Source organism: Xenopus laevis, chromosome 3L, assembly GCF_017654675.1.
Source record: "Xenopus laevis strain J_2021 chromosome 3L, Xenopus_laevis_v10.1, whole genome shotgun sequence".
In the NCBI taxonomy this organism is placed as follows: domain Eukaryota; kingdom Metazoa; phylum Chordata; class Amphibia; order Anura; family Pipidae; genus Xenopus; species Xenopus laevis.
Window position 1 is genome coordinate 21,715,876 of NC_054375.1, and position 144,179 is coordinate 21,860,054.

Consider the following 144,179-nt stretch of genomic DNA (forward strand, 5'->3'; position numbering starts at 1 on the left):
CCCCCCTTATCTGCCGGTCTGATAACCAAGTCGTTATCATCTTTCAGAGTCTTAATGGCTTGTCTTTCCCGCGGGGAGAGGTTATTGGAAATTGAAGTATTGCTCTGCATGTCCCTGATATCTCTACTAATGATTTTACTAAAAGTTTTGATGGGTGCTGGCGTATTTGGAGGATCAAAGGTACTTTTCTTTTTAAATACTGGCCTCAGATCTGTGCGGGTATCCCTAAAGTGTTCCATGAGTTTGAGTTTCCTTTGAAACCTATGGGTATCAGCTAGGAGATCTAGCGTGTCGGGTTTGTTACTGGGGACAAAAGACAGGCCCTTAGAAAGTAATGATATTTCCCCTGGTGTGAGGATGTGTTTGCTGAGGTTGAAAACTATATTTTCCTAGATTTTTCTTAGATTTATGGCCACCTCGTCTTGTGTGGGCACGCAACCTCCTTCTTTGTCTGTTGCCTTTTTCGACCGTGTCTTTACCCCTAAAATGAACTGTTGGGCCAATTAGCAGACACATTAACATACAGACCTCTCCCTGGTGACCCCACTGGTGACCCCACTGGCAATTTCAAAAAGGAATTGGATGGGATTCTGTCCAGCGCCTTGTGTGCTGGGTGGATCGATCAGACCACCTTGGACTATCTTGTCACAGACTATCCACGTACCCCAATTATCTATACACTGCCAAAGATCCATAAGTCCCTATCAGCCCCGCCAGGTAGGCCCATCATCTCGGCAGTTGGCTCCCTCTACCAATCCATATCAACATTTATTGACCACTTTCTACAACCGATAGTACAATCCATGCCATCTTATACACAGGACTCTAGCCATGTAATTAGAAGACTTAAGGAGTTGGCTACCATCCCCCCTAACTGCATACTTGTGACTATGGATGTGAAAAGTCTATATACCATTATTCCACACGCTCAGGGGATCGCTGCCTGCAGGAGAGCATTGCTCTCACCACACTCGAGGACTGTACCCACTGAATTTCTCCTCCACTTGCTTGAATTAACTTTGACTCGGAATTTCTTTCGCTTTGAAAAGTCCTACTACCTCCAGGTGTCAGGGACTGCCATGGGAAGTGCACTCGCGCCTTCCTATGCGAACATCTATATGCTTGAATTCGAAACTACCCATATTCTACCGCTACTAGGGAAAGAAATACTCACATATTTTCGCTATATTGACGATCTGTTCCTAATATGGTGTGATACTGAGGAGTCTTTGCTGTCTTTCCACCAGGATTTGAACAAGTTGGACTGCCCAATCAAACTGACCATAAACCATGATAAAAACAACATTGACTTTCTTGACCTTAATATTTTCCTAGAGAATGGACATCTAGGGACCAGACTCTTTCGAAAAGCCACAGATCGGAATTCAATTCTGCATGCACGGAGTAACCATCCCCCAACTACCATTAAAGGTATTCCCTACTCACAGTTCCTGAGAGTAATACGTAACAACAGTTCCAAAGAAAACGCATTATTACAAGCACAAGAAATGTACTCCAGATTCCTTGAAAGAGGATACTCTGAGAAACTACTGAATACTCAACTTTCTAGGGCCCTCAAGAACTCGCAGATGACTTTGCTAGCCAAACAACCTGCAAAGGGTGATTCAGCCCCTCCATTAATCTTTACCACCACTTACAACTCTGCATCCCAACAACTATCGACAAGCATCAAAAGAAATTGGCCCATGCTCAATATGGATGAGACGCTAGCCCTGTATCATATGGATAAACCAATGATGGGCTATAAAAGAAACCGGAGCTTAAGAGACCTCCTAGTTCGCACTGACTTTTTGAAAATGTCACCTACCTCCACGAATTGGCTTAACAAACAAACAAAACTTGGCTGCTACAAATGCCCGAATTGTGTCACCTGTAGATGCCTACTCACGGGCATCGACTTTCCCCATCCCCACACAGGGAAAAGATTCAAAATTCTACACAGACTAAGCTGCACATCATCCTTTGTTGTTTACTTCATCACCTGCCCATGTGGCTTCTATTATGTTGGCAAAACAAGCACCACCTTGAAGGAACGCATCAGTAACCACAGATCGGCCATCAGTAAAGCACTGAAGGAGGGAATAGCTTCACAACCTGTTGCTAAACATTTCCTACAACAAGGACACTTACTACCTACCTTTAGATGCATGGCAATTGACTTTCAGCCACCCCTGGATAGAGGTGGGAACCGTGATCTGGCATTGCTAAGAAGAGAGTCCAGATGGATCCACAGACTGGACACAGTGACCCCTCGTGGTCTTAACGAGACTTTACCCTTAGGATGCTTTATGTAACATAACCTTCCCTTCTATGCATTACCCTCTAATGTGCCCCTCCGTTTGTGTATTGGGTCCCGTTTGTCATAGAAGATAACAGTCCACGCTCTTTACCGCTTTTATACTACAGCACTGTCATGCATAGGTGAAGCTATCAGGTTTGAGTTTGCCCCAATACCGATGCTTATGCTATTTGTGCCTTCAGCTAAAGCTTTCCATGAATACCCATACCCTATATGTGGATGTATTACAGCCTATGAGAGAGAGCGCATTTCCCAGCAATTGTTGTCTCCTTTTGCCCCCTTATTACTGGCATGGGCACAGGCGATATGGAGAAGGGCTCATGGCTTGCTTTAACTAGCAGACCGTGTCGCCCCCACTCTCCACCTTTAAGCCTAGCCAGGTGCAGTAGTGAAATACAGGAGTTTGGCGCTGACACGGGTTTTTCAGGCACTGGATGAGGAAGACGGTCAGCTTTAACTAGCAGACCGTGTCCCATCCATGCCACGCTAGGTACCCTCTGAGTTCGGCGCACCTGTACAACTGCACACCCTTAGGCTTCTGCCTTAACTATGGAGCAACCGCTGTCACGAGCGTTCCGGATCGCGTTGCCTAGCAACGCTACTATACGCTTTCTCTCTGCACTGTACGGAGCTTTAATCAGTTCCGGTCCACCGCTATGGGTGCAGGTCGGGTTGCGATTCCAGATCTTGGGGGCTACAATACTCACCGGCTTCAGAAGACTGGCAGACACATGTATAGCGGTATTGTTTTTAACGCTTTTCTATACACTTGGGTGCTTCTTGGTATACACTGTTCAATGTTTGGTGGTTGCTAGGCAAGTCTAGCAACCAATTTTGGCGCCAATTTGTGTTTAAATGAGCGCCATGTTTGTGCACTGTTTGGTTTCTGTTCCCTGAGGAAGGTTCTAATATAGAACCGAAACGTCGGATAAATTAAACCTGCTTTAATCAGCACCTTTGCCTCTTTGACCTTGATGTTTTGGGAGTGCCGACACCAGCGCTATTGTACAAATTATCCCTTGCTCTGGCACCCATACTTTGCTATTCTTTTGGTTGTGCGCTCCACTCGCAGCTTGTATATATATATACATATATATATATATATGTTCTGTGCTCCTCTGGGGCTGTGCAAACATGAGTAGCATATTTCTTCTATATTTATATCAAATAATAATTATTTTTGGTGGCCATTGTTCATAAGTTTACAAAAGTACTGGCATTTAGAGGCCCCAAAATGAAGTTAGCGCATACAAACAGTCCCGTGGGTAACTTCAGCTAATGAAAAATCAACACATTGACTGCATTTTTGTGGGGTAAAAACACAGAAATATATGTTTACCCCCCAAAACCCATATATTTTTGGAAAGTACACATTCTACAGAATCTAAAATGGGTACCCATGCCTTTCTGCTCCAAACTACTGAGTCGCAAGGCTTTCCCACAATTGTCGGTTTTGGTGAAATATCTGAAAATTGCCTCAAAGCTTCAACTTCCCAGCACCATATCACCCATGTATCATTACGCACCAAGAAAAAGCACCCTAAATATGATTGCCAGGGTTCCTCTGAACAGTTTGGTGGCCATTGTTCATAGGTTTACCAAAGTATCTGGCATTTAGAGGCCTCAAAAGGAAGTTAGCGCATACAAATAGTCATGTGGGTAACTTCATCTAATGAAAAATCAACACATTGACTGCATTTTTGTGGGGTAAAAACACAGAAATATATGTTTACCCCCCAAACCCATATATTTTTGGAAAGTACACATTCTACTGAATCTAAAATGGGTACCCATGCCTTTCTGCTCCAAACTACTGAGTCGCAAGGCTTTTCCAAAATTGACGGTTTTTGTGAAATATCTGAAAATTGCCATAATGCTTCAACTTTCCAGCATCATATCGCCCATGTATCATTACGTATCACAAAAAAGCACCCAAATTGTGATTGCCAGGGGTCCTCCAAACAGTTTGGTGCCCACTGTGCATAGGTTTACCAAAGTATATGGCATTTAGAGGCCCCAAAATGAAGTTAGCGCATACAAATTGTCCTGTGGGTAACTTCAGCTAATGAAAAATCAACACATTGACTGCATTTTTGTGGGGTAAAAACACAGAAATATATGTTTACCCCCCAAACCCATATATTTTTGGAAAGTATACATTCTACAGAATGGGTATCCCATGCATTTCTGCTCCAAACTACTGAGTCGCAAGGCTTTGCCAAATTTGGCGGTTTTGGTGAAATATCTGAAAATTGCCTCAAAGCTTCAACTTTCTACCATCTTATTGTCCATGTATCATTACCAGCATAAAGCATCCTAAATATAAACATAGGGGTCTACTAAACAGTTTGATGCCCAATATGCATAGATATACCAAACTATGTGGCGCACAGAGACCCCCAAATGACAATATGTATAGACATTTTCACGGCTGACGCACTGGCTGCTGCAATATAACCACCCGGTGTGTGTATTATGCGACATTAGACCCCCTAACAGTACAGAGACCCCAGAAAACCATATATTTTCAGAAAGTACACATTCTGACTAATCCAATATGGGTGAATAAGTGTTTCTACTGCAAACTGCCAAACTGCAAAGCAATGATGAACGTAACGGTTTTTATCAAATTTCTGAAAATCGTCACAAAGCTTGAATTTTACCCCATTATATGCCCCACATTTCGTAACTTATCAGCATAAAACATCCTAAATATGAATGCCAGGGGTCTACTAAACACTTTGATGCCCAATATGCATAGATATACCAAACTATGTGGCGCACAGAGACCCCCAAATGACAATAGTGTATATACATTTTCACGGCTGACGCACGCTGGCTGCTGCAATATAAGCACCTGGTGTGTGTAATATGCGACATTAGACCCTCCTAACAGTACAGAGACCCCAGAAAACCATATATTTTCAGAAAGTACACATTCTGGCGAATCCAATATGGGTAAATATGTGTTTCTACTGCAAACTGCCAAACTGCAAAGCAATGCTGAACGTAACGGTTTTTATCAAATTTCTGAAAATCGTCACGAAGCTTGAATTTTACCCCATTATACACCCCACATTTCATAACGTATCAGCATAAAACATCCTAAATATGAACGCCAGGGGTCTACTGAAAACTTTGATGTCCAATATGCATAGATATACCAAACTATGTGGTGCACAGAGACCACCAAATGACAAAAGTGTATATACATTTTCACGGCTGACGCGCTGGCTACTGCAATATAAGCACCTGGTATGTGTATTATGCGACATTAGACCCCCCTAACAGTACAGAGACCCCAGAAAACCATATATTCTCAGAAAGTACACATTCTGACGAATCCAATATGGGTAAATAAGTGTTTCTACTGCAAACTGCCAAACTGCAAATCAATGCTGAACGTAACGGTTTTTATCAAATTTCTGAAAATCGTCACAAAGCTTGAAATTTACCCCATTATATGCCCCACATTTCGTAACTTATCAGCATAAAACATCCTAAATATGAACGCCAGGGGTCTACTGAACACTTTGATGCCCAATATGCATAGATATACCAAACTATGTGGCGCACAGAGACCCCCAAATGGATATATAGTAGATAAAAATTTACAAGGCAAAACAAAATAAGGCAGTAAAGAGTGAAATGCAAAAAAATCCAACAAAAATCAATGTTTTTTTTTTTCAGACTAGTGTTATCGACTGTCAGAATCACAGTTTGAATATTTTAGCTGGGCCAAATAGGTTATACGGCTAGAAACAAGTGAACACAACATAAGCAGAGCTGAAAATGCAATAAAATGGCTAAAAACTCAATAAAATGGCTAAAAATGCACCAAAATACCCAAAATTGCAATATAATCACCGAAATAACATACAAAAGGTATGCACAGTACGGTTGGCGAATACGCTATTCGTAATGGCAATGAAACATTTTTTTCAGCCAAAAAAAGAGACGATGCGATAAGAAAAAAAAAAGCGACAATGCCATGTATGTGTGTGTGCGTGTGTACAATTGGTAAATTACATGTTATGTGCGCGTGTGTGCGTGTGCACGTGTGTGTGAGTGCAGTGAGTGTAAGCGACCCCCCCAATCCCCAAAAATGGATGTGTAAGTGTGAATCTAAGTGTGTATTACTGTAATAAGTGTGTGTTGGTGTGTTTGTGTGTGTAATTGTTGCACTAACCTGAAAAAGTCGCTGGAGACTGTTGCAGGTGATCTGGAAGGGCCCCCAGGAAGAGATCTGCGATGTCATCCGTGTCCCTGTGCTGTGGGGGCGGAGCTGGACGGCGCAGTGCAGGCTGCAGCAGCAGGACACGTAAGTAACACGTGCCTGCTACTGCTTTGGGGCCAATGGGTGATCGCGCCCCAGGGGCCACTCGATCCCCTGCTCTGCTCGTTGCCTAGGGGCAGGGGATCGAAGAGGAACGGAGCGAGGGGCTCTAACAGCCGCTCCTCCGCTCCAGAACCCGGAAGTGCTGCAGAACGTAGAATCTACGTTCTGTGGCATTTCAAGTTACTTTTCCACAGAACGTAGATTCTACGTTCTGTGACACTTTAAGGGTTAAAAGCTCTATATAAGGTAAAGTACCATATTAAATAAATGTTAAACAAGGTAATTGCTTTAACTTCAATACAATTTGCAATCTTTTAAAGTGATCTCAAGTACAAATACTTTGTTCAAATATATATATTACAGTTAATTATAGTTACTAAGAACTCTCATATGTATTAAATAAAGCATGTCACGTCAAATTCAAAGTTAAGACCACGTGGTAAGCGAGTAAGCAAATAAAAAATCCAGTACAACTCCCTTTTTGCTAAAAGACCTAACAAATTCCTTCCTCTTATACCAAGCCTCACTCTTTCAATCCCTTGTACTGAAAAGTGATCTACATTACTGCCATTACACTGCGAAAAATGTCTTGTTACCGTATATACGAAACTTCCCACAGAGGAGGGGAAAGCTTGGTTGGAGCTTTGGCGGAATGTGCACAGCCACTCGTATACTGACTTGAGTATAAGCCGAGGTAGACCTTTTCAGCACATTTTGGGTGCTGAAAAACTCGGCTTACACTCGAGTATATACGGTATATTACATTTTCAACCGCTTTTGGATTATTTTCTTCCCGGATTCTTTTTCTGCTTTTGGAGCTGATCTGAGTTGTTGTTCAAAATGTTAATTTTACCGGTGTGTCTAGTTGATTTTAAGGCTATTTACATTTACTCTCAACTTCTCTTTTGTGCCTGTCCATACAGAGAACAGATCATCTGTGTAACACCTATAACGTCATCCTATAAAAGCTCCAATGCTTTTCAAAAGATTCATGGCCAGAGATATACTTATTTTCATTAACATATAAAAGCATTAGCATAGGCAGGTGCTACCCTTGAGCCCATAGCAATTCCTGTCTACTGTATGTAGAATTTTGTTACAAACTTGAAATATTTTTTCTGCAATACAAAATCGAATAATTGCAAGATGTATTCTACCGGTGGCCCATTGTATGCAAAATTCTGGGTAATCAATTTTTTCACTGCCTCTATGCCTACAGGTGTACAGACTTTGTACGTCCATGGTGACTAATATTAGATTTTCAACCGGTAACTTAATGCTTCCCACCACATTCAAAAAATCTGTAGTATCTTTTAAATAGCTGCCGGATTACTCAGAATTTTGGGCCTCCGGTAGAATACATCTTGCAGTTACTAGATTTTGTATTTCAGAAAAATTATTTCAAGTTTGAAAAAATTCTACATACAGCAGACAGGAACAACTGTGCTTTTATGCGTGGTTTCGAAAATGGGAGCTTTTATAGGAGTTACATAGATGATCTGTTCTTTGTATGAATAGGCACAACAGAGGAGTTGACAGTTTAATGAACTAGACACACTGGTAAAATTAACTTGAACTACAAGTGACAACAGATCAGCTTCCTGGACATCAAAATTTACAAACACAATGGGGAATTACAGACATGTATCTATACTAAGTCCACTGATAGAAACACCTTACTGCATTACACAAGCCATCATCCCAAACATCTTCTTAATTCCCTCCCAAAATCCCAAATGATGAGGGTAGTCAGGATAGACTGTGACCCTGAACAGAAAAAGGTGGTTTTATGGAATATGGGTAAAACATTTTTGAAAAGAGGTTATCCTGCTAAACTAATTCATGTAATAACAGATGAGGTAATGGCCATCGAACGAGAACAGTTATTGCAAAACAAACAATGCCGGTCACAGGATAGCAACCAAAGGGATATTTATTATGTCAGCAAATACAACCCACAGAGTAAAACTACAAAAGAAGCTGTACTCAATTATTGGGAGATAGTGGCCAATGATGATATGTTAAACAAAAAGATTCCATGCAAACCAAAGTTCAGTTATTCCAGGAACACCAACCTCAAGAAACATTTAAGCCCATCAGATCCAGTGGGGAAATATATGCAGCCGCAAACACAGCACTTTTTAACACCTTGTCCAGGAGTGTACAGATGCACAGGCTATGTATTATGTAACACATTAATATTGGGAAGGGAATTTAGACACCCAAGGACAGGCAAGAAATATGAGATAACACACAGGATACCTTGCACAACAAAAGTAGTATACATCATTAGATGCCCTTCGGTCATCTACTGTGGGAAAACTGTCAATTGAAGGAGAGGATCAACAAGCATAGCACCAGCATCAGGGCTGCATTAGACACAGAGAAACAGATCAAGATAAACAGGACATTGACCAGCAACCAGTAGCAAAACACGGGTGGGAAGCTAAGCATGATGTATCAACATTTAAGGGGTAGACTTAGCAAGGGTTGAATTGAAAATTCAAAGTAAAAAAAAAATTGAATTTTGAGCTATTTTTTTTAGCTATTTTTGTGTATTCGACTAGGGAATACTCCAAATCCGATTTGAATTTGAAAAAAAAATTAGAAAATTCGAACATCTAATTTTATCATGTACTGTGTCTTTAAAAATTCGACTTCGACCATTTGTCATCTAAAACCTGCCAAATTGCTGTTTTAACCTATGGGGGACCTCCTAGAACCTATTTTTTTGGAATCTAAGGTTTTTTTTTAAATACTTCTAATCGAATTCGATCGAATTCGATCTTACTTCGATTCGAATGATTGAATACAGCCTATTCACCCGCAAAAAAACCCTTTTTTTAAAATTAATTTTGGTGGGTCTTTTTTTATTTCAAAGTTATGGGAGTTCAAAAAAACTTCCATTGCATCGAAATTTGACTCTTGATTATTCTGCCCCTATTGATCATGTACCCAAACCACCCAGTGGTGATGATCTTGATAAAATGTTATTGAACTGTGAGGCTTTCTGGATCTATGATTTGGACTGTGTCACCCCCAAAGGACTAAATGGATAGTTACAACTGAATTGTTTTTGACATGAAGTCTCTGGATTTTCAGGATATAGTAAGCAACATGTGTTCTGTATTTTTTCACTTTGCAGGAACATATACGTAGTATCTATCTGAATATGATGTGAATAATTCTTAACTCTGTAAGTAAAACTGTTGTACATTTTTCCCTTGAGCAACACAAAGATCACTGGTAATGGACACAACACTGACAGTGTTTCCAGTGGTGGAAAGATGTAAGGACACTTGTTACTAAAGTGGAGAAAAAATACTTTTTTTGGAATCAACGGACGGTATATGGACCGATGACGTCATTGTGGCGCCAAAATTCACTGGTGGCGGTGGTTATTTAAGTTGTAACATAGAAACTGCACAATATCCTTGAAGAAGGTCCCCAAGTGGGATCGAAACATCGGATAAGATCCTATCTCAATAAAAGAGCAAACATGCACCTTTAAAGAGTGTGATGATCCTTCATCAATATATCAATATATATACTGTATATACACACTTCAAAAAGACCAGCAACACTTGGATATTTGTGTATCAAATCAAAGTGTATTCATTTTGTGCATGGACAAAATAAATACACTTTGATTTGATACACAAATATCCCAGTGTTGCTGGTCTTTTTGAAGTATTTGAATCGTTTACCGTGCACCTGGGGAACACGATATCACCAGGGTGCTGCCCTTGTGAAGAATCCTGCTGGAAAAGGCTGAATCTTGCCGAACCTCAAACCGAATCCTGGATTTGGTATATCCCTAATATATTTATAATATATTATATGTCAATTAAGACATTTTATTTCCACATGACCTACTGAGTGCGGAAGACAATATATTTTTGTGTGAATGCTTTGGAACTTTTGAACTACTGTATATCAATATGTGTATGTTTACATACATTTTACATGCCAAACCTGTTCCATGAGGCATCTGGGCAGTAACCCTTGGTAAATCAAAAATTTTTTTCATAGTTCAGCCTGCAGTGGGCTGAAAAAAAAGTAAATTGCTGATTGGTTGCAATGTGTTACTGCCCATGTGCAAATTTGCACAATGGTTTTTTTTTTATAAACAAGACCTCTGTATAGTTTTACAAAATAACAACCCAGACTTAATTTCAGATAAAAAAGCTCTCCAATGAGTACTGTTCTCACCAGCACTATGTTAGCCATCCTGCTGTTACTTAACATAGGGAAACAAATGTACAATTTGGGTTTACCTTCATTTACTGAGACCCTCCAGCTGTCTTTCCAGCTTACCCAACATCATCTGGCCAGGTCACTGGTCAAATAGTGATCTGAATGACTGTGGGTGTTGGGGACATCTACTGATCTTGACTAGGATAAGAGGCCAAGAGCCCTGTTGCCTGTATATACTCGAGTATAAGCCGAGTTTTCAGCACCCAAAATGTGCAAAATGTGCTGAAAAAGTCTACCTCGGCTTATACTCGAGTCAGTATATGAGTGGCTGTGCACATTCCGCCAAAGCTTCAACCAAGCTTTCCCCTCCGCTGTGGGAAGTTTCTTACCTGCCGGGAAATGCTGGGAAGGTTTCTCTTTGTGACTATAAATGGGACAGAACCAGGAGACTCGCAGCAGCACATTCGATCTCGCACCCCCCCCCAAAAAGAACAGCGCAATGGTGGGAGCAGCAGCATGATCAGTGGGAAATCTACATCAAAACCCACATGATCTGTAACGTCAGCGTGTGCGCCACCCGCACTTCTACCGTGCTACTGAGTCCCATGCCCCTTCAACCCGAGTGGGGCCTGCAACCCATCCATGGGGCCCCCTTTCCTGAGGAGCGAACGGGGAATACCCCCCTCCCAGCCAGAAACAATGATGCTTATCTGCGATGCAGGAGGAGCAGCAGGGCGCAACTTTGTGCAAGGAGTGTGGAGCGATACCGGCTGAACTGCGGGTGGCATGCATGCTGACGTTACAGGTCATGTGAGTATTGATGTAGATTCCCCACTGATCACACTGCTGCTCCCACCGTTGTGCTGTTTGTTTGGGGGGTACGAGATCGAATGTGCTGCTGCGAGTCTCCGGGTTCTGGTCCATTTATAGTCACAAAGAGAAACCTTCCCAGTGTTTCCCAGCAGGTAAGAAACTTCCCACAGAGGAGGGGAAATTGTAGTTGGAGCTTTGGCGGAATGTGCACTGCTGGGAGACAGGGGGCAGCATTTCTTCAGTTTGTGATATGCAGCCAATGGGAATCATTTTTTATTTCACATTTTTGGAGGTAACAGCTCGGTGGAAAAAAGGGTTGAATTTCATTAAATGCTGGTGGTACCTGCTTGTCTAATGGTCTTAGTTGTGTCTAGGCTTATACTCGAGTCAATAAGTTTCCCCAGGTTTTCGTAAGTAAAATTAGCTACCTCGGCTTATACTCGGGTCGATGTATACTCGAGTATATACTGTAATTTTATTTAGTAAATATCTATATTTTTTATTTATTGCACATAGGGTGAAATCTAAACATTGTACAGTATATAAATTCACATTCTCCTTTTGGTAAAATGAGCTGCTCCTTATATAAAAGCATAAAAGGCTGTAGATGGAGGAAGAAGGCTTGTTCATAAAGAAACCTCTCAGGAGGACTGTTTTTTTTAATTATGCTCATAAAAATCATAAACAGAATATGGCTTTACTTTCAATTTAAAATTTTACTCTGGTTAGTAAAATAAATAAATGGCACCACATAGATAGAGACACTGCACGATTTAGTCTCGGGTTTACCATTCTCTCCCAACAATACTGTGAAAGGTCCCCAGGTTTGTCTGATCACCATTGGGTAATAACCCTTTGTATGCTGATTGTCATCCTACATTCATAATGATGTTTTTGATGCCAACTTTGGGGGACACAGCATAAATCAACTAACTGCCATTGCTATAGGCCCTATTATTATCAACACATGTACAGTATATATGCCGACATATTCAGCAGCACTGCACAATTATTGGTGTATACACTGAACATACAGAGTGTGGTAGAAAGGCCCTGCTCAATAGATACAAGATATGGGGATGGGCAAGATCAGGAGTCAGCAAATGGCATTTGAAAAGTGCATTTAGCAGTTGGTAGTAGCAGATTGTTTATTCTAAAGAAGTGCTAGACTAGATAACATGAAATTGAGTATATTGCAATGAAATGTGGGAAGAAATTCCTACTGGAGAATTGAGGAGTAGATGGCTAGAAGAATGTAACAAATGGTATGGTAAGTAACCACATATACATTTCAAGATCAAGGGTCAGGGTCGAATTTTTATATAGGCAAAGATTACTATATAGATGAGAGGAGACCCAATAATAGTAATGCAGTAGCCAAAATAATTATAAAAGTAAAAAAATCTTTATTAAGACATGTGCAGCCTAACACGTTTCATGCCAAATGGGCACTTACTCATAGTCTATGAGTAAGTGCCCATTTGGCATGACCCTAATGATAAGAAAGTTTTTATCAGCAAATAAACAACTTATATATGGAAATAGTTTGCCTGAAACAAGGTCTGGAGTTCCACCGCTGCACAGGGAGACTCCCCTGCAAAAAGGGCTTGTGCTACTTGTACTTTTTGCCTATAGTTTTTATTAGTAAATATTTAAATAACAGGTCTGGTTGTAGATAAGGTGGTGGCACCTAAGTGTGTAGCTACAGGGAGTGCAGGGGTTATAACTCAAACAAGTGCCAAAGAAGAAAAAAGAAATGGTAGTATGGGACCCATTTCAGAGTGCCACACAGGAGGTAGAGGGACTTGAAACAAAAGATGGGTTGGATTGAGGTATCCGGGTAACTGGGAGGAGTACACCACATGAAATTATGCACCAGGGTTCATGGTCCCCTAACTGCATCACTTGTGGCACTCCCTAATGGATAGGAAGCCTCTTCATACCTGCATTTCATATCCATAAGATCCAGTGTAAAATCATGCGAGAGATCTCAGGGGCCAACATTGCACTAAAATCCTGTGTTGAAAGAACATATAAATTAAACCCAACATATGGGGATAGTTTAGAAGCAGGACTACCAAACAGGAACAGAACTGCTAACCAATGGGGAGACTGAGCTAGAACTTATAAAACTTTATGTAAATTGATATTCAGAAAATAAAACATTTCTTCTCTTTACAGGATAAATACAAGGACTGGGATTTGGTTGTTTATCATAAGATAATGCATAAAAAAAGCAAAGTACCATGCAAAACACAATGCAAAGCATGATGCAAAACATAATGCATAGCAACGCATATCGCATTGTTACGCCCATAGACCTTAGGTGTTATTTTTCAGGCTAATAACCCCTTAACTAATAAGAGTCAATTTTTCTTTCCACCCATACAATATATTTTGCGGTGTTAAATATACATAAGCATAAGAAGAGATATTTATAAAAATAATACTTTATTTTTTTCCTTTTTGAAAAATACAGCTATATACACACAATTAAAAAATGCAATGCTAGAAGTGGCAGTGTAACATTAAAATGTGAAGCATAGATTAGTGTTGGGCATCCAAGTCTGAGTCAAGTTACTGACTCAGCTCCAAAACAACACAATGCCAATTCTTGTTTGAGCCCATGGGGCTGGTTTTCCAACAAAATAAAAAGGGAAATTGCCAAGAGCAACCAATCAGCAATCAGATTTGAACAGTCAACTACAACTTAGCAAATGAAAGCAAATACCTGAGTTGTTGCTAGTGGCACTTATGCAAGTTAGCACCAATGTTTATTTAGTGAATAATTTACCCCTATTGTAAAATTCTCATATTTTGGGGGTTACATTATTTATTATAAGGCACAAATTTCAGCGAGTCATGTGACAGAAATGACATCACTACCACCGATAACTGATTACATCACTAAGGACATCATTTACAGGTTCTTGTTATTGCATTATAAATGAATAATATTGTAGGTGTTAAAATGCATTAGTGCAAATATCAGCAGCAATCTCTCAGCAATTATTACAAGTCAGAACAAAAGATGAACAAAAATCTGATTGCTATGGATAGTAAATATAGTAACTATGGTAGTAAATCAGCTTCCATGTCCATACAGAACAGTAGGCACAATACATGACTTATGATGTCAGGCGTTCTCATTATTTTGTACTAGCCATGTTTGGTCTTCATTGTAAGGCCTTATGAAACTGAGACAAGCCCGAGTCCAACACCATACAAGTAACACAACAAGGCTATCAAAATTTGATCTTGGACCTGCCATGATTCTCGCAATACTGATAAATTCAATGCATCATTTTACAGTGCACTTCTTTTTGTGTAGACCAAAACATTGCACCTGGCATCTGCAATATACCCTTTGTAGTCATGTTGTATAAACAAGTGGCTGTCTAAGCACAAGTCTTGGCTACTAAGTTAGTGGCCTTGTAACTAGAGAAAAAGCTGATATCTTTGCTTCCTCCTAGAGGTAATACAAAAAACATATTCAGTTTTTTAGGTACAAGTCAACAAGCAAGTCTAGTGTATAAAAAACAGTATTGGCAGCTCTTTTATCACTGAATGTGCTTCTCTCCTGGCCTATATTATTCTACTTCATAGCACACAAGGCTATTGCATTGATTTCCTTAATGCTTGTCCAGCAGCATCGTACAAAAACTCCCATCAGTGCTCCATGACTCTCCTCAGTCAGACGGATCTCCAAGAAGATTCATTAACACTGTGAGAGAAGGCCCAACCTCAAGCTTGGTCTCTACTTATGTCTATTCCTTTTAAAACATCACTTCCTCAGAGCTACCATAGTCACTTTCTGCCATATTAGCAGCCTGGTAATTTAGAGGTGGCATGGGTGGAGGGCTACAGTTTGCATAGGAAGGCTGAGCCACGCTCAGACGCACACTCAGACGCCGATAGCCATCATCAGACTTATGAGATAAGCCCTCAGATTTGAGAAGCTGAGAAGGATAGTAGCTTATTGCAGTATACTGGTCTAGGCAGTGAGGCGGCTGAGGAAGAAAATCATCCAGTGTGCTGTTGCTGTAACAAGCAGGTATGGGGGCTCTTTTGTTGCTGGACTCCAGTGGAAATGGAAAGCCCCCATACAGATTCTCAGACTTTGTTCCTTTAGGAAGAGGTGGAACAGGAGGGGCTGAACTGCGCTGAGGTAGAGCATAAGTGTTCTGAAGAGAATCATAGGTTTTGAATCCTTGTCCGTCTGCAGGCGAATAGCTATGTGGCCAATATGGATTATCCCCAGTACTACCTGCAACACAACAGAATATACAGGTAATCAATCAGATTATCAGACCATGCTCTTTCTATAAGATGTTTTGGGTTCTAGAGTACTCAGTTGCAACTGGACAGTTAGGCTGGCCCTACTAAACCAAATTGTGCCATGGGGAGGGGGGAGCTGCCTGGGGCAATAGCATCAGATGCATCAAAATGCTCACAACTGCATTTTGAAGCGATCAGATGCAATTGCGCTGAAAAGTCTGGATGCCATCAATTACGGTATCAAAATTGATTGATTGACAACCGATTCATCAGGCACAGTTCTGCTACATACAGTATATTGACAATTGCCTTCAAGGAACCACTTCCTAGCTCCAGAGTTTCTCTGCGTCAGTTGTGCACAATTTACCACAACAGACTAGCTGGTGTAATGGTGCCAAAACAAACAAGTTCAGGTTGTATGTTTGGACACAAGTACCTTTAATGCGTCGTGTTAATTTGTTCAATGATTGTGCCACTTTTTAGTTAAAAAGACCAAAGGAACAGTTGCTAAAAACAGAGCATTTTACAACATAATAAGAGTTAACTAAAGGTGAACAACCCCATAAGCAATGCTGCGCTTTGCCAGGGTCACCCAATAAAGCCCCTGGTACATGTGAGCTGAATTCCTATTTTTTTAAACTGGAAATTCACTCCCTTTACAGTAGTGAGTGCAATTGTTATTGTTCAGCCGGGAGACCATTCCTCCAATACATCTGGAGGCATTGAGGAGCTGTATGTAGCAGTGCCCTTGAGAGTAGCTGGAAAATGTGCCCCATGTGTCTAGAGCAATATACTGTATAAATATACTGTGCATGCAAAGAACTCCTGTTGCCCTTTAACCTTTGCAATATATGTGATCCTGCACCTAAAATGCATTCTACTGTCAATGAGACTGTGCTTAAGAGCTTATATAATCTTCACTCCACTGTAGTTACCGGACAATTTTCGTGTCATAACTAAAAAAAACTGCCAGGGGTCCTCCCTGCTGCCTAAAGGCATTGCTAGTGCAGTAAATGCAATTGCACTCACTACAGTAAAGGCAGTCAATTTACAGTTTTAGGAATTCAGCTCTTACAGGTACCAGGGGCTTTATTGGGTGACCCTGGTAAAGTGCCACATGTTTTTGCTTCATAGCAGGTATTATAGTACAAATAGGAAACAATGACACTAATCTGTAGTTGCTTTGTTAGAGAGAAAAAAGTTATTTAATTAGTGTAATGCTCCCCAATCGTAATCCTTAAATTGTAATAATTAGAGGCTTTCTGACTGTCTGATAATGACAGCAAAATCATCCGTGACATTTCAGAAGCTTAATGCAGGGATAGTTTTCAATCAATAGGTTCCATAGAGAAATGCCTTCCAAGCTGAGTGGAGCAAGTAAGAACAAGCTGGCTATTTCACATACAATGGCCACTAGATGTCAGAATTAATGTTTTTGCGCTCCTTTTGTGCTTGCTTGGGTCTGAATAGAATTCAAGTGTTATTCAAAAATAAGGGTAGGTTTGATCTTTGAACAAAAAACCATAAAGTATACATAGTTTTATATATGATCAAGATTAGAGAGGTTTGCATGTGCCATTTTCCCTAGTCTTGCGGAAGGGTGCACACTCATATATGGGTGTTACCTAAATGGATATTCCCAGGGGTTTTGAAAAGAGACTGTAGGAGCCAGGTGATACAATTTGCTATGGTGTATCGTAGAAAGGAAAAATACTCACTGTCTTCGCAGTCCCAGTGGTTCTTGGCAATGGACTCATTATCTGAGCTTGATGGAGGTGCTGGAGGTAGATTAGGAGCCACACTGCAAACAGCTGGTTCTCTACCACCTTGCGGCTTGCAGAATGTGAGAAGCTCTGGGATTGGCTGAGGCCGTGTTTGCCCTTCTGCATCCAACTGGGTACGACCGGAAGGACTGAGGATGCTAAGTTCCATAAGAGTCATTGGAGAACCAACTCCTAAGTCTCTGGACAAATGGTGCTTTAAATCTGGGTCCTCCTGAGGGGCTGGTTTTTGGCTCTCATTTCTCTGGCATATGCGCTTTCTGAAGACCACAAAGAGCCCAACAAGAAACAAAACAGCAAGGAGTCCTCCGAAAATTTCGACTATCTCCTGAGGTCCAGACACCAAAACATATCTACTATTTGTAGCAGGGGTCACACTCTCTGTGCAGTGCCCTCCTTGGGTTGCATCTGTGCAATTACAAGCACTGCTGTGGTTGCACCGATCATTGGCTTGGCAGGAAGGGTCCAAGCAGCCATTTGTTTCACTTTCACATCTGCAATAAGCAAAAATAGGCATAAGTCAAACATTGTTTTGACACCACATTAAAGAAAACCTAAAATCTTATTTCCCATTCTCTTGTATAAACCCAAACAAGTGGCAACTGAACTGGAGTGCTGGTACCTGTTTTTCTTTGCATGCTATGTGGGAGTGCCGTCTCCCTAGGGATCTGTGCACCAGGCAGAATTATTTTATAGAGGCCTGGGTGTGCTCGTGAACTATTTGTGATCAAACATTGGGTAGGCCACCTCTTCTCCTTAGTCAAGGGTAATGTGCCTGCACAATGTGCCACCTTATACTGTAGCTTCCAGGTGTAATCATACTGATTTGGGCATAAATATGATTCCACACATAGTAGGGGAGCAGACACTGAAATTTAGCAGTGACCTAACCTGAAGTTACTAGAGTACACAGGAAAATATTTTTGGGCCCTCATTTGCCAAAACAATGGGGAAGAGGATAAGGGCCACACATTCATACACTGAAATTGTTTTTTGGATGCAATAAGAATTGATGCAAATAGGATGCAACCATGTAGAAGTTTTTGGTCACAAGCACCTTAATGAATTGCATCAATATGCCCTTCTACTGTGTGACTGTGTCCATTTTGGACACACACTTTTAAAACAAGGACATTAGAAGATGTAGTATGGAACCTATTATATAATAGCTGTTCCATGTCTTTCTGGCTAGGGAGTAGCACAGAGAATAAAGGGAGGTTTAGTATTCACTTTATGCTCATGACAGACATTTACTTTACTCTATATGCTCCCCTGGTTTCCTGTTCTGAAAAATTAGACAAGGGAATGCCCATCCTTTAGCCTTGTTTTATCACTTTTGCGTATCCTTAGCCATGTATTATTACTATGCACTGTAATGGAATGGTAAATCTTAGATGTCATTCAATTAGATGCAATATACAGTATATTGTCTGATCTCACTATTTCAGGTAGATTTCCTATAATAATAGACAGCACAGTTTATATATTCAAAGAATCTGTCTGGGACACTTATGTAAGCAGATGCAGATATATGTCACTGTCACATACTTCAAGTACAGCCTGTAGGCACAGGAGTAAAGGTGGCCATTTGAATCGGTCTTAGGACCCCAATAAGCATTTTAAACTTGCCCATGTATGGGCCCTCCGACAGGACTTCCTGATCGATATCTGGCCAAAATTTGGCGAGATCTTGATTGGTGAGGCTTGATTTTTCTTTCAGACTGCATCGGCTCATTGATGCATTCCTCATTTCAACTTTTCGTATCCCCTTCATTATAATGCAATTGCTTGGCCCTAGGGCCAAATGATCGCATTATCATGATATCGCCCACCCAAAGTGGGCCTGTTGGAGGAAAGATTTGCTAGTTTGGCAACCTAGCCAAACGAGCAAATCTTACAGTGTATGGCTTGAGATATACTCTCTGCACAATTCAAATACAGGATAATTTTTAGTCTTATCATTATTTGCCTTTTTTATGTCTTTGAATATTTGTCAAAGGATATAAAAAGAGAAGAATATATATGTATATATTTTTGTATTCTATGAATATGATTAATGATTATAATTTGTAACAACGTTTGCAGTTTGAGCAAATGTCGACTATGTCGATATAGGTTTTTCCCTGTACAGGCCCATAGGAATATTTTAGGCAAAAATGCCTCTTTCAGCCTACCCCTGGCCTTAGATGAGGATTAGACTGCAAAAGAACATCAGACTTCATGGACCAAATGAAGCTATTTCTCAATAAACAGAATGCTTTAGGTGAGACAACCAGTATGGTAAGTCCTTATGCTGTTCCTTGGAGCCAATAGTTTGGGATAGAACTTATTGTATTTTTGTAGCTACATCAGCCTGAAAATGCAGATCTGATTCCTCACAGAGCAGATGGGAGCTAATTATTCTCTAAGGGAGGATACAGCAACCCCAACAAGTTAGATTTTGTATTTTTTTGTGCAAATTTGTCAAAACTAAGCACCAGTCCCAGGATATTGTGTCCTAAGCATGGCATTTCTGCAGTAGATAAAAGATACTGATGTCAATCTTCAATTAACCCATTGGCCTCCTTTATAAAAGCCTGTATCTGGTTTTACACAGTCAGTCTCTGTGCACAGTAAACCTGCAGCTAGGAACAGTCTAGGAGACAAAGGAGACTGCAGATTAATTTAGACTTTAATATCTATATAACAGCAGATAGTTCTGTGCACATTTGTGGCTTTTAACAGCATTAAAGGGATACTTTTTATAACTCAGTTACTGCCTTTTTCATAATGCCTTTAAAATGTGTGCTGTCCAACGTGCAAACCAGTATTTAGGGAACAACTCCCAGCAATATATTACCTGTGGTCCTTCTCACTATGGTGAATAACCTCTGAACAACTGAGAAACACCAGCCCCTTTAGGTACTTGTCCACTGACAGATTGAGCAAGTAAGTAGAGAACCAAAGAGTTCTTACAAATAAACAAAGTTCTTTATTTCTCCCAGGCATATTAGTTCTGGTGAAATCAGAACTCTGCTCATAAACGAGTAGCACATGAATGCAGCATTAGTAGTTATTTCTCAATCAGCATATAAATTGAACTCAGGCCTGGATTTTGGGCTTAGGCACCCCTAGGCTGCTCGGTCCTAGCGCCCGTGTGCGTGCACCCCCTCCTCCCCACATGCACCCCCCTGTGCGCATGCATAGGAGAACTGGGAATTTTGCATCCCCAGCACTCCTTGGATTACATCTGGGCAGCATGCCACCCTTAAATCTTGCCGCCATAGGTCCGGGCCTTTGTGGCCTCGCCACAAATCCGGGCCTGATTGAACTTACACTTGTGATCTCTCTTCTCTGGAGGTGGCATTGCCCACGTTAGTGCAAGTCCCCAGTGTAATCTGGTCCCACTGTGTTTCCTTGCTCCAGGAATCTCTCTCACTGTGTCCCTGAAACTCAACCACTTGGGTCCCTGTCCTGGCAGTCTGATCAATGAGGATACTAACCCAACTGTCTTCCTTTTTGGAATCTTGAGCTGCTCGGCTAGCTGAATCCCACTTGTCTCTCACTCCTGTATTGACTATAACAAAACTAACTATCACTAAATTTCCTAACTGGGCCTGGCACCTGCCCAGACCCAATCCTGTACCCATCTCCCAGCTAGGTGGGATCCAGGAAAGAGCCCTGAGTACACTCTTCATTTTATTTGCTTAAATCTCACCAACTACACCTACTTAAAAGACACTTGCTGGGCAAACACTGAATTGTAATTGTATATTTTTTACCCTGGAAAGGGAAATAATTACTCAAGGCTTACCAAGGGTAAGAGTAAGGGATAGCTAACTCTCATGGTCTCTTCATTGATCTATTTTAAAATGTGAGTGGCTTTGCCTTCTGTAATCTTTATTACATATTAAAATATGTAGCACTTTCAGTCAGCAGTGCTGTAAATGTGAATTAGCCTTTCAGGTAAAGGGCCATGTATGTTCTGAGACTAAACATTTGACCCTGAATGCATACGGTGCAATTAAGACTCTGTACCATAAACCAAACTGATGAAAATCAAAGGGGCCGGCATTAACAGGTTCTGTTGTGTTTATGGAGCATTTGGCACAAGCAAGTGGACAAAAAGTCACATTGGGATCTTTGATGTACAATAATTGATTTTAAACAGCTTGACGATTTAGCCACTAAAGGCAAATGCATTGACTTTTAATGTATAATTTGTTATGCTTAGTGTAAAGGGGATATTGTGAGGTGACAATAGAATGGAATGGTATACGGTTAATATCAGTATATTTGCTCAGTCTTATAGTGTAAATGTGGCTCACCTTTCATTTTGTTTTAACACAAACAAACAACAAATGTCATCTGCGTGAACTTCCACATCCTTCATTTTTAAGAGTAAAAGTGACCATGATGGCGTCACCAAATTATAGACTCTTTCCCTGATTTGTATCAGGGAAAAATAAAAATTTTATTAAAAATTACATATTAAAAGGGCTATACATACAGTCCCCATGGAATGCATTTCATACACTTCTGGTATCACATATGATTAAGTACCGGAAGGGTACGAAATGCGTAAGGTGGAGAACCATGGGGTCGGTATGTATATCCTTTTAATATGGAAGAGAGCAGAAGGGAGTGCAAAGATTTTTATGGTAGCCAGCCCAAACCTGCTGGTCCTGCAGGTTTCGGGCCGGCCTGCACATCAATGGAAAATGTTTTCTAAAATACAGGACAAAAAAACATTGTGTGCTGGAAAGAAAATTGTGAATTTGCCTTACCTGACTCCAGTGTGTCCTGGTGGACAACTACATGTGTATCCGTTGGAGATGGGGGCACAGACTCTACTGTGCAAGCAATGGGAAGGTTTGCAGGGGTCAGTTCCCTGATCATTGAATAGAGAATGGCTGAGGCATGCATAACCTGAAGAGAAAGGAGAAGCCAATTAATAAATTTTTGCATACAGACTGTCAGTGTCAGTCTCCATGCACTATTTTGATATCATGAAAGCTAATTTTGGCATCTTACCTTACAGCTAACATATTACCCTGTAAAGACAGTACAAATGGGAAGATAGGCATGATGCTATCATAAATACTGCATTGAGGGGATACAACAGGAGCCCAGATATAAGTCTAGTCTACCTGCTTCCATTCTGGCTATACTGCACATGGCAGAAGAAGAAGATCTGCAGTGGAACTGTAACGGGGATATTAAAAAATATTCAAGTATCTTCAGAACATAAAAAGCTGATGGTTTCTAAGGGTTTTTTAGGTGTACAGCTGATGCTGCAGATGCCTTATGGGGCTGATTAACAAGTGGAGTTGACTATAGAAACTGATTAAGAATTAGTTTTGATTGGTCTATTACCAGTTACAAAAGATTAGCAAAGTTTCTGTTACATGTTTATTGATTGAATGGTGACATCTTAGATATTTTCTATTTCTGCTTGTTGCACTTATACTTGTATATTATAATTGTCAAATGTAAAAGAAAAATATCTTACTTAATAAAGTTTAAGAAAAAGTTTTTTAAAAAAAAATTATAGCAATGGTCTGACTGGGCAACTGTACTTGTGCAAATTGTTAAATACTGTATGTGTATATTAGAGACATTTAAGAGAATAAGGTCATGGGATGGGTCAGTGCCTTCAGACCTCAACCTCAAGATGTCATATCTATTCTATGGTCTCACCTCCATTTGGCAACTCTGCACATATTTTATCAGCTGGGCAGGGTTCATTGGTACAGGCTCCATGTTTCTCACAGCATGGTACAATGCCTTTCTTACTCACAGGCTGCCCGAGACTTGAAAGGGTTTGTCCATTAATACTGATGTCATCCAGACAGCCTTGAAATCCATTGGAGACATAGCCTGATTCTTGGATGACTCCACCAATAAACAGGTTTAGAAGTGATGACTGGGTAGGACAAGGTTTAATGGATTGCCTGTTGTCATTATCATCAAGTCTGAACAGGACAAAGGGTCCAGTTACCTCCAGTAACACATTGTGCCAATATCCATCATTTAATGTTACTTCTGAGACCAATTCCTGCATGACATTGTCTACGCATTGCTGTTTGAAGTGTAAAGCCCCATTGTGCATCTGTAGGGTAAAATAAAATGGTGTCCATGAATAATTTATTATGGGATGCCAAATCCTAGATAACCAAGACTGAGACCAATTATCAGTATTGCTTATGTTTAGATCACAGTTAAAGTATAAGGGAACCGTTTGGTGCAAGGAGAGACTGTCAGACACCAAGAGGGAACTAAATCAGAGACATTTCTGTAATTACCAGGTTTGCTTTAATGAACTTGAGTGAATCCCTTTATTTCCTGAACTCCTATATCATTGGAAATATAATTCAGTACAGAAACTTTACAGGTGGTCAACCTATAGGACCTCTCAAATGCATACAATCGTTAGGTGGTTTCAAACTATAGTACAGAAGCGCCTTTCTGCAATATGTCCTATTCCCTGCTTGTGAGTTAATGAGGAAGGTTCATAGCTGGTGCTTAACTTGTTTGCATAGGAAGGCAAAGTGAGCCCCAGGCAAGGGAAATTCTCATCATACCTTTTATGTGAACCATCTGTAGGATTTAACACTATCTACATAAAATTGTTGTGAAAGTTGTTGTTCTCTGATGAGTCCTAGCAGAGCCAGTTCAGCACTGCTCAAATTGAAATATTTTGAACGACAGGTGAAACTCATATAGTAGAACTTATATGTTCTACTATTGGGACAGTGATCCTGTCACATAAACAACAACTGATTTTGGCGCCTTTTCGTAATGTCACGACATTCAGCGTCACACTTTGGCCCTGAACCTGGAAGAGCGCACCCGCACACCAGAAGTCTTGGAGAGATGCGCCGGGAGGTAAGAGACCTTTCCAATCTCCCTGCATGTCGTACAGAAACCGATACATAGGGGCAAATTCACTAAACAGGCATAGCGAAAGAGTATATCGCTAATGAAGTTTAGTGCCCTTCCACCAGGCAAATTTCCACTCAGGTGAACGATCGGGAATTTTCCATTATGTTACATTACCCTTTCACCAGTGTTTCCTTCTCCAACTTAGACCTGGTGAACTGATAAGATGATAAGATGAAGCTACATCCTCCTCAATCTTATGTCAGTGGCATCATATCCAGTATGCCGAAAAGTTATAAAAATATTTTTTTTTATATTTTAAAGTGGGATTGTCTTTAAAAGTTGTAACTGTTACATTTTTTTGTTACAAGTTTTGTTTTATTTTTTTTAACCATTTGAGGGGCATGCCACATTTGTTTTAGGGTAGGCTCATGCCAAGGGCATTAGAGGAGGCGGGGCTTTCTACAACACCTGTCTGCTACATACAATGATGTTCTCACATCTTTACCCCAGCAGTTTCAGAAAACTTCACACATCCATTCATGCAACTCTCACAAGTAACACCTGTTTCTAGGAGTTGCATGACACATTGGTAATCCTATCACAGTAACTACACAGAATCAACACCCCTGTAAATTTCAGATGTCACCTCTCTGAAGAGTTACAATGGGCCATTGTGATTGGATTAGCGGAAGAGTTTATATGACAAGAACTTCCCACACCAGTCAGTTGAACTGAAGAAGCTGCTCAGATGAGTAGTGAAACGTCTTCAATGATTACTCAGCAAGTCCAGTTGTTTTAGAATTACTTATACCATGACCTGGATGAATGAAAATCTTCAAAATTACAGTGTATCTTATTTTAACAATCTGACTCAATAGGTGTCTATACAGGAGCATTCTGCACCTTGCTTAAAGGACAACTAATATACTGTACATGAATTAAAAATATATATTTTGTTTATATTAGATATTTGCTCACATAGATTGAATGAATATACTAAAATAAAATGCTTTTAGTTTTGCTTTGCACATCCTGTTCTTTCCCAGCAGCCTTGGAAACAGGAAGTCAGAATAGAATTTTAAAAATGTCCCCCTCTCTGCCTGCTAAAAAACAGCACATGACAGAACATATATAGGTATTCCACTAGCTTATTATTCATATGGATTCTACCTGTATGGTTGAACAAGGCCTTTTAAATGACATTTTTAAACTTCCCTGACAGCATTCTTGTTACGGTACATGCGTCATTCCAATCTGTAGATTCTCACAGTGAAAAGGTTTTTTTTATAAAAGAATTTAATTTATTGTTCCTCTATGATGAGGGAACATACATTTTCTGCATATGTGCATTAATGCATGTGAATAGGAGCTGCCATGTTCAGGTAGAGCAGCACATATCTTTAGCGACCATTAACAGATGGTGTTGTTGCTGTGGCTTGTTCTAGATTTACTTCAGATGAAGCAAGCTGCCTGTATCACAATTCCCACTTTCATAATAAAAGTTACAGCATATTCTAGACAGGGCCGGATTTACATAACAGGCACCCCTAGGCCCACTGCTGTTCATCACCCTATCCCCTCCCTTTCCCTTATGCACATGCACAAATTTTAGCATCAGGTTCACAGTACTGGGGATTTTAAAAACTATTGTATCTCCTGCAAATCCCCAGTGCTTCTGAACCAATGAGGGTGTGGTTGGGAATGCTACCCTAGGCCTATGTGGCCTTTCCACAAATCCAGGCCTTATTCTAGATTTACTTCCAATGAAGCAAGCTGCCTGTATTGCAATTCCCACTTTCATAATTAAAGGGACAGCAAATCTTTATTAGTATTTTCCCTTTGGATTTAGATATTGAAAGCTGGCTGCATATTTTCTTTACTGGCACTGAGATATTGCTCTGTAAGCTTGCAGTTTTAACCTTGCCTTATTCGACATTAGGGGTCATTTACAAAGTGTAGGACAGGGTGCAAAGTGCAAAAAGAGGCCTGTTGTTTGCACATCACCCTGCCCTGCTATTCTTTGAATAATCTTTATTTTCAAATTTAAAGTAAGGACGGAATGGGGGGATACAGAAAGTAAAAAAAGGAGGGGGAAGAGGGTAGTGGGAGGGACATAAAGAAATGGGAAAAGTTATATGCAAATACATCATTTTATGAACCGCCTTAAATATTTTATAACAACCTTTATCTGCCAACACTATTCCAACCTCTTTTTCCCAATTCATTTTAACAGCTTGGATCTTACCAAACCAGCATAACCTCAGTTTCTTCCAATTCTCTATCTTAATTTCCAAAGCTTTCAATAATGGAATGAAATTCTCCTGGTATAGCAAGTGTAAATTAACTGGGATTTTAATTCCTAGATACTTGATAGCTTTATTGGTCCACCTAAAGGGAAAGTTCCCAGCTAGTAATGTTTGAGTTTCGGCTGGAAGATTAACATTTATGGCTTCCGATTTTCTAAAATTTATCTTAAAGTTTGAAAGCTTTCCCAAACAATTGAAACAATGACATAAATGATAAAGTAATAATTGGTTTAGTTATAAAGAATAAGAGATCATCCGCAAATGCAGCTACTTTATACTCCTTGTTTTTAGCCATGAGCCCGGAAATATCCAGATTCTTCCTGAAAGGTGACAGTAGGGTTTCCAGTACTATCACGAAGAGAAGTGGGGAGAGTGGGCATCCCTGTCTAGTGCCGTTGGCTATGTCTAACTTGGGGGACAGTATACCGTTTTCTCTAATTCTGGCTGTTGGGGATTTATTTAATGCTAATATTCTAATTTTCATAATATTTCCAAATCCTAAACCTGTTAGAGTGGCTTCCAGGAAAGGCCAAGAGACTCTGTTGAAAGCCTTTTAAACATCTGCTGTGAGAATAAGAGATGGTATGTTTTTTTTCTTTGCATAATGTATCAATGAGATTACCTTAGTTGTATTTTCTTTTCCTTCTCTCTTAGGAACAAACCTGATTGGTCAGGATGGATAAGTAGGGGCAGGGCCGCCATGAGAAATCACAGGGCCCCATACGAAAAAATTTCCTAGCCCCCTGGGCTGCACCCACCACAAGCCCCACCTACAGGTCTGCCCTCCCCTCCCCACAGGTCCACCCCATACTAAAAAAAAAAAACATTGGTGGCTATGGTTCCCACAAAAAAATTGGTGGCCAGGGCCCCCTCCACGTTATAAGAAAATTGGTGGCCAGGGCCCCCCTTAAACGTCCATGTAAAAAAACTTGTCCCCCCCAGAAGTTTAAACTTGTCCCCCCCACCACACAACAGGGACCACAAAGGGTTACCTTTAGGGGGACCTTGCCATGTTACACTTACTTCATTAGTGTGCCCACCTGCTGTCAGTGAGCTGCCAACTACAGAAGGGAGGAGGGGAGCACAGGTGGCTGCATCTTCTTCCAATGACAGCATTTTCTTCCCTTATTGGTCACAGAATTTCAAGTCCTGGTAAAGCTGCATGGTGATTGGATGAGCTGGAGGAGAAGTTCAAACCTCAGCTATCCAATCCCTGAGCAGCTCAACCGGGACTTAAACTCAGTGACCAATAAGGGAAGTAATGGACAGAAGATACCTCCCCTTGTGCTCCTGCCCTGCCTTCCCGAAGTCAGCAGCTCTCAGAATGCAGGGAGGCCTGGCTAATCAAGAAAGTGCAGCGTGGCCGGGCCCCCCTTACCCTCAGGGCCCCCTACAACTCTCCCTGCTGTCCCCCCCTGATGGCGTCCCTGAGTAGGGGTAAGTATTGTTTTAACCTTTTTGCTATCATTTTTGCATATATTTTGAGATCAACATTGATAAGGGATTTTGGACTGTAACTGGCACATTGTTGGGGATCCTTGTTGGGTTTAGGGATGACAGTTATATGCACCTCGGTAGCCTGTGGGTGAAAGCCCTTAGTGTTATTTATTGAGTTGAAATTAGGGATGCACCAAATCCACTATTTTGGATTAGTCCGAATCCCCCCAAATCCTTCTCGAAAGATTAGGCTGAATACCGAACCAAATCCTAATTTGCAAATGCAAATTAGGGGTGGGAAGGGGCAAAGATTTACTTCCTTGTTTTGTGACAAAAAATTACACAATTTCCCTTCCCGCCACTAATTTGCATAAGCAAATTAGGATTCGGTTCGGCTTGGCAGAAGGATTCAGCCGAATCCGAATCCTGCTGAAAAAGGCCGAATCCTGACGAATCCTGGATTCGGTGCATCCCTAGTTGAAATACGTAAGGAGTAGGGGTGCTAATTCCTCTTTATAAGTTTTATAATATAGAGCATCAAACCCATCTGGACCCGGGCTTTTCCCTGATGGGAGCGAGTCTATAGTCTTGTTCAATTCCTCCAAATTAAAAGGAGTGTCTAAGAGGTCTCGCTGCTGTGAAGAAATGCCTTTCAAGTGGGCTTCAGCAATAAAGGAGGAGATATCCTGGAGTGTTTGAGAGCTAAGGGGTTTGTGTCCAATTTCATAGAGAGATTGGTAAAAGTGTTGAAAGCAATCTGCTATTTTCTTAGTTGCATGATGTGTGGTCTGTTAATTGTCATTGATTGACATAATATGTGCATTGGGTTGAAAGCTTTTTGATATTCTGGAAAAGTGATTGGTATCATTCAAACAATAGGGAATGGCCTATGTCAAGTGGTAAGGACAGAGTTGCCATGCGCCTACTAATACTGTACCCATTACAAAAGACAGAAGGGGATGTGGCATGGGGAGGGTACTAATAGTCAGATAACTTATAACTCAAGTAGTATACAAGTCATGACAACAAGTTTTTAATCACTCATTATACAGTAATATTCCTTAAACTGGGTTTTAATACATATTCTATTTATACAATTGTGTGGGTTTGAGCCTATAATACCAAGTTAAAGTCTAGGGGTTGGCACTAGTTCCTTTGTCTTTAAGGGCTATTCCACACGGGGAGATAGCGACGCGTTTGCGGTCGCGGCGACAAAGCGCCGCGACAGTCGCCGCGACCGGCGCAGGCGACAGTTTTGTATGGGCGCCTATGTAAAAATGCCTGTGCTAACCACACGAGGCGATGCGCTTTTCAACAGTCGCCTGAAAATGCCTCGCCAGGCTTTTTCAGGCGACTGTTGAAAAGCGCATCGCCTCGTGTGGTTAGCACAGGCGTTTTTACATAGGCGCCCATACAAAACTGTCGCCTGCGCCGGTCGCGGCGACTGTCGCGGCGCTTTGTCGCCGCGACCGCAAACGCGTCGCTATCTCCCCGTGTGGACTAGCCCTAAGTATTCAAGCCAAGGTTCCCATATGTTCCAATATTCTTTACTTCTATTATATATCATAGAAGTTATTTCCTCTATTTTCCTTTAATATTTTTTACTAGGGTCATCCATTCAGCATGTTAGAGAGGTTGTGGAGATTTCCACCACCTAAGAATTAACATTTTAGCTGCATGTAAAAGATGAAGAGCAAGTAAATCTGATAATGTAGTATTTTTATCTATAATCACATTCAATAAGTTCAAAGAGGTATCAGTTACCTTTATTGGTTTTTGAGTAATTGTAGATATATCTACTAAAACTTTGTTCCAAAATTCTGTAAGGTTGGGGCATGTGTACCATGTGTTAAGGTGATTACCTTCTTCTAAACCACATCTCCAACAAGTTGTAGAACAACACGGAAATATTTTATGTAGTTCAGCTTGAGTGTAGTGCCATCTAGGTTCTTAAGATGGCTGTATATAGGTCAATATAAGCTGCTTACAGCCAAATCACGTGCTATTGACCTGTGTATGGTGGCCTCCAGTATGATACATTTATCTGTAGGACAAATACTTAAACTGAGAAATCTGAGTGGTCTTTTAAATGCAGATTCATTAATTCGAATATTGGATTGAAAAATAAAGCAGACACATTTCTCCCTTTAAGAGCAATGGCACATGCAGACTTTTCAGTCTTCAGCACTACTAAACACTCAGTGGGTTGTTTATCAGGTTTGCGCAGTGCATAGTTATTTAATATGGTGGTGTTGCTCATGTTTTTTTCTAAACACCTAAACTTTGCATTTTTTCCTTTCTTTTCAAATCCCAGTGAAATGAGCAGAGCATTGCACACAGATATTAACAAAATAAATGTGTTTGCATTACCATGTCCACTGCACATATTTGTTGTACTCAAATATAGTGAATATAAATTCCCAATTTGCAAAATCTGTTTAACGAATATATTTTTCTGCCACTAAATTTGTGGCATAGACTCGAACGCAGAGTGTGCACGTAAATTTTCGAACTTGCAATTATGCCATATGCCAGAGAAGGGCAACTGGTAAAAGGTATGGAAAATCTTAGCTATGATGAAAGACTGGCCACATTGGGGTTGTTCATTCCAGAGAAGAGACACTTCAGGGGTGATGATAACTATGTATAAATATATAGGGGGATGATATAATAATCTCTCTAATGCTTTATTTACCAGTAGGTCCTTCCAGCTGATGCAAAGTCACCCATTCCGATTAGAAGAAAGGATGTTCCTTCTAAATATTCAGAAGGGTTTTTTTATAGTGAGAGCTGTGAAGATGTGGAATTCTCTTCCTGAATCAGTCGTACAGGCTGATACATTAGATAGCTTTAAGAAGGGATTGGATGGCTTTTTAGCAAGTGAGGGAATACAGGGTTATGGAAGATAGCTCATAGTACAAGTTGATCCATTGACAAGTCCGATTGCCATTTTGGTCAGGAAGGAATTTTCTCCCCCTTTGAGGCTTCAAATGGGTTTTTTGCCTTCCTCTGGATCAACTAGCAGTAATGCAGGTTAAAATAGAGTTAAAAGGTTTAGCTTGATGGATGTGTTTCTTTTTTCAACCTAACTTACTAAGTTACTGTGTTATGAAGACAGAGAGAAAAAAGGGAGCACTCACAGACCCTTTAATGTATATCCGCTGTGCTGCTACGTGGAACGCTCCCGATGTGTACAGCCTCGGACAAAAACTTGCAAGCACGGAGCACCAGCAGGTTTGAAACATCTGTTTATCAGAAATTCATTAAAATATTAGGACAGAGCATTGTAGAGTCAATATTGTAGAGACAATATGCTTTGAGGCGTTTCGTCCACGAAACGCCTCAAAGCATATTGACTCTACCATGCTCTGTCCTAATATTTAAATGAATTTCTAATAAACAGATGTTTTAAACCTGCTGGTGCTCCGTGCTTGCAAGATTTTGTAAGTTACTATGTTACTATGTTTAAAAATCATTTAAGAACAACGGCAGTGCAAATAAAAAATTGCAGTTATTTGTGCACATTAAATACACCGATCTTGCTCAGCATTATAACTATAAATACAAGCAGGGTAAATAGGTTCCTGTGTGAATCATTCTGTGCTGCGCAAAGTTTTATAAACTTTATGAGCCCCTTTAGAATACATGTGTTAGTAATGTTGTTAGTAATGGGAAATAAATATGAAACCCACATCCTTGCAGGTGTGCTAAACTACTAAGTATACTGATAAATAAAAATGACCAGGGATGTTGGGAATTGTAGTTAAATTATTGTTTACTGCAGCAGGAATGATAAAAATTACTTCCTAGACAAACTTGTGTAGCAATCAACAATAAGCAAGTGCACATTCAAATACATATCATGTAAACTAAAAAAATTTTGCATTCTCTTACTTCAAAAAGCAGAGAGAAAAAAAACCTGTTCCATCTTGAAATGTACTACATTCCTGATAAAATGAAGTGACAAGTCTCAACTGCCCATGCTGGAGAATCTCAGGGCAATACACCCTGCTCCAGTCTGCTGGTCCATATATCTTTCCTTCATGTGCAAAAGAGCATAGCTTCCTAAAAGTACCATGGGGCAAATTCATTAAGTGACGAAAATGCGCTAGCGACGGCTTCGCCGCACTTCACAGGCATAGTTTCGCCAGGGCTGCTCAAATTCACTAAAATCCGAAGTTGCGCCCAGGGAGGTAGCGAAGCTGCGCTAGCGTTAATTCATCAAGCAAAGCAAAGTTATGCTAGCGATGCCTAATTTGCATACAACGCCAAGTTAAGTACAATGGACATATATGTAGCAGCAAATACATTACACTACACAAGCCTGGGAACTTTCATAAAATAAAATAGAGTTGTTATTTTGCCCTATACATGTGCCCACTGTATAGTTTAGGTTCCATATGTTAGGAAATGTAGTGGGGAAGGAGGGTACCCCCAAAAAAATTAACAATCTTTTTCAACCTATCACCTTTAAAAAAGTAAAAGACACAAGTTTTTTTTAAGTTTTTTGAAGCAAGCCCTATCTACTCTATTGCACTTTGCCTGGTCTGAGGTGGCGAAGGCAAGTCTGGCGCAAGTTCAGTTCAGTAAAATCCGCAAATTAGCATAGTTACGTCCCTTCACCATAGCGCAACTGCGTAAGGGTGCGAAGTAGTGCTAGAGTAGGTCTACTTCTCTAGCGAATTTACGCCTGCACCCGTTACTAAATCGGCAAAGTGGAAAAATGACATCACGCTGGTGAATTTTTGCTAGCGTTAGCCACTTCGTCCTTTAGTAAATGTGCCCCCATGACTTACAGACCAATAGTAACCTTACACAGCCTGTAAAACAATAGAACTCCTTACCAGGCACTTAACCCCTTCTTTGCCTCAGCAGAAAAATATTATGTTACTGGTTAATAGAATTAAATCAGATACACTAAATTTGAAAAAATATATACAATTTTTTAATCAACTATCTTCTGTTGCATTGTTTCAATATTCAGAATAAACAGTGCATCAAATAACCAAGGGCAAGAGTTATTTCAATAGAATTAGAGAAATTTAGAGCCACTGAAAATTTGATATGATTGTATATGGGAAAGTTGGTATTACATTTTCTCTTTCTTTCTTTCAAAGGAGGTTATAGCAACTCTGCTGAACTACCTAAAAATAACAGAAGTCATTTGAAAAATGTACGTATTTGACAGTTTCTGAACATGTTTATACTAATATTCATATATACTGCAAACAGTAAATAGGTGAACATTTCCTTTAATTACACCTGGGGAGGGTTCGGAGTAGATTCCAGAGGTGCAGCCAAAGGTAAGAAATAAAAAGATAATAGATGAGGTCTGCAAACTTGGCATCAGCTGCTACAGGAGGAATTTGGCAGAAGCAGCAGCAGTGCAGGGAGGGGTGCAGCATATTATTACAGTACATGGAGGTATCATTATGACTCTTGCACTAAGAGCCGCTACTGCCATGAGGCAAGGTGAGACCCTTGCCTCAGGCAGCAGTGAGCAGCCAATTACAAGGGACAGCAGAAAGCAATCTCCTGTAACCTGAAATTCACTATAGTGCTCATTGCACTAGTGATGCAGCCCCCTTTGACCCACTTCTGTGCTAAAGTTTTAAGAGCAGAGGCGGCAGCAGCCCCAGAAATGCTCCTGCTAGCTCTTGGATAATTTCAAAGGAACTGGAATCCATTTCTGCAAGGCCCTTAAAGTATTGAAATTGGGTTAATGAAATGGCAGGAATATCCCACTTGTGACTCTTAAGATGTTACCATATTGCACCTTGTAGTAGTATTGGGAGCTGTTACAACTTAAGATCCCTTCAATCAGGGAGCTGTCCATATGGATGTATTTATGTATATCTTTAAAAATAGTTAAGCACTCAACAGGAGATAAAGAGAAAACGTTTCAATAATAATTAATAGCCCAATAGCTTAATTTGAGTTGAGTGATAAATGAATGAATGAGTTGAGTGCTATACTTTGTTAATTTCATTCCAACTGTTTACTAGCACCCAGGCATTTGACAATGAATTGTGCTCCTTCTTTGAATATGAATATCTTTATATAGCACCTGTTCTCCACGTACAGCTGTATATTTTTACAATACAGTTAAAATACAGGAGGGGACTTTCTATATGGCAGTGGACACTATCTGGGGCAAATGTTTAGTACAGGGTACAGTTTTGGACACCCATGTATAAAGAAAGAGTGATTTAAAAGAGAAATAATTTACCTTTCCAAGAAAAGTTTGAAAAATTGGGGTTGTTTACTTTACTTTGGAACAGAGTATGATCAGCTTACTACTCTATACAAGGTTGATCCAAATATTTGTGTAATTAGGATAGTGCAAGTGATGCCATCAGGATTGGAAAAAGTTATACATTGTGATGGCACCCTACTTATATGGTAGCTAGTGCCACAGTAATGCTAGGTCACACGTGCTGAAATTGTTGACCAAGTCAGCAGTTTGTTGTATGTGTATCAGTCCAAAAACATCAACCTGTTCTCTATCCCCCGACATGTTTGGCCCTGGGACCAAACAACTGAATTAACCCCATTTTGGTCCACTACCTGGATGGTCAAATCAGGCAAAGATCTTAGAGACCCTACAAGGAGTCGATCTTCAAGTGTATGACAACTTAAATTTCTAGAAAAAAAATCATAATTTAATAAATATACCAAGTTGAAATGTGAGGAACATGCAAGAACTGTATAAAAGACTTAATAGAACAGGTGACTAGTGGTCATCAGAAGTTAATGGGTAGGTGTTTGTATTTATAATATCCAAGGCAGACATTGCAGAAAGAACAGAAATATAAGGCTGAAGATGAATCTTGATAAAAAAATAATCAATGAAACATGTTCTAAGGACCATGTATTTGCCCACCCTAAGTTAAAGAGACTTCCTGCCTAGAGGAGGTTGAATTCTCAAAATCTCCAGTTTCGTTCAAATACCAGAGGCAACTTTAGCTACCCAGGAAAAGTTCATCTACCAGAATATACAGAACACAGTGTGCCCAGAGTTGATGTTTTCATGTTTATTAACCTAATATTCAATAAACTTAGTTCTTACCTTTAGCTCAAACGTAGTTGACCCATTGGCAAAAACTAGAACAGAGTCGGACTGATGAGTTTTAAGACCAAATTCAATCTTCCAGTTCCAGCCAAACTCACTGATGTGTTGCACGAAACTGCTCCTGTCAAACTTCACTGCTTGGCCTATTAGCAGGATAATGAGAGAGTTTGTGCAAAGCACCATGAAACCTTATCGCAGTTTCATATGAAATACAAAGTCATTATATGGGCTGTCTTTAACCATAGCCTGCTTTACATCTGAATGTAAGACTTTCTATTATAAGTTCACCAAATCAACAGCTGCTGAATTATTTGGACTAGACTAGAGCATTCTAATAAGCTCTAAGTATAAATTAAATAATATATATATATAAATATATATATATATATATATATATATATAGTAAAATATGAAATGAAAGTGTGTACCATTACAAGTGCAGTCTTGTTGCAGAGTGTGCCTGGGTGTTATTACACTGAGCCTTGCAGTGCTGTAAGATGATAACACTGTGGGATCCAGATATATCAACTCTTGGCAGGTACGGTTTTGGCACTGAAGATTTTGGCAGGGCAGATGAAACATTTTCTCAACTTGTAAACCAAGTGCCTGACTTAAATCATGAGCCGATCTAGTAATTTTTTCAGCAAGAATAAGTGGATTAGTGGCAGAACTTTGTCCCACTCCAGCCAACAAAAGAAGATCCAAATAGGATGCCTCTTCATATTTCTGGAGGCTGGCCATATGAATTTGCTGTCTGTCTACTTTAAGCAAATTACCAATAAACCTCTGCAAGCTGCGCCAGTGGTCTCCGATAAACTCTTCTGGGGATAAGTCCTTGAATCGCAGAACCAGTGATAATTTCAGGGTCTCCTTGGTAAAGCACCACACATTGATATGGACTGGAGCTGAGGTGGAAAAAGTGCCATCACTGACTGTAACATTAAAATTGTAATGTCCTTGTAGAAGACTTTCAAGAGCCATAATTTTTCCATCAGCATGTCCTACAGAAAATTGTCCCTTCTTAATTTCTTCTGCAGCCAAGCTGTACATAAGAGTATCATGTGGGTCTTGATCTGTGGCATGTAGTTTGCCCAGAACACTGCCATGGAAGACTGTCTCACTGGTGGTTATTAATATTTCCAAGGGTAGAACCACAGGACAGTAATGGCTTTGATCAATAACTTGGATGCTGACAAAGGTGCTGGAGGAAAGGTGTGGGATTCCATTGTCTGTTACCTGAAATCCAAGTAATTTCACAAAAAGGTTTATTAATGAACTATGATATGAATTTTCAGATATTAAAAAAAAATTAAGATATTTGTACATGCATATTAGCACTAAGATAAGCCTCAGCGGTTTTTGGAATAGTTAAGCTAAACACCTAAAGGCAGCAGAACTGCTTTTGATCAGGTTAGTCAGTTGAATACTGTTGACAGAAGATTATGAATTCAGACTTACATGATAGGACAAATATTTATTGTCTTGTTCACTTTTTCTTTTCCCCCTTTCCTTCTTATTACCTATTTCTACTTTTCTATTACTCCTATTCATTTTCTTGCAGTCCCCACACTCTAATTTTTTAAAGCTAGACATAATACGGTTGTAGCAAAGATACTCATCTGGCATCCGCCAGGTCAGTGATTATTTGATATTTTTGGGATCCAGAATAGTATTAAAATGATAATGTCATACACGGTGTCATGGCCGGCACCCAATACCAGAACAAGTGCCAAGCACCCTGGTCTCGGCTCGGCTTCACCAGTAGTGTGACCACCGTTGGGCTTCGGGAGGAGCCCTCAGCTTACATGGGTGCCACCTGGACTTAACGAGGGGTGCAAGGCGAGATGTTCTGGCTGGCAAAGGGGCACGACTGGTAGCAGACTCTTTTTGGACCGAAAGTCACGGTACAATGGATTAAGCAGAATCGTAGTCAGGCAGGCAGGGTCGAGGCAGGCAGATAGCAAGGATCGTCAAACAGGCAAAAGGGTCAAAACTGGGTGATCAATCAAGGGGTTAAACAGAAGAGTAGTCGTAAGCAGGCAAGGTCAGGATCCAGAAGTCAGAATAGTCAAAATAGCCAGGCAGGGGTCAAAACAGGTTCAGAAAACAAAATAGCACAAGGCTCAGGAGCACCAGGAATACAATCCTATCACGGGCACAGAATTAAACCAGAGATCCCTTTAAATATCGTTTGAATTTCGCGCCACTGCGTGCTGACGTCATCACGTCAGCGCACATGCACATAAAACCAGGAAGAGGCGCGCGTGCGCGCCCTAACAGACCAGTGCCTGCAGAGAAGTAGATCGGCGCGGTGGGCGTCCCTGCTGTCCCCCCACTAGACTACCAGGGTAAGATTTTCTCATACACGGTCTCTATGTAGTAGTTGAGTGCCATTGGAAGGTGACATCTGACTTACACAAATCCAATGGGCAATATCCAGTGTCTCCTAACTCCTAATTAGTTTTCAAATTGTACCAAGGAATTTTCACAAGATAAACTACAAATTAAGTTTTTTCTCATCAAATTAAATCTGGTCCAATATTTTGTCAAAAAATTATTTTAAGACCCGCCAGCCTACAATAGCAGGAAATTATACAAGGACATTGATCAGTTGCATTTGACCTTCTAAATTACAGTTACTCTTATTTAGATGTATTAAATAACTGTGCAATTTACCTGGATCTCCAGGAGATACTTCTCTTTGGTTACTCGCTTTGGAACAGCAATGTTAGACAAGACACCATCAGGACTAATCTTAAACACATTGCCCTCATTTCCTCCTATGATCCTGAAGTGAAAAGGAGGGCCATTCTTGGGAGAATCGTTATCTGTCACAATAAGTTTCACCAATGTGGTGGTAATAGAAGCACCATCCTGTGTAAAAGAACCAATCATAGAATTCAAGCAAAAATATTGGTTACTGTTGTATACTTATAAAGTAATATCAATAGTATATTTTGTGAAATACAATAAAAACCATAAATATTTCTACTTATTTTTTCATTAATGAAGGTGTTAAATATAAAATATTCATTACAGACAGCAAAGTAGCTAAAGGCACTTAGGTATAATTGCCTTCTCTGATGTATTAGAATTTAAGTGAACCTGTGCATATTTCCAGCTTGGGATTTTGTCTTACTATTCTGCACCATGGTAGAAAATGGTGATGTTGCTGAGCAGAGAGCTCAATTATAATAACTTATTAGTATTAACGTATAAAATATACATGAACATGATCTCCTTACCCGAATGACTAAGCTGTAGCTGGACTGGGAGAATATAGGAGGATTGTCATTCACATCAGACAAGTAGACTCGTGCTAGCACTTCATTAAAATGAGCTGGTCGACCATTGTCTATAGCACGGATTACCAGGGGGTAAGTGGACATCTGTAAAAAAATAAAATGCAGAAGTTCTCTAAATATCAGTAATTCAATTAACAATAACTTTTGTTCAAATCGATTCTGGATTTAATGTGTTCTTGGTATTGCATACAATGCACTATATAATTGTAATATTAGCAGAGTTTTTGGATTAGAAACTTCAGTCACATCTACTTAATGAGGAATCGTAAGATTTACAAATCTTAAATCATGATAGCATAAACCTCACCTGCTCTCTGTCCAAAACGCTCAAGACTCTAATCTCACCACATTCTGGGTGTATTGAGAAATGTCCTAATGGATCTCCTTTCATTATGGCATATGTAATTTTATTGTTTTGAGGTCCATCCCGGTCAAAGGCTGGCACCTGTAAGAGGTAAACATGTTTTATTGCAATTTTAAAGTAAATACATATAAACATTTTTTTTAAAATTTAAAATCTTCAGACATTTTATTTAGCAGTAGCTATATATTCTGGCTTCTTGTTATATCTTCTAACTCCCAGAATTCTGATCAGTGAGGGTAGAAAATTAGTCATTTTGTTCCATTGTTCTCAGTGCAAGGAGGGATGATAAGGTTTATATCAATGAGGCTTAGTTGGTGGTTGGTCCAACAAAGGTCACAGTCAATTTGGGGAGAATTCCTATTTCTAGATGCTCCAGAAAGGTCATATTTGAAGTCAACTAGGTTAAGATGCGTGAACACTTCTCTGATGTCTTGGCGTAATGGCTGATTGAACAATGTTTTAAAGGCATCCTAAGGGGTTCTGGGCAAATAATCAGTTTGAAAGGGATACTTGAACCAAGTAGGTCCAACATCCACTTTCCTAGAGAATTAGTGGTCTTGTGCCAAATATAGTTCATTATTGTTTTTTAACAGTTGCTGAAACCTTAAATTTTTCTTACCGCAAGAACAAAATCTCCCACCACAGCATCCTCCCTTATCTCTGCAACATAATCCTCCTTGCTAAATATGGGTTCATGGTCATTAACATCAGAAACATTAATAATCACAACAGTCACGTCACTGAGCGGAGGATAGTCATCACTTGTGGCTTCTATTGACAGATAGTACTGATGATCGGTTTCAAAGTCCAAATTATTGTTCAAGTATAAACTACCTGCATAAGGAAAGGACACAGTTTTAATTCAACAAAGAGATTTGTTTTCTGTAAAATATATCCTTATTACAGGTTCTTGGTTATGTCATTAACTAAATGGGTGCTTGGAAAATTCACCTGTTTCACATGACATATGTATTATTTTCATGATTTCCATTTTCATGATTCAGTAATGATGTCAGTTGGCAGAAGTACAAATTACCATACATGCATGGTTCAGTAATGTAGTACAGATGAAAACTTTAATGGATTATATTAATCTATAACTTATGAATCTAGACCAAATGATGTACTATGATAGAAAGAGAATAATTGTGTTCTTTTTAATGCTTGGATTTCTTACAACACCATCATAGTAGCAAACATCGCAATAGGTTCTCCAAAACCTCAATTCAATTGAATAGCTTGATTCCTATTCATTTGAATAGAAGGATCTTTCCTTCTATTCAAATGAATAGGAATCAAGCTATTTGATAATGAGGACACAGAGATTAATGAAGTTCAGTGAATACCTTATCAGCAGAAGTCATGTTTCTTCTTACCCTTGTATTTGGAATGGGGGTGACTTGTGGGGTTTGTAAGGGACATTTATTTCTTTAATACTTTTGTCATCAAAATTTTTCATAATTTTCTCCCATACCCCTAAGCTAGTGTCTTTTGTGATTTTGTTTGCTGATGAGCCTAATGGCTATTATCTTTAAATATGAAAATTGATATTGCAGTACAAAATTCATAATTACTGTCTACTCATCAAGACTTTAAAATGCTACATCACAAACTGAACCATCGTAATACTTATGGACTACAGTTAATTTGAAAGTACATTTATATAAACAGCATGCCACAATTTTACATTTGGTTGAAACTTTGATTGGTGTTACCTGTGTCTGTAGCAAGACGAAAAATGCCCTTTTCATTTCCATTCAAGATTTCATATTTAATTCCTATGATCTCTTCCCTGCTGTGGGTGAGATCTGATAAACTTAACAACTCTGACCCCACTGCTTTGTCTTCTGCAACATTTATGATTTTTTCAGGGCTCCCAAAAACTGAACGACTCAGAGAGGCTACAAACACAGTAATGTCTGTGCAAGTTGAGAGTGGATAGGGGAATCCGCGATCCGAAGCACAAGCTTTTAGGTCAATGACAGTATCCTCCATGTCATCTAGAGGTCTTTCTAAATGAATGATTCCGGTGGCTTCCTCAATTAAAAAGAGACCATTGGCTGAATTCAGAAGAGAATACAGGACTTCTGCATTTAATCCTAAAATCCAAAATAGACACAGGTGTGTAATACTATAAAAAGGCTGTCATAACAATTATTTTTAGTTGTTGTTTCTAAGATACAAACTATGTCCAATTAGTTCAGCTTGCCAACAGGTGAAATCTGTACAATCAATGCTTAAAAACAATATGTAGGTTCCCAACATGTTTCCTGCAGGGGTTAAAAAGCACTGGATTAGGGTAGTAATGATTTGCTCGTCTAGACACTTGTGGAATCAGACTTGGACTTGAGGAACTGGAAGTTAGTGAGTTCCATGCCACAACAGTTGAAGCCAGCAAGAACTTAAGGAATATAATGTTTTAATAAACGTCAAATTTCCTAAATTTTGGAACCACACACAACTCTATGCACTACTACTGGAATAAACTAGTTGCAGGATCTGCTTCTCCTCATGTTAGGAAGAGGGTAACTGAGATCACCTACATGGAATCTAGTCCATAAAGAGCTATACAATATGTGGTGACATATGACATATGTAGAGGGTTGTGGTGTTATGGCTATGTTTTGAAAGGCCTTTTTTCAAATGTAAAAGTAAATAATAACAAAGACCTGTAGAATATATAGACACCTGTATAAAAATATAATCCATTAATTTACCTTCATCAGGATCCCTGGCAGAGACTACAACAATAGGAGTTTTCACTGTAGTGTTATCAAAAACTGTCACAGAGTAGTGAATCATAGAAAAGACAGGGCTATTGTCATTTACATCCTGAAGGCTCAGCATTACATCCACTTGACAGGACAACCCTCCACCATCAGTAGCCTTTGCAACAAGCTTGTATGATGACCGCTGCTCCCTGTCCAAAGGTGCCAATGATGTCAGCTCCCCTAAAAAATGTAGGGGGGAGAAAAATAAGACTCATAAGAATATGAATGCATGTTCTTTAATGTTAAACTTGCACACGATGTTAAACTGGCACACAACACAACCCTTTACCTGGGTAACTCTTTACTTGGTATGTTTATTCCTTTATGTTATGACATTGGAAGTGTGATGGGCAACCAACCTAAGGCTTTAAGCTGAGCTGGTATTTCAGTTAATAATGGATTTTCTCAAGATACATTTTCCAGAAAATATGATATTCTTGAATGATGATACACGTACAGGGTTGGGGTGTTATGGCTATGTTTGGAATGCCTTTTTGAATGGTTAGCATCTAACACTGAAGTCCACAGGCACCACAATAAACAAAAAGCAATTTCTCCTTGATTCTTTCCCCTTGCCTAAGTTATTTGTTATCAGTAAAATCTAAACTGCCAAATGCACACTTAGAGATATCCACAGAAACTTACATTTGTCTACTGTAACATCTAATGCAAGTTTTTAAAAAGGATTAAATCAAAATTGGCATTCAAGCTGAATAAATATGACAAAATGTTTTTAATTAGCAAATTTCAGCAGGCAAAACTGCCTCCAGTGCTTTCAGGCAGTTTAAATTATAGCCAATGGGAATTGGCTGAGGTTGTTTTGGGCACACTGGTGGAGAAGGCATTCCATGGCCCTTCAGGCATACATTTCTGTATTGATATAAACATATTTTCATAATTTTATTTGGATAGACAAATGTATTTACAGGCACTTCCTATTTTATTTGTCTGTGCAGGCCTGTTGGTACTGTAGGTATCTCTGACCTCAAAAATCCGTACATATCCAAAAAATGTTCATACTGTACATCAAGACCGGAACCTTGGAGCTACTTCTAAGTTTGGGATTCCATAAGTCACAGGTTGGGAACAAAAGTGAATTGTTGTTAGAAAGAATGTGCTTTTTATTTTACATCCAGTGAACCAGTATTCTTCTCTATGTAATAATTTGTACATTCCTCACTGTCTACAACAAGAAGCAATGTGAATACCCTAGACAAAATACAAAGAAATATAATTGAGGGTTCTGAGCTAGTCTTGGTGCAGCCATTTCCAATATTTTCTTAATGATAATTTTCATGGGAAAAATAACAGCAGTTAATGTTCTGTCTAGGGGACAAGGGGTAGCAGCCTAAATGCCAGCTAGGATGAGGTATGAGATGAATGCTTATTTGTTGTCTTGAAATTTCTTAGACCAATAAGAATGGGTTATTGCTTATTGAGGCCAAAATGAAGGAAGGAATTGGATCAAGTGGGCTGTTCAATACTCTTCAGATAATAGTGCTACTCCAGCTGATTTCTGCACTGAAACTCATTTTTCAAAAGACCAAACTGATTTTTTTTATATTTAATTTTGAAATCTGACATGGGGCTAGACATGTTAGATTCCCAGGTGCCCTCAGTCATATCACTTGTGCTCTGAAAAACTTCAGTCATGCCTAAAGGTCCCCATAGACACAAAGATTTTTCTTTGATGAACGGCGATTTTAGTGCAATCCAACCAATCCATCAAATTATCTTGAGGTTAGTGTGAATCGATCATGCATCTAACGATTTTTCGTCCGACACAGGTCAGAAAATTGATTAGCCAGGTTAGAAATTTTTCATTGGTCACAGTGAAATGTATCCATTGTCCAATTGTTTGCAGGGCCAAGCAGGCAGCTAGCCTCAATTTTCCTGGCAATATCGCTTGAAATGGTCTTTTTAGTTGATGGACAAATCGTACATTTAAATGATTGTTTCAAGAAAAGCTTGGTCTAACGATAATGAAAAGATCTTTTAAAAATCTTTACATCTATGGCCAGCTTTACTTTTGCTCAAATTGGAGCTGGTTGCAAGGGTCCAAATTACCCTAGCAGCCATGCATTGATTTGAATAAGAGACTGGAATATAAATAGGAGAGGCCTGAATAGAAAGATGAGTAATAAAAAATAGTGATAACAATAAATGTGTCAAAGTTAAAAATTCTATAACATACTAAATGCTAGCTTAAATGTCAGCCACCCCTTTAAGCATCATGTTTGTAAGTCAACCTTATAAAGAGATAAAGGACCAGATTCAATTAGATAAGAGTCATCTCCTTATTCAATTCCAGATTGTTCCATAGAGTAAGATGGAATTTAATTATAAAAAATATATCTCACTGTTTATTACATGAAAACGATTTAAGTCTATGGGAAAAACTATAACAAATAAGAAAGGGGTTTCTCCTCAAATTAAATTTCACCCATAAGTTTTCAAGTATAAAAATAAACATAAATGTTCTGTTGAAGGAAACTGCACATAAGAAGACAACTTACCTGTATTCGGATCTAGTCGGAATAGGTTATCCCCAAGACCATAAAGTGCGTAGGATAATTGTGCATTATTTTCAGCATCCGAATCCTTAGCTGATATTTTAGTGATAAATAGTCCTGGAGGTGCATCTTCAGAAACCGTTGCTGTGTAAATCATCTGATAAAAGTAGAATTATAGTAACATCTTGCACTTTATCTTTTCATAAATGCAAGACTATAACTTTTTAAATGATGAATGAGCCATTAGACAGGTGCTTTGTCTACCAGTCTCTTCCTTTCCAATAGAAGGAACACAACCATTTTATCAAGCATGAAACAGCATAATTAGCAGCCTTATCTGTGAAATCGAAACAGTTCTTGTGTAGCAAGTGTGAACAAGACCTTGAATGGTCCCAATGGAAGAATAAAGTTTACGCCACCCAACACTGCTCATAAAGTAAAGAAAGTTTTCCAGATTTCCTAGAACAATTTTGCTCTGTGTCTTGGGGGAGAAATTCTATTTAATTGCACTCTCCTACACTGTTATCTGCTAACCAACTCCTAATATACTGCTCCATTATAGAACTCTACAATGGAAGGACTACAGGAAAGGCTTCTGTGCAGCAGTAGGGCAGAAAAGCAAAATATCTCCTGTGCTTGTGCTATATTAATCTATAATACACAAAGCCATGAATATCTTGTAAATTATATAGTGAATAAAGTAAAATATAAGGATATTATAAGTTACTGAGGAGTTTCATGACCATATAAAAACACGAGGCCGAAGGCCGAGTGTTTTTATACAGGTCATGGAACTCAGAGGTAACTTCTAATATCCTCATATTTTGCCACAGGGGGTACTTTATTTATTATAATACACAAGTTTCGGTGAGTCATGTGACAGAAATGACATCAGAACTCACCGTTTATAACTGATGACATCAGAACTCACCGTTTATAAGGATATAATTTACAAGATATTCATGGCTTTTGTCATACACAAAAGACATGAATATCTCATAAATTATATCCTTATAAACGATGAGTACTGATGTCATCAGTTTTAAACGATGAGTAGTGATGCCGTTCTGTTACATGACTCACTGAATCTTCTGCATGATAATAAATAAAGTACCCCCTGTTGCAAAATATGAGGATATTAGAAGTTACCTTGGAGTTCCATGACCTGTATGAAAACACTCGGCCTTTGGCCTCGTGTTTTTATATGGTCATGAAACTTCTCAGTAACTTATAATTTACAAGAGGGGGGTACTTTATTCACTATATATTCAACAACATAGTACCTAATCACTGTTTGTTGAGAATGCAATTGCATGCAGACAGAATTCAGCAAGTCCTGGTTACAAGCCCACCTAATGACAGAATGTAGGATGTACCAATTTGTGCAAATTCTAAATGGATATGACAAATGTGTATAACACACAAATAGACATTTGTATAATTTTTATTGACCACTGTGGTAAGGAGACATTAAAAACTTAGCATCTATCCATGCATGAGGTTTACCTAAAATGTATTTTGCTTTGAATGTTTAAATTTATAACACGGCTGTCCACCACTAGGCATTTTGGCTCACTCTCCAAGGGATGAATTTTTCCATTCCTTAATCATGTAGTATGCCAAATAATTAATAATAATATGCCAACTACACTGCACAATAGTAGATTTCTAGTTTATAAAGGATTTCAGGTTTTCTAGATCCATGAAATCACACACATGATTAATTTTGAAACTAAATTTGCATATATTCTCAATTCATATAATGAATTTATATACAGGTCCAAAAGGGGTGTAAATTGATGTCAGCCAGCTACAAACTAGATCAATTCCCATGTACTGTAAAAAATTGTCCTCATTATTTATCTATACTTATTTTGTTTTCACTACTGAAGTTAAAAGCAGCTAGCATTGTGTGGTAAACTTCCAAAGCCCTGTGGAGCGCTGATCAAGGATCACTCAGGAGTCTGACACTGCTAACATAAATTTTCGGCTTTATTCAGATATGAAGATTACATCGGTGGGTGTACAATTCTAACACATTTCGTGCCCTAAGACTGGGCACTTCAGCAGAGTGAGTCTTAGGGCACGAAACGCGTTAGAATTGTACACCCACCCATGTAATCTTCATATGCGTCTTTATAAAGCCGAAAATTGATGTTAGCAGTGTCAGACTCCTGAGTAATCCTTGATCAGCGCTCCGCATCGGTTTGGAAGATTGGTGCATTAGCCGGTAAGGAGTGACCGGTGTATTGTGAGAGGTGCGATCAAGCATGAGTATACGCAACTCCGGATGAGCTCCGCCATTACCACATTGGCAGTTGATGTTCATTGTGTGGTAAAGCTTGACTTCAACTTCCATATGTAAAAATTATAATATCCTTGTGTATGAAGCTAGTACATTTTGATGTCTCTTGGCAATGCTAATTACAAAAAGGAATAGCCTTCAGTAACTAAACCAGTGCACTGAATGTGCTCAATCTGGATGGGTTTTTTTTCTTAAAATACAAATTACCTGCACATCCTTTACACTGTTTTTCTTGTCAGATCATTCCCTTTAGAGTTTCAATATATCATATTCTATATGACCCTCTGCTATTTGAATCCCTAGCCTTTTCTCTGAATTGTCTGTTGCATGATTGTCTATTTATCTTCAGATTTGTTCCACACACCTACCTGCAGGCACTCAGGACTGTTGTCATTGATGTCAAGCACAATTATTTCAATGCCAACAGTAGCTTGGAATTTGCCATCTGATGCAGTCACTTGCAGAAGGTGTTTCTCTTCTTTCTCTCTGTCCAGGGGCTTCTTAGTCTTGATAACCCACTGGTCTCCGGCTTTATCAATACTGAATAGGCCCGAAGGGTCTCCATCTGGGAAAATTTAAGTAGTAATACATATGTAAAAATTAAATACAAATTTTACTATTAAGGTTACTACTGACAGATTATTTTATGTCACAACACATAATATTTCAGATCAGAGTATACATATTATTTATTCTGTTTTATATGTGTATAACTCAACAACAGGACAGGTGATAATAGAAAGAATGAGCACCCAAATATAGAGCAATTTTTGTGATATTTCAACCCTCTTTAATAGGGAAGGCCTGTGGTGAAGGTATATTGGTACTGTCTCATGACATACCTAATATCATATGTAAGAACTGAAGAATCTGATGTTCCGCCAAGCCTACACCATCATCAGATTCATCAAATGTATTGTGCATATACTTGCGGAATTCAGTAAAAGTTGCCCAGTAATTCTGACCTGATACAAAATATGGCACTCGAATGTGTAAAATAAGATTAAAACAGGACTATCGTTTAAGCACAAGAAACGCTACCCTTACATTTTGCATTCTTTGAGACAAACAACAAAAATTAATTTCTCTTATGAATAGTATGCATTTACCCATGAACCCTTGAGTCTGCAAATAGTATTATATAGTCTTACCTGTGATATAACAAGTCACTTTTCTGTTACTCTCAGATATGTCTTTGTCCCAAATTTTGAAGGTGGTTATGACTTGTCCTGGTTCACTGTTCTCAGTTACGGATCCCTTGTAATTTTGAGAGGTAAAATATGGGGGGTTGTCATTATCATCCGTCACTGTCACTTCCACCAGGACCTCTGAGGATAGCTGTATTTTGCTGCCTTGGTCTGATGCCACAACATAAAAGCGATAGACATCTTGTTTTTCACAGTCCAATTCTTTTAATGTTGTGATCCATCCTTTATCACTGTCAATGGTAAAAATCTGCTGGATTTCTGCTGAATCTGCTTTTAGGCTATAGGTGACCATCCCATCACTTCCTGTATCCTGGTCATTAGCAGTGACCTGTATAACAGTGCTTCCAGAGGGCATATTCTCAGTCATGGAAGCTCTATATAGATCTGCCTCAAAAACAGGCTGGTTATCATTTATATCCTTTACCTGTATGCTTACTGGCACTAGGGATATTAACTCTTTGCCTTGGTGAGTACAATTTGCCTGCACATCAATTAGATACCATTTGGTTTTCTCATGGTCAACACCTTTTTTCATAATTAGGGCTCCTGTGTGCTTATTCATGGAAAATACCCAGTCTTTATTGCTTTCTGTAGTAGTTCCTTCCACAAGGCTATAAATGATTGGCTCTACGGCTAATGCTTTCACAAGACCCACTTCGGAACCCATGGGCAGGTCTTCAGATGCTGAGAAGCTATATAGAGGTTCAGAAAACCTGGGTAAAGGGACTTCTTTTGGCACTATCTGAAGATAAACAGGGACACCTGAGCTCCAGTGTGGTATTGCACCATCTTTTGCTATGACAATAAAACTTATGGCTTGATTTTCTAATTTAAGAAGGCTTTCCTTAGCTGTGATAACACCACTTGTAGGGTCTATCTGAAATAAATCTTCATCAGATGTGTTAAGTGAATAAGTGACATCCGCATTTAGTCCTTCATCTACATCAAAGGCAACTACTTTAATTACAGGGGTACCTTTATTGAGGTTTGACTGCACAGATAATGTGTACTCCATTGCTTTGAACTGAGGTGGATTGTCATTCTCATCAGTTAATATTATTTTTACTGTGCAGAAGGCTGCCCTACCTCCTCCATCCTTGGCCATAATTTTAATAGCTATAACTCTCTCAGTGGAATTCTCACGGTCAAGTTTAGCCAGTGTAGCTATATGTCCATCACTATCAATTGAGAACTTCTCAGAGGCCAACTTGTTTATTATTGTGTACTGTACAATGCCATAGGGACCATCATCAGAATCTACTGCCACCACCTCAATTACTCCTGTGCCTGCATCTTTATTTTCAGCCAGTTCGACTTCATACATGTCTTGCTGGAATGATGGACTATACTTATTGGCATGGTTGACATTAATATAAACCGGTACACTGGCCCTGAAGACTCCATCTGACACTGAAACTAGAAGGTGGTAAGATAGATTTAAACTATTTTTACAAAGGTTAGACCTGGATATTACACCAGATGTTCTATTTATGGTGAAATGCCGATGGTTGTTGCCTGATTGAATTAGATACTCAAGTTTACCAGTGTCTATACTATCTTGGTCAAGAGCCTGGACTTTTATGATAATGTGGCCACAGTTTGCAAGTTCACTTACATTTGCTTCATATTGTTGCTGAGTGAACTCTGGAGGATTGTCATTCACATCAGAGACATTTACAATGACTACAGCATCTGCGTGTAGAGGCGGATTTCCATTGTCTATTGCCCTGACTCTAAATTGAAACTGATGTCTCAATTCATAATCCAATTTTTGAGCTGTTGTTATTTCACCTGTTTTGGAGTCGATATGAAAGAACTCAAGAGCATCATCTGTGTTGTTTCCTAAAATGTGGTATGATACTTGTTGGTTTTGTCCAGAATCTTTATCAGTTGCTACCACCTGAATGAAGGGTCTATGTGGAGGCAATTTTTCCATAACATGACTCAAGTAGACCAATTTAGAAAAGACTGGAGCATGATCATTTACATCCTCAACCTCTACTGAGACTCTAGATTCTGAATATAATCCCAAAGTAGTGTCAGTGGCTCTGACTGTAAATTTATATTTTGTTTTAGTCTCATAATCAAGTGGGCTTGCAATACTCAGAGCTCCAGTTTTAAAGTCGATGTTAAACAGAACTAAAACCTCATTTTCCACTATATTGTAAATTACACGAAAGCCCTCTGGACTGCGGGCCTGTATGTGCAAAATAGGAGTGTTAACTAGAATGTTTTCTGGAACTGTTACTTTATAGTAAAGACTCTGGAATATAGGATGTGATTTGTTTCTTAGAATGATTATTACTTCCTCTTCTGCTTGGAAAGGAGGTTGCCCATGGTCTATCACTCCTACTGTCACAGTATATTGACTCAAGGCTTCAAAGTCGAAGGGCTGTTTCCAAATGATATCTCCCAAATTTGGGTCAATCCTAAAATACTTATATTCCTCTGCTAACCAGTACGTTAGTTCACTGTTTCTCCCAGAATCTTTGTCTATGGATGTAACCTGGAAAATAACATCACCAGGCTCTAGTCCATCCTGAACTATAATATAATATGGTGTGTTTATGAATTCTGGTGGATTATCATTGACATCTTCTACTTTAACTTTTACCATAGTTTGAGATACTCTGGGTGGATTTCTGTTATCTCGTACCTCAATTACAACATCAAATTTCTCTTGCACTTCTCTGTCAAAGCCCAAACCCTTTGTTTGCAGGACACCAGAAGACTTACTTATCTGAAAGTAATTTGTATATGTAAGGACTGAAAAATAAAGTGGTTCATGTAGATGGATACCCACCACATCCAGTACAGTCAAAACCTGAACCTGAGCATCATTTTCTAACACCCGAGCTTTGTTGTAATTTTGATCAAATTTCAAGCTGCTATCTTGTATGTCCGTCACATTAATTTTTACCAAAGTGGTATCATAGTACAATCCATCTGATACCTTTACTGTAAGTTCACAGTATGCATTCAAAAGGGAAGGATCATTTAAAGTCAGAAGTCCAGTGCTTTGCTCAACAAAGAAAGCATTATCCTCATTGCCTTCAGAAATACTATATGTTACCATGGAGTCATCATCCTTAGCTTCTACATGAAGGATCTCCATGCTTTGGTAAGCTGGTAAATAAAGATTCAATTCATAAGTGTCCCTTATTAATCTAGGTGGTGAATCATTAACGTCATACACCTGTATTGTGACTTTTGCAGGTGTTGAAGCATAAAAACTTGGCAGACCCCCATCATGTACATGTACAATAAAATTAAATTCCTTGGTAAGTTCATAATCAAGTTCAGCTGTTGTAAAAATAGTTCCCATATTTGGCTCAATCTGGAAATACTTGAGAACCTCTGGATCTAGGATCTGGTAGGTTAGTAAAGCATTGGACTCAGTGTCATTGTCATAAGCTTGAATGATCAGAGGAGTAAGGTCTATATTAGTGACCATGCTTCCAACTACTGCATCTTCACTAATCTGTCCTGTATACATCACTTGGGAAAATACAGGTGCATTGTCATTCTCATCAATAATATAGATAAACACTGTATTTTCACTGTAAAAGCCCAGAGAACTGTTACCACGCACTTTGAGTTGGTAGGAAGAAGTGGTTTCAAAGTCCAATTTCATCATGGTGGATATGATGCCAGAGTAGCAGTTAATGTAAAAAGCGCCCCCAGTGTTGCCATCTCTGATTTCATAATTAATGGAAGACCAGCTAGTTGCGGATACCATAGCAACAAAAGAGCCTATGGGCATTAGTTCACTCATCTCGACCACATACTCAGCAGACACAAATCTAGGAGGTGAGGCATCAGATGGCTTGACATAAATATTAACCGTGGTTGTATCCTGAAACTGTGGTGTCCCTTGGTCTATTGCCACTACTGTCATTATAAAGTGGTTCTTTGAAGGGTGTTCCAATGCTTTTGCTACAGATATAACACCAGAAGTTGGATCAATTGCAAAATATCCCTCTGTGTTACCTGTTGACCAAAACAGGTTAAAAGTGTTAGCAAAACCGCAATATCTATATATGATCCTTGGTGTACAGTCTGTGTAAAATACAACAACACAGTAAGTAACATGGCAGCACTCACTCATTTGTATAAATCCGATAAGAAAGAAAAGAAATCATACAATATACATGGAATAAAATATGAATTCACACCTTTGTGTCATTAAGATAAAATAAATAAAAGTATATATATATATACTGTATATATATATATATATATATATATATATATATATATATATATATATATATATATATATATATATATATATATATATATATATACTTCTGTTCTGTTAACTGTGAAACAATATTTGCCTCACCTGACAGAATAGAGTAGCGGATGATTGCATTGATCCCCTGGTCCAAGTCAGTGGCCCTGGCTTGCACTACTTCTGTTGTGATGGGAGCAGAGTTTAGTAGACTTACTTCATACATAAAACGAATGAAACGAGGGGGGTGGTCATTACTATCCTGTACCTGAATAGTGACCCGGACAAAATTCCTTTTAATTGGGATTTCTTGATCTCGGACCTAAAGGTGAACAGAAATAAGGACTTATGACCTTTGAAGAATCTAGTACTCAGCACAATCTACATCTACATTTTCCATACACTTTTATTTGCATTGTAAGAAGTGTGGCAACACTCGATCTTCCTTATGAGCAGAACATTTGCTGCTTATAAATATCAATATCACTGCCACTACTCTCCTTGCCTTAATAATTCTTTAAAACCTACCATGACAGTCAAAATATGAATGGGAATAGTTTCATAATCCAAAGCCTCTGTGGTGAATAGGGTGCCACTGTTTGGATCAAGACGGAACATTTTTGAGCTTCTTGGATCTGCACTACTCTGGATGGTAAAGATTAGCTTGTTTCCACTGTCCTTATCTGTTGCAGTGATCTTAGCTATCTCATCTCCAAAGGGTACATCTTCAGATACTTGAACCTCATAGTGGCTTTCCAAAAATTCGGGCAGGTGGCGATTATAAGGGACCAAATCAATGAAAACCTAAAAGAAGACATACTTTTGTTTGGTTCTTAAGAAAGAAAGATTAAATGCAAAGAAGAAGAAAGACACAAGGAAAGAGTTAAGGAAGGAAAGAGGCGACATGAGCAATGAAAAATATCTTCTGCAATCCATAACTAAAAGGCTTACCTGCGTGCTAACAGAATTAGATCCATCTGTGACCTCAACAGTTAGAATATAATTTGATTTCTTGCTTGCGTGCAAAGGTTGGGCTATTGCCAAACCACCAGTTGTCATATCTATGTCAAAGTCCAGGTCATCATCACCACCTGGAGAAAGAAAGAAGAGGTAATTCAGTATTTCCTTGTTTCAACAATGGAGCCTTCAAGAGCATCCATTTATGTCTGTATATATGTATAACTTTATTTGTAAAGCGAGCCTTCAAGAGCATCCATTTATGTCTGTATATATGTATAACTTTATTTGTAAAGCGTTGTTAAGGAACCGCGGTACTGTACAATGCATAAACGTACAATATATAAAAGTCCTCCCTACAAAGTACACACAGGGAGGAAAAGTCTCATAATAAATACAATAAATATGCATAGTACACATAGCTTATATAAGGACAAAATGCTTTTTTTAAATTTATTTTCCCATTTTCAAAACACAAACAAAAAATAAAACTTAACAATAAGAAGAAGGACAGAGAAGAGAAGACTTGATAGAAAAGAGAGGAGATGAAGTAAAGAGGCAAGTGTACCAGTTGTTTATATCATGATCATTCTCAGTTAGCATCAAATACTTTGTAGCTCCAGCCAAATCTCTCCAAAACACATAGAACAGAGACCCCACCCCAAGTCTACATTTGGGACATTAGTTTGACACATTAACATATATTTTTGCTAAATGGTCTGGGGTTAGGAATGCCCTGTTTAGGAACTTTATTTGTACATATCTATCCTTCATAGAAATAGTAATTTATTGGACCAACTTATTTTGACGCGCGTCAATTGAGGCGCCCGCCACAATTTTTATACGCGCCCCTATTTTGACCAAATGCACTAAAGTCAATGGGCGTCCGATAATTCTGATGAGCAGCAATTTTTATGTGCACGACTATTCTGACTCGCCAAAATTTTTATGTTGCAGCAGATTTTTCGCTGCATATTCGCGCCTGGCGAATTTATTCACCCATCACTACTGACCACCAATGTTTTTTTTTAACGTTCTACGTTCTTGTCTTGATGATCAGTGATAGAGGAATCGGCCACCTCAAATGCAAGATTTAAAGGTTTTCAGAGGACTCAGGATTACTGATAAGCAGAGTGGCAACTCCTCAATAGTGACCACGTATACAGCACTGCCCTATGCCACCCTGATTTACGGTTGGGCATGGAGGTGGAGAGTGTTTGGCATCGAATTAGGTGAGTAGTAGCTCTCTTTCCAATCCACTTATATTTTAGGCAATGAATTGGAAGCACTAAGTTCACAGCATGGGATGTTCTCTGTGGCAGAAGTGGCATGGCAGGGTGGTGAAGACTTTGCAAGTCCGTGCCTTTATTACCCTGCAACAACCTCTTTCCCAAAGTCACTGAGCGAATTTTGGAGCAGGGGGAGTAACTGTATATTATCATAGGATGTTCTACCTGGCTGGAAAGGGGCGCCCCCAGGGTCACTGGAGAACTCATCCCTCAGAAGGCTATGCCTCCTCTATCCCTGTGCGGTAGTTGTAGGAAAGGTCTGGGGTGGATGGCACTCTGGTGCATTCCACTTCCGTGTGCCCGGCTTACGCGAGTCCCCGGCTTTATTGGCCCTATTAGGTCTCGAGGTGTTCCTTGCCTCCAGGTTCTGGAATCGAGCCAATTTTTTACCCCGGTATAGCGGATAGGCAAGGAAACCTCTGTAAGTGTAATGAGCTTCCCACTTTCTCCGTACGCCAGTAGGGGAAGTGTAACTCCGGGAACGCCTTGTTTTGCCTCTCACGCTGGGCCAGTAACGCCCCCCAAGGACACAATGCTTAAAGGGGTTGTTCACCTTCCAAACACTTTTTCCAGTGCAGTTGTTTTCAGGCTGTTCACCAGAAATAAAGACTTTTCAATTGCTTTCCGCTTTTAATTTTTTACAGTTTTGCCAAAATCTAATCTAATCTAATCTCTGGTTTTTCAGTAATTCAGGTGCAGACTCTAAACTGTTACAATTTTGCAACATTTATGGGCAGATTTATTAAGGTTCAAGTTGAGTTTTTCACAAAAAATTTGAGTTTTTTGAGTTGTATTTTTTGGTCAAAACATACATTTTCGGATTAAAAAAACAAAAATGTTTCAAGATTTATTATACCCGACCCAGGAAATAGCTTGAATCCGAAAATACACCATCAAACACCTGTCCATTCGAAGATGTTAACAACCTGCATGATGTTCGCTATTTTTTCAGAGGGTTTTGCCTGAAAACTCGAATAATTTTAGTGATTCAAGTTTTTTCCCACGGAAAACTTGATTAATTCGAGTTTTTGGGTTTCAGTACTTGAACTCACAGAATTGGGGTTTTCCCATTCGAGTTTTTTCTTAAATAAAAAACTATTGGAGTAGTGAGTTCATTCGAGTTCATTTGAGGTATAAAAAACTGTAACACTCGACCTTTGATAAATAACCCCCTTAGCTGATACATTTCTCGGCAGCATCTCTGGGGTATTACCAACAATTGTATCAATTTTAACAGCTGCTTTTAATGAAACCCAGGGATTCTGCTCAGCAGGAACAAAGAAATGTATCAACTAAATGTATTAATTTAGAACAGTTACAGAGTCGGCGACCCCCCTCCCAGAGCTGCTTTAGGAAGACAAAAGAAGGTGAAGAATGATAATTTAAACTTCAATATTAGAAAAATGGACACAAATAGAAAATAGAAAGTACAGGCATGGGACCTGTTATCCAGAACCTGGGGTTATCTGGATAACGGATCTTTCCATAATTTGGATCTTCATACCTTAAATCTACTAAATAATCATGTAAACATTAAATAAACCAAATAGGCTGGGTTTGCTTCCAGTAAGGAATAATTACATCTTAGTTTGGATCAGGTACAATGCACTGTTTTATTAATACAGAAAAAAAGGAAATTATTTCGATGGCCTTTCTGTAATTCTGAGCTTTCGGGATTGTGAAATCTGAAGATTCAACACTAACTTTTGGCCAATGTACAGGTACCCACAAAGGTGCCCAATAAATTTTTTTTGCCTTGGCTGTTATCCAAGTCTTTTGGATGTCTGGTCTCCCACAAAAATTTGTATGTGTATGGCCACCTAAAAGGAATTGTCCAGTGTAAAAATAAAAACTGGGTAAATAGATTATGTTACACATCCAGTCACTCCAGTCTTTATACATTACATTTTTGGCTAACTAACTATATTAGAAACTTTTTTTTCTTTTGCACAGCCTATCTATTTACAAAGTTTTTATTTTCACACTGAACTGTTCCTTTTAGACGGATCATGTGCATTCTGCCTACAAACTGAAAGTATGAGGCCTATGTGGCTCAGCAGATGACCTCCCACACTTACCAATGGAAGGTGTTAGAAAGGCCTAAATGCATCAATTTCAATCCTTTTTCAAATTCAATCCTTTTGTTACATACAACAATGCAACTGAAACCCTTCATTTTTCTACGTCTTTAGCAATCAGATAACAGTTTAAATTCATAAATGATAAACATATCATTTAAAAAAAGAAGAAATAAGAAAAATTAGCAAATTGTCTAAGAACATTACTGTTGACAGAAAGCAAAGGTAATTTTTCAAGGTAAAAATATAGTTTAATGTGACTGCAGATGCATAAAAACTGAACTGGCAGCTACTAAAGGGGCACTGATAAAATAGTTTTTTTCCTTATAAAGAATTTTGGAATAGTTTTACACATTGTTATGGTCTACACAAAACTAATGAATCAGTTAGTCATGAATGATTAGGAATGTCACAGCCAAAATGTAAACTTCTAAAACCCATATACTTATAAACAGCGCATTACTTCTGCTGCACACCTGTAGTACTTCAGGTAATAGGCTGTTTGGAATACCATGGTGGAATAGCATTAAAACTGAAAGAAACATGAAAAGCTTTAATTAAACTGGCGTAAAAATCAAATGAAATACAAATGGGAAATTAAGTGATGATAGTTTTCCTTTGAGCAGTGACCTCAGTGTCCAACCCTGAGTAAAGCATCTCCTTAATTTAACTGGAAAAACAAAACAGATGGAGCTGGCTGGCCCTAAAGCAGGGCCACCTGTATGCTAGGGCTATTCAAACTACCTGTCATTGAACACATTCCAAGCATTTTTTTCTAAATTGATTCTTCTGAAAGGATGCAGAGCTGCTTTACTGTGTCTGAATAATGTGATCTGGGGGCTCTAGATTCCCAGAAATAATAATGTCCACCAACATCAGGCTCAGTGTGGACCCAGTGACACTATATTTACTGTACGGTGGATACATTTATCCTTGTTGATTTCACCTTAACTGAGCATCATACTTACCATATATACTTGAGTATATGCCGAGTTTTTCAGCACCCAAGAAAAGCTAAAAAGGTCTACATCGGCTTATACTTGAGTCAGTGCAGCGCATATCAGGTTTACCTTGGCTGCCTCATGCCTCAAACGTATAATTAACGTGCAGCCTGGATGACAACGCACGTCACGTGACAACAGCGTCGGCGTCCTCAGCACTCAGCAGCAGCATCGGCTCCAACCCAGTACTGGCAGTCTCGCAGGCACTATGGGTGGAAGTGAAACTACTAGTGAGGGACAGCTGGCTGCTAGCGACAGACGCAGGAAGAGGTGGGCCCACTGCCATGATTCACCGGAGAGGTGCAATTCCAATTTTGGGTAAAGCCCGCCACCCACACACCACCTGCATACTGCATATGTGTTCCTGACATCACACCGCAGCGCATTTAGGAGCGGCTTTCTTTCTAGCACATTCTGGAAGCGATCGTTGGTGTGATGTCTTCTCTTCTTCGCATAAGTTCATCAGGCAGCATCAGCTTGGCAGTGACACTCTTTGTCCTAACTGTCCACAGTCCACTGGGCCTGGCACATCATACCTTCTAACTGAGGAGTTTACTTTCTAAAACTTCACTGATTCTGAAGCCTCCAATCGAACCCCTTGTTGCAGCATCACAGAAGGTGGCACAGGTACTGACTTTTGGTCCTAACTAATACTCGATTCAAAAAGTTTTTCCAGTTTTTGTAGGTTAAAATTGGGTACCTTGGCTTATACTCGAGTATATACGGTAACTTTCAGGAATATCTAGTAAGTAAGTATGCTTTCATTCCAGATCTTACCCTAATTACCCTGTAAACTACCCATTCCATCCACTGTCTCAGTCCCTTGTTAGGGTGGCCAGCACCATTTGCCACACACTGGGGTTGTTTTTGAAATGGTTTCCAAAGCACGTTATATCAGTCCATACTAAAAACCAAATGATTTTTTAGTGACACTTACTTGCTGCCCTGAATATGAATGGAACTTTAATAAGCAATGTTGCTATACATTTACCTTGCTGTGATATAAGGACTGGTCCCAACCACATAACTGGCCAGAGTGTTCCAGCTTGAAATCCAAAAGTTTAAGAAGTATTGACCCTATGGAAGATTATACTGACAACTTTATCTCCTCAAACCAGCTGGTTTCTTTTACTATTAAAATGCATAATGCAAGAAGTTATTGTTCTATCCTTGGTATATAAACAGCTTCTTTGCACATAAGTTATGCCTTGTTCTTTATGTGCAATGGTTAACCCGTGCAGTATGCGCTAATGGAAAAATAAGGAAATAGTGTGGTCCTTCAGTTATTGAGCATAACTGCATGCAGTTGCAGAAAAGCTTTGTTCTCACTCTTACCTATGATCTGAAACCAGACTTGATTATTGATGGACTCTGTGCCAATTAAACCCACCATGTGGTTCACCGGATCAGTTTCCATGACTTGGAAACTATAGTGGGGCTCCTCAAAAGCAAGGGGCTCTTCTAAAGGGTCAGGCTTTGGGATCCATTCGATGTGGAGTCGTACAGTGGATGATCGAGCAGGGCTGCCACAGTCTGCTGCTTTTACCTGTTGTTAAGAGCATAGGGAAAATTTTAGAACAAGAGGAACATAATCAGTAACTAATCAACCAGAAAAACAAGATGTGTGCTTGAATGAGCCTCATTATGTTGCTTTTCTGTGGATAGCTCTTGGATTAATAGCTCCTTATTCTTACCGTCAGTATAGTGTACTCTCCAGCAGGAAAGGGTCCTTTAGAGGAGATAACACCAGTGGATGGCTGAATGGTAAACATATCTCCTGAGTTCTCAATAATACTGTATGTTACTTTAGCATTGACTCCCTTATCCCTGTCCATAGCTACAAGCCGGTAGACAGGGGCAGGATCAGATAAGAGAGGCCTCTCTGGAAGCTGAACTGTGAAAAGTTTCTGAGGGAACATTGGGGGATTGTCATTCACATCAAGCACTTCAATGACCACACGGGAGGTAGACTGTAGTAGAGGCACCCCATTATCAGACACAGTAACCTAAGGAAAACACAATATGAGTGTTATTTGGCTTAGGATCTTATTAAAGAAATACAAACAAGACAAATATTTTAGTAGGGCTCCAGAAACCTTATCAGATGAGGTGTGTAAGAGGCTACATGAGCTCTTACCAGAAGGTCCTGTTGTCCTCCAATCTAAAGGTTTGGGTTCCTTCAGACCCCAACCATGGTGCAGGGGAAATTTTGCTCACTACATCAAAAAACTTGGACAGCACTATATTATTATTGTTGTTTTGTTACCTTCTCTGGTACCCTACCTACCTCCTGGGCCTCCTGTAGCCCTACCTATTGGGCAAGAGGAAAATAAATTCTACTTTTGCACTACTTATTTCCTTAATATTAATCTTTCTATTTTTATGATGCATTAAACACTCAATAATCACAAGCCTGGTCTCCATGACTTATAAAGTATTAATGCTTAGTAAATGCTCAGTGACAGTTTGTTTAAAAAAGTTATGCCACCTGCTCTGCCGTACAATTTGTATTTTTTACATAAGGTCAGACTAAAGCTGCCGATAGAGGTCCTTTAGACCAATTCTGCAGCTTATCTGCCAGTGTATGGGGGCTTGCAACGGGTCTTCCTGATTGATATCTGGCCACGATATTGATTGGAAAGATTTAATCTTTCAGGTGACTGATCCGTCGGAGCCCATTGCTCCTTATTGGAATCCGATTGTTCCACCCTAGGGCCGAACGTTCGGAATAAAGCCCTGCATTGGTGGGCATATAGGGAAAGATATCTTATAGTGTATGGCCAGCTTTAGAGCCCATTTCCAGACCTTCAGGCTCAATCAGTTAAAACCTTCCACCTTCCAGTTCAATCACTTAAAAGCCCCAAGGATACAAAATGCATAGGTGAATGTTACTGTATCACAACTGAACAATAAATCACCTAGTCAGTATACAGGATCATTTGTAGGTGAGGAGCACAAACTCCTACCAGACTGTAATAAACCATTTAATTTAGGCAACAAATAATTAACTGACTTTAAGACTACAATTGTGGACCCATTCCTTCGGGCAACACTGTAGACAAACTAGAATGGTAATCACAAACCTCAAGGATATGTTCCTCTTTATTTTCCCGATCCAACTGTTTTGCTGTTGTCGAGATCAAGCCTAGATGAACAAACACAACTTCTGTTTACTGTACATCATTTATGATAATATATTCACATTGAGTATAGGACTTTCAAGCTTACAAAGCATTTTTGCTACAGTACCAGATGGCAGATAGTCTCCCTTGGCTTTACAAAAGTATTACGTAGGGATTTGAAGTTTTTCAAATTTTTAAAGGCAAATGCTCTTCAGAAATGCTATGTACTATAGTCTGACTTGGCACAATATTCTCCTCTGTGAAAAAGTGTGGGGCCACTCCATACTCCATTAAGTAATAATTAATTTTGGAGGTTTTAAAGGCCTTTTCATCTATCCATAAACGTATTTCCTTTTAAATGAAGCTAGCAGAGATGCAAGCAGTTTTATGCATTTGAAATAATGCTAATCTTTTAGTTTGTACTAGCCACCCAAGTGATTGGCTTAATCTGGTTGGTCTTTTTTTTTGCTAATCTGTATAGGTGGGTATTAACCTTTGAGCCCCATCCTAATAATTTTAAATGCCAAAGCTATTTTTTTTATATGGTGCCGCCTGGTGAAGACTAATGAATGGCCATACAAGACTAGATCCACTCATCTGACATCCATTGGAGTATAAAGATCTGTTGGACGAGGACCACACCAATGTGCAGAGGCTCTTCTGATCCTCTTTTAAAAGAATTTTTAAATTTCCCTGATTATTATCTCCTTGATTCAGTTGGGGAGGCCCATTGGGCCCTATACACAAGCAGATAAGCTGCCAACTCAGTCTGAAGTGGCCAGAAAAGCAGGTGAATCTCCCCATGTATGGCCACCTTTAGCTACTGGATCCCAATATCAGTTTATGACAGACTCATTTTATTTGCTTCTCATTAAAAGTATATTAAGGAGTTAAATACTCATGACAATCTGTGTATCTTGAAAATTGCTGACAAACTCTAGCAAGCTATGCCTTGTCAAACAAGCCTTTTTCTCCACCAACGCATCTACACTGAGGGAGAAAACACTGACCTTCTTCCAGTTGCCCCAAAACCACTGTGTATTGACAAGAATAGCATCAGCATGTTCATGCAAAGATGGGGCGAATTTAGGTGCAAAGATTTTGGCCAAAATCCACCTTGTCTGTGCACAAGCCAATGCCATGCTTTGGGCAGAATGAAGTGGATTAACATTTTCTGCTCCAGTGTAGAAAATGCCCTGTGTCACATGGTCCTATTTGCTACAGAAAAGAACAGGAAAACATTTGTCTATTCTAGTATAAAAAATATCTCAGAAAATCTTAGCTTTTGAAAGTTTACTAAGGCCTGTTGTTTTTTGTAAAAGAGATTAGGAAATACATAGCCAGTCATCCTCTGAGCACTTTCTACTCTTTCTACAAAATCCAACGCAGAAGGTTACTTTTCCAAAAAAGGACCATGGGTGACTGAACATTGACTGGCTCTCTTTACCCTCTTTACTTTAACTACAGAAGTTGCAGACCCTGCGGTTACAGGGGGCCCAGGAGTGTAGACTACCCAATGGGACCCTAATTGATGAGCAAGTTTAATATATCTTGATTGAACAGGTCAACTAACCAATATTTTTGGCCCAAAATAAAATTTGCTATGGGGCCCAGTAACATTCAGTATGTTTCTTTCATTAAAAGGCATTTTACTATAACCAGAAGAAAATCTAACATGCAGTTCCTTTGAGTAATTAGGGGCATTGTGTGAGTCTTTAGAAATTTCAAATATTTCCCCATCATGGATTTATATATTAATGAGACACTCTCTGGTCCATTTAGCCAAGGCAATTAATGTTACCATTCATTGACCAGAGATTGCAAGTCTCATCTAAAACATGTTTTATGCCTGTTGCTCTGTATCATGTATGTTATTTTGCTTTAGGCTTTTTATTTTCCTAATACATGTTCAGGATCATACTTGTATTTATGTTTCTAGAGACAGAACTAGATGCGAGACCAGAAAATAAGCTATTCCATATTAAATTTATATTTTGTCCAATGCTATTTAAAAAAAAAACCACCTAAATTTTACCCACAAGGCAGCATTTTTCACGAATTCTAGGAGGTGTCTGTTAAAAAGTCGATTTACTTATGTCGGCACAAGTTAGCATCACTTTTGGTAAGCATAGTTGCGCACAGCGTCAATAATGGCAATTGTGTAATCAAGTCAGTTGTATGTATAGGTGTTAATTCCAGGTCTTATTTATGTCTGGGTGCCCTGTTCATCATTTTAGCTCGCATTAAAGCAGATAACTGATTTTAGTGCACCAAAAACCAATGATTGGAAGTTTTGAATGACAGAGTCAGACAAAAACACAGAAGAAAATCACTGCTAATAACTCAATTAGCTAATGAACCATAATAGTTCAAAATTGTAATTAAAGTGATACTTCTAAAGCAATGCTGCAGAACGTGGCTAGGTTTGTCCCAGCAAGCTGAAAGTGATGAGCTAGTGGATCTGTGTGAGTTTTAGGCAAATGAGAATTGTAATGAGAAGTCTGCTGAATTAATTAGTGATAGAGAAGGGTAAAATGGCATTTCGAATCTCCTTTTATCCAAAATAGTTTTCATGGATCTTGAGTTTCAAGGTTTGTAATGCACATTTCATTAATATGCCTTATTTAAATATCACCAACGTACTCTGCAGCACTTAGACACCATTTACATCAGTCCCTGCCCCTGGGGAGCTTATAATCTTTATTCAATCATATCCTGAACCAATTAATCTGCCTGCATGGTTTTGGAGCATTAACAACATAGTGAAAGCATACAAAATCCTTAAAGATACTGCCTTGGCTGGAAGCTAAGGGGCAAATGCACTAAAGGGCGTACTGACTAAAGCTGGCGAAAATTCACCAGAGTAACGTCATTTCGGAACTTCGCTGGCGTAACTTCGCTCGCGAAGGAGACTCTAGCGGTACTTTGCTCCCTAACGCACTCTGGCGATTGGACGTAACTATGCAAATTCACAAAGATGCGGATTTTACTGAACGTTACCTCTTGCGCCAGACTTGCCTTCACCACCTCAGACCAGGCAAAGTAGATAGGACTTCCTCAAAAAATAGTTGAAAAGTCCCAAAAAACGCTAGCATCTTTTCCTTTTTTGCAGGGTGATAGGCTCCAAGAGTGTAAATTTTTTTTGGGGTAACCAGCTTCCCCCCTACATTTCCTAACATATAGCACATAAACTATACACTGGGCTCATATGTAGGGCAATATAACAACTTTATTTTCTTTTATTAAGGTTTCCCAGGCTTGTGTAGTGTAATGTTTTAGAATTTGCTGCAACATATACGTGCATTAAACTTTTACTTCCCGCCGTATGCAAATTAGGCAATGCTAGCGCAACTTCACTTTGCTTGGCGCAGTAATGCTAGCGAAACTTCGCCAGCTTTCAGCACCCTGGACGCAACTTCAGATTTTATTCAATTAGCGTTGTCCTGGCGAATCTACACCTGACGAAGTGTTGTGATATGAGCAAAGCCATTGCTGGCAAATTTTCGGAGGTTAGTAAATTTGTCCCTACGACCCCAAAGTTAAAGGGATTTTTTAGTTATGTAACTATTGTAACATCACTCAGTTTAACACTGAGTTATAGTTTTTAATGTCACAAATATATAATAATGAAGGTCTCTCTACCTAAATATTTATTTATACATGAAAAATGAAATGCGGAAATTCACCACGAATTCCCACCTGGTGAATAAATTCGCCCATCACTAGTCAACATAAATACCATAAATTCACTGCTTTCAGAGGGCAGCCGTAAATGACCAAATTGAATGACCCGGCCACTACTTGTGTGGGCAGCTTTAAAGGGATACTGTCATGGGAAAAAAAATTTTTTTCAAAATTAATCAGTTAATAGTGCTGCTCCAGCAGAATTCTGCTCTGAAATCCATTTCTCAAAAGAGCAAACAGATTTTTTTATATTCAATTTTGAAATCTGACATGGGGCTAGACATTTTGTCAATTTCCCAGCTGCCCCAAGTCATGTGACTTGTGCTCTGATAAATTCACTCTTTACTGCTGTACTGCAAGTTGGAGTGATATCTCCCCCCTCCCTTTTCCCCCCCAGCAGCCAAACAAAAGAACAATGGGAAGGTAACCAGATAACAGCTCCCTAACACAAGATAACAGCTGCCTGGTAGATCTAAGAACAACACTCAATAGTAAAAACCCATGTCCCACTGAGACACATTCAGTTACATTGAGAAGGAAAAACAGCAGCCTGCCAGAAAGTATTTCTCTCCTGAAGTGCAGGCACAAGTCACATGACATGGGGCAGCTGGGTAATTGACAAAATGTCTAGCCCCATGTCAGATTTCAAAATTGAATATAAAAAAATCTGTTTGCTCTTTTGAGAAATGGATTTCAGTGCAGAATTCTGCTGGAGCAGCACTATTAACTGATCCATTTTGAAATTTTTTTTTTTCCCATGACAGTATCCCTTTAAAGACTTTTATCTATTTATTATAGTCCATAAAATAGCCCCTCAAGGGAGGAACACATAGTCCCTTCACAGCTTCAATCAGTATAAATGCTCTCTCCTTTCATATATGTCACATAAATGGGCTCCGGAGTCAGCAGGAATGTGTGCTTTATGAACAAAAGCCTAAAGGAGTTGTCAGATGGATACCTCTCTTGGCATGCTGGGTCTCGTCTGCTGGATTGGATAGTTGCTGTACAGAAACTCAACCTGTTGTGTACTTAGTTTAAGGCACTGAAATTTTCAATGAACAAATATCATCTTTAGAGTTGACTTCTATGAAAACCCAGACGCAATTGCTAGAGTACTGTTGCAGCTTTCATCTTGCACTTAGCACCCAGCAAATTACCTAGTACATCATAAATGCTGCTTTTTATTCTAGTTTTCTGAAATATGACTTTTGAAACTCAATTTATTTTTCCGACTCAGGTTCCCCAGTAGCACGCCTAACATTCAAAACAGTTTGATAGATTAAATGATACAATGTCCAATAGCTTCAGCCCCTACTTAACATGATCCCTGAACTTTATTGAGGTCTGAATATTATATAATGTTATATAATATAAACTATTACAAATGATGCAAAGGTTGTTAGGAGTTCTCTGGTGGTGATGACAAACGTAACAAGTATCAATATATGCCCGGCTCACAGAACTTATAGTAGAGGTAGAAAAATTAAACAAATTTATTTTTAAAACCTATATTTTAGAAAAAATGGTAAAAATTGGAAGTGCATTGCACCAGTGATGAAGGCTGCTGTTGGAACCCTTGAGCTACTGGAACCTTTGGAGGAAGTGGTGGTTGCAGCTTTGTACAGTATGTGTCAATAGAGGCACTTTGTTCAATTTGGAATAGGAAGTGGAATAGGAAGGAATGGGCCAAACGGTGCTAAGGACAAGCTCAAAGAGCGCCTGCAGGAAAATTTGCTGCACTTGTGGTCGTAAATGACCCCTATAATTTTTTAGTAATGACTTTAATTAGAGTGCAATTGTGTTTTCCTCAATAGAATGGAAGTTTATATATATTTAAAGGAATACTGTCATGGGAAAACGTGTTTTTTCTAAAGCAGATGATGAGGCAAAATGACCTGAGATGACTGCCTACACACCAATATTACAACTAAAAAAATACTCTTGTGGGATCAGAAATGAAATTTTATATGCTAGAGTGAAATATTTACAGGGGAATTTAGGAATAACAACTACACCATAAAAATCATGAAAGAATCCCTTTAAGTTATTGACATCTTTTTTGCTGACCTGGAGCAAGTTTCTCAGTTTGGCTTATGGCAGGGACAGCACTAATAGTTCTATGGTTAGATTTAAATCCAAACTACACATTTGTGAGCTGTGAGCTGTGCCGCCATTATGCCACCATACTACTTATCATTATAACACTTTCTATAACTTCATCAAAGAACTTATGTTTTGCCAGATTTATACTTTTATATTGCACTGTCCAAAGACACAGCGGAAAGAGCGAATTATGGAGCAGTTAATATAGGTTTTGTGAAGTAATTTAGAAATATAAATCACAGTAAGCTGAGTAATGAGAAGGAACATATGGTGGCAAAGGAGGGTGTTTTGCATTAAATGCTGGTAGTGGGTTAAACCTGAATGCATGTTGCAAAGGATAGTTCATCTTACAACTGGTCTACTGGCATGCTGCAAAATAATTGCTTTGAAAATAAAGTAAATGGGACATCTGAGTCATGAAAAGTGGTCAAATGTGTGTTTGCAGAAGAGGTGCTTGGGTATGTTGTACAAGTTATGTATGTTAAAAGGGTTCTTCACCGCAAGGAAGCTTATGGAATGTTGTGACAGGAAAAGATGTGATGACAGATTCCCTTCAAAATAATCACACGCAAAACTGTGTATACTTTCAATGACAATATCAGACAAAAAATACAGAGATTTGCTGTCGATCTCTCCCATTTTCCCATTGAAATAGCAGTAGGAATCACTACCAGTAGGACACCAGAAGTTTCATCATCACCCGCTGTAAATTTTTTTCAGCTACAAAAACACAAAGAAGCCAGAGAATTCTCCAATACAAATTTTTACTACCAGTTTTATATCACCCATCATGTTGTTATTTAGTATGAGATTACTGGCCCAATTTTATACTAAAATAGCATATCAGAAGGGCAGACATAATGGTGTTTTAGGGATCTGTACTAGAAAAAAAAGGTTGAATTATTCCAGCTTCAATCACAGGAACAATGCATTCAATAGACTACTGACACTGGAATGCTGGGGAAATATATTATTGATCAGTGCGCAATCTAAATGTATTCTTGCACTTAGGCCCCATGTTGTCTTATTTCAATACAATGTATTGCATGTAGTAAATCATACCTAAACATTAGGCAACACTTTCAACACCAGTCCTCACAAGCCTTACAGATCTCTCAAGACCACAAAAATGAATTATAAATACTGTACATCTTTTGTTCTGCAGAAATTCTTTAATTGGAAAAAAACAGATAGATGGATCAGGCTCTTATTAAGGGTATCTTGCATTAACAAAGACAGCTCCAGTGTCAGTCAATGCCAAGCTCGTGTTTTCATTACTCTACATCAGTTGGTAGGCAGGAATGCAGGGAGCTTAATTAGTTGAATAAGAACTATGAAATCTGCATTGGGATCTTGCATAAAGCCAAGTAACATGGTATATTGAATTCAAGGATTTCAAAGACTAAATCAGTGCTCATTAAGTGCAAAACTACCTTGCTCGTATGTATTTTAGCTTTTATTCATTCATCTTAAATATAATGTAAATTAGGAGGCTGTAACTGATTGTGGCACAAAATATGCATAACTCAGATTTGCAAATTTCTACAAGGACAGCTTTAGGGAAGGTGAGGAAGGAAATCTTTTCCAGGCTTGCAGCCATATATGAGAACCTTCTGAAGGAAGGAAACCTACAGTAGATCAAAGCACAAAATGACATATACTGTATGTAGTACTGCATTTTGGATATTCCACAGCGAGCCCACATGGATTAACAGATATCTTGCCTTTCCATCACTTGGCAACTATGAATGTACAGTATACATACCTGTAGATGGGTTCAGGGCAAAGAATCCTTGGCTATTCCCATTGGAGAACTGAAAAGAAATTTTGCCAGCAGAAACAAAGTCTGAGTCAAAAGCATCCAGTTGTAACACAGAGACATCAGGCTGTGAATTTTCAGTTATTGAAGCATAGAACACAGCCTGAGACAGCTGAGGGATGTTATCATTGATATCAGTAACTTCAATGTAAACTTCTGCAACTGAGGTTAGAGGAATGGACCCCAGGTCTGTGGCATAGACTGTTAGCCAATAATGAGAAACGGATTCTCTGTCCAGAGGAGCCTCAGTCCTAATTGCACCTAGAATAAAAGAATATTTGTATCAATATATTCTGATTACAGTTGTACAGATGGGGTCACCTTAATTTAAAAATATTACTCAAACTACAAATCTTCAAGTACATGAGAAAACAGATGGAGCAAATAAAACCCAAAAACAGACAACTGACCTGTTTCTTCATTGATACTGAAGATGGAAATATCAGAGCCATCCCTTATTGAATATTGTATCTCCCCATCTTTCCCTTTGTCTTCATCCGTAGCTGTAATGGAGAGAACTTGAGTCCCTGGTGGAGAGTTCTCTTGTACTGACCCAAGAAACACAAAGGATTGAATGTAGGGAGTGTGTATATTCTCATTAACATCCAACACCTCTAACTCAACATGACAAACTGAGGAATGAGAAAATGGGTACCCAGCATCTGTAGCTCTCACAGTTAAGTTGTAAAAAGACCTTTTCTCAAAATCCAGTTTTTTCTGTAGCGTTAAAGCGCCTGTTAATTTATCCACTTGAAATATCCCATTCTCATCATTTATAAGAGAATAGGAGACTTCTCCATTAGAACCAACATCCATGTCTAGAGCTTCAACAAAGTATAGTGTAGTCCCTAAAGGAATATCTTCAGGAGTCTTCACATTTGCTGTCACAGGCCTGCAGAGTGGAGTATTGTCGTTGACATCTTCCAAAGATACAACAACATCAGTAACAGAAAATAGTTGCCTGCCCTTTGTAGGTTGATCTTTGGCTTCGATTTTAAGCGTATATGATGTGAATGTCTCTCTGTCTAAGGTACCCTTGACTGTTATCTCTCCTGTTTGACTATCAATTCCAAATTTTTCTGTAGGTGTCAGAAGTGAGTATATTACTTTGCCGTTGTCTTCTATGTCAAGATCATCTGCTCTTACCTTAAGAATAGAGGTACCTATTTTAGCATCCTCTGGTATTGCAACACAATATCCAGATTTAGGGAAAATGGGTGCATTATCATTGGCATCCAGCAAGTTTACAGCTAAAATTTTCCAAGAGGACTTCTGAGGTACTCCAAGATCATATACTGTAGCATTGAGAATATAGGAACTAGTTCTTTCTCTGTCCAATGATGAAGAAACCATTAATTTCCCTGTTTCCATGTCCAAGACAAAGCAACCATCATCATTTCCTTCAGAAATTACATAAACAAGGTGACCATTTAATCCAGTATCAGTATCAGAGGCAGATAGTTGAATGATAAATGAGTTGATTGGAGTGTCTTCAGCAACATCAATGGATAGCGGGAAATCATCATTAAATTGTGGTGTACAACTATTTATAAGGTAGATATTGAAGGGGGTGTCTTCCTCCTGGCTCTGATCTTGTGAGTGCCTATCAAGTGAATCTATGATGGTTGCAGCTATTTTATTTACCACTCCTGTGTCTTCACATTTTACAGAAACAGGCAAAGCCTCACTAGATATTGTGATATTAACTACAGTAGGCAAGGCATAATTTTCACCATCATTGGCAGTGACGATAAGAGAGAAATTGGAAGAATGCAGATCAGATAAACCATAAAAAGCACCCCCAACAGTAATAATTCCTGAGGTAGGATCTATTTTGAATTTATGTTGCTCATTGCCAGAAAGAATTTCATATTGGATATTCTGAAGCTCATCAATGTCCACAGCAGAGAGGGCAACCACTTTTTCTCCAATAGAGATGTCTCTTGGAATGTGTACATTGCAGTTCACTTGTTCAAACATCGGAGAGTTGTCATTTAGATTGTTCAGGATGAGAGATATAAACACCTCACTTTGTTGACGGAATGGTGACCCCCAGTCTGATGCCCAAACACGCAGGCGATACCACCTTTGAGTTAACTCATAGTCAAGCATCCTGTTATTGGTTATGACACCAGTGAATTGATTGATTTCAAATGGGGTACCTTTTGGGCTTGCAAGAGTATAGGTGATATTACCATTATTTCCAAGGTCTGCATCAGTGGCAGTAACCTGTAAAATTCTTGATCCTACAGGGATATTTTCATTGAAAGTTCCATGACATGAAGACTTTGTAAATACAGGAGCATGATTATTACAGTCTATAAGGTCAACAATAACTGTGGATGAAATTTTCCCATTAAGTGCAATCACTTCCAACTGAAACTGAGACTGATCTTTTACATCCATATGGCTATTGGTAACAATTAAACCAGTTTTGGAGAATATTTTAAATTTATCTGTAGGAGCTTTAAAATGATAATCTACGGTTGGAATGGCAGGAATAATTTTTAACAAAGTAACATGACTTCCTGGAGGGGCACATTCACTAATCTGGACTTTGTAAAGTTCCTGCTTAAACCTTGCTAAACCAAATCTCCAAGGAGGAATATGAATGGTTTCCACTGGTGAATATATTGGTGGTTTGCTTTTGTCTTTGGCTTGAAGACTGAGATTAAACCCTTGTTGGTTTTGTATCCAGTTAATCTGGGCAGTAGAGACTATTGTGAATTCATTTTTCCCTACATGTGAACGCACCACCTTAAAATAGTTTAATGGGTCTCCAGCAACAATCTCCAAAGAATCTATGCTACATTCAGAATGTGCCTGGTCCATAATGACTGTGGCATAAAGCAGCCTGTCTGCTAAATCTGGCATTTTTGTTGTTACAGATGCAATAAAAGGAGTTTTTTTGACTGCAGGCTCCACCAAGACTTCCAGAGAAGCTACATTCCCAAAGCCATCTCCAAAGGAAATCTTCTTCATGCGGTCAACTACTAGAATTTGAAGACTGTGACGAGATTTTTCAGTGGCATTCAATCTCCCAGTCAACATGACAATACCACTAATTGGATGAATGCAGAAAAATGGGGTCTTGGTACTAAAAGTATAAAAAAACATTGCATTTTGTCCTATATCTGCATCTGTGGCACTTATTTTACCAACAAATTTTTTGAGAGCAGCATCTTCTGTGACTTTAAATTGATAAGCTGATTTTGATAGGAGTGGTTTCAAGTCATTTGTGTCCAAAACTTGAATGATGACTTTAACCCTGGCTTCGTACAGTAAAGACTTCCCTGAGGCATGGACTATAAGCTGATAGTTGTCTTTATCCTCTCTGTTTAGAAGTGCTGAGTTACCACTCCGTATTCTTATACGCAAAAAGCAGAAGTCTCCAACCACTACATCCTCTGTTTTAAACAGGCCGGTGGCATCCCCTGATACAATTCGATATTTTATTGACGATTGAATATTTTTAAGATAAATTCCCATTTTTACCTTGCTAGCCACATAGGTTTTTGGGGCAGAATTTTCATAGATGGTTGCATAGTACAAACTCTGAGTAAAGTTGAAAGGAGGAGGATCTTCATTCCTTGGACTTTCTTGACAAGCAGAATAGTAATGTAACAGTATGACTAATAGAAGGATTCCTCTGCTGGTAAAACCCATTATGGTGTGCATTCTCCCTAAAAGAGAAACCACAAAGCATTATATACATATTTATAACACTTTACTGTTCACCCATAAGGTGTCTCTGTTTTAAGCTTAAAAGTGAAATCATTTGCTGCATTTGGCACTTGTTTATCATAAGTTAAAACTCCAAACAAGTTCTTATTTACATTTTGCTTTGAAATACAGTTACTTTACATTTATGGAACCATGAATCAACTAACATTTTAAATGGGTTATTGATAATCAGGTTTTGCATAAAGCCACTGCACGAAAGATCAACATATATTTTCTGGTAACTCATTTCATTCTCTTCTAGATCATTAACACTTTCTCTGACTGATACGGGAACCAGATAGACACACTGACCCTCTTTTTCCATACCATCTTCTTTTAACAGCATCAGGTGTGTTTCAGGCCTGAGCTGGTTGCATAGTAAATAATATTAAATAAAGATGTCCTAAAAAGAAGGCAATGTAGACTATTATGAAGACTGATAATCCCCAGGATCATGACAAGACTGTTGGACAGCCTTTCTCATCCCAGTACAAAATAGCTAGCAAACAAACATGTTGACTCAAAATTTTAGGAAAGCAAGGGACCATTCAATGTCTTCTTCTCGGTAAGATCACTGGTGTGACCACAGTCATGAAGTATTTCTGATATTCACCATCTCTGTAAAATTATTGGCAATAGGATTAGAAGTTTGGCAAAACAGTCAGGTTTAGGAACTTCAAATAACAATTACAAGTATGGGATCCTTTATCCCAAAACCATTTATCCAGAAAGCTCAGAATTACAGAAAGGCCATCTACCTTAAACTCAATTTTATACAAACAATCCAAATTTTTTCAAATGATTTAATTTTTCTCTGTAATAATAAAACAGTACCTTGCACTTGATCCCTACTAAGATATAATTAATTTGTATTGGAATCAAAACCAGTCTATTGGGTTTTTGAACGTTTACACGATTGTCTAGTAGTCTTGAGGTATGAAGATCCAAATTACAGAAGGATCCGTTATTCCAGGTTCTGGATAACCGGTCCCCCATACCAGTACTTTCTGAGAAAAACGAGCTACATGAGCTATAGGCAACTTTTAATTTACATTAATATTTTGAGTTGTCAGCATCACTTTAAAGGGGCATTTTATGGTCATACCTTTAACATGATATTGTGGCATTCTATGTCATGGAACAGAGTAACCAGGCATCTGTACTTTTTTTTGATGTACTATGCTGTCCAGGACATCATGTTGCCACAGACTGCCATGAAGGTCAAACTATCTCACCATTAAAAAAAAATTAAATTGCACTGCTCGACAGTAGAGCTTAGCTCCCATTTTTAAATGGGGCTCGCCTGTTATGCGCCTCATATGCATGTAACTAGGGTGACTATTTGGCTCCACTGTACCTGGGGCAATGTTCTTATCTCAGCTCCTGTCTTAAAGAACTTCTTCTGACATATACCCATGCCTATATTAGTGGATAGACATGCCCGCCTTTAACAGTAAAGGGGCACAGGATAATGTACCGCTTCATTAGGCCAGGTAGCTTATTAAAATGCAAGATACGCACCTGTAAGTGACTAAAGTTTTCTGCATGAATGTTAATTAACAGAAGATTGCCTGCCAATGAATGGACTTCTGAAGGTTAATTAATGGGAGATAGCCCATACTACAGGGAAGGTGCTCTGGTTTAATTAGGAGGATATTGCCTAGACAGAAAGGGAACTTCAGAGAGTTTGTCTGTAAGTCTTATCTCACATAATTTCCTAACCTTCAGTTTATAGGTGCCTAGAGAATTTTGTGCAAGGCATAATTGAAGTTTTAGTGATATAATCTTTCTGTCTAAGGTTTCTTGTAGATATGGTCTAGTTATCTGCCGGGAACACATCAGACAGAGCAGTGCTTCTCAAAGCAATAGGCGGCTGCTGACCCTCATACTAAGTATTTGTATGCCAAGAATAGGCATAGGATGAATAATCTATCTGAAGTCTGGACACACTGTGATTTAGCATGAGCACAGGATAGAATGTTCATACTGATTTCAGTGGTGCCCAAAGATCATACATGTCAGCATACCAAACTAGAAACTGGGTTATTCTAGCCCTCCTAATTACACAGATATACCCACATCCTATCCATTTCATGCAAGCCCTACCTCTGATCAAATCTGTTTGGATGCCTTGTCATTAAATATTTGCTTTAATTTTTGCACTATGATGATTTAAAGTCATATGCTCACTCTTGACCCTGCCTATTCACTAATAAGCATGCAATACACATACATATGAGATAACCAATCACTATTCTCTGCTTCTTATGAAACTACAGCCCTACTATGACACTTTGGTCGCCTGCTCATGTGTCAGTGGTGTAACCCTTGCGAGGGCCACTAGCAAACTGCAAACTGACTTCCCTCTTCAACTTGTATTGAGCAGAAAAATAGTTCTTTAAAGGAAACATGTAACAGTGATGCATGTTTTTCCTGTGTCTGTGTGGGTTTGTTTCAACAGTTTAAAAACATACAGGAAGCTTAATTGTTCCCTAATAAAATTAATCTAGTGTGTAAAATAGATTAGGCACCTTAGATTTTAAACTCCACTGGGGCAGGGATTGACGTGGATGAGGAATATGTTGGTGCTATGTACATAAAGAATAACAATAATACCCTCTTCAGAGTTCATTTTCCATTTATATCCCCTTGCAAAAAACATAATTTATTATGCTTTTGACTATTTGCTTTTAAAGGTATTTGTGGGTGCTGCTATATTACTCCAAGATTCCCTTGATGTCCTGCAGAAAATACAACTTTCCCCGTTTCACTTTTCCTTTGCAAAGTTTATTTATTCAGAGTAGAGCTGGTCCCTCCTATTCTTTTATTTTGAAGTGCCTTTTGATGTGACAATGGAAATATAATTGCTTAATGTATATAATAATAGCAAAGTGGGAGGTCTTTTTGAATGACCTTGTAATAGAAGTGGAAGGTTGAAAGGCCATCAGGGACATTTACTGTATAAGGAGTGTTCACTACCCTGTAGAAAGTGCTGTCTAAATGACATGTGGAAAAGGGTCTGCATAATAATTGGCCTTGAAATAATCTTATTATGCATCTAGTGACTACTTGCCCTTAGGGTAAGGTCACACTGGGAGATTCGGGGAGATTTAGTCGCCTGGTGACTAAGCGCCTCTTCTTTGGGGTGACTTATCTCCCCAAACTGTTTCCCCCTGTCTTCTGCCTGCTAGAATGAAAAATCGCCTGCGGCATGGCACTCGCGGCGCTTCATTTTCCGAAGTCGCCTGAAGTCGCCTCATTAGGAAACTTCGGGTGAATTTTTCCCATAGGGATAAATCTGGCATAGGTGGCTAAGTAAGACAGCTGAATGACCCACTGGTGGATGGAGTTCAACAGCACAGTCTTGTTCTGAATTCTGAACTCACGCTAAGGAAAATACTATTTTTCTAATCATATAATTGTACGACATGCACCTGAATTGCTGCTGGGCAAGGAACTGCAAAGTTTAGATTTGACAGTATTAATTATACAATGTCCCTAATTAGTGATGTGTAAATCTGTGCAGCAAAATTCGCGAAGCACAATGGGCGTCAAAGTAATTTTGACTCATGTCAATTTTGACGCAATCTACAATTTTTATACATGCAACTATTTGGTCCAAATTCATTAAAATCAATGGGCGTCTGAATAATTTTTATGCATGCATCGTATTTTTTCGCTTGCGGCAAAATGTGTTAATTCACAGCGAATAAGTGTCTGGCAAATTTATTCGCCCATCACTATCCTTAATCACCAAGGTTACACATTGTACTACATAGACTTTAGGAGTCATTTATGACCACAGTTGCCATGTTTTTTTTAACCACAATGCAGAATGCAGGTGAGATGTCTGACACAATTGCATCCAATGCATTACAATTTGCACAATTATATTTGTGCTCTGACACTAATCAGACCCAATTGCTCTTTTCTAATTGTGGGTGTCCTCATTACTGATGCGACATGTGTGTGACATGTGCGCAGTTGTGCTCTCCATCTGATGTGAGGAGGTAAGCACTGGGCAGGTAAGGGGGTGGCATCATTAGAGCACTTTTTTATGAATGTAAAGAATTGTGCAGCTTGTTGCTTCTATGTAAATAAATGATGATCCCCTAAAATTGCCCCTGCCTAAATGACCCCTTTTGTTTGCACACAGTACTCAGGAGTGGCTGCTCATAAGACCTATACATCATACTATAAAGAATATGTATGCACATGATCAGTCCCTCATCTCTGGCTAAACCTATTATGTAGTAGTTGAACTACAGCTAAGCACATTATTAAGAGAGTTCTAAAAGCTGACTGGTGCAAGATTACAGCTAGTAGGAGATGTTGGAGTCTAACAATCATACAAAACCCATAACTGACTCTGAGAGTTTGTCAGACATCATTGAAAGGATATTAGACCTATTATAATGATGGGTTAGGCTGCAAGATGATGTGTGATAAACTGGCTGGTAGTGGATTCAATTATTCTGATGTGTTAGTTCAGGCAAAACAGCCAGACAAGCAAAGTAACTTCTGGAGCGCAGCATTATATTTCTCAGCCATTTGTAAAAACTTCCAATTATGAACCTGTAGTGTTTAACAGCAGCCCTTTTAGGAAATGTTTGTTCATGTTTATTACTATGCAGCACAGGGGACATTAGAGGGCGCCCTCTATAGCAGGCCAGATACTATGCCTTTGGGATGATGCAGCCATGTGGAGAAGAGCTGGCAACTTCTCATCTTGTTTGTTATATGGCAATAAGCTTTGTTCTTATTGGTTCAGGAATGTGACTGCTTCACAGAATGGATATTTTATCTGTTTTGTGAAACTGAGCTTTCATTTTGTGGAAAGAATGAATCCTGTACTATAAAATCTTGCTTTTTGTCACAAATATCTATTTTGTCATTCAAATCTAGCTTGGCATGCTCTAGTTAGTTACACTATTATATATTATGTCTAATTTGTTTTACATAATTCATTCTGTAAGAAACTTTGCACATAAGTGCATCCATTAAACATTTGTGAGACAGATTGTTAATGTACAGCAGGGATCCCCAACCTTTTGAACCCGTGAGCAACATTCATAAGCAAAAGGAGTTGGGGAGCAACACTAGCATGAAAAATATTCTTGGGTTGCCAAATGAGGGCTGTGATTGGCCATTTGGCAGCCCCTATGTAGATTGTCAACCTACATTGAGGCTCTGTTTGGCAGTACACTTGTTTTTATACAACCAAAACTTTCCTCCAAGCCTGGAATTCAAAAATAAGCACCTGCTTTGAGGCCACTTGGAGCAACATCCAAGGGGTTGGAGAGCAACATGTTGCTCACGAGCTACTGCTTGGGGACCACTGATGTACAGAATGGAGTTCGTAATATAATGACATTCTTTTGTGCACTAAACAGATTTTGTTTTCATTCTTTAATAGAAATAGATCTTTTGTATATTTTTTTTATCTGTGTATGGTCACAAATACTTATATACGAGAGACATTTATTCTGTGTATAAGGGATAGTTTTGTATATAGAATGTATTTGGGACAAACGGCACCCCATAATTTTTGATCTGATATTGATCAGGGAGACCCGTCGGAACACCCCCTACATGGGCAGATAAGCTGCCGAATTGGTCTAAAGGGCTGATATTGACATCTTTAATCTGCATGTGTATGCCCACCCTTAAGCATAGATTTACTGTATCTATTTCTACTGTATAATAATAACTATACCCCCTTTGTGAAAATGCCTTGTACAGCGAAGCATACATTTGTGGTGCAATATTAATAAATAAATACATACATACATCATTTATGCACCAATATTTATCAGCGTTTGCATGGTGACCTGTAAATTAGCCCCTTCTGCCTACATTTTTTTCTTCTGTGGAAAAAAATATATACATTATATTTATGGAGGTCCCTTAGGTCTTTGTGCTTTGTTTCTTCCACAGTTCCTGTAGGTATTCCACTCCAAGGGAAGTTCTCTCTGACATCAATGTCGGGCTGTAGAGGCTTGCAGGACCCACAAAACTCACAAATCATGTTTATAGACCTTAAGAACAGATGATGTCATCATGGTACATCTGGCCTCTTATATGTTCAATACTGCTCGCAAGCCATTATAATAAATCTATGACAGTGAGTCAGCTTTGGTAACTGAAAAAGTCTTGTACTTTTCAAAATGGCAGCAGTATCCATTTAAAGAGACAGGAAAAGGTTTACAGAGGTAATAAAAAATATGCGGACCCAAGCCCTCCCTCATGTTTGGTTAATTTCACAGAAGACAAGTTTTGCAGCTATTGTTCTTCTTAACAATATATTTTCTGAGCATCAAATAATGTTCCTCGTGGAAACCTTATTCTGTGGCTGCCTGCCTGTGCATGCCCAGTGTACAACAATGTCACAAGTGATGGGAAAGTACTTGTTATATATCAGCGAGGGCTTAAATGAAGTTGCATTTATCACAGCAAAGGGAACAGGAGCTCTACTGGGTTTTCCAGAAACTATATCAAATATGTAGCTGAAAACCCCTCACATCTAATCCCTTTAATACTCTTCCCCTTGAGACTATTTTCATCCTAACTTAACTAAATAGCTAAATAGTAAGGTACCATTACAAATATTAGAATGAAATAATATATTTGTTATAAAATGTGTCAATCCTTCACTGGCAACCACAGGCATGTATAGCCTCCTAAATGAATACAGAAACTGCAAGACTTGGCCTAACTGATCCACATCAATAAATGCTGGCCATATGCATAAAGATCCTGATATGCCCACACTGGGCTGGGGGATATCGGCTGATCCAATTGTTTTGGGCCATTTTGGAGCACAGTAATCTGCAACGTGCCCCTTGTAATGGAGTCCTGCCTCTGTTAGGCACCACTCAAACCATGAGAAGAAAGTAGGAGGAGGCACATAGGCACTAATTAGGAAGCATCAGAGAGCATTAGGAGATACAGTATGCATCAGGGTCCTGTCTTTACCGCTTGCCCAAAGGCATGCAGTAAGGACAGGGTCAGCTGCACCTCATGATGCAGCCCTTTGCCGCTCACGCTGAATTTTATATTCAGTGTAAGATGCAGAGGGCAACTTACCCCTAGGTACCCCTTAGTGCTCTAGATCTAGCTGGGTATGGTACATGACATCTTCTGAAACATTACTGAAAGCATTGCCAGGATAGACTCACTGGTCCACTGTAAATATAATAGGCCAAATGATTTTGTTAGAAATAAGTTCATCACTTGGGTGGAGATGGAATTTCTCCTTTAGAAGTCTGCTGGGCACAGTTAAATGCAGCAGCTACAACAATTTCCACTTCCTTCGACAGTCAAAATTGGTTATACAAGAAGTCGACTTCAAAGAACTCTTTGGAGGCCACTCTTTGGTCAAGGCTCCTTTTAGTTACAGATACAGGAATACATTGTTGTATCAGTCATTCGCCCTTTTACAACATGAACATTTATGGCAGAAAATAAGTGCTTACCCTAAAATCACCCTTATTAACCACTGACCTGAGCTTTTGGGGGTATGTGGGACAGCAATTAGGCACTCTATCCACATTCTAACTGGCCAATTCAAAGGGGCTATTCACCTTTGAGTTAACAATTTGCTATTTTTATCATTTATGGTTTTTGAGTTTTGAGTTATTACTCCAGTTTGCAGTTTAGTTGCTAAGATCCAAATGACCCTAGCAACCTCGCAATGATTTAAATAAGTGACTGGAATATGAAAAGGAGAGGCTTGAATAGCAAGATGATTAATAAAAAGCAATAACAATACATTGTTAAGCCTTGCAGAGCAATTGTTTTAGATGGTCAGTGACCCCCATTTGAAAGCTGGAAAGAGTCAGAAGTAGAAGGCAAATAATGAAAAAATAATATAAATAATTAAATCATATTAAAAAGATGCTTAGAATTAGACATTCTGTAACATACTATAAGTTAACTTAAAGGGGAACCACCCCTTTAAGAAAGCCTTCAGTCTCAAGCATTCAGCTACAAAAACCATAATTTGAAATCATTTGAATACCATGGCTTCCTGCTCATTTTGTAACTGCTGGCCAGCTTTATAATGGAATCAAATCTTTATCTTTATAATGGAATCAAAGCTTCCTATAGTTTTGTGGGACCAGAGGCACAATCATTTGGGGAGCCCCATTATAGAGACTGTATGTACTAGGGCCCTTTAGCTGTTATTGTGGTACTCTGACTACCCTTCAATAGACATATAACTACATATTAGTTTACAATGATAAAAATTCTAAGAGGATTAACAAAGTTGTGGCTATTATACCCACTGCTAATATAGTCACCATCTCTCCCTACTATACCTGCTATTTCACAGCCACACTCCCTTCCCAATATCCCTCTGCTACTATATACACCATCTCTCCCTACTATACTTGCTATCCCATAGTCACCCTTCCTTCCCAGAGACTATTATCGCACTGCTACTATAGGCACCTTCTCTCCCTACTATACCTGCTATCCCACAGCCACAGTTCCTTCCCAGAGACTATCCCACTGCTACTATAGGCACCATCTCTCCCTACTATACCTGCTATACCACAGCCACATTCCCTTCCCAGAGACTATTATCCCACTGCTACTATAGGCACCATCTCTCCCTAATATACCTGCTATCCCACAGCCACAGTCCCTTCCCAGAGACTATTATCCGTACTGTTAGGCGCTATCTCTCTTTAATCTACCTGCTGTCCCATAGTCACATTCCATACACAAAGAGGTACTCCTGCTATGAGCAAGTTGAGGAACACAGGTTACCTGTGTTCCAAGTTCTGTGTTCCAAGTCTCTGAGTCCTCTCCCTGTTCCTGTACCCTTATCCTGGTTTCCTGCCTGCTTCATGTGGATCTCCCTGTACTGACCTCGGCTTGCTCTCTGGACTTTCCCTTTCGACTTCTGCCTGTCTCGACCTCAGCTTGTTTATTGGACCTTCACTGCTTGCCATCTGTCCCGACATTTGGCCCATTGACTGAACTTTGTTTTGCCTGCAGGTATCTCTGTTTCCCGGTATCTCTATTTCTGTATTTCTGTTTATTCACTGGTTACAAAACGTAGCACTTTTTTTCATTAAATCTTTACTATATCATGGCTTCTAGACTCTGTCCTGCAATCTACGAGTATACTCCAGACTTGTTACCTTACTTATTACCTCCTAAATCCATCTCTGCAGTGTCATTACACCTGCTCGGACAGTTAAGAGGGCTCATTACAAATTGCTAGAGTGGGTGCAAAAGTGAATGCAGCGTACTTGCTTCCATACATCATGCTTTGCAATGTGCAGTAAACACCAATGCATCCACACAACCATCTCTGATAATTTAAGCAGAATTGCATTGTAGGACACAAGTGAATCTGCTGCTGACTTCCATTTTGTAGCTATTGTAATGTGTGCCATAGTTGCGACGTGTGCTTGACCAGTTTTTGTGAAGAGTTGGGAATCTCTTCTATAGGTTTTCCTAATGAGAATGAAATTGGTTCTTTAACTATATATTTATAGGTGACTTTTGCAATCACATTATGAACTTCATCCCAGAAGAGGATAATAGCTGGACACGTACAAAGAAGATTTTAGAGCACCCTCTACAGCATAAATGAATGGATGATGGATATATTTTGCTCATCCTAATAGGGGTCATATACCATTGCATCATACAGTACTTTGGGAACATTTTCTTTCTGTTTTACACATGCAACCCATTTCTTGGCATTAAGCCAGATGGATTCCCAATCGTCCAGATCCAGGGTCTCTCGTAATTCCAGCTCCCACTGTAACATATATTTGTGCTTTGGGAAATCTACAGATGGTTGAAATAGTAAGATCTTATAGATGTTTGATAGTAAAGTCTTTTGAGGCCAACCATCTTTCATTATATCCTCAAATGGTGAAATGTCTGTTCTACCCTGAGGAGCAAGGAATGGTTTATAAAATGCTTCACTTGACGGTACTCATAAACTTTAATAGAAATTTTGGGGGCTTTGGCTTGAAGGTCCCGAAATTGGTGCAAATGACAGTTGTCATAAGTTACCACATCATAAATCATGAATAGGCCCTTAACTCCCCAATTTTTGTAAAAAGAAGCCATCGGTCCCCTGCTTTTACAAGGGATTCTTAAGGATTGGGGTCAGCAGTGAAAAGGGTAATAACAATAACAGCAAAAAATTAAAGTGTTTACACTAATGAAAATATCATGTACTGTTGCTCTGCATTGGTAAAACTGATCTGTTTCATTCAGAAACACTACTATAGTTCATAAGCTGTGTAGCAATAGTGGAAATGGAAAAAGGCTATATGGCACAGGTTAAATAGTGGATAATTGATAACACAATTATGTTCTACAGAGCTTATGTGCTACCTGATGTGTAACCTGAGCCTTTTTTTCCTTTGAATGACTGCCCCCATTGCTCAACAGCAGAATGTTTATATGAACTATAGTAGTGTTTCTGAAGCAAACACAGCAGTTTTACAAGTGCAGGGCAACACTGCATTATATTTGTATTACATTAAAACACTTTAATCTTTTGATGTCACTGTTTCTTTAAGTTTAGATTCTCTGTCAATCTGTACTGTACTTTAAATTACAATATAGTTTTTGGGGGTGTTAAACGTATTCCAGGGTTCAAGAGTAAAGCTCCCATATGTTTTAGAGCTATAAGGAAACTCTATTCTTGCCTACTGTCACGATCGGCACCCAGAATCCAGAACCAATGCTAGGCTCCCTGGTCTCGGCTCTTGCTTCCGTCTTTAACAGCCGCCTTTCACCTCGGGAGGAGCCCTCGGCTAATTGGATGTCGCCAGGTCTATTAAGAGAGGAGCCAAGCTAAGGGTTCTGGACGAGCAGAGGGGCACGATCGATCGTTAGCAAAGTCTTTTTGGGCAGAAGGTCATAGTTCAAGGAGCAGACAGAAGACATAGTCAAACCAGGACGGGTCGGTGCAGGCAGAATTCAGGTGAAGTCAGACAGGCAAGGGTTAAAACCAGGATATCAATCAGATTAGTCAGACAGGCAGGGGTCATAACAGGAATCAGCTACAGAAACAAACAGGAATAGCACCCAGGAACTCTCAGAGATTAACCTAACAACGAGCAGTGATTTAACATGAAAGGCCCCTTTAAATAGTTAAAATTTCGCACCACTCATGACGTCATCACGCCGTCGATGTTACGCATAGGTCCAGGAGATGTGTGCCGCGCACGCCATAGAGGACTCGGCAACAAAGAAAAAGGATCAACGCGGCGGACGTCCCCGCCGAGAGTGTGGTGGGCGTCCCCGCCGGCCCACTAGACCACCAGGGTGAGTGTTTCTCATACCTACAATGGGGGCGTGTCAAATTGAGACCAAGCTGAACCCCACTTTAGATGGACACCATCATGGTATTTGTGTATGGATGTAGCTCCAAGACCCCCTTGTATTTTGGAATGGCTGTCTCCCATAGACTCCATTTTATCCAAATAACCCAAATTTTTTAATTTTTCTTTTTCTCTGTAATAATAAAACAGTAGCTTGTACTTGATCCCAACTAAGAAATAATTAATCCTTATTGGAAGCAAAACCAGCCAATTTGGTTTATTTAATCTTTAAATTAATTTTTAATAGACATAAGGCATGAAGACCCAAATTACGGAAAGATCCGTTATCCGGAAAACCCCAGATCCCGAGCATTCTGGATAACAGGTCCCATACCTGTAGTATGTTTGTTAGGACCAACTTTTCTTATATTGTCTGTACTTAACATAAACACTTGAAGCCCCAGTAAAGTTGCTGAGTGCTCCATTTGTTTGTGTTGTTTTACCCATTCTGTATTCTGTCATAGAAATACAACAGGCTGAGACAAGCTGCACCACCTTCTCCTTTGTTGGCTCTCTGACTCCCTGACCTTTGGATTGATCCTTTGCACATTAGGCATAGGGGTAAGTCCAGAGGAAAATAATTTACAGGGGTCTTCCTCTTCCTACATTCTTCTGTTCCCTTAAAGTTGATATTAAACGAGAGATGTCCACAGGGCACAAGTAACTAGACGTTTGACTTGTCAGTTCTCTAAGGGGCTGTCATATAAATGTGGGCCCCCATGTACACAAACCAAATGCCAGTTGCACAGAAAGGCTATTTCAAAGGTAAAGTAGGATTTGAAAACATTATAGATTTTTTGTTGGAGTACACAAAGCATCTAAAGAAGATAAAGTACTCTGCATGTTTTGGCTGAAGTTACCTGAACATATTTAACATCCTAGCTGAATATTGTTTTCTAGGTTTAGGCACATGGTGGGAAATCCCATTAGACTTTATTATAACTTTTTCTTGTTTAATAACCTTTGTTTTCAGGGGACGCTAGTTAAAGTTCAATAACTAGCTTTGCAACCTGTGGTGTAACTTGGGAACATCGGGTCCCCCACCGGGGGGGTCCGGCGTCAACAGTCCCTCTTCCCCTCGACCCTCCTCCTGACTGACTGTGCTGCTATTTTAAAGTACAGGACTGGTTGGGGATAGGGACTATGATACAGCAGTCTGCTGTATACTGTAGGTAGTTATGCCACTATTTGCAAACCAAATTTTGGTTCATGTGACATTTTAATAACTGTTTTCTGTTTAATAGGTTTAAGAACTATTTTCTATTTCAAGAGGAACTTTCACTATATGCAGGAGGATTATGGTGACCCCCATATGTTTATAGGGGGGTCACCATAATCCTCCTGAATACAGTGAGGTGACCCATTTTTGACCCATTTTTGAATCCCAGCATATAGGTTATGAAATACTATTGTTAGACATTACTATGCACCTTTTTCACATAGCAGGCCAGTCTTATGATGTGTCAAATGTCAAGGGTGCACATTGTATTAGGATGGTATACAATTAACTCAACAAAGCTTTGTGGCAGTCTTATGGCAGTCTAGTTGCAGTAAAACACCCTTGAAGAATGACATGGACAGCTGATCAGCACTGCTAGACCATTGCTATTCACCCAGAGGCTTGGTTGGTTTTTAATATACTGACTACCGTTAAGAATCAGAGGTGTGCTTATGGTTGTCATGTCAAGAGAAAGACCTACTTTAACCTTGTACAAGATCTTTATTTGCCAGTCCGCAAACACTTATAATAGATATAGAAGTTGAATAGCACAGTTACTATTCATATAGTAACTATATAGTTACTATCCACACAATGTCAAAATAAACTCAAGCCTTTTGGTAGATAGTGATGTTCTAAGACTATTCAGATGTCCATGTACTGTAGCTCTTCAAGGGAATTTTTTTTTCTACTAAATTCTAACTCTCCTTCCTGTTCAACATCATCTACACAATGGCACCAGCAGGGCCGGCCTTAGGCCTATTGGACCAATTGGGCCCAATAGGGCCCCACACCTCTGGGGGGCCCCGCACCACAGGGCAGCACAGATAATATTTCCCTCAGCACATGATGCTGCCTGGCCTGCCCCCAACTTTGAGAGTTCAGCCCATCCCCAAATCCATAGGTCCAGCCCACCCCCAACTCTGATAAGCCAGCCTATCCCCCAACTCCATAGGTCTAGCCTGCCCCCAACTCTCATAGGCCCAGCTTTCCTCCAACCTTGATAGGCCCTGCCTGCACCCAATCCAACCAAGCCTGCTCCCAAGCTGAATCGGCCCAACCTGCCCCAAACTAATTGCCCCAGTCCACTCTCCTATTTCCTCCCTCTCTCTCTTACCCTGTGTGCCCCTATTATGTGCCCCTATTTCATCCCTCTCACTCTCTTACCTTGTCTGCCCCCTTTCCTTTCTATTTTATGCCTGTATGCCCTTATTTTCCTAAATACTTGGTGTGTCAGTAGCCAGCAACACTTTGTCTAGGGGCCCCGCCAACATGGTCCCAATTGGGCCCCACATTTGATAGAATCAGCCCTGGGCACCAGCATGCCAAAATGCATGGATGATCTAATATTAATGCAATGTGGACCATTGATGTTGGACACATATATTTGCCCTTGATCTACCCAAGAAAAGCCTGAGGTTGAAATGGAAGAAACTGTGCAGCATATCATAAAGTGATGTATCTATATATGCACTACTTCTGCTTGTTGCTTATTAGGTCTTGCGTGCATCTTACTTATAATAAGTGTTTTGTTAAAGGTATGAACCACTTCTTGTGATCACTTGTTTCAGAAGTCTGTGTGTACGTTCTTAAAGAACAGGCCTCACTTACTTATACATCTGTACGTCTGGGAATATGCACAGGAGCAGAACTATAAAAACAACAGACTCAGCTGCTTCTTGGGGGCTATGGACTCCAAACTTTTCTTAAAGGGATACTGTCATCACCTAATTACCCCTTTTATAATAACAGTTTTATACAAGGTTTAAAAATAGTCTTTGTTACATTAGAGGTTCAGATTTCATGTATTTATATTTTTATACCCCTCACCTCAAAGAATGAACTGCAAAGGGTGATTCATTCTACATCTGTATTTGCTTGTTTTATCATACCTGTTCCTTTTGACCCTTTTTCACCAGAAGTCCTATAAGCATTCTTAAGATTCAGATGAGGCACTCACACGTTGACACAGCCAACTATTTGTTAGACTATGAATCTGAAAGAGCATTTATCACAGTGTGCTTCTGTTTCTTAGGGCCCCACTTGCTGGAGGTGGTAGATGGTGCTAGAAAGAACAAGGCAGGAAGCCTCAGTAGCAGAAGTAGCAGAAGAACTTGGATTCACTAGTGTGAGGATAGATCCTGCTATAGCTCAGTGAATCAGGCTGAGGGTAGTTAGCAGAGCATCCACAGACTCAACAAAGAAAGGAAAAGTGTTAATTCCCAGGATGTCACCTACCAGTATAGTGAATCAACTAGTTAGTTGCAACTTGCCAGATGGGTAGTGTCTTCTTTATCAAGGAGTGGTACAGTTTCTGACTAGTGTTACATTCATACTGTTGCCATTTAGAATTATAAAAAAATATAAAAAAATCCTGATGACTAGTGATGGGCGAATTTGCGCCGTTTCGCTTCGCCGAAAAATTTGCGAATTTCGCGCGAAATTCGCGAAACGGCGAAAAATTCGCGAAACGGCGCCGGCGTCTCGTTTTTGACGCCGGCGTCTCGTTTTTGACGCCGGCGCCCGTTTTTTGCGCCGGCGTCCGTTTTTCGAAAAAAAAATTTTTGACGCCGGCGAATTTTTTGACGCGAATTTTCGCGGGCGATTCGCGAATTTATTCGCTGGCGGCGAAACGCGCAAATTCGCCGCGAATTCGCGCCTGGCGAATAAATTCGCCCATCACTACTGATGACTGCATTTTGGCTTAAAGAGGCAGAACTAGAGCCTTTTTATAGAGGAATAACTACTTTTCTTCTACACACTTTGTGCTTGTATACACAGCTGCATTATTTTGTGTTCGTAATTGCACAAAATAGCAGTAAATTTAGCTTAAATGCTTATAACACAGGGATTTCATTTCCCCCCAGGGCACTAGTTGCTTACGTAAATGTTTTATTGTATGGCTTCATTAATCCTAGTGTAATCATGCAGAACATATTTTTCATAGGGTGCCGCTTATTAACAATGAGACTTCCCAGCCTTATATAAAAAGTGAAGGCAGTAAAATGTGCAACTGTACTGCAGTTATTTAAGAAAAAACATGAGTAACACACACAGGACACAGCTTGGCTGACAGATAACAACCGGTGCTCAAGTTGCTGTTAACTTAAAGCTGGTAGCACTGTCCAAAAGGTGGTGGTGGTAAAACAGTAATGGTGCACACAAGGGGGCCCAAATATAGGCAGATGCGTAGGGCTACATACATGGTCAGGGCCCATTGGAACTGCAGTTGTGGGTATTAAGAGTGTGGTGGCAAGTTGTGGTCTTCGACTTGAAGGACTATGGGAAAAAGGGTCATATGCTTCACGCTTACTTTATATAGTTAAAAGGGCCTCACTAAATCTGATTTGATGTGTCACAGCCACTACTTAATACAGTCCTTCAGTTTGAATGTGCTGATTGCTAGATGTTGGAGGGTAAAGACCAGTTTGGAGAACAAAATATCCAGATCTCTTATGCTAATGCAGTAGTTTTATTGGCCTTCATTTCTGTTGCACCTACATAATGAGTTGCACTTTAATCATCAATGTCTGACCATTTACATCAGTTCCTGGCGTAGATGGGAGTTGTTGTGTAGTTCCTTACACAAACCCATAGAATCAATTCAATCAAAATCCAATAAATAATCCAGTACATTTTATCATGGTGAGAAAAACTAGAGCACACTCATAAGAAAACTCATGAAGAACATAAAAGTCACCCAGTGCTACGCAACCCTTTCCATGCAATGGGCAAATTATTTAACAAACCACGTATCACATATTTAACACCATATATTGGGGCAAGATTATATTAAAATGATCTGATACAAAGAGGCCTATGTTGCTCTTGAGCAGGCCTTAAAATCCACTGGAAGGCTACATCTGACTTCCTTTTGGATAGACCTACTTGAAGCCATGTAGTCACATAACATTTGGGTAACCCATGGTTTAGAACACTTGTGGAAGGTTTGCACTCTCTTTAGAGGATCCATGGGGTGGCCCAGTTTTTATGATTACTTTGTAAATCTGGGTTCAGTTTCGACCAGGGCACTGTAACATCAGGCATGAATTCTGAAAGCAACACTATTGATTAACATGTTACTCCAGTTCTCCAATAAAATAATGCAAGATGATCCACTATTGAGAATACTGTTATTAGATATGCAGTCACAGCATTAATGCATACAGTACAACACACAGGCACTAGGGAATTCCTGTTTATATTGTAAGATTAATGGGGCAGTCAGGATTGTATTTATGTCTGAAACTGCCTCAGTTGTCAGTCTGCTGCCTCTCTTTGACAACTGATGCATGTTCAGTACATTCTAAAAGCACTTTGCAGTCATAGTTACTGCCTCAGATTTGTCATGTTTCCTACTATTATACATGACCGTGTCAGTACAATCTGTGCATGTACTGATTGCAGAAGAGTGGGGTATTAGCTCCCACTCAGTTCCCCCTCAGCTTCACCTCTGGATTTTGCTAAGAGTGCCATGGTAACCCATGGTTTAGAACACTTGTGGAAGGTTTGCACTCTCTTTAGAGGATCCATGGGGTGGCCCAGTTTTTATGATTACTTTGTAAATCTGGGTTCAGTTTCGACCAGGGCACTGTAACATCAGGCATGAATTCTGAAAGCAACACTATTGATTAACATGTTACTCCAGTTCTCCAATAAAATAATGCAAGATGATCCACTATTGAGAATACTGTTATTAGATATGCAGTCACAGCATTAATGCATACAGTACAACACACAGGCACTAGGGAATTCCTGTTTATATTGTAAGATTAATGGGGCAGTCAGGATTGTATTTATGTCTGAAACTGCCTCAGTTGTCAGTCTGCTGCCTCTCTTTGACAACTGATGCATGTTCAGTACATTCTAAAAGCACTTTGCAGTCATAGTTACTGCCTCAGATTTGTCATGTTTCCTACTATTATACATGACCGTGTCAGTACAATCTGTGCATGTACTGATTGCAGAAGAGTGGGGTATTAGCTCCCACTCAGTTCCCCCTCAGCTTCACCTCTGGATTTTGCTAAGAGTGCCTGGTAGCGGGTTGGGGAAATGTTGTTAATGATTTTTTTCTATATAAGCATGCCAAGGCTGAACCTCATAAAAATATAGCCCTAGACAAAAGCCCTTGAGTTCTTATATCCAATATAACTGAAATACTATAATTCGCTACAAAGGATTAAACCATAGTCAATGTTTAAAAAAAGAGCTGTAGTCACTATTGTCCCAAATCTGCCTTAGAGCTTTCCCGGTACTTATATGAGCATCTCACTGGGTACAAATATTTCAGTATGGCTTTGTGCTGAGGAAGCGTCATTTCCCTGAACTCTGATGCATCATTGTCTTGTCAACCAGTTATTATAAAGCAATACTTGCTAGTCCAGTTAGTTGGGACACTAAATTCAGGGTGAGAAAATTTGCTGCTCTGTTTTGGGAATGGCATCTGTAACTAACAGTGTATAGTTTCACCTATTATTTTGGATGTAAGCCCAAGCATAAGATTGTGCATATTGAAAGGAAATATAACTTTAAGCAACACTCCAATAAACATGAATTATATAGATGCAATGGAGAACACATATTGATGCATTCATTAAGGCACTTACATACAAAAATGTTCTTGTAAAACTGTCATTCTGCCTCTTCTAATGAATGGTGCTCAGGAGCGCTGCTGAAGATAATTGAGACTCACCTCAGGCAGCAACACCCCACAAGTTAACAGCGCAACAAAATCCTCTCCTAGTAATAATAAGAGCTGAATTTCTGGTTATCAAACCAGAGATTTGTCTCTACTAGTGCAGAGAGCACAATTGTGCTCTGCACTATTGATGTGGACCCACTGGCCCCTCTCTGGCCCTGGAAAGGTAAGAGCTGGGGGTGTAAGGGGGGGGGGAAGAAGCACTAAAGCCACTTTAGGGTGTCAGAGGTGTAAGAATGGCTTCTGATGGTGTTAATTTGCTGCAATTGATGCTGGTAAACCCTGGAGTTACAAAAGAGCATAATTCTCCTAAAATGTGAATTCAGATTTCTCCCAAGGTGGAATATCTAAATGAATGTAAGCAAAAACATATGTCTGTCTGCTATGGTCTTTCAATATGCCTTACCATTCAGCATATCAAGTGCTCATTCTGTGACATAAATGCTTCCTATACAACCCTCCCCATGAGGAAATCTACCAGACACAACTTCTTCTGCAAACTATAAAACAGTGCCTATAATGTTGATTTTTCCCTAACAAGGCCTCTGCACGGCTCTAGGGCTGATTCATAACTTAAATACTAATCAGAAATATGATGTCAAATTCTGAGCTGGCTTGTTTGAGATGGAATTGAGGGCTACACCTACATCTACATTTTGAAGCCTTAATGACACAACTATGGGCTAGAAAAATTGAAGTTACAATGCTGATAAGCATTTGCATAGTTTTAAACCCCTACTCAGCTTGTCTCTGCAGTTCCAGTTAACACTATCAACAAGCAGGGTCAGACTGGGCCAGTAAGACACCGGGAAAATAACCTGGTGGGCCCTGGCTCTCATGGGCCCCACCAGCCCAAACCCGCTCCCTGTGCGAATCATCATTCTCCTGCCGGACATGGCAAAAAAACAAAACACGCACAAGCGCAGCACAGGGCAATGGAGTTGGGCTAAACTGGGGTTGAGGCAGGGGGCTGGAGGGGGCCATGAGGGCCCTGAAACTTAAAGCAGGTGATGATTGGAAGGAAATATCTAATTGGTTGCTATAGATTGCTAGACCTGTCTGTTATTACATTACCAATTAACGTAATACTAACATTGAGGGTCAAGGAGTGTACTATGGTATACAGTAAGTATGTTGTCACTGTCATTCAGCCTTGTATCCATCTGGTGTAGTTGCAGTAGGAATTACCATGGACCAAGTACACAGCAAGCAGTAGTTGAAAGTAAGAACTGGGGGACAGCAGATACAGCAGAGCAAGACATCGACCGAGAAGAAGATGGCTACCTTTATACTGATGGTGCCCAGTCTAAAGTCGTTTGGTGATTGTTAAGTATAAATCACAGCACCCAACTGCTGGAACAGAGGATAGTGTTTCCAAACTGTGGAGCTAGCCCCCTTCAGGGGGCTGAAGCAGTTGCAGGAGGGCCTCAGCCTGAAGGACAGTTAGGGTGCAAATTGGGGTGTCTCATCTAGATACATCTCATAGGTCATCCTTCAAGGCTAATGAGGTTACAATTATTATGAAAACTTACAAGATATTTTTGGAACTGTGGCTAAATTACAGATACACAAATCTTTTCCTACATATGTAGCCTTGTTATGAGCTAGGGGGGCCTGACCAAAGGGTGGCTTGAACTAAGAAAAGTCCAACAACCAATGCCATAAGTTAGGTAGTCCAACTGTAAATATATATTGTGGCCTTCAAAGTCTGTTTTGCCCTGGACCATAACTCTAAAGAGATCCCTGTTATTGATGGTCACTGGGAAGAATGAATGATGAGCACATTTAGCACTACATCAATGCATTTATTAAGGAAACAAGAGAGATTAGCATGACCTTGTCCCTGTTCCTGAAATCTTATGTACTCTATTTTGTAAAGCTGTCATTTACCCCTGACCACATGACCCAGCAGCTCTTCTGCTGCAACCTGTAAGCACACTCTTCCCTTCTGAAGTTAGAAGCACATAATTGGGCATAATCAGCCTAGGGCAACCACGTAACTGTAAGAGTTGCAAGGCCATTATATACAGTAGGTTCAGGAGGAAAAATGCGTGCTTTCAAAATTTTGGACCAAGAACAAATGTCCCTAAGGCCAGTAGATGCCAACCTTGCCCCTTATTCTGACACTGCCCACTATCACTATTAGCCTACAACCCCCTGAGCAAGGGTAAGACTGCGATGATGGGACTCTGGGAAAACCCAGACCTGCTCCCAACAAAATTCTGAATGCTGCACCCATCCCTGACCTTCCTCCAGCCCTGATCATGGCTGCAAAAATAGAAAGTAGCGTGAGGGGGGAGGAAGTGAGGGGTTGCAGCACCAGGTGGACCTCACAGCTGGACTGACACTGCTCTGGCACACTCATCTTCCACTAGCCTTTCTGTCTACCATCATCTGGCTACTTTTTGCTGTCCCCCCCAATACCAGCACTAGTGCAGTGGGCTCAGTTTAGCAGCATGGAAACAGTGCAAATCCTCCCCCCCCCCTTGAATTGCACTCCTCTTTGTGTTGCCTACCCCTGGTTCTGGCCCCTAGCTTTGATTCTGAAAACAGCACTTGGTTAATGGTATGATTGTAGTGATACAGTGAGTTACGGTGGGCATAAATGAGCTGATAAAAGTGTATTTGCCTGTGTATGGGGCACACAATTGCCCTGTCAGACTGATTTTTAGCCAGAAAGGGGCAAGGACCAGACTGGCTCGTTGTGAGGTCCAATATTGCCCAACTTATTGTGATCATATCGGGGAAAGATCCTCCCGTTTGGCAACCTCGGCAAACGATTTAAATGGGAATGGGCAAAGAAGGGTATTTTGATTTCTGTAGTCTCCCTGAGAGAACATTGTCCAAACACCCTAATGCATAAGTTACATAAGTTATGTTACCTTCCTTTCCTATAAATAAAATTGTCCCCAAACACCATGTTCACTTGCTAGGCTAATAAAATATCAGCCATGTGGCAACCATAATTGCAGTAAGCTTGTAATTTTGCAGTACATAATTTAGATAATAAGATTAGTGCTATAAGAAAGTAAAATTGAACAGATAACACAATAATCACCAACATATCCAGCAGGCCTGAACTTGAAATTGAAATTAAATAGGGAGATTCTATGTGAGTCAGGCATACCAAGTCATACATTGTGGTGGTACCTGACTCACCAGTGTAGTGTGCAAATGCAAAGTCTACTTAGAAAAGGCAATGCTTGGGATTTTACCTCTTTTGACCTTGATGTGCCCTGCCAGTGTATTCATGGACTATTATGTCTCCAGCCAATAATCTCCTGAGCCACTATTGCAATAGTAGGGTATAGGCCATTATCATTCAAGTCAATAGAAGGGAATTCCTGAAACTTTACCAACCAAGCTTAAAAAAGATTGCACAGACAGCACAAAGCTGTCAATAGCCCTGTATGCCATTGCCCTTTGCAGGAAAAAGCAGGGGTTAATTTTGGGCACTGACCCATGCCATTTTCTAATATTGGGCCTTCTAATACTTCTCTGGACAGACCCTCTTAAAAGAAACATTTTGGGGCAGCCACTCAAATTAGTGCCCCACCCACTGCATTTGCATTCAGTCCATACGCGTGTGCATGCTATAGATTGTTTAGGCACTGCAAATATTAAAATGGGTAAAATGCTTAGGTTAATGTTAAAAACATTAATCTTGCCTGAAGTTTTAGCTTGAACAACGGATATTCTGAGCCAATTTGAGTTGGTTTTCATTTATTATTACTTTTTTAAATTATTTAGCTTTTTATTCAGCAGCTTTCCAGATTTCAGTATCAGCAATCTAGTTGCTAGGGGCTAAATGACCCTAGTAACCATGCATTCATTTGAATATGGGATTGGAATATGAATAGGAGAGGGCCTAAATAGAAACATGAGTACTCAAAAGTAGCAATAACAATACATTTGTAGCCTTACAGAGAATTTGTTTTAGATGGGGTCAGTGACCCCCCTTTAAAAGCTGGAGTCAGAAGAAGAGGGCAAATAATTGAAAAGCTATTAAAAAAAATAAAGGAAAGCTAACTGAAGAGTAGCTTAGAATTAGCCATTCTATAACATTCTAACAAAGTAAAGGTGAACCACCCCTTTAATGGATTGTGCCGGGTCTGAGATGGTGTACATAATCGCAAAATCTAAGACATTATTCATCGATGCATGCATATTAATCCACACATAAAAACTAAAATGGAGCTTTATAAATATACCCTATATTTTAGATCAGCTTTTACACACTTTTTCAGCAAAAATGATATGAATATTCTCCTTTTTGTGATGAACACTGCAAAAATTATTCCTTTTTTATATAAAAAGATATATATTTATTTAGATATGACACAAGATCCTATGCTTGTATTGTACTTTATATGTTCAGAATTGAGCATATCTCAGACATGCAAGTTTGTGCCTGTAAACTGGTTGTGTCCAGTCTGACATTATGTAGCTGGGTATTTGCCTGGCCTTTGATCCTCTTCTCTTTGATAGTATTTCTCTAATCTATATTTACTTCTTTAGCCCAGCAGTGAATTGAAAATAACTCCTTTACTGAATTCAGGCCATGCCCCTAGGCTAAAGAATGACATTTAGGTGGGACGTCATTAACAAGCACTTTCGGGAGGGTCTGAGGATGTCAAAGTACTTTGTTGTTCCTAACTTCGAAAATAAAGTGAAAGCCTCAATTAAAAAGGGTTGTCAGTGAGTGCTAGAAAGGTAAGTACAAGCTGCCCTCTGTATTTTGTGCCAAAGAGTAAAGATACGTCTTTTACCTGCTGGTCTTTCTACTATGCAAGTAAAAGTGGCAACACACTTTCAGATCTGCTTGTTTAGCAAAGCTCTCGAAATGAGCAGATCTTTGGCCACCTTTGTGATGGGCTATATCAGGCTATATCAGGCTGATCCGGCTTGGTCCTTGGATCATAATGGGTGCCAATGCAGATGGATGAGATTTTTAAACCAATGCACTTTTCTTAAAGTGGCCATACAGGGTAGATTTAAGATGCCGTTTCAGCCCTTTAGACCGAATCAGCAGCTAGTCTGCCCATTTTTGGGCCCACTTCAACTACCTCCTTGATAGATATCTGGCCATCCCAAAATGCTCATTTACAACAGCAAACGTAGTGGGCAGTTTGTGCTTTTCACTGCAGTGAGTTGCATGTAAAACCACTTTCTTTATACAAACTTGTATCAAAATGTGCTCTTCACACTTGCATATAGTTGCATTCAGTGCTCCTCAGTCCTTCCTGCCTTCCATTTTAAATCATGCACTGCTATGCCTACTGATGTACTGAAACCCTGGAGCTACCGCCACCACCTAATTAGACAGTAGCTTCAGGGTTTACACCCCGCAGTGCAGGGCCAGATTTACATAGCGGGGGCCCCTATGCCAACTGGCGTTCATCTCCCCTATCCCCTTTATTCGTGCAACTTTTCACTGGAGCAATGGGGACTGGCGCATGGGAAATTTAAAATCTGATTGTATCTTGACTCCTGGTCATACTTAGTGTTTTTGATCCAATGGGGGTGTTGTTGGGCAGCATAATGCCCCCTAACATCATGCCACCCTAGACCCAGGCCTTGGTAGCCTTTCCACAAATCCTGGCCTGGTCCTATGCCAACCACTGAAGAGCATTTGTATCAAAAGAACAGGACATACATGTTATTTATTTGCACCCTGAATATATTATGATATATAATGCATAATAATGGAAACCTCCTGTCACCACTTAAACAGGCAGATTTTGGGTGGAACCATTATACAGGCAGCGTTGGACTGGGCCGACAGGACGATGGGAAAAGACCCGGTGTGCCCCGGCCCTCATGGGCCCCCACCAGCCTAGCCCCCCCTTGATCTGAGGGCCCCCCAATAAAAATTCATCGATGAGGCAATGCCCCTTGCGCATGCACACCGGAGTTTGCGCATGCGCACCGGAGTTTGCGCACACACGCCAGCGTGTGCCTAGACGTTTGTGCATGTGCACTGGCGAGCCTGTATACAGGTATGGGACCTTCTATCCAGAATGCTCTGGACTTGGGGTTTCTGTAATTTGGAGCTTCTACCCGAAAATTATTTAAACATTAAATAAACCCAATAGGCTGGTTTTGCTTCCTGTCAGGTTTTGCTTCCTGTCAGGATTAATTTAAACTTAGTATGGATCAAGTACAAGGTACTGTTTTATTATTACAGAGAAAAAGGAAGTCATTTGTAAAAATTTTAATTATTTGGATAAAATCTAATGCAAGGGAGACGGCCTTTCTGTATAACGAGTTTCTGGATACCTGTATTTAAATAGGTGTGACATAGATGGCCTCATGCTTTTTTCCACTGTTGGAAAACATTGTAAAACTGCTGGAGCAAGAAAGGTTAATTAAAGCAGATAAATATATATTGGTATTCAAACTGCATGGAACTCCCACTGTGTGAATTCAGTTTATAACAACCCAGAGATTATGTAATGAATGTGATAACATCTCTGGAGCAGTTAATGCCAGATCAATTATTATCTCTGAATTCCTGTGTGTGTCCCTTGTGTATAGGGCTATATCAAGGCACAACATTTAATGCAAGTAAGTAATTGTGTGGGATAGATGATGAATGGCAACAATTAATACCACAATAGTACCGAAACATATCAATGGATGTAGGCTGATACAGGTATGGTACATAAACAGCACAACGCTACAAAAGTTCATGTTATTAGCTGTGCTCGGTTAAAATTAGAATATTAAAATATAATGTTCCCTACCATTTAATGAAAGCAACAATAAAATATAACTTCTATTTCCATATAAAGTGCAACTTTGCCTTCTTTTTTCCTTTGTTTTTTGGCAATTTTGCTCTGTGCATAATATTATCTCTAGCTTCTCCAGAAGGTTTTCTGAAGTTCAGTTTCACTTATACATATTACTTTCACTAGATATAAATAAAAAGTTATTTTCTTTCAATTGTGATTTCTGGTGAGTGGTCATTAGCAAGTTCACGGTACCTTCATATATTTTGCACCAGGACAGATAGGGGATAATTTACTAAAACTCAAATTTATCTCATATTTTTATTAAACCAAGTTCAACCAAACTTATATTATTTATCAATAAAATAACGCAAGAAATGTGGGTTTGGAAAAAATTCGATAAAATCAAGTGAATATTCTAATTTTTAATAGTTGATGTCCAAATTGCTAAATTTTTTGGGATTTAACACCATAATTGCTCAGATTTTTTGAGTTGTCACCTAAAAACCGAATATTTTTTTGATTATCGGATGAACTGATCACAGATCACAATATCTTCAAATTGTAAAAGAGACATCCACCACTGACTTCAACATGCCCTTGACAGGTTTGAAATGGTGGATTTTCAGATTTGGACTTTTAGCCGTTTCAGTGTATAATAAATGAGTTGAGTGTTTTTCTCTAAAAATGTGAGATTTTGCCCAAAAAACCTTGACCATAAAAAATATAGAGGTTTAGTAAATAATCCTGATAATCTTAGATCCACCCAGACTGCAGGCTAATCTGGCTAAACTGCACCCCAACTAGCCATATGCACCCAAAACTGTCCACCTAAATCTGGTGTTCCACCATGAGAAATAGTTTGACGTTATTAATTCCCAGACCACAGTGGAAAGGTATCCAGGCAGGTGTTCTTTCCTATGGAAAGCCCACATAACAGTATCCACTTACCAGATACAGGTATGGAATCCAGAAAGCTCAGAATTACAAGATGGTCATCTCCCATTAACTCCGTTTTAATCAAATAATTAAAAATGTTTCCCCTTTCACTGTAATAATAAAACATTACACCATACTTGATACCAACTAAGGTGTAATTATCCTTATTGGTGGCAAAATACTCCCTTTGGATTTAATTCATGTTTACAAGATTTTTTGGTTGACATAAAGTATGGAGATCCAAAATGTGGAAAGATCACTTACACGGAAAACACCAGGTCCCATACCTTTACCCTATTCAGCTTCCCTACCTAAATTGGGAGTGTGTCATATGCCAAATATTTATTCATCATTTGTAGAATGAAAATACTTCTTATTCGTTATTCATTAAACCCACTAGCACCCATGTTATTGTAAGATCTTTGAAGTGTGTGAGAAGTCAGTGTAGAAAACGTTTCCTCCACTTCTACAGCAAGAGCCCAAATGAGGAAAAGACAGAATGTAAAGGAATTGTCAGGCCCATGATGACTAACAAATAAGCTACTGTGTTGAGGGGAAAGGCAGTCATTAACCAGACAAAACTGGGAGCAAACTGAAACCTTAACTGTATACAGGAGGAATTCTTAGCCTATACCTTTTGCTTTGATTTCTTTGATATATTTTTTATTTCCACAACACACACACACGCCCAGATCTAAAATTCACTCTTTGTTAGCAATTAATTCATATGCTCTTATAGATGATAGCATGTTTAGCACAAAACCACATTTTCCACACAAAAGGAAATTACAGGGTTATATGTTTAACAAAAACATATAATGAGCAAGAACAAATACACTGGGTAGGTAGAAAAAAAGGTGGGAAATACAGACGATAACAGCGTCACAGAGACTGTAACTCAATCATAAATTAAGTTAGTAAGTTGCAAAAAAAGCTCCAAATAGATAGCATTTACACCAATATTATTATTATTTAAAGGGGTTGTTGACCTTCAAAACACTTTTTTTCAATTCAGTTGTTTTTAGATTGTTCCCCAGAAATAAGCTGGGAATGTAATTAAAGAAAAATCCACATTTCGCAATGCAATATTGTTCCTTAAACTGTTATTACATTGCGAATTTTAATTGCGCACTCTTAAGAAGTGCTTAAAGGTGTCGTAATCTTTTGGAGCGAACATAACAACTTTGTCATTAAGAAGTTTTATTACATTCGCAAATGGTCTTCCACTGTCGGAAGTGGTGGTTAAACAGTTTTCGGGTTCGCAAAAGCTATATTAAATTCGTGCAAAGCAATTTGTTTGCGCAAAGGCATAACTTTTCGCATTGTGAATAGTTTTTCCATTAGCGGCTTTTATTACATTCCCCCAAAAGACTTTTTTCAATTACTTTCCATTATTTATTTTTACTGTTTTTCCAAAATCTAAGTTTAAAGTTGAATGTTCGTGTCTCTGATGCTTGAGTCTGGCAGCTCAGTAATTCAGGTGCGGATTCTGAACTGTTACAATTTTGCAACATTTAGTTGATACATTTAGTTGATACAATTAGTTGATACATTTCTCAGCAGCATCTCTGGAGTATTGGCAACTATTGTATCAATTCTAACAACTGCCTGTAATGAAACCCAGGGATTCTGCTCAGCAGGGACAAAGATGTATCAACTAAATGTATCCATTTAGAACAGTTTACAGGGTCGGCGACCCCCTCCCAGAGCTGCTTCAGAAGGTGAAAAATGACACTTTATACTTCAATATTGGAAAAACGGTCACACATAGAAAATAGCAAGTCATTGAAAAAAGTCATTATTTCTGGAGATCTATCAGAAAAAAACTAGTTGTTTGAAGGTGAACCACCCCTTTAAGTCACACTTCAGTCATTTTGTGAAGCTAATTCTGTTGTGGTTGGTTGTACCCAGTTATTGTGACCCTGTTTTGGCCAGTCCTGCCCTCATTTTTATCTACTTCATTATACATTTTACACAGTTGACTTAGTCCCTATATAAAATGCATAATCAAGTAGTAGAATTCTTAATGAAGGTTACACAATGACCCTGGATTGCCATGTGTAAAGGTGGCCATAGATGCAAAGATCCGCTCGTTTGGCGATGTTGCCAAACGAGCGGATCTTTCCCCGATATGCCATTAACAGGCATGGCTATATCGGGGGTAATCTGATTGTTCGGCCGTATGGTTGTTTCGCCGGCGAAAGATGTCGGCACACGCCACACACGATCCGAAAATCGTACGAATCCTCGATTCGTACAATCCGATCTGTGTGTCTATGGCCACCTTAAAGTGTTTTACATGCACAATTCAATTTAATCTGTAGGGGCAGGTATTTTGCTTGTTTTATCACCCACAAGAGAGGAGATTTCCCACCAGTGATAAAGTGCCTTATATGTCAGGGCCCTTAGCAAACGGTGGCCATAATGGAGTATCAATAGATACAGCAGGTCTTGGAGGGATTAAATGATTCATAATAAAAACCTCTATGATGTTTCTAGCTGATGCACACTTGAGTCAAGTTAATATCTGGTTCCTCTACAGCAGACAAAAGAACTTGAGAAAAGGTACCAGTTGATTTTGAGGTTACACTTACTCATTTAGGCCTACAATTATCAAGTACTTAAAATCAAAGCAGTAAAAAACTATAATAATGCATATATACATCTAAAGCACTCTTAAATTCAGTGAAACCTGGTTATTAAAAGTCTATAAAACATTTCAGCTTAACAAGCAGTTTTAAAGAAAAATGTAATACAGAGATATTTCCGCAAGGTTGATGAATAGATACATAGATGATAAATAGATTGAGAGAGATAGATAGATGATAGATAGATAGATAGATAGATAGATGGGCTGGAGTTGGTCGTCAGAGATCCGAGCTATGTAACCAATAAAGGCTTTTTATCTTATTTTCAAAGATGGTGCTGTGATTCCGATTTCTATTGGCATGGGTGTAGACACACGGAGCAGATTTCAATGCGAAAATGAATACTCATCAACTTCTGTGTCAAAATTCACTCTGCACCAAGATGACTCGTTGTCTTTTCACACAGTAGCCAGCATAGGCCAGGAGGTTGGCTGGATTGTTTATCCACAGGCCAATGTTAATGTTCTAAGTGCTTTAATATATTATTTATTTATTTTTTCTTTGCTCTAATGTATTTTTTATTTTGTTTACATTTATTTTTATGATCTATGTTGGAACTTTATTGCTGTAAGTTTGTTCATGAAGATTATCATTTGTTTATTCATTGACTTGTTTATGGAAAATAATAAACACGTTGTAAAAATGGAATGATTACCCACAGGCCAAAAATCAGCCCTTTGTGGCTTAGCCTAAGGGCAGAGACACACGTGGAGATTCGGTGAGATTAGTCGCCTGGCGACAAATCGCCTTTTCTTCACGTAACTAATCTCCTGAACTGCCTTGCCGTTGGTTAGAATCCAAATCGCTTGCGTGGTGGTACTTGGAGCACTTCGTTTTCTGAAGTTGCCTCACAAGGAAACTTTGAGTGACTTCGCTCCAAGTGCCATCCCGCCAGCAATTTAGATTCTAGCCGGCAGGAAGGCAGTTCGGGGAGATTAGTTGCCCGCCGAGCACACAAATGCTAAATGAACATGAAAATTAAGCTGCTTTTAAATTCACCGCGGTCCTAGTGTCTGTGGCGTGTGTGTCAAATTCTGGTGGATAGATTACACAGGAGACATGCAAAATAAATCAACCTATTATTGATTAGTCCCAACCAGTAGAAGAGGTTGTGTAGTAATAACAAACAATAAATGGTGTCCAGATTTACATTTTCTTTGTCTTATTAAGTAGGAAGGGGGCCTGGAGAGCTAAGTTACTTGCTGATAAGAGAATTTAGAGAAACAGAACAAGGCATAATGAGAGGATTATCAGCTCAGCTTATTGACACAAGCAGGGGTTGTGAGTTTAGTAAGACCCTAGAACAAGTGGCACCATCAGTAGGAACACCTATACTTTGTCTCTCCGGGTATATTTCTCCCCCCCCTCACATATTCCACAGCTCAAGGTTTTTGTTAGTTCTCTCTACTGACCAACCCCCCACCATTGTTCCCAAGGCTGAGATAAAGGAGTATTCACACACTGATCTGTTTAATGACATATTAACTGAACCATATAGGGCTAGTCCACACGGGGAGATAGCGACGCGTTTGCGGTCGCGGCGACAAAGCGCCGCGACAGTCGCCGCGACCGGCGCAGGCGACAGTTTTGTATGGGCGCCTATGTAAAAACGCCTGTGCTAACCACACGAGGCGATGCGCTTTTCAACAGTCGCCTGAAAAAGCCTGGCGAGGCATTTTCAGGCGACTGTTGAAAAGCGCATCGCCTCGTGTGGTTAGCACAGGCGTTTTTACATAGGCGCCCATACAAAACTGTCGCCTGCGCCGGTCGCGGCGACTGTCGCGGCGCTTTGTCGCCGCGACCGCAAACGCGTCGCTATCTCCCCGTGTGGAATAGCCCTTAGGGTAAGACCACACTGGGCGTTTTGGGGAGATTTGGTCGTCTCGTCTTTGCGGCGACCAATCTCCCCAAACGCCTTCCCTCACTCTGCGCTGGCTAAAATCGCCGGCGCTAATCTCACATGGCAGGTCTTTTTCCGAAGATCTTTCTGTAATTTAGATCTTCATACCTTTAGTATACTAGAAAATCAAGTAAACATTAAATAAACCCAAGAAGCTGGTTTTGCTTCCAATAAGGATTAATTATATCTTAGTTGGGATCAAGTATAAGGTACTGTTTTATTATTACAGAGAAAAAGGAAATGATTTTAAAAAATGTGGATAATTACATTATAATAGAGTCTATGGGAGCCATTCCATAATTCGGAGCTTTCTATATAGTGCCAACATCTTTGCAGCTCTGCTACAGTGGAGCTCATAATCTAAGGTCCATATTACATTAACTATGATCAATATTATCAGAAGCCAATAAACCAGGCCATATATTTTTGGAGTGTGGGAGGAAACAGGAGTGTAAGGAGGAAACAGATGAAGACATGGGGAGAAGACACAAAGTCCTTTCAAAGAGCAAATTTAATCAAACCTAGGTCCCCACCATTGCCAGACCACGCTGCTCATTACATTCTTTGGTTAACTATTAAAGGATGAACTGTGCAAAAATTCTCTTTGAGGAAGATACATATGTACTTGGATGAACCATGCAATCAAGTTGGATACTTTAACATTGCTCTTAATGCCAGATCTATTCAATATATACAGGGTATAGAGATGGGAACATGGCACATCCAAAAAAAAATACTCTACTTGTGGCCAGGGCAGTTGGACAAACCTTGAAAAATCTTGAAATTACTCAGTGGAACCCATCAGATAAGCTTTTTCATCAAGCTGCAGACAGAACAGTGAAAAAATAACCTTGTTTGGTTGCCATAGGTTACTGTCCAGGTGAAGATTTGCCCAGTGTTGATAAATGAGCCGCATTAACCTATTTGTCCAGATTTAGTTTAGAAGTTAGCTCTGAGGTCCACATGTTGGTTTAGAATCCATTATGTTTGCTTTTATTACTAATTTCTAGTGTACAGTGAAATGTCAACATAGGGACCCAGTTCTGAAATAAAGGAACTCTAGTGTCTGATATTTGTGTAGCTCAAAAGAGATTGCTTGGTAAATCCATTCTTTCATGATATTTTGATTACTGGCTATAACTTCAAATCTTATCATTGTCCCTCTATATATAGCACCAACATGCCCCAGTGGAGCTTACAGTCTAATTTCCCTTTTCACACAACCTACGCACACACGAATCAGTTACATCAGGAGCCAATTACCCTAACTGTAGGTTTTTATATTGTGGAAGAAAACCCACACAGACACAAGAAGTACATACAAACACCTTGCAGTCATTGCTTTCGTATGTATAAACACACATTTGCAGATAAATAAGAATAACCCATGCCAAAACACTGTACTGAACATGCATTAGAAAAACAATACATTTTAGTTAGAATTTGCATATACCTTCCTTATATAAAGTATAATTCTCACAGACCACTTTTCTACATAGTAAATATTATCCTCCTCCAGTTTTCTCTAACCCTACGGCAGTTGGTGATTGTGTATGAATGAGCAAGCTGATTTGCGACCAGTTTGTTCAATGGCATCATAGCTCCTGTGCTTATCACTTAAAGGATCTTTGCTGAAGCATGAAGCCCAGCTACGCATCTGATGCATGCAAGTACAGTTAACAGGGACCACATAAAAATCTAATTCACCAATCCTCATTGCTGGCGGACTGCAGGATATATTAGTAAATGGTGCCATGCCCATACATGCAGAGACCATTAACACAATCAAGAACCTTTCCAAATGCTACAACTATAGACTTCATACTTGGTGTCCAAGAAGCACAGAAGACGAAAGCTAACAAAGCTGCCAAGGACTGAACGACCGTGTCTGATAAGCCTTTAGTACAAAGGAGGCACAAGCATGCTACGTCACCTAGTGGAACCTATGGTTCTGGAATAGACAATGCACCAATATTAATGCAAGTTCTAAGCGATGGTTGGATGACCCATTGTAACATCTTGTACTTGCATGATCAGCACAAAGCCACAAGAAGACAATGTCACTTTAGGAAACCTAGGGTTCTAATATCAATGCAAGATCTGATGGACACTGAGATGATATCAACTGAACTTTTTGTAGTCTTGTGTGCTAATTGCTAATAGCATTGCTGCGCTGAACTGGCATAACATGTGCAAGACTTGTATGGCAGTCACCGATATTCACCTTGTGGTTTGTACAACTGTAATGTATATTACTTATCCAATTCTTTCACGTCTTTCCACGGACTTTGAAGCCTTGAAAACCTGCCCTTCCTCTGCCTAATGCTTGATTTACAACTCTCATCGCTTTTTACACAGCATTGAGTTTGAGGAGGTGTGGATAAACTTACCTGCCAGGGAGTTATTGTTTCCTTGGAGAAACTCAGAACTTTTGTGTATCCAATAGAGAGTTCCTGTCTCATCTAAGATGCAGGAAAATCCAGTGCTCCATATTCCTCCCGTATGGAATTCTGCTTTGTAGTAAGAGCGAGTGCCTGCAGTAAAATCTGCCCCAGGTAAAGACAGAAGTGCATGCTAGAAAGAAAAAAAAAGAGGTGTGACTTGGAAGCACGGCTCCTGTCAGACAGGCTGAGGAGAGGAGGAGGGAGCTTCTCTCCCCCAAGGTGAGGGATTGTGACAGTGCCAAATCCTAGATCTGCATACTGATAGGTATATTCACTGCTGTAAGTAGAGTGGGGGCAGCAGAAGGCATTGTGACTCTCACAAACCCAAATTCCAACTTTGGATTTAGGACTTTAAGAGCAGAGACACACATGGAGATTCGGGGAGATTTAGTCGCCTGTCAACAAATCACTTATTCTTCGGGCAAATAATTTCCCCGAACTGCCTTCCCGCCGGCTAGAATCTAAATTGCCGGCTGGATGGCACTTGGAGCACTTCGTTTTCTGAAGTTGCCCGAAGTTGCCTCACGAGGAAACTTTGGGCCACTTCAGAAAACAAAGGCATTGCAGGTAGATTAGTCGCCCGAAAAAGAGGCGATTTGCCGCTGGGCAACTAATCTCCCCAAATCTCCACGTGTGTCTCTGCCGCTGGTTCTGTGCCCAATTGTCAGAAACAGAACATTTGGTGATTTTGTATCATGTAAAGCAAACTGCACTAAAATGCACTTTAATGTGCAGTAACAATGCAAAACATCTCCATCTTGGTTCAGCTGCTGGAGGATTCTGAGAGTTACAGTTCCACAAAAGGCATACTAAGTGCTTAGCTTCCATGTGTTCTGAATGCTTGCATTTACACATACGAAAGAGGGCTGCCATATTGCAAGATATCAGTAGTTAGTGTAGAGCAGGGGTCCCCCAACCTGTTTTACTTGTGAGTAGCAATGTGTAAATTTCTCCCGTTTTTGCGAAACGGCAACAAATTTGCGGGAAAATCGTGAAATTGGAAAGTTTCACGAAAAAAATTGTGAAATGCGGAAATTTTTACGGAAAAATCGTGAAATTCTGACATTTTCACGAAAAATAGTGAAAATCGGAAATTGACACCCGCATCCAAGCTGATGCTGGCGTTAAAGTCAATGGGCGTCCGAATAGTGTTGATACATGCCGATTTTGATGGTAGCGACATTTTGGATGCAAAATATGAGCTGTGATTGTCTATTGGTAGCCGCTATGTGTACTTTGGCAGTACACATAGGGGGAAATTTGCAAAGAGCAAAACTTTGTAAATAAAAATTCAACAGTCCCAATGTAATATTCTCTGTTAGGCTTTTATTGCATTGCGAATCTTCATTGCGAACCTTTAACACCAGCTCTGCAGTTTCAATAAATATTTGCCGTAAAAAAACAGTGAAATTCAGACTTCTCCAACCAGTAGCTCATGAGCAACATGTTGCTCTCCAACCCCTTGGATGTTGCTCTCATTGTCCTGAAAGCAGGTGCTTATTTTTGAAATCCAAGCTTGAAAGCAAGTTTTAATTGTATAAAAACTAAGTATGGTGCCAAGTAGAGCCTTTTGAAGACTGCCAGTCCACATAGGGGCTACCAAATAGCCAATCACAGACCTTATTTGGCACCCCAAGGGACTTTTTCATGCTTGTGTTGCTTCTCAACTCTTTTTACATTTGGCTCACAGGTAAAAAAGGTTGGGGGCCCCCCCCCATAGCTTTCAATGAACTGAAGCTTACCTTTAGCTCCTGCTTTGAGGCCACTGGGAACATCATCCAATAGGTTGGGGATCACTGTTGTAGAGGAAGCCTCTACCAATGATGGAAAGCTGAGGGAATGATATCAATTAGTAATGCCCAGCCAACAGCCCTCCAGCTGATATTGAGCAATAACTCCTAACTATAGGGACATAGATTGGATATGCTTAAATTTCTATTCTAAAATATTTGTTCACATAAATAGTGGGGGCTTTGACCAATTCCCCACTATTCCCCATGAAAACAAGTACAATTTCAGCTATACTATCTTATGGAATATTGGCCTGTAGAGGCCAAGTTGAAAATGGTAGAAAAGTTTCTCAGATTTGGTATGCAATGACTGTGCAGTATCGCTCAGTAATGGGAGCCCCATTGTTTTATACAGCGAGGCAATCTCTACTCAATGATATTGGTTTCAGAAATTCTAATAGGTCAGTATTGCCCCTTTCATATTTCTATAGTTCAATGTTAAATTCATTCTACGTTATGGCCAAATCCAAGGAACTACTCTATAGTGTTCGGTGGGGCTTTTCATTTGCTCACCTACTAAGTTTGAATTGATTCCCTTTAATGGGATATGGGGATAGCATGTCTTGCTTAAGGCCACTTCAACCAGACAGTAATAAATCTCAATCCCTCACAGGCAGTAAAGTCATTCCTACTGGTTTGGAGAGTAAGGTCTGCATATCACCCTGGGCAAAGCACATGCTATTAATGGTTGTGTCAGGTTATCTTTAAATGGGTTGCTGGGATCTATAGTAGGCAATGCTGATGGATTCCCATACATCATTTTCTAACTGGTGCTATCATATAATTTGCATATAAAACTGGATTTCCAATCAAAAATCCCAGGGCCACATACTACTTAGTTAACAGAGCACTCCCCCAGGGGAACCAAATTATTAACCCATTGGTTTCCTAAACAACTGGATGGAGGTCCCTGCAAACAAGTAGAATGGATACCCAATTTACTAAAAAGTGCCCTTAAATGCACAACCAACAAACTGCACATGGTTGTCCTGCATTCACATGAAGAGCTAGACTAAAGTGATATAGTGACAAACAGCCAACCTTGCCAACTTTATGCACTGGCATGTTCAGTCTGAATACAACTGAAGCAGTGTCTACATGGAGCTTGTGTCACTTTATTCTGGGTGTTCCAATTTCCTCCCACAGTCTACATGAGCATACTAAAGGATTATTTACGAATGCAACACAGTGTGCAGATTGCACTTTTCCAATTCAATATGCCATTGTTTGTTTCCTTCAACGCAGGAATTTTTGCCCACAATTCCAGTGTCAATGCTCCCCAATACTACAAACCCAGTCTAATTACCTTGCTTATTTCTGTGAATTGGACGTAAGTTCATTTTCAGACTGGGAATGGCATCACTTCTGTCACTTACTGCATTAGCGTGTGTGATGCACATCGTAACCCTGAAATCACCGACACCCTGGCATCAATAGTCCCATTTGCACACCATTTAGGGCAGGCTGGGTGGGTACATTGGTGAAAAGTGTGAGTGCACAGAATTGCAGGGAATCTGTTTCAAAGCAAATACTCTTTATGGATAGTGTCTATACTATATGAGCATAAATTTCATTTTTAATTTTTTTTGCTCTGCAATTACATATCTACTTATGAAACTGATTAGATTGTTAGATTCAGAGGGAGAGGAAGTGACTTAATCTAAAAATGCTGTTGAGCATGTTTGTGCTACCTGCAATGGATGGCAAATATATGATCAACAACACAAGTGGTAGAAAGCAAACCTTCATGTATGGAATGGTCCCACAATAAGTTACTACAGTGTACAAAGTTATCCACATGCAGTGCACCCCTGTTTTTACTTCTCTAATGCTAATGAGACTGTTGCTTGTTTATACACAAAGAATAAATGCCTCCTCATTAGTGTATTGTCATAATGATTTAGCTGACCCCACCCTGCTAGTGATTGATCACCATGAAAGAAATGTTACGACAGTGTAATGGAATAACAAAAGAGACTCTTAAAAAAGATACCAGATGGCATGAATTTACTTTCTACAAACTGGTATCTCACAGGGAAAAGATTTACAATCTCCCATAATGCTTGACACGGATCAATAAGTGAGATATAGAAATCCAATATACTGCAGCACACTGTAATTTGTGTAAAATTTGAAGGTGTACTGTATTGGCTCAAATACGAGCAGACATGTGGCAACGTTTCGGGCCTCGCAGGATCTTTTCTCAAGGGTCCTGCGAGGCCCGAAACGTTGCCACATGTCTGCTCGTATTTGAGCCAATAAAGTACACCTTCAAATTTTACACAAATTACAGTGTGCTGCAGTATATTGGATTTCTACAATTGAGGTTTGGATCCGTGGCAGGTGTGATCGAATACTGCTAGAAGCACCTGATCCGAAAGGATATATTGTCTGAGGTGAGCACTCCATTTTTGTGTGCAATAAGTGAGATATAATCACCACAGATGGATCAAGTCATTAAACAGTAATAGTAATGTTACAGTATGTATCATCAGTGAAACTAGAAGTTACCTCTAATGTCTCATATGGCTAATCAACCTGACACCATGGGCACACTCTCACAGAAATTAGATTCTCACTTTGCAGATAAACACAGGCAGGGCAGCCATCAGGGGGAAGGACAGGGGGGAGAGTTGTAGGGGCCCCAAGGGTAAGGGGGGCCCTGCCACGCCACACTTACTTGATTAGCTGGGTCCCCCATCTTTCTGAGAGCTGCTGACTTCGGGAAGGCATGAACATTTAAGGGGCCCTGGCCACCAATTTTCTCATAATGGGGGGGGGGCCTGGCCACCAATATTTCTTTTCTCATGTGGAGTCCTAGCCACCAATATTTTTTAATGGGGGGGCCCTGGCCACAAATGTTTTTTTATGGGGTGCCTTGACCACCAATATCTTTTTATTTTTTATTAACATGTGGGAACCCTAGCCACCAATATTTTTTTTGTTTTTTACTGTGTGGTGGGGGCGGACCTGTGGGGGTGGGGAGGGCGGACCTGTAGGTGGGGCTTGTGGTGGGTGCAGCCCAGGGGGCCCAGGAGATTTTGTCGTATGGGGCCCTGCGATTTCTAATGGCAGTCCTGAACACAGGTAGAAAATGAGTCCCTACCCTCGTATCAGCCCTCTCATGGCTCAGGTGCAGGCACACAGAGTGGAATTTGGTGCTGATACAGTGGCTCAGACTGCAAACACATGATAGGGCTGATGCAAGCCTAGGGGCTAATTCTCTGCTTGAGTTTATCAGTAGGCAGTAGCCTAATGGCACATAGGTTTATATACAGGCTCAGGATGGAGATAGGGATAAGCTGATAGGAATACTCCAAAGTTTGGTTCCACTAGGGTCTGGGCACACTGGATGATCCTCTGGTACTCTGGTAGGACTGGCTGATACTGCTCACCTGTGTTCCTGAACCAAAGCCTAAATTCCTAGATCCACACCTGATTTACCTGTTCTTATCTCAGAACCCGTGGCATGCTCCTACAAAGTTGATCCATGGTACCAGTGTTAAACCCAGACAATTAAAAAGGAATTAGGATCAGTGCTAGCTACGATCAGGAGTAATTTCATGCTGCTGAACAATAATATAAACCTAATCTTTCTTATTCATCCCAGTCGAGAGAACATATACAGCCCTGTTTGTATGCTTGGCCTATTTAAATAAGATACAGAAAACAAACAAATGTAGACATCTTTAGAGAGAAGGGTATTATGGATACAATGAAATAATGGATTAACTATATTTATAGGGAAGCTGAGCCAAAGCGTGCCTATCCCTGTTTATAGGTTTCACAGTGTCAGCAAAAATCCTTCAGGATATTTTATATTCATTTAAATTGTCTCTGCATAGGTTTAAATGTTCAGCTTGTCTTACAGCAATGTAAAATTTTTGGTAAATTTTTTTTTTAATTATTTGAAGGAAAAAAATGATTTTGGATTTGGGCAAATCAAAAATGAAATGGAATCCACCTATCCCTAGTTCAAATTCAGCCAAAGATTGAGTTTTGAACAACCTTTTGGCTCATCTGAAATGTAGACATGACATGGTTCCAGGGGAGACTTTTAGGCAGCTCTATCTTATTGACCAGAGAACACTGGCTAATGATAAAAGGCTGAGATTTCATTGCCAGTGAACCAGAGGGATCAGAACCTTGTTGGCCCCAGTCAAGGACAATTCTCAGCAACCCTTTCTTACTCCAACAACAGACCTATTTAACACATAACATTTAGTACTACCTACATTTAAATGAGCCCACTATATCAGGTTTTCTTTTCCCTGTGTCAATAGGCGCATGGAAGGCAGGTGGCACTGAGCGCAACTATACAGAAGTGCAAGGAGCATAATTTGATGCAAATACTGCATGCAAGGCATGTCGACCCAAAAAATAACATTTTGCCTAATAAAAGAAAACATTATTCTAAGCAATTTTGCAATATACATGGATTACAAATTTTCTATGGTTATTGTTATTTGTATATGTAATTGCTACTGCAGTGTTTGTCCCTTTCTATTTTCTGCCCTGACGGCTGACGGCTTACAATGTAAGACAAGGCAACTGATTAACAGACCTGTCTTTGCTGGGGACTTTTGCAACATTGTTTAAAAAGTAACAACTAAGAGTTAAGCAAATGCTGCTTTCAATAGCAATGGTTTTTACAAAATAACTTAAAAAGCACTGAACATTTTTAATAAATGTATATTAGAATTATGTTTTGATTTTGCGGTTGACTTGTCCTTTAATGAAAGTAATGTTATGGGCAAAGACTACAGGGAAAGTGCAAGGACCCCAACTGCACTCACTTATAGACATACATGTGCCCTCTGGTGTTGCATAACCTATTGATTTATAAATATATGCAACTCTGCTGCCTAATTCTACTGCTATTTTTTTTCCCAGAGACTAAACAAATGAATGGTGTAAGTTACTGTATGTATCGTGAGTTTGCATGCTTATTCTTTGTATCCAAAAGGGGTAAGACACAAACAGAAGCTTAGGAGCTCACATTACACATCCTTTCCTATATCTTTCAATTACTGTATAATTTTACCTTCAATAATTTTTTTTAAATCTATCCATAGTAAATTATGTTTAGCCAAAATGAAGTCATAACACTTTAAAAATCTGTCTCTGTCTTTTTTATTTAGTTTTTATTTATTCAGCCCTAAACTCCATATTTTGATAAATCTGCCTCATAGTGTTGGTCTATCCCACACAGCAATTTGCTGTACCAGTTCTCCCTATCTGCTTCTGAATGTTCCCTGGCAAGGGGGCAGTTTCTCTTGCCTTACTGGACCCTTGACAGTAAAGCTCAACTCACAGTCTAGTTACATAATTATCCATTTATTCAGTGGAGGCTAGGACTAGGTCAGAAGATGGCCAAACTGCACTGGTCTTCATATTCAGCCTGTTCAAATGGATTAGAAAAGGACAGGGGAAAGAAATGCATCACTTGCTAACTGATGACCATCCACATTTGTGTTTTAAGTTACATATAATAATGGAATCAACTGCTTTGGCTATAACGAAGTATGGTATACTGTAGGTACCAGTAGTAATCATTTGCCTGGGACCAAAATGTAGTGATCCACAGCACAAAGCTGAAGAGCTTTTTTGTCATATTGGTTCAGTCCAACTTGCCCATAGGCAAGTGTATCTATGTGTCTATGGAATTTAAATAAAATGCAAAAATACATGCACAAAATACTGAAGCAATTTATTTTTCAAAAAATGGTTATGTTCTCTTTTGGTGAGAGCCCACTAATGATTACTGCAGTGGGAAAAGATTTTTTTTATTGTAAAGATAGTCATCTGAACAAGATTGTTGGAAGATATCCCAGGCTTGTGTCTGAATGTCTAGTGCCCTGGGCTGATTGGGAAGTGAGGATGATTTCCTAGGGATATAAAGGTAGTAGAGCAGAGATAGAAAGGCACAATTTGCTCTTTATGAGCCTGGAGGCCAATATAAAGTAATAGTACCCTTCTACAGTCTCGGACTGGCCCACAGGGATACCAGGAAATCTCCCGGTGGGCCCAGGTGTCAGTGGGCCTTCATGCTGCTAAACATTTGGTCTATTTCATGGCCATTCCCTATTTCTATGAGAACAAAGTGGCTAAATAGGTGGAATAATAGATTATAGTATGTAAAGAAAAGAGACTAGGAGAATAGAGGTTGAGTGAGGAGAGGAAGAAAATACTACTGAGGGTGGGCCCCTGGTCTAAAAACTTTTGGTGGGCCCCTGTCTAAGGTTTTTTGGTGGGCCCCTGGTGTCCCAGTCCAACACTGCCCTTCTATCAAAGCTCCTAAACCCTCTACTATAGCTTCTGTTCCTCAGTAATGTGTCCCATTGAGTCATACACTGGATGGTTGGATAACTGCCTAACACTCATTAATTACTAAGTGAATGCCGAATTTCTTCCAACTGCCCCATCTGCAGAAATTTTTCATTGGGAAAGGAAAGTTTTCATTAGGGGTCTCTAACCTCCTAGCCTCCCATGAATAAATTAACTGTTAAAGGGGTTGTTCACCTTTGAAATAACTTTTAATATGATGCAGAGAGCGATATTCTGAGAAAATTTGCAATTGGTTTTCATTTTTTATTATTTGTGTTTTTTGAGTTTTGAGTAGGGATGCACCGAATCCAATTTTTTGGATTCGGCCGAATCCCCGAACCCTTTGCGAAAGATTCGGCCGAATACCGATCCAAATCCGAACCCTAATTTGCATATGCATATGAAAATTAGGGGTGGGAAGGGTAAAACATTTTTTACTTCCTTGTTTTGTGACAAAAAGTAATGTGATTTCCCTCCCCACACCTAATTTACATATGCAAATTAGGATTTGGATTCGGTTCGGCCAGGCAGAAGGATTCAGCCGAATCCAAATCCTGCTGAAAAAGGCAGAATCTTGGATTCGATGCATCCCTAGTTTTGAGTTTTTTTATTCGGCAGCTCTTCAATTTGCATTTTAAGCAATCTGGTTGCAAATTACGCATGGATCCATGTGTCAATCTGTATAAAAGACTGGAATATGAATAGGAGAGGCCTGAATAGAAAGCGGATTCATAAAAATTAGCAATAACAATAAATGTGTAGCCTTAAGGAGCATTTGCTTTTTAAAAGGGGTCAGCGACGCCAATTTGAAAGCTGCAAAGAATCAGAAGAAAAAGGTAAATAATAAAAAACCTATAAAAAATAAATTTAAAAGTTGCTTCGAATTGGGCATTTTATTACATACTAAAAGTTACCTCAAAGGGCTTGTTCACCTTTGAATTAACTTTTCATATGATGCAGAGAGTGATACTCTGAGACAATTTGCAATTAGTTTTAATTTTTTATTATTATTTGTGGTTTTTGAGTTATTTAGCTTTTTATTCAGCAGCTCTCCAGTTTGCAATTTCAGCAATCTGGTTGCTAGGGTACAAATTACCCTAGCAACCATGCATTGATTTGAACAAGAGACTGGAATATAGGAGAGGCCTGATTAGAAAGATGAGAAAGATGAGCCAATTGAAACAAGATAAACAGGCCACATTAAAAAATTTACAAAACTCGTTATATTCTCTAGAGAGACTAGCCAAAATAATTAACCTAAGAAATATATCAAAGATATTCAAATACAAGATGTAGAAAAGTCCATACTGTGGACTAGGCAAAGATACTATGAATTCAGTTATAGAGCCCACACTATGCTAGCTAACAAAATAAGGGACTGCAAAATACTCCAAAGCCCATTACAGATTCGACACAGAGATCGAGTAGAATCAAATCCCACCAATATATTGGAATGCTTTAGGAGCTCTTATGAAAAGCTATATAATTTACCCATCCCAAATGACAACTCAACCCAACACCAACAGGCTCTTGTAGAGTTCCTGAAATAATCAGGGCTTCCCGCCCTCACTTAACAGGAATTAGACCAGCTAAATGACGAAGTAACATTTGAAGAACTTACTTTAACCCTAAAAGACCTTCCTGCTAAAAAATTCCCTGGACCTGATGGTCTGACTTATAAATATTATAACAGCTTCCCTAAACTAGGGCTGTTATACTAAACACTGCAAGGGTTTTTGTTGGTTTCATGTGTAACTGGTTTTAAAGGACTCACCTTAAAGAGCCAAATGGAACCTGAACATATCATAGACTGCCATAGATTTGCCATAACAAACCTTGAAATCTTGATACATTTGAATCAATATCATATATGAGAAGTTCAGCTAGTTCTTCATTTAGATTTATTGAGTCTGCCGTGGTTATCATGCAGCCAGGCAGAATACATGTAAATAAATTGTGTCTTTCAGCGTGGTGATTCCCAATGTCACCCTAAAAGGCTTAGGGGCAAATTCACTAAAGAACGAAGTGGCTAACGCTAGCGTAAATTCACTAGTGAAGTGGACTTACTCTAGCGCTATTTCGCACCTTTACGCCAGACGAAGTTGCACTATTGCTAAGGGATGACGTAACTACGCTAATTCAACTTGCACATTTTACTGAACGTTACCTCTTGTGCCAGACTTGCCTTCGCCACCTCAGACCTGCAATAGAGTAGAAAGGGATTGCTCCAAAAAAAGCTGTCGTCTTCTCCTTTTTTAAGGGTGATTGGATGAAAAAGATCGTAAATTCTTTTGGGGGCACCCACCTTCCCCCCTACATTTCCTAACATATGGCACCTAAACTATACAGTGGGCACATGTATAGGGCAAAATATCAACTCTATTTTATTTAATGAAGCTTTCCCAGCCTTGTGTAGTGTAATGTATTTGCTGCTACATATACATCTATTCAACTTTAACTTCCTGCCATATGCAAATTAGGCATCACTATCGTAACTTCGCTTTGCTTGACGAATTAACGCTAGCGCAACTTCGCTACCGTTCGCCTCCCTGAGCACAAATTCGGATTTTAGTTAATTAGCGGCGCCCTGGCGAAACTTCACCTGGCGAAGTGCGGCGAAGCCTGCGCTAGCGCAACTCCGCAGGTAAGTGAATTTGCCCCATAAACTCTATGGTTAAAGGCATCACTTGGTTGTACATACAGTTTTGGTAGTGAATGCATGTCTGTGATGAGTTCTTATTGCAATGACATGTCACAACAGTTGCAATGATGGCCATGTATGCATGCCCCACACACAATTGTTCATAAGAGAACAGAATAGGTACATTATCTAAAATTTACTCCCTTTACTACCACTGGCTTTAGCCTTCTGACCTGTTTCCAATCCCTGATCCTAAGGTACCCCAAATTTGTTTTATAGAAATGAAGGCTAGTATCACATGGGGACTGACTTTATTTGAAATTTTGTGATACAGAAAGCTGTGATGAGAGGCACTATTAGTGATAGGTGGAGATGGATGGGCAGCATATTGGCCACATCAAGCTGGCTGCTGAACGTACATCTTGATGTAGCCAATCCACGATGCTGCAAAGGCTTGCAAATTGTAATGATGACTCAAGCTGATATTAAAGCTGACCATACAAAAATAAAACTGTTCGTTTGCTGACCTTGAGGTTGCCAACGGGTGGTCACCCAAATTAGCCTAATATGATTGTTTGACCCCTGGAGCAATAATTAAATCTGTACAGGCCTATGTTGTTGGGAAAGGACCACATAAATCACTGATCAACATGTAGATTAGTCAGATTCACCATACATGGGCCAATAAACTGCATACTTATTCTGAAGTGATTGAGTCAGTTTCTTTTTAAGATCCAAGTATGACCAGTTTAAAATGGAAAAGAGTACCTTTTATATAATGCTTTTATCAGTAACGTAACTAGAGGGGGGCGAGCCCTGGTGCGTGATGCGCAGCTTGGCCCCCGTCCCCTCCGTAGGGCCCGCATTTCAGTGGCCCGCTCGCACCTCCTGCTCCCCCGGTAGTTCCGCCACTGGCTTTTATGGAAAAGAAAAGCTTATTTAAATATAAGATACTATTAAAGGGTAGAGGCTATTTTTATGTGTGGCAACATGTGATAAAGATAGTGTCAGGGTGATTGGCTGCTCTGCTGAGAATCCTAAGGAGCCAATCACTTGTCAAGAATATCTGCCGCATCACAATATTATTATTTGACAGCTGGCAAATTATCAAGATCACAAAGGCGGAGAGGCATTTGACACAAGTGAATTTAACTTTCATCACCAAGCAATACATATGCAAATATTCCCAGCAAGCATTTCAATTAAATAGATAATAAATGCATTTATGAGTGCTAGAGCATTTATATTACAGTGAGATAATTTTTATTTATGAGGAGGGAAGCATTCATAAATGTACTGTTAGTATAGAACCGATGACGGCAAGTACAGATATTAGAAATTGGTGGCAAAATGAAAAAGGATTCTTTAAAAAAATAAGGCTTTGGCATCTTTCTTTTAAATATTTTTAATTTACTTTTTTTCAATTGTGCAGATTAGAATGTTACTTAATTGCGCTAGAGAAGTTCTACATTGCTCTAAATGGACAACACAAAGGGGCAGTATACGCCCACTGTTTCAACCAGGGCCAGAACTAGGGATAGGCAGAGGTGGCACCTGCCTAGGGCACAAAGATGTGGGGGTACTGGGCAGGTACCTGTTCAAAAGTTTTCTGCCTACCCCTAGTCCAGGTGGTTTGCTCCCCTGCTGTTCTCACCTCCCTCCTCTCTCCTCCCCTCTATCACTCTCCCCTCCCGCTGTCACTCCCCCCTTTCTTTACTCTCCTCTCCCTTCCTTTTCCCCCCTCTGCACACACAAGGGGGGGGGGTAGCCGACCGGGTGCCCTATCGGCATGGCCCGGCCCTGGAAAACAGACCCATGGGTGAGAGTCAGATCTCACCCTTATCGTCTCCCTCACAGTACAAAAGGTCTTGTGAGAAAGAACCTGGCATAAATGCTTACATTGAGGGTTATTGAAGAGAACAGTGACTGGTGTAGTCCCATAGTCCGGGGGGTATATCTATCAAAGAGTGAAGTTAGAGATGGTCACAGTCCTCTACAGTAACGTAACTAGAGGGTGGTGGGCCCCGGCGCGGGACGGGCAGCTGGGCCCCCCTGCCCCCTCCGTACACCCGGAACTCCATAGAAGACAGTGGCGTGCGAGCTGCCAGGGGGCCCTGAGGTGGTGGGGGCCCTGGCCCAATCGCACCCCCTGCTCCCCCGATAGTTACGCCACTGGTCCTCTAGACTGAAATTCTGCCACTCTCCATTCATTTCAATGGGATTTTGAAAGGTGTATTTATCAAAGGACGAACTTTCACTTTCACCCAAGGAAGTCAGGGCCTCTCGCAAAAAGGGGAGGTATGTAGTAGAGGTGCTACAGGCTGACCAGCTGGTTTTGATTAGCCTCAGGTGACAAATCGGTAGCCCTTAAAGAGGTTGTTCACTTTCAAATTTTAGTATGATGTAGAGAGTGATATTCTGAGACAATTTGCAATTGGTTTTCATTTTTTATTTGTGGTTTCTGAGTTATTTAGCTTTTTATTCAGCAGCTCTCCAGTTTGCAGTCTCAGCACTCGGGTTGCTAGGGTCCAAATTCCCATAGCAACAATGGACTGATTTAAATAAGACTGGAATATGAATCTGAGAGGACCTGAATAGTAAGATGAGTAATAAACAGTAGCAATAAAAATAAATGTATAGCTTTACAGAGCATTTCTTTTTAGATGGGGTCAGTGACCCCCTTTTGAAAGCTGAGAAGAATCCAAAGAAAAAGGCAAATAACTAAAAATCTTTAAAAAATAAATAATGAAGACCAATTGAAAAGTTGCTTGGAATAATTATGCATTCTATAACATACTAAAAGTTACTTTAAAGGTGAACCACCCCTTTAAAACCCAGGCTTGTCACACTCTCATGATCTCTAACCAGGCCCGGATTTGTGGAAAGGCCTCCTAGGCCCGGGCCTAGGGCGGCAGGGTTTTAGGGGGGGGGGGACATGCTGCCCAACTACACCCACATTGGTTCAATAACACTGGAGATGCACTGGAGATACAATCATTTTTTAAATTTCCTGTGCGCCAGGAGGGGACAAGGGAGACGAATGGTAGTGGGCCTAGGGGCACCCACTATGTAAATCCGGCCCTGTCTCTAACTGAGAGAAACACAGAGAAAGGTCTGGCAACCCAACGTCTTTATACACAGACGTATAAGTTTAAATGGCACATCTGTATGACCTCCCTCTTAAGATGGCCATACACGGGCCGATAAAATCTGATGACAGACTAAGTCAGCAGTTTATTGGCCCGTGCGTTGGGCCCTTCGACGGGCTTCCGCAATCGATATCTGCCCAAAAGTTGGTGATTGGGCAAGGGTGAAAATCCTGTCAGATCATGGACTGCATCTGTTTGTTGATGCTGTCCCAAGATCCGACTGCCCATATTGTTTAATTATGATCCGGTCATTGGGCCACCTTGAAGGTGGGCATATTGGGGAAATCGCCAAACGAGCAGATCTGTTTATGTATGGCCACCTTTACTGTGTGGCACTTTAGGGCCAGCAGTCTGAATGTTTAGAACTGCAGGTAATGAAGAGAATCTCTACTTTCTAATATGGAGCACTGACACATGACTAGTGATGGGCGAATTTGCGCCGTTTGGCTTCGCCGAAAAAAATCGCGAATTTCCCTCGAAATTCTCAAAACGGGGAAAAATTCGTTTTTGCCGTCTGCGTCAATTTTTTTTACGCCGGCGTCCGTTTTTGAATTTTTAGCAGCGAATTTTCGCGGCCATTATGTGAATTTATTTGCCCGCGGCGAAACGCACATATTCGCCACAAATTCGCGCCTGGAGAATATGTAGTGTAAAGTTCACACCTCATCAAGCTTTACATTCTTCTGCTTTATCTCAGCGTCTCCCAAATGTATAAGGTGTTATCTCTATCAATGCAATAATGTATCCAATAGTGTAAAATATAGAATGATTTATACCACCAGTGCACATACAACTGAATCATAATTTGCATATGCACTTTTTCCTTTCCTGGAAAAAGTGGGAACATATTTTTTTACTTCCTTGTTTTGTGACAAAAAGTCATGTGATTTCCCTTCCGATGCAAATTTGGATTTGGTACGGCCAGGAACAAGTAATTCGGCCACCAAATCCCGAATCCCGGTGCATCCATACTATTGACACACAATAAAGTTGTTTTTTTACTACTTCAAAAGTTATAGCAGTTAGACTTTACGTTCTTAATCTCTGATTATTTGAATGTGTGCACTCCCACTACAAGAAGGGCACCCAACTCAGTATTACATCTTATGTTCCCTAACTACATTTTGGTCAGAATGACAAGAGTAAAATGTAGGATATAATCACAAAAGCTTCAGGAATTTGCCTCTTCTTTCTCAACCTGTCTCCACCTTATCATGGGAGGGTTGTAAGAGTAATATGTGGCTTTGTGTTTTGCCTCTGTTACTGCGACCCAATCCTTGTGCTAATTACTTCTTGTAGTCCCTTTTCCCCCACAGTGTTTATTGTATTTATTTATATAGCATCATAAATAGTGATAAGTGAATCTGTCCTGTTTCGTGAAACTGCACAAAAATTTGTGAAATGGCGAAAAATTTAAGAAACGCATTGAAGTCAATGGCCATCAAAAAAAATTTTTGCGCAACAATTTTTCTTGCTCCAAATGAATTAAAGTCAGTGGCCGTTTTTTCTTATAGCTACTTTTTGTCCAAATGCATCAAAGTCAATGGGCTTTATTCTCTGCAACTTTTTTGTCCCGGCAAATATTTTCAAGTTTAGCGTAAAAATTCACAGATGGCAGAATGTTGCAGTGAGTCCTTGGTAGGCAGAAAATTTGCCCATCACTAATGTACACAGCCAGTGGTAAACAGTAAACACACAGTGTTACTTTTTACCCTTTTATGTAAAATTGCTCCAACACAGTGTACTTTCCTGATGTGTGCCATGCACCACTGCTTTCCCAGTGATACTTTGCAGCTTTCCAGGACCAGTGTATGCACAGAATATAGTATGTACTGTAGAAGTACCAGTCCTGGACAGCTCCAAGTTAAAGGTGGTGCCATGATGTTCAGAGGGAAAATACCTCAGGCTCTGGCACTGCCCCCAGCTAAAAAGTAAGTGATTGTGTTCACTAGGGAGTATCTAATTTGGCACACCATAAAATTTCAATGTCAACAACTTCTGTTGGTGAGGGATACCTTTCCACACATGGTGTATTTCAGATATCTTTACATGTGGGTTACATGGCCCATTGAGGAATGCATTCTATTCAAATGTTAATGTAGTACCACCCTTCTTTGTGAAACTGAGTGAAAGGAAGACCTTGAGATTGTATTGCAGATATTTGTGGACATAACTGAGATGTTGCCCAAGGCACAGGAGCAATTATGGGCTTTTTGCATCCAGGGCCAGCCTTAGGCCTATTGGACCAATTGGGCCCAATAGGGCCCCGCACCTCTGGGGGCCCCGCACTACAGGGCAGCACAGATAATATTTCCCTCAGCACATGATGCTGCCTGGCCTGCCCCCAACTTTGAGAGTCCAGCCCATCCCCAAATCCATAGGTCCAGCCCACCCCCAACTCTGATAAGCCAGCCTATCCCCCAACTCCATAGGTCTAGCCTGCCCCCAACTCTCATAGGCCCAGCTTTCCTCCAACCTTGATAGGCCCTGCCTGCCCCCAATCCAACCAAGCCTGCTCCCAAGCTGAATCGGCCCAGCCTGCCCCAAACGAATTGGCCCAGTCCACTCTCCTATTTCCTCCCTCTCTCTCTTACCCTGTGTGCCCTTATTATGTGCCCCTATTTCATCCCTCTCACTTTCTTACCTTGTCTGTCCCTTTCCTTTCTATTTTGTGCCTGTATGCCCTTATTTTCCTAAATACTTGGTGTGTCAGTAGCCAGCAACACTTTGTCTAGGGGCCCCGCCAACATGGTCCCAATTGGGCCCCACATTTGATAGGATCAGCCCTGTTTGCATCTTGTTAGTTCTTGTGACAGATCTACAATACAAGTAAAAGTCTGAAGGATATAGTTCTGCCTCTGTACGTGAGACCATTGTGAGCAGTCTGTCTGTCTGCCTGGACCATTAGCAGAAGGCTAGAACAGAAGATACAAATAGATTCATGATTGATTAGTAACAGGGTCAGACCTGATCCCTGATCGGGCAAAACTAAAAAAATATGCGGCAAGCGCGTGTCGCGCTGGTTTTTATGCATTCAGATGGGGTCCCTGAGGTTTGGAACACGGTGGGCCCGAAATGCACCAGTCCGACCCTGATTAGTAATGAGTCTCTTTGCATAGCATGTAACCCAAATACATGTTTATGTCCCTGCTGCAATAGTTACTAGGTATTTTTTATGTTTTAGGGTATATCAAACAAGGGAAAGTTGTGCTCACCACTTTTTTTTAAAAAAAACATTAAGCTGGGGTGCAATGAAGTTGTGACCACAAAATTCACATAGACAAATACAAGAGGTCCTCTGCATTCAACCTATTATCAATATACTGTATTAAGGACATTGAAGCATTTTGTGCCTAAAGCTACTAAAATGCCTTACCTTTTAAACAAAATAGGGATTATTTGTTCATATATTGCAATATATTTAAGTTGGCCAACTATGTCAAAGTCATCCCCAGTGTGGCCAGTTCCTATGCTCAACTTGAATCTGATTCATTAAGAATTATATTGCTTCATTATACATTTTATAAAGGGACTTAGGGTATATACTGTATCACTCATATGTAGACATATACTGTATTAGGGTAGTGATCCCCAACCAGTGACTCATGAGTAACATGATGCTCACCAACCCCTTGGATGTTTCTTGCCGTGGCCTCAAAGCAGGTGCTTATTTTTTTGAAATCCAGGTTTGCAGGCAGATTGCTGGTTGCTGCCTATCATATAGTGCCATTCTATTCAAGCTACAAAGCTTGTCTATGGCCAGCAGTAGAATTTGGCTCCTCCAAATTTACTAGCCTGGTTCCCAAACCCGTGTGGTTGACCCTTGGGGGATTAAAGACCACTAATGTGGAGTTTTGTTCTCCAACTTGACTTGACTTGACTTGACTTGAAGAAGGCCAGTTGGAATGCCAATTCGTGTGATATTTGGGAAAAGATATTTACTAATGTAGATATTCTTTGTATTGTGGCTAAATGACTGATAAACCAATGTGTAACCTTCTTATTAGTAGGGATGCACTAAATCCACTATTTTGGATTCGGCCGAACCCCTGAATCCTTCACGAAGGATTCGGCCGAATACCGAACCGAATCTGAATCCTAATTTGCATGTGCAAATTAGGGGTGGGAAGGGAAAAAAATTTACTTCCTTGTTTTGTGACGAAAAGGCATGCGATTTCTCTCCCCATCCCTCATTTGCATATGCAAATTAGGATTCGGATTCGGTTCGGCCGGGCAGAAGGATTCAGCCGAATCCCGAACCAAATTCTGGATTCGCATCCCTACTTCTTATGAGCAATGGGTTGCCCGAATAAAGGTTAGACCTCTAAGAGGGGATTAAACCACTGCACTAGCGAATGTGTTTATGGCTTGATGATTGGTGACCTTGACTTGCACAGCATTTTCAGCCCATTTGATTGCAACTAGTAATTAACTTAAGTACCCCAGCTCATGTAGATGGTACACTGCTGAAACAGTTCGTTATCGCTGGGGGGGGGGGGCTGCCTGGCCGGCGTATAGTAGTTATGCTACTGTTCATCTTGCTTTCATATAAAGTAGGAAGATTTCTTTGCATCTGTTGTTACATTATAGTCCCTTGTGGAAGGGTTACACAGTCACTTCAAGGCACCAGGTTAGAACCTGCAGTAACTCATTCCACCAACTTGCCTTTAGCAAATTCTGTCATTGGTTTTTCATAGCCTATCACAATAGCTACTCAAAATCCCTTTCTTTAGCTTACGGTGAAAGCTACCACAAAAGAACACTTATCGTGCATCTTTTCAACACATTTTTCTTGGGATCTATCATGTAAGGCAGAGACAGATAGAAAATTGACAATTTTTGGAAACACTACTCTCTAACACATATTGTTTTATGAAGTAACATAATGATCTATAGATGAAGGGAGGTGTGCACATTTCATTCACTGCTCATAAAATATAATGTTGTTCTGTGGAATGCATTTCAGATGTGGAAAGCTAGTTGCTACTTTATATATTTAAGGTACAGGTAGGAAGTAACTTTTTCTAAACATGACAGAAGGAGGCTTTAGTCAGTGCCGTTTATTTCAGTGGATAAGACCATAGGGCTTTCTCAGGCACAGGTAGGAACTCTTCTAACAATGTAGTAGATGGTGCTTCAATGAAGTGTAGTTTGTGTTTTATTCTGTGGAGAGGCCCATAGGACTCCCCCGCCACTTATTTGAACTATATATGGACTGATCATAAGTTCCAAAAGTGTGGGTGAGAAATTGTGTGAACACAATTTGCTCTTATAGATGCTCCAGAAGGCAAAACTGAAAACCACTTTGGGTCAAAATCTTTTTTTCCATTGGCAGCTGAGTCACTAAATGTGCAAAGCACCTGCATAGGAAAGAATTACTTCAATGGGAAGCATCTCACACCATTAAAAATAAAGACACCATATCCCACTGTGTTGAATGGGTAGCACAGTGTGAAGGAGTCTTCTGCAAAACAACTGAGAATAGCAATTTTTTACAAATCACCATCTATTTAATTGCATTCCTGTCATTAATTGTTTGTCTGCTAAGTTAATAATCCCCATTTGACTTGAATTTGTCCATAAATTTCAAGCTGGCTGTATATTTAAGATTCATTTGGCAAGGTCACAAAATGCATGGCTCTTTGCCAGATTTGGCACCCACTAACTGGGTCAATAACAGTTTGGCCCCAGGCCTTTTCAGGCCAGATATCGGTTGAGCAGGCCATCAGCAGAGCTCCACGCATGGGCCTACATGTTGTCAATTCGCATATTTCCTTCAGGGGTGCAGGGTTACCACTGGGCCAATAAAAATACAATGCTAAATTATTTTTTAATGAACAGTGGGTAACATAACAGTAGCATGATGATAAAGGAAGTGGGAATGTAGAGGAGCCAATAGTTTCCTGACTAATATTTGGTTTTAATACATTTTTGTGCTGAACATGATATTGGTGAGGGGCCTAACTTTAACTTATGCTATAACTCCATATAATGAAAAGAGAAATGCATAAGCACCAAAGATCCAAGACAAGAACTGTGCTGTTTTGTTTCAATGTATGTCGCTTCTAATCTAGAAAAGATAAACTTGCTTTATATATTCTGTAAAAACCAGAGGCTGAAAATATGTAGAGACTGTGAGCCTTTTATTTAATTTGCTGTTATGGAATGCTAGTTGTTTGCTCTGGGACAATATAATTAATTCTGGGTTCTGAGTCAATAAAGGATCTAACCACTGTTGCACAACCACAAGTTACTTATATGTTTCTGGACTACAAATCAAAGCATACTTTAACATTTTATCAATGGTTGATAAATGAAAGAATGATGGGAGCTGAAGTCTTTCAATATCAAGTTTGTATTCTTAAAGCAATATTGCTCAATAAAACTTTGTTCCTGCATTTGGTATTGGAGGCATTAAAGGGGTTGTTTACCTTCAAATTAACTTTAAGGGGCCGATTCACTAAGGGTCGAATTTCGAAGTAAAAAATACTTCGAAATTCGACCCTCGAATTGAAATCCTTCGACTTCGAATATCGAAGTCGAAGGATTTAGCGCTAAACGTTCGTTCGATCGATCGAAAGGATTTTTCGTTCGATCGAACGATTAAATCCTTCGAATCGAACGATTCGAAGGATTTTAATCCAACGATCGAAGGAAAAGCCTTCGATCAAAAAAAGTTTAGCAAGCCTATGGGGACCTTCCCCATAGGCTAACATTGACTTCGGTAGGTTTTATCTGCCGAAGTAGGGGGTCGAAGTTTTTTTTAAAGGGAAAGTACTTCGACTATCGAATGGTCGAATAGTCGAACGATTTTTCGTTCGAATCGTTCGAATCGAAGTCGAAGGTCGTAGTCGAAGGTCGAAGTAGCCCATTCGATGGTCGAAGTACCCAAAAAATACTTCGAAATTCAAAGTATTTTTCATTCGAATCCTTCACTCGAGCTTAGTGAATCGGCCCCTAAGTATGATGTAGAGAGTGATAGTCTGAGACAATTTTCTATTTTTGTATTTGTGAGTTATTCAGCTTTTTATTCAGCAGCTCTCTAGTTTGCAATTTCAGCAATCTGGTTGCTAGGGTCCAAATACCCTAGCATCCATTCACAGATTTGATAAAGAGACTACAATATGGATAGAAAATGACCTAAATAGAGAGATGAGTAATCAAAAGTATCGATTTGAACCACCCAATTTCCTAGGAATATACTGTATGTCTATCCTTCGTCCCCATGTTTGTTTCCAGTGTAATATAATGAAGTTGGCAGAATTCTCATTGGTGGGATTGCAATTGTTGCTCCAAAATAAGAAGTAATACTTCTCCTGTGGGGAATGCTATCAACATGAACATGAACATGAATTCTTCTCTCACAGGCCATCCTTCTGCTGTCCTCTTTGCAGGGAAGCAAGCATTTTGATTGGCTGGTAGTGATGTCAAGCAACAATTTGCAAGCTGGCAATGTGCATGAGTTCACATTTCCCTTACAACAGAGCAATCAAATGAATTTGTGTCTGCCTGCAATAAGCATGATGATTGTACACATGAATCCCATTACACTGGGATGTAATGATAGTTTGTAGAGGACATTTTTCAATCGGTTATAATTGGTTGCACTTTTACATTGGAACAAATGAATGATTGTAGGTACACAATGTAATCACATGTCGGAAAAACTTTTAACAAAATAATAAATTAGATACATTTGAACTCATTATGTTTTAACTGGCATGGAAACCCTGCGTAAAAATCTTTTATTTCTATTTTGAGTTGGATTTTCTGGAGGATATACTCTCTCTTATTACAGATATGACGGTATAGTCCAGTGAGATGTTGCATTCCAACAAGGTCAGCCATCTTGCTATTATCAAACACAAGGAACATTACAATGCAGGTTTGGCTTAATGAAATTACCGATCCTCATTGGAGGGGGCTGCTGGCCGTGTAGAACAAGGGAAAGTTTTCTTTATGGTTGCTTCACTACAGCTCCAGTAATGCTTTACCCCTTGTTAATACAGTATGTTGCAAATGACTAGGCAATAGTGATGCACAGGCTGACAAAAAGTTGGCCTGTGCCCAAACCTGAACTGGCCTTTCCCAACCCAAGCCAACCCAACACATACATATATATATATATATATATATATATATATATATATATATATATATATATATATATATATATATATATATATATAGAATCCATGAAGAGCCGGCAAAACTCGTAATCCGCTGTGTTATTTGCCTGGGTGCTATCAGCAAATAAGCATCATGAATATATACAAAGGGACTAAGTTTTACCTGCAACTTACTAGATAGTCAGGTGATCCCACTGGTGTCTAAAAAAAAAGGGCAGCCAAGTTTGGGAGTTTTACTTTGAAAGCAGCTAGTAAGTTGCAGGTAAAACTTAGTCCCTTTGTAAAATGTATAATGAAGCAATAGAATTCTTAATGAATTAGATGAAAATTGAGCATAGGACTGGCCAGATATGGGATGACTTTGACGTAGTTGGCCAGCTTAAATATATTGCAATATATGGACAAACAATCCCTGTTTTGTTTAAAGGGTAAGGCATTTTTCAGTAGCAGTATGCACAAAATGTCTCTGTCTTAAATATATTGATAATGGGTTGAGTGCAGAGGACTCTTGTATGTGTCTATAGATATATATACACACACACATATACACATACTGGCTCTGGCCCTCTCTGACGTCAACCTTCGAGAATATCAAAAAGGAACAGCAGATGGAGGAATGGGGGTCCATTGATGTTATAGGTGGGGTAGGCAATAGACAGAGTCAGACCTACCACCTACCTGCAACCAACTGAAAAAGTATTGTCCCAGCCCAAGCTTGCATCCTCCAGTTCCAGACAGACAACCCTAAATGGGTTATTTATTAGTCCGAATGCAAAAAACAAATTAAATTTTTTTGACTATAAAAGAAGACTTTTTTGTGGAAAAAAACCCTCAAATTTTATACCCCGAGTATGGAAAAATTCCAAATCAGAAAATGTATGTATGAATGTATATTTTTATTTGTATAGCGCTCCTTGAGGGCAAAGCACTGTACAGCAAAATCCTTCATCTCAGACCTGACTAGGTTTTATATAAGTCCATGGGAGAGGTCCCTATCCTATTTGGAAGCTTTTGTAGTCTGTGCTGCAGTCCAACTATTTCGTGCAAAAATCCGAAAGATTTTGACTTTCAGGAAAAAAACTGAAATAATCGAGTTTGGTTTAATCCTTGAGTATGCTTGGAGTTGTATTCCAGCAACATTTAGGTAAGCTATTGTTGGGTAATAATGTTCTCATCCAGTTGAAATGGAGATTACAATGCTAATCAACAGTGAATATAGTTAGGCATTTACTTCAATATTCTGTAGATGGATTTGATGGGCCTCAGCAGTTGAGACGCTTGTATGACATCACTTCTTGAGGTTGACAGGTGTTAGATAATGCCCTCCCAATGCCAATGCAAGGTGAAAGGTTGGCAGCGCAGAGCCACATGCCAGAACTGTGTGTCCATCTGTCTCTCTGGTGCACCCACTATTCGTGCCAAGATTATACCTTGCCAAGCAATGATGAATCCTAACACGAAAGTCTGAACGTGTGTCATATTCAAACAGTTGCTTGTTGAATGGAAATTATTTGTGCAACACAAGTTTGACTGTGACATTTAAATAAATATGGGAATATCTTGGGGAAACTTTAGGCTGGTGCAATAAGTTCAGTATATAAAATGTGGCATTTTTAGCTATATTCATTTTGAGGCTTTAGTTCTCCTTTAAAGGAGACATATAGGATAAGTAAACCCACCTAATCTTGTCCGCAATAAAGAGTAATATATGGTGCTGCTTTTACTTTGGGCTAGAAATTAATATAATCTTTAAAAACAGCTCCCTATAGATCTGCTAAAGTCCCCATCCGAGTAGAAATGAGGGGTGGGCATGTCCTAAAAGTCCTTGCCAGAAGCACAGTAGGAAGGGATAGCCAATCACAGTCCTGCAGTCACACAAACAAAGACATGCTTCAGTTCCGTATCAGGTCAGCCTACTGCTGTTTGTTTCCTTTCCTACTGTGCAGTGTGCTGAGTGCTGCTGGCTCCCCTGCACAGCCTGGTATTGCAGTATTGTTGGGTGTGTTCTGTGTCTGATCTTGTGTTCTTGACACTTGCCTGTCCTCTGACCATTCTTTTTTTTTGCTGCCTGTAATAGTGTTTCCACTTTATGTATGATAAGATGTTTGTTACCAGGGAGTTCTAAGAACAAATCTGTAAACTGTAAAATTAAAGTCAACATATCATGTTTCTGTGTTACTGTGAGCTGCTGACCCATAGGTACCTGGGGAGTTGTCTCACCTTTACTGGTGGTGGGTAAGGGTGTGGGCCCAAATCTGCATTACCAGGCACATGGTGCCCTCAGTTTTCCAAGGCTTTAAGAGATTAACATGATAGATCTGTTTACCTCTTCTAAAATCAGGGCAAGCAATTTCATAATTTACTTTCCCTATCCTGTGCAATACCTCAAAGGGACCCTGCCATTTAGCTAAGAGATTGCTTTCTGATGAACGGAGGAGTAACAACAGTTTATCACCTGGCTGAAATGTCCTAGAAGAAGAAGAGCATTTCTATTAAAGGTATTGTTCACCTTTAAATTAACTTTTGAGGCAAGATTTATCAAAAAAATTCGAATTTCTAGCTATTTTAGTATACTTTGACTAGGGAATAGTCCAAGTTCGATTCGAATAAAGAATTTGAATATCGAAATTTATCATGTACTGTCTTTTTAAAACTTCAACTTCGTCCATTCGCCATCTAAAACCTGCCGAATTGCTGTTTTAACCTATGGGGGACCTCCTAGAACCTATCTGGAATCAATTGGTGGACTTTGAAAAATCTACATTTTTTTAAAAAAAACTTTGAATCTAAATCGATCGAATTCATCCGCAGAAAAAACTTTTTGATTTTTTTTAAATAAATTTTGGTTGGTCGGTTTTTATTAGAATTTCGAAGTTATGGAAGTTCAAAAAAACTCCCATTAGATCGAAATTCGACCCTTGATAAATTTGCCCCTTAGTGTGATGTAGAGAGTGATATTCCGAGACAATTAACAATTGTTTTTTTATTATTTGTGGTTTTTGAGTTATTGAGCTTTTTTTTCAACAGCTCTCCAGTTTGCGATTTCAGCTATTTGTTTGCTAGGATCCAAATTACCCTAGCAACCATGCATTGATTTAAATGGGAGACTGGAATATGAATAGGAGAGGATCTGAATAGAAAGATGAGTAATGAAAAGTAGCAGTAACAATATATTTGTAGCCTTTCAGAGCATTTGTTGTTTAAATGTGGACAGTCTTTGTTGCAGACTGGATCAACCTGGTGCAAAAGTAAATTAGCCCATAGGCTAAAATTGTGGGCTGGGCATGTGTGGAAAATGGCTCAGAGTGGACGGTATACCACTGGCATGAGGCCCAACCTTTCCAAGATGGCAGACTTTATTTTTTGCCAGACATTAGTCTTTTCTGCAGGAAGATTTCTGTATGATGACTGTGCTTCACAGTCAGAAGTGGTGCCAGTAAAATCGCCCACTGGTCCTCATGTACTTTTCTATCCATTATCCAGAAAGTTCGGTATTACGAAAAGGCCATCTCCCACTCCATTATATTCAAATAATCCAAATTTTAAAAAATGATTTCCTTTTTCTTTGTAATAATAAAACAGTACATTGTATTTGATCCAAATTAAGTTATAATTAATCCTTATAGGAAGCAAAAGCCAGTCTTGTGGGTTTATTTAATGTTTACAAGATTTTCTAGTAGACTTAAAGTATGAAGATCCAATTATAGATCTGTTATCTGAAAAACCCCAGGTCCCAAGCATTCTGCATAACAGGTCCCATACCTGGAGTAGCCCTTACACATATGTGTTCTCTCCTGGAAATTCTATCTGGAAGAGGCAAAGTTAATAGAATTCATGATTTTTATTGTGTAGTTTTTATTTCTAAATTACAATGTTTACACTGCAAATAATTCACTATACCATGTAAAATTTAATTCCTAACCTAACAAGTGTATTTTTTTTTAGTTCTAATATAGGTGTGTAGGCTGCCATCTCAGGTCATTTTGCCAAGTCATGTGCTTTCAGAAAGAGCCAGTGCTGCAATATGGAATTGCTTTCGGCTGGCTATTATTTCTCCTACTCAATATAACCAGTGTCGGACTGGCCCGGCGGGATACCGGGAAAAAACCCAGTGGGCCCCGACCCTCGTGGGCCCCCGCCGGGCCAGAACCCTTCAGTAGATATTTCCAATCGGAAAAAAAAAACCTTTTTTTTCTCGCGATGCGCAGCGCCGCCTGCGCATGCGCGCCAAACGGCGCTGCTGCGCATGCGTGCCGAGCGGTGTCGATGTTGCGCATGCGCGCCGAACGCCACTGTTGCTGGGCCGACGCGTTTTAGTAGGCCGGCGGGGGCCGGCGGGGGGCCCCTGGACAGCAGTCCCGGTGGGCCCCGGGCCCCCCAGTCCGACCCTGAATATAACTGAAGGTGCCACAGTGGGACTTGCATTTTTACTATTGAGTGTTGTTCATATATCTACCAGGGAGCTGTTATCTTGTATCAGGGAGCTGTTATCTAGTTACCTTCCCACTGTTCTGTTAATAAGCTCCTGGGGGGGCTTTATATCACTCCAACTTGCACTAAAGAGAGACTGAAGTTTATCAGAGCATAAGTCACATGCTTCGGGGAACCTGGGAAACTGACAATATGTCTGAACCCATATCAGATTTTAAAATGAAATATAAAAAAAGTTTGCTCGTTTGAAAAATGGATTTCAATGCAGAAGTCTGCTGGAGCCGCACAATTAGCTGATGTTTCGAAAAAAACATGTTTTCCTGTGGCAGTATCCATTTAAGGACTGAAATTATATTCTAGCTTCCTTTTGGATGTACTGTAAAACATGATACTCTCATTAAGGGATTATAACTGACATTAGGTAACAGAACACCAAATTAAGGTAGTGGTGGAAGATATGCAATGAAATAGGATTTTAATTATGAGGGATCAGCGGTGTTAAATCTGAAAATTGCTTCCAAGTGGGAATAAAAACAATGGTGTGGGAAATGGTAAGGTTATAAATTGTAGCTAACAACCCATAGAGATCTCTTTATCACTGGCACTTATTAAAAGGGGTCTAAACTTAAAGGGATACTGTCATGGGAAAAAATGTTTTTATCAAAATGAATCAGTTAATGGTGCTGCTCCAGCAGAATTCTTCACTGAAATCCATTTCTCAAAAGAGCAAACAGATTTTTTTATATTCAATTTTGAAATCTGACATGGGGCTAGACATTTTGTCAATTTCCCAGCTGCCCCTGGTCATGTGACTTGTGCCTGCACTTTAGGAGAGAAATGCTTTCTGGCAGGCTGCTGTTTTTCCTTCTCAATGTAACTGAATGTGTCTCAGTGGGACATGGGTTTTTACTATTGAGTGTTGTTCTTAGATCTACCAGGCAGCTGTTATCTTGTGTTAGGGAGCTGTTATCTGGTTACCTTCTCATTGTTCTTTTGTTTGGCTGCTGGGGGGGGGGAAGGGAGGGAGGTGATATCACTCCGACTTGCAGTACAGCAGTAAAGAGTGATTGAAGTTTATCAGAGCACAAGTCACATGACTTGGGGCAGCTGGGAAATTGACTATGTCTAGCCCCATGTCAGATTTCAAAATTGAATATAAAAAAATCTGTTTGCTCTTTTGAGAAATGGATTTCAGTCCAGAATTCTGCTGGAGCAGCACTATTAACTGATTCATTTTGAAAAAAACATTTTTTCCCATGACAGTATCCTTTTAACTATAAAACTGTCCACTGTGTCCCCTGGTTCTTTTCAAAAGTCAACATAAAACATAATGACACATGGAAAACAATTCACTAATAAGAATTTAACTGACCAAAAAAACAAAAACTCAATTATAGATGCTAGAGAATCCACCAATGAGAATGCTTAATAGCTACCTTGCTCTTATCTGACATATAGAGATTATTGTGCCATTTTGGCATCATTATAATTGAGCAATATTGATTTAATATAGCTGATCTACAGCTCCCAACATTGTTGATAATATGTTAAAATGCTGGGATTCGTAATTTAACAAGTGAGAAAAGTGTACTTGAGTGCATCAGCGTTTCATGTCTCACTTTTATCAATCTTATCCTTTGGCAAAATAGTATTTTAAAGGAAAACAACTGCTCCCTTAATAGACCCATCTGTCCCCTACTAAACCACATCATATGCAGTATATGTGATGTTTACCTTTCCCGTGTACCCCTTCTGGGAATGCAGAGCAGTGCATCAGCTGCCATGTTTATATGTATGTCACATTTCAGACTCATCACTGAGCTGAAGCATGAGCTGTGGAAGTAGATATCTTTCAGGCTTTGCGTGCAGTTCGCTCTTGATCAGCAATAACCACTTAGGAGCATGGGGACTGGACATGACATGGCTGCCAACCCTGTTTCAACTCTTTGCATTTCTTTAGGGGGTACAGGGAAAAGGGCAAATCTCAGGTGTGCAGATGCACTTTGGAAGCCGGCAAATGCAAAGAGTGAACAGGTTGGAAATGGGTGGGGGCTGCCTTTTAAAAACCTCTCAAAAAATCATAAAGGGAGAATTTAAACAATCTGTGCTAATTTCAGATTTTTCATTACTGCATTTAAAAAAATACTAATTTTGAACTTTAAAAATAAACACTATGGTGTTTCTATAATGACCACAAAAAAGTTCTTACTCTACCTTTAAAATGTATACTTTTTTTGCCTTATAACTATAGTGTTTGTGCCCTCAGGAGTGATGTCTCTCTCAACCTTTCTCCCAACAATGCTGGTGGATGTGTCTTCATGTGCATGCACACACCACATCCTGTGGGGGCCCTCTGAAGTTTGGTGCCTAGTGTGGCACCAAACTAAAATGCAGCCTATCATCAAAGAACCATCCCACACATGCAGTTTTCAAATTGTTAAGCAATTGTTAAACCTGTCCGATCAATTTTCTGACCAATGTCGGAAAAAAGATCGCCCAATGTATGACTGTCCAGTGCACACCAACGTTACAATAATTTGACAATTTTGTTGGATCACACTGAAATTGGCCATTAAGTAAAGTGAAATTTGAATGTGTATGGCCAGCTTAACTCTGGGCCTTACCAGTGGAAAACAATGTTCTCTTTCATGTGCAGTGCAGGCTCCATTAACAGTGAACGTAACAACAGCAGCCATGGTGTCTGCACAAGAAAAGACAGATCTCCTGAGAATTTTAAGCACTGGCAAGTTACAATGAAGATGATTGAAAGGCAGAAGATGTTCCTACATACCAAAGTAAATGCAGCTTTAACTATCCCAGGTATATTATTATGAGATTTCCTGCTTGTGCCTAGAAGGGAAAGTCCAGTGGGAAATAGTCAGAGGTATGTGTTGGAGGGAAGGTTACTTAGTGTCAGGAATAATTGAAATGGCATAATTATCTATATCCCATACCAGTCTTAACATATTTTGGAGAGGCCCCTACATGTAAGGCAAATTGTCAGCTAACATAAACATTATTACTGGTTATTAGTTAAAAATTAGCTAATAATTTCATTAATGTAAGTAATTATAAACCCCAGCTGCAGGCCAAGATATATTTCTTCTTAGGTTACATATGTTTATATAGGGAATAATGCACCCCCTATAGTAAAATATAAGGATTATAACAGTTACTAATGTGTTTGTATACTGTATAGAGGTCATTAAAATCCAAGGTGCTGACATCACTCAGCACCACGTAGAAGCACATATTTACAGGATTTCATGTAGTACAGGTGTGGGATCCATTATACGGAAACCTATTATCCAGAAAGTTTCAAATTATGGAAAGGCCATCTCCCATTGACTCAATTCTATCTAAATAATCCAGATTTTAGATTCTAGATAACAGGTCAAATACCTGTATACAATTATGATTCATGCTTATTAATGTCAGTGATTAATGACATCATTTGAGTCTTATGTATATTTGTGTCATGTACCCCCCTAGTTTAAAGTGTAAAGCTGGCCATACACAGGCAGATATAAGATGCTGATTTGACCCCTTTAGACTGGGTTGACAGCTTATTTGCCATGTATAGGCCCTGCATGACAGATATGTGTGCAAAAATCCTGTTGTTGGTAAAGACCTCATCAGGTTGTTGATGTGCTCCTCTCCTGATGGCCTCAGTTATGATCCAATCCTTGGCCTGAGGGTCTAACAATCAACACATAAATTACCATATCAGGCTTTGTTGGTGGCAAGTGTATCTTTAGGTGTATGGCAACTTTTAGCATACTAGGAGCATACTGAATGGCCACTATCGCATACTAGGTCACTACTAGCATACTTGGACTCCAGTCCTTAAGAGGGATATAAATGAGCTGGAGAGAGTGCCGAGACGTGCAACTAAATTGGTTAGAGGGATGGAAGATTTAAATTATGAGGGTAGACTGTCTAGGTTGGGGTTGTTTTCTCTGGAAAAAAGGCACTTGCAAGGGGACATGATTACACTTTACAAGTACATTAGAAGACATTATAGACAAATGGCAGGGGACCTTTTTACCCATAAAGTGGATCACCGTACCAGAGGCCACCCATTTAGACTAGAAGAAAAGAACTTTCATTTGAAGCAACGTAGGGGGTTCTTCACAGTCAGGACTGTGAGGTTGTGGAGTGAGATGCTGGGTGATGTTGTGATGGCTGATTCAGTTAATGCCTTTAAGAATGGATTGGATGATTTTTTGGACAGACATAATATCAAAGACTATAGTGATACTAAACTCTATAGTAAGTATAGGTATGGGTATATAGAATTTATGTGAAAATAGGGAGGGGTGTGTGTATGGATGCTGGGTTTTCATTTGGAGGGGTCGAACTTGATGGACTTTGTCTTTTTTCAACCCAATTTAACTATGTAACTATGCAACCATGGAGTTCTATAACCTATATAAAAGCACTTGGTTGTTGACCAAAGGCCAGTGGCTAATGGCCTGTGTAAATATCACTGCACACCTGAGCCGCAATCACAAATAATAGACACAAAGAAAAATTGACGCTAGTCTCTGTAGTGACAAGGCTTTGGTGAGCTCAAGCATATCTGTGTAAGTAACTTTGCCCAAACTGTCCATTTCTGCTTGCAACAGTTTTTCCTTTAAAAATCAGGCAGTCTCAATTAAATGGTTATTACAGTATGTTTAAATGCTGACTTAACTGTACAAACTGCCAGTGACCTCTTCTGTATTGTGTCTCTACATGAATTTTTTAAACAGTGTGGGAAACTGTTCACACATTTTGTCAACTCAGCCAACCTGGTGTGTCCTGCCAAGCTCCGGAGGATGCCTTGCCTATGACTCTGTGTATCAAATGAATCATGCAGGTGTGGCTCAGTAAACTGCAGCGACCCGCTTTTCTTTAACAGTTTCTTAGTTTCATTTATTTTAGCAGAGCCATGCAAAATCTACACCAATTGGTACACTATCTTTATAATCACATGTTGACAGTTAAAGGAACAGTGATGTTTAATATGCATTAGGGTTGATTCATACAGTCACTAGGTACAGTTAAAATAGGTGCAAAATTGTGCCCAGTAAAATGCACAAATGCTCTTGTGCCTGCTTGAACTGACCAGGGTGCCAATTTGTATATTTGGTCAATGCACACCTTTTTGAAGGGGTAGGAAAGCCCAGTACCTAACACCTGCCTTTAAAGAGCAAACGTTGCATAGTGTACCTAAAAGATATAGCAGTTCAGGTTGACTGGGCACAATTATGTTTTTTTGACAACGTTCATTTTACCCCCTAAATACCATGTCCATTTTACAAAATTTGGCAGGTTATGAAAGTTTGAACACATTTCTTGCTTTATGTGTTATAACAGTTTTGCTAATGAAGGTGAATTTCCCTTTAAGCTAAAAGTCTCAGTTCTCCCAAAAGACCTGCTTATCAATTGCAATTACACCTGCTTATCAGTTACAATTGTATCTTTGCCTATCTTAAATTGTTCCAAATATATCAAAGTGCAGCTTCTGAGTGTTCTGTTCTATCCGCCAAAGCCTCTTATTTAATTAAATTTCAGAAACTTTGTATCTTTTTCTCCCTGTTCAGTGCAGGAGATCACAGAGAAAGTCAGGATATTTAACTAACAATCCAGGACTGTGGGCTGAGCTGTCAAAATTGTGACTGTCCTGTAACAAAATGGGACAGTCGGGAGGTGTGGAACTATATAACATGTAAAAAAAAATTAAAAGGGCAACAAGAAGACATAAGAGAGCAGGTGATGGGGAAGAACATAAAAATGATAAAGCTCCCCATAGACGCGACGATTCTTCTTGCCGAAAGACCGATTTAAGGGAAGTTCGACCAATCCTTCGAAATTAACGTGTGGTTAGTGGGATTCGACCTGCCCAGGCTGGCCCAGCACTATTAAATATGTAGGTTAGAAATGCTGCCCATTAAGTTTTGGGCTTCTTACCAGCCCAAGGCAACTGCAGCCCTTATATGTGGAGATATGTGTCTCCAAAGATGCCCTAGTAGCTCCCCATCTTCTTTTCTGCTGATTCACTGCACATGCTCTGTGCTGCTGTCACTTACTGAGCTTAGGGACCCACTCACAATATACAGTACACATAATTTAAATGTCACAATATAAGTCTGATTTGTAATACAGATAATTACTACATGTGCAGTGCAGTTAGTATCAGAAATTAATAATCAGCCCTGTAGCATCAGCTTATATTACAGACCAACCTAATTTTCTGCTTGATAATTTGTGACGACCCCTAAGCTTAGCTTCTCAACAGCTGCTCAGAGCCCACTGAGCATGATGTGAGTGTCACAGACACTTTCCAAGATGGTGACCCCCTGTGACAAGTTTAAAGTCCTGGATCATTGCTGCTATTGAGAATCTGAAACTTTAGGCCGGTGCAATAAGTTCAATATGTAAACTATGGCATTTCTAACCATGTTGATTTTTAGGGTTTAGTTCTCTTTTAAGCCTTCTGCAAGAGAAACACTTGCTGCTATCATTGGTGGAAGTCATCATTTCATTCAAGCCTTTAGTTTATGTTTAAGCTATATGGTGTAGGATTAGGCACCTGTGAACTACAATTCCATAGCAGTCTCTGTTTGGCTTGTGTCTTTGTGCCTCCAAGGCAGGAAATGAGAACTTGCATTGAGGTCATAGGGTGCAACACCTCAGGGAGTGGTAGTTGCTCACAAGCCCCTAGTTGGCAATCACAGCCCTTGAGGGCCAAAAAAAGTAAAATATGTGCAAGAATAATGCTTCATTGAAAATGTTTTTTAATGGTATTGACTACAAATAATCAGACATATGCCTCACTGACTTTGGAAGAACCAGTCATAGTCAATATCAAAACCTGCACATTATATTTACCGGTAATATTTATTTTTTGCTAAACTGCTACCTTGCAAACCACATTCAAACTAACTGGGTTTGTGTTTTGCATTTAAACCGAATGATAATTTACATCACAGGGTTCTTCTTGTACAGATTATGCTAAAAATGAATAATGCCCATCAATTAAAACATACCTGCAACATTATTTTATATATACATAATATTAAATGAGATGAAACTTATATGTGTGAAAGGATAATTAGCAGGCTGACTTTAAATATTTTACTACTTCAGTACTTTTCCCCCTGTTTTATTAAAAATGAATGAAACTTATGTGTGTATAATTATTCATGTTTATTAGTTATGGCTCCTTCATCACACCTGGGGCTATCTAAACAAAACTAAACAAGCTTTATTTCAGCTGTAGTGAAAGCCTTGTACCTGAAGGTCATTGATGTACTGTAACTCAAGTGGTACCTTTAATCCTGTTATCCATCTTCCGTGAGAGCTATGTGGTACTCACAGTGTTAGGAAAATTGCTCTGCTGAAGGAAAGCTGAAATTACTGGAACTGTGCAGCTGCCTTAAGGCACAGTGCTTGTGCATTGTTGAGCAGGAAACTCATCCATATAGGGAGGTCATCCATATTACAGATCCATAAATTGCATCAATTACAGTATACACAGATGCTGTAGTTTGATTAATTATAAAATAATATAATATTTAAAACATATATAATATCCCTCTTTTAAGAGGTCTCTTAGCAACCCTTTGCTCTATATATCCAAAGCCACTGTGTATATTTCAAAAAAATAAATTAATGTACTTAAAGGGGACCCTAAAAAATATGTATGCGTGAGAATAGGGGTCCTAATGCCCATGCACTGGCTACACAATTAGATGGTGAGGAGGGAGGCGGAATGTGAGGAGTGCAGTGACATGATTGTTTAATGGATTGTGAAAGTAATTGACTGCCCCACCTCTATACCGTAGGCATAGAGGCAGGGCAGGCAATAGATAATTTACACCTCAGATTTTTAAACACATTTATTACAGGTATGGATGTTATAATAAAAAAAAAGAATTTAAGATTCACGTTTAATTTGCAAAGGACTTTAATTATACAACTGTTTGTGTGACAGGTCCCCTTTAAATGGGTTGGTCACCTTTAAACTAACTTTTAGTATGATGTAGTAAATGATATTCTGAGAATTGGTTTTCATTTTTTTTATTATTTGTGGTTTTGGAGTTATTTGGCTTTTTATTCAGCAGCTCTCCAGTTTTCAAATTCCAGCAATCTGGTTGCTAGGATCAAAATGACCCCATCGCAGTTCTGCTTTGTGTACTGAAAGAATTCCGAATTCAAGGGGTGGTGGGTTAATAAAATGAGCCTGTTTATTGAAATACAATGAGCTTTGTTGACTTTAGCATACCTGTGCTAAAATAAGTTATTCACATAGGCCTATTTATGGGTGGGATATAGCAGTAGGCTCTGGAAGAAGGTGATGAAGTGAAAGCTTTTAGCTAGTGGAGACTTGGACTGGACTTGTCATCTCATTGCCCCGAAACAATACAAAGTGCAGCTACTCATTAAAAGTTGGCAGAGCTAACCTGTTTGGCAGAGCCAGGCTCTTTGTGGGGTTATTTAAAGTGAGTCCAACATGTCTGTGCAAAACTCTCTTTGCCCTATTAAAAAGGGATCATTCATGACAAATCAACCAACTCCAAAACCTCACGACAGAACAGAACTCGTCTCAAGGACAGGTAGGGCATTATTCTACCACTCGAAAACAAATCCAGACAAAATTATACAGGATGGGTATTAAAACTTCCTCTAACATTAAGACAATAGTGGAAAGTTTGTTTAGCAAAATAACATCAGGCTTGTCTACAGGTACAGCGATAGAAGCAGAAACAATTCAAAGCTTGACGTTTGTTGTCATGTCTGGCACTAGAAAAGGGATTTAATTATCCTGAAAAAAAAGAGATATCTGGTTCCGAGCCAGATTATAATATCTCACCAGTTTAATTGTGGGGTCTGGGTATGCATGCCCCAGACCTACAGCTTAAGGTGGATGTATTCAACCATGGAGAGAACAACAGACACTCACAGATCAACACCACAGGCAAAGTAAAAGAACTGCACATTTTATTTTAGGCAAGAAATGAAAAAACACACAGCCTTACACGTTTTGTGCTCGCAGGCACTTAATCATAAGCCATGGATAAGGGAACCTATTTTAAAGGGACATCAGCTCAATATGACAATAGAATAGATCTGTGCACAGTGTCGGACTGGCCCACCGGGATACCAGGAAAACTCCCGGTGGGCCCAGGTGTCAGTGGGCTCTTTTGCTTCTAACCATTTAGCCTATTTCATGGTCATTCCCTATTTCTTTATGGGAAAAATGCGTAATTATGGAAGAATAGTAAGTAGATATAAAAGACTAGGAAAATAAAGAGGTTGAGTGAAGAGAGGAGGAATATTAGTTTGGTAACTGGGCCCATGGTCTAAGGTTTTCTGGTGGGCCCCAGGCATCCCAGTCCAACACTGTTTGTACACTGCAGCCTAATACAGGTATGGGACCTATTAGTTAGAATGCCAAAGACCTGGGGTTTTCAGGATAACGGGTCTTTCTGTAAGTTGGCTCACCATACTTTGTCTACTAAAAATTATTTAAACATTAAATAAAAGCAATAGGATGGTTTTGCCTCCAATATGGTATGGTTTAATTATATCTTAGTTGGGATTAAGTACAAGGTACTTTATTATTATGGAGAAAAAATAAATCATTTTAAAAATATGAATTATTTGATTAAAATGGAGTCTATGGGAGATGGCCTTCATGTAATTCTAAGCTTTCTGGATAATGGGTTTCTGGATCCAATACCTGTACATGCTTGAAATAAGCATCAGAGGTGCATCCAGATAAAAGTTCTTATATTAAATTACTAAAAACCCGCACTAAGATTGTACACATGATGTTAAGGTAGTGGAAACATGTACACTCAGAAATATACAGTAAAAATGTATTTATTATAATTTATTTATTATAGCCAAATATCAATTTTGTAGGACTTGGATAAAATAACTAAAAAAAAACACAAAAGTGTTCCTCATAAATATACGTTTTACATACATATAAATATATGTACATATTAATCTACTGGTATTACTTCTTTTAAGGTAGCATAGTGATTGGTGTTCCACTTTTTTGGGTCTGTTTATGTGGCAGGTTATTATATATCGTAATAAACGTATATGCGTCCAGAGACATGTGACCAGTTGGTTCATTATACAATTGAATATTATATTCAGCACATTGTGGTGTTACATGCTTGATGGTTTTTGGGAGACACCTATGTGTTTATATTAAATTATTTTATCCAAGTCCTTGAATATTGCTATTTGGCTATAATAAAGATAATTCATTTTATATTTCTAAGTGCATGTTCCCAAGGCCTTTACATCATCACTGCAATCTTAATATGGGTTGCTGGAAATTTCATAGAAGGGACATCGGCTGACTGTGAATGTAAAAATTGTGTTTTGTCATATTTCTGTATTTACCCCTATATTTACCCCTTCGGAAAGGCCCCTTACAAATCAGTTTGACCCAAGTAGTCCTTTCCTGTTACATTGGTAAACTGTTCATATTGGGGTGAAAAGCGATTGAAAAATTTAAATCACGTTATGTAACTTTGTCCTGATTTGTCAGGACAAAAATCCATAATGTATGTCAAAACATGGATTGATATGCTAAAAAATGATTGTCTAAAAAGGAAATGAAGTTGAATGAACTCTTTTCGGAAGTTATTTTAGCTACAAATTGTTTCTTCAACACAGAACTCCCTTGAAGTCATAGGGTTTTTTTTTCCTGACAGAATTTCAAATGATGCAGAAAGAGAAGAACTGTTAAACAGCTGGATGTCAGCATAGTCCATTGCATTTATTTATTTATTCATACTTTTTGAAGAAACAGGTAACTGTGGTGGGTATATTAGGGGTTTCTGTGTTATGTGGGCCTCTTTATCAAATTTTGGTTTGGAACCTGTAGTTCCCTTAGAGTTTTGGACGATACATTATATGAGCAGATGTCATTAGACACATCTGAGCTCTGAGCTTAAACAGACCTCACTCAACCCATCTGCATGATACCACCCAGGCTGATGCCTGTTCTGTTGTGTATATGGAGAAAGATGTGTGTAAATATCATTATCTCTTCACTTGCACACTGAACTAGTTTACTAACAACATAAGGGTGTACTTATCAGTGCCCCTGCCATGGGCGCAGGACACCAAAGGGCACTACTGCACTCTACAATTTTCACTGGATAAAAATCTATTTGAGGCGCAGAGCACAGTGTTGGTGGCCACAGGTCAGCTCTGTCCTTAGTGCTTGCCGTACAATGCCCCATTGCAACTGGCATCCAACGCTACTCAGGATGATAATCCTCAATCAACCAGGATCGCAGGATCATTAAATGGCTGCTAAAACTGGTTATACATCACTTATTCCTACTCTCAGGCATTCAACAATGTCTTTTCCAGTCTCTCAGACTAATCTTGCAAACCTAATTCACATAAAGCCAGAACCCTCCCTGCCTTTCTCATGTGCCCTCTGGAATGCACGGTCAATCTGCAATAAACTAACAGCAGTCCATGACCTCTTTATATCTAAATCCCTTCACCTTCTTGCAATCACTGAAACATGGCTCTCCCCCTCAGACACTGCTTCACCTTCTGCCCTCTGCTATGGAGGCTTCTCACTTAGTCACACTCCTAGACCGGATGGCCGTCATGGCGGGTGGGTGGGATTTCTTCTCTCCCCCAAATGTAGGTTTCAAAATCTAACTACAATGACTTCTCTCTCCTTCACTTCTTTTGAAGTCCACAGCATACGTTTGTTTTCTCCAATCTCTCTGTGTGTTGCTGTAATATATCGCCCCCTGGTCCCTACTCCACCTTCTTGGATCACTTTGCTGCCTGGCTTCCATAATTCCTCTCCAGTGAGACACCTGCTCTCATTTTAGGGGACTTCAACATCCCTGTTGACAACTCTGCTTCTGCTGCCACCTCTAAACTTCACCTCTAACAGCTTCATTTGGTCTCTCTCAGTGGACGACTCACCTACCCATATCGAGGGTCATGCTCTTGACCTTATATTCTGCCACTCATGCTGCCCATCCAACTTAATTAACTCTCCCTACCCTCTGTCTGACCATCATCTACTCTCCTTCCAGATACTGCTTTCATCTGCACCTTCACAACCATCTCTCTCTACCCACACGTACAGAAACCTTAATGCCTTTGAATCACAGCAATTATCAACAGTATCAGCACAATCCATATCTCATATTAATACTCTCTCCTGTCCCAATATGGCAGCTTCTCTCTACAACGATGCCCTTTCAACAGCACTTGACTCCCTTGCACCTTCTACCACCCGTCTCAGCTGACCAGCTAAACCCCAACCCTGGCACACTAGTGTAACAGATGTAGTAGATCAGCTGAGCGACGGTGGAGAAAGTCACGAACTGATCCTGACTTCATCCACTTCAAATTCATGCTCTCCTATAACCGAGCTCTATCATTAGCCAAAGAACAATACTTCTCTTCTCTAATATCTACTATGTTCTCCAAACCACAGCAGCTGTTTGTCACATTTAACTCACTCCTATGCCCCCCTCCACCCCCTCCACCTATTAATGTTACCGCCCAAGACCTTGCTCATTTCTTTAATGAAAAAATTGATCTCATTAGGCTGAGCATACCGTCCGACAACAATCTCAGACCAACATGCATTCCACTCACATCTACTTTGCACTCCTTCATCCCTGCAACTCTAGATGAAGTTAGTAAACTTCTAGCCTGCTCAAAACCCACGACCTGTTCCCTTGACCCCATACCCTCTCGCCTTCTCCACCCAATCTCTGATACACTCTCTCCTGCACTTACCCACCTATTTAATCTTTCACTCTCTACTGGTACCTTTCCATCATTATACAAACAAGCACTAATCACTCCTATCCTCAAAAAACCTTCCC

The 144,179-nt window shown here is 39.6% G+C and overlaps 1 protein-coding gene across 1 annotated transcript; it reads right to left on the reverse strand.

Moving 5' to 3' along the window:
- Nucleotides 1-14,103: 14,103 nt before the first annotated feature.
- LOC108710791 (protocadherin Fat 2) lies at nucleotides 14,104-104,969 on the reverse strand. Its single transcript, XM_018251946.2, has 24 exons — nucleotides 104,772-104,969; nucleotides 68,571-71,843; nucleotides 68,107-68,421; nucleotides 60,516-60,577; nucleotides 59,127-59,438; nucleotides 58,768-58,978; nucleotides 53,059-53,198; nucleotides 52,636-52,911; nucleotides 52,219-52,429; nucleotides 47,817-51,863; nucleotides 47,034-47,230; nucleotides 44,364-44,517; nucleotides 41,794-42,027; nucleotides 40,792-41,175; nucleotides 39,696-39,910; nucleotides 39,020-39,157; nucleotides 38,653-38,796; nucleotides 38,084-38,281; nucleotides 35,836-36,643; nucleotides 35,405-35,550; nucleotides 23,408-23,819; nucleotides 22,495-22,636; nucleotides 17,666-18,222; nucleotides 14,104-15,936 (listed from the first exon to the last, which is right to left on the reverse strand). The coding sequence occupies exons 2-24, from the start codon at nucleotides 71,836-71,838 to the stop codon at nucleotides 15,446-15,448; spliced, it is 13,062 nt and encodes a 4,353-aa protein (XP_018107435.1). The 5' UTR covers nucleotides 71,839-71,843; nucleotides 104,772-104,969; the 3' UTR covers nucleotides 14,104-15,445.
- Between the last annotated feature and the right edge of the window lie 39,210 nt (nucleotides 104,970-144,179).

Coding starts and splice junctions, on each gene's coding strand:
- LOC108710791 (XM_018251946.2), bottom strand. CDS start 71,838: ATGCACACCATAATGGGTTTTACCAGCAGAGGAATCCTTCTATTAGTC. Junction 39,158..39,695: donor TGGGAGATTTTGTTCTTGCG/GTAAGAAAAATT, acceptor TACCTCTTACAG/GTGCCAGCCTTTGACCGGGA. Junction 38,282..38,652: donor GCTACAGCTTAGTCATTCGG/GTAAGGAGATCA, acceptor TCTTTTACACAG/GATGGTGCTTCTATTACCAC.